Raw genomic sequence first — 144,179 nt, 5'->3', positions numbered from 1 at the left:
GCGAGGGTGGGATGATTTGAGAGAACAGCATTGAAACATGTATATTACCAAAAGTGAAACAGATCACCAGTCCAGGTTTGATGCATGAGACAGGGTGCTCAGGGCTGGTGCACTGGGATGACCCTGAGGGATGGGATGGGGGAGGGGGTGGCAGGGGGGTTCAGGATGGGGGACACATGTATACCTGTGGCTTATTCATGTCAATTTGTGACAAAAACCACTACAATAGTGTAAAATAATTAGCCTCCAGTTAAAATAAATAAATTTTTTAAAGAAAAGGAAAAAAAAAAAAAACTTTTGCTAGAAAGTATCTATCTGAAGGTCTGTTCTGCCAGTTTTCCCAGAGCACAGAGCACCTCATTCCTGACCTCCTCCCTGAACTCATTTCAGGGGGTGTTGAACATTAGCAAGTGCCGAGTACCATTCATTGATTATCAAAAACATTCGAGTATCCTAAGGAGGGAGAGACCAAGGGACTTGTACAAGGTCCCAAACACTGGCCATCCTTCTAAATCTTTAGCAGCTAGTATCTCCTCTCCTGATCCTGGATCCAGGCACAGAGGACCCCTTGTCCTGCCTTATTAATCCACGCTCTTGTTTCTGGCTGAGGCTCCCAGAGCTCAGAGGACCTCTGCAAGTCAGAAGGTTGGAGTGGGCCAAGTCACATCCCCTGCAGAGAAAACCAATCAATCTCATGTCGACCCACCTGTTCTCCACAAGAGCAGCTGATCAGCCACAGCTGATAAGAAGGAGGTAATTTAAAGGTCAAATGAAGGCTGGATGTCTGTCTGCCTTCTTTCATGACAAATGTGTCTGAGACATGAGTACGGAGAGATGGTGATATTTTAAGATGAGTAGCTTATCAGGAACACTGAATTCACCCAGGCCGTGGCAGTCCCATTTTATCAAATGCAGTGTCCAGGGGTTTCAAAAGGCAGAGCAATGAAATGAAAGCAGTGGAGCCCCAGAGGCCAGGGGAAACCCAGGACACAAAACCCTGGCATCAGCTGCTGGTCTTTGGACCTTGTTGCTTGGGCTCTTTGAATCTCAATTTGCTCGTCTTTTTTTTTTTTCTTGGTCATTTCTCTTTTTTTATTGAAGTCTAGTTGATTTACAATGTTGTGTTAGTTTCAGGTGTACAGCAAACTGTCATTTACATATATATGTATATATATTTATTCTCCTATATATATTCATATATATTGTTTTTCAGATTATTTTCCCTTATAGGTTATTATAAAGTTTTGAGTACAGTTCCCTGTGCTGTACAGTAGGTCCTTGTTGGCTCACTGTTTTATATATAGTAGTTTGTGCATGTTAATCCCAAACTCCCAATTTATCCTTCCCCCCTTCCCCTCACCTTACTCATCTTTAAAATGGGGTCACTGTTTGAGCTATCATCATAATAATACTATGACAAGAACACATAACTGCCCCCCTGGATTTCTAATCCCATGCTGTAAAGTGCTAGAGTTGCAAGAACCCTTAGAAAGCAACTAGGAGAGAGGGTTACTGGTGGACCCTACTCTCAAAAGGACTCTTGTGTGGAACTCCAAAACACAAAACTGATTAAATCCCTACTTCTGCTCTGGTTATCACAGCATTGAGGGGCACAGAACAATCACCAGCACCTCTTTGAAACCTGAGTGCACCAAGGAACAGTCCAAAGACCATCCATTTAGGAGCCCATTTTATGAATAAGGAAACTGAAGCCCAGAGGAGTGAAGAAACTCAAAGTGAGTTTAGGGCAGAATCCAGACTAGAGTTCAGGACTTACAGGTTCTAGTTGAGGGCATCTACTACTACACAATAGAATGCTCAGTCTGTGCCTCTGTGTAACTATTCATGCCTGACATAAAATAGACAGTGCCCTAGAAAGTAGCATCTCTTACCTTGGTTTCTACCAAAGCCAGTCTTCATACCTGTTAATAGCAGCAGCTAACATTTACTGAGCACTTACTCTCTATCAGGCACGATGCTAAGCATTTTCCTGTGCGTCATGATCTCATTTAATACTCCCAATGAGCCTGTAAGGCAGCTATTATTTTATTCCCATTTTAGACATGAGGAAACTGGCAGTTGGTTGAGTAACTTACTCAAAGCCATATAGCCAGCAAGGAGGCGAGCCAGAGTCAAACCCTCAGGGCCTATACCTAGGGGCATATACGCAGCCACTGGGGTCCTCAGCAAGCTTGAGTTGAGGAAGACCTTTAAGCTAGAGTGTACTGACTAGACTGCTTCTGAACTAGAACCCCAATGTCTTGGCATTTATAGATAGCCTTGGCCTTCCCACCTCAGTGCAATTCTTTTTGAAGAAAGAGACCCTCAGCCACCTGTTTTTTTTTTTTTTTTTCTGTTTCTTTCTTTTCAGTTTGAAATGCCCCTGCTCTAAAATGGAGAATCGGCCCCATGGCTTCTTTTCTCCCCAGGCTCCTCACCTTGTGTCTGAGATGGGTGAGCCAGCAAAAGGGCCGACCTTCACCCAGAAATGAAGTGGACAGCCTTTTGCGTGGCCACCAGGTGAGGCTCTCAGCAAATTCGTGTCCTCGGCTGACCTGACAGGTCTCCCACGATCCCTGAGGCCACCAGCAAGTTCAGTCAGGGCTCCTCAGAGCCAAAGGCCACAGTGGTTACCGCAGCTTCCCTCCCCTCCCCCGTTCCACCTGTGGCACTCTCGTCTGCAGTTCGGACAAGGTAGATGAGACAGCTGCACCCTTGGTGTGCACACAACATCTCTGGAGTCTCCCTAGGTCATCATCAAGCCCAAACCCCAACCTCAGCTTTGAAAGAAACTACTTTCCACCAACCAATTTCTGCAACTTTCATTTGTCCCTGATCTTTTCTGCCTTGACCCCCAAAATGCCAGCTCTGTACAAGGCTGCTGAGACAAAGGCTATATATAAATGCCAGGGTCTTGGCATTCCTATTTCAGAAGCAGTCGATACACTCCTGCTTAAAGGTCTCCCTCAACTCCTTAAGCTGGCTGGGGACCTGAGTGACTGGCTCTGACTAGAAAGGGCCAAAAAGGAAATGAGAGTTAGATACCCTCTTCCCTGAAACACAAGTTAGGAGGAATAACTGGGATGGCAGAGCCCACTGCCAGCTCAGTCAGTACTTCCCCAACCCCAAAGGAACCCAGGTGTCAGCTGAATCATTCTACAACCACATAAAATACAGTTCCGAGAAGGATAGTACAGGGTGATACTAAATGGCAGGGGAAAATGTTCATGACTGTCAAATGGAAAATCCTCTTCCGAGAAAATAGAACATTTTACTTTTATGCTTTCAAAACATATATATTTGTTCGTGTACAGATAGAATATACACTTTAAAATAAAATGTTATTGTATGAACTGTTTTCTATCATGGTCTTTTATTTTTTACTTAAAGTAGAATAAACGTCTTTCTGTACATATGTGTGCATAAACAGCATTAGAGTACTAGTGATTTTGTTTTTTCTTATGTCCATACTTTTGGCAAACAGTTATTGATTTTGCAGTCATATTTGACTTCTCCATTGGGGAACATCTATCCTCCCCACCCTATTGTGGCAGAACAATCATAGTATTCCCATTCCTGCCTCCATCACTGCCACTCACCCCAGAGACTGGCACATGACTCAGGCTACCAAACAAAGTTGTCTATCCCTCTGCACAGAGTGGATGGTTCCAGAAGTGCCCTGGCCCAGTCTGAGCCTCTAAGACTTAATATCTGAATGTTGTCAGAGAGAGAGCCTTGCTCTTTTGCTGGAATTTTGAGCTTAAAATATCATAATAAGCTGAGAATTGTTGGGAAATTTATTATGCTGCTTCCATTACATAGAGGAAATTGTGCCTTAGAATGAAGGCAAGACAGTGTGGAAAACAGAGCCAAAAAAAAAAAAATGGAGAAAAAGCTCAAATGATTGAGATTCTGGATCCAGTCACACCTAAAGCTGAAGTGATTCTGAAATTTTCATGTGATCCAACAGATCTCCCCTTTAAACTCATTGAATTGGATTTCTACAACAGACCTAACACATGTGTTTTCTAAACAACAACTTCATGCATGTGTGTATTACTTTTTGTGAACAATGGTAAACAACCTCACTCATTCTTGAAGCTATCAGTGTGTTCCTCAAAGCTCATTTCTCTCACTTTATAGCACCAATTTTCTACTCCATATTCCCACATATTTTTAATCAGTTCATTTTTCTTATGTCAATTCAATTTAAAAATAGAGAACTAAATAAACGTATCTCCAAAGAAGACATCCAAATGTCCAACAAGTACATGAAAAGTTTTTCAACATCACTAATCATCAGAGAAATACAAATTAAAACCACAATGAGATAGCACCTCAGATCTGTTACAGTGGCTATCATCAAGAAGATAAAAGATAAGTTTGGGCAAGGATGTGGAAAAAAGTGTATTCTCGTGAGTTGTTACAGGGAATATAAGTTGGTGCAGCACTATGGAAAGCAATATGGAGGTGCCTCAAAATATTAAAAATAAATCTACCATGTAATCTAGCAATTCCACTTCTGGATACATACCCAAAGGAAATGACAACAGAATATTAAGAGATCTTAAGCTTTCCCATATCTACTGCAGCTTTATTACAACAGCCAAGACATGGAAACAAGCTGTGTGTTTGTCAAAGGATGCATGAGTAACGAAGATGTGGGGTGTGCACATGTCAATATGCGGCTTATTATGATATTTTTAGCTTGAAGTTTCAGAGGAAGGGCAAGGTTCTCTCTCTCTGACAACATTCAGATATTAAGTCTTAGAGGCTCAGACTGGGCCAGGGCTCTGCTGGAACCACACACATGTTTATATGTATATACACACACCCACACACACTGGGATATTATTCAGTCAGAAGAAAGACAGACATCTGTCATTTGCAACAACATGGATGAGCCTTGCAGATGTTATGTTCATTGAGGTAAGTCAGACAGAAAGACAAATACTGTATGATATCATATACATGTGAAATTTTTAAAAGCCAAACTCATAAAAACAGAGAGTGAAATGGTGAATACCATTGGCTGGAGGGTGGGGGAGTTGGGGAGATGCTGTTTAAGGGTATAAACTTCCAAATAGTCATAAAAAAGTTCTAGAGATTTAATGCACAGTATAGTAAACATATCCAGCAATACTATATTATAATCAAACTTGCTAAAAGACTAGATCCTAATTATTCCAACCACTAAAAGCAAATGATCATTAAGTGATGAGATAAAGGTACAAACTATCACTGCAATGGCAATCATATTACAACATATAAATGTCCCAAGTCAAAGTCTTGTACACCTTACATTTTCACAATTTTATATGTCTAATGTGTTTCAATTTTTAAAAGCCTCCCAAATAAAAGGTGAACTTCCTTGGAAAAAGGAGCTATGTCTTCCTGACCCCATGAGGCCTAGTACCCCAAACATTTTTCAGAGTAGGAACTCAGAAAACTCTGCCTTGCTACTCTCCATCAGCAGCTGTAGACATGCATTAAGTTTCGATTTCAACTTGGGGGATAAACTGCCTTACAGCCTTCTCATTCTCATTATGTTCATAAGAGCCCTGCATGGGATTTAAGTCCATGGTCGTATATTAACATAGAAGAATCAAACCCAGAATCACTGAATGTTAGAATGCAAAGAAACTTTAGCCATCAGAGGTTTTCAAACCACCTCTACAAAGGCCTAGGACTGCGTATGGATGTAAACGGGCAGGAGTTTCAAAATCTGATGAGAGAAGCAGGTAGTTAGGTTGAATGTGCTAACCCCACATCCCTGTTTCTACTAGAAAAACCCCCATTTAATCTATTTAAAAACTGAGAGTGCAGAAACACTCTTGTCCTTTAAAAACAATTAGATTGCAGATCCAATCGATGCTCTTATTCTACACAAGGGCGAGGGAGGAGAAGAGCTTGCCCAGGATCCCTCGGGGGTCACTGACAGAACTGGGTTAGAACTTGGTCTCCCAATATCCAGGTCAGTATGTGCTCCACACTACTGTCTGCTTCTCCAGATCCCTTTGAGTCTCCCATCACCCAAGGCTTTTGAGAGCCCATGACAGGGACTCTCCAAGGTCCATGACCCTCATACACCAAAATCACCTATGTGTGTGTACACACATGTGCACACACACCCAGTCGCTCAGTCATGTCTAACTCTTTGAACCCCATGGACTTTTGCCCACCAGGCTCCTCCTTCTGTGGAATTTTCCAGGCAAGAATACTGGAGTGGGTTGTCATTTCCTACTTCAGGTGATTCTTCCAACCCAGGGATCAAACCCATGTCTCCTGCATTCTTTGCAGGTGGATTCTTTACTACTGTGCCACCTAGGAAGTCCCCAAAATCATCTCAGAGTTTATTAAAAACCCTAAAGCCTGACTACTTAAATGTACGGTCAGGTGTGGGGTTCCAGGATGGGGTTTTTAACAAGCATACACTAAGTTCAGGTAGCACAACTCTAGAGTCCATCCAGAAACGGAGGCTCCTGCCAATCTTCTCTGGAAATCCTATCCATCCCTACCAGTTCCCTGCCTGGCTAACCCCCGCCTCCTGGGGAGTGGTAATTGAATGTCACGTGTTGAGAATAATCCTAGAAAATCCTCTGTCCTCATGTTCAAGTCCCAACAGCTCAGAGTAATTAGATCTAGACAGGGGAGAGGCAGAAAGGAATAGTATATTAATGCAATTGGAAGTTTCTGAGGCTCATGCAATGAGGGAGACCAGGATCAGCAAAGGAAAGCACAGCCATAAATCCCAAGTGAAGGGCAGCATGAGGGAGCCACAGTAAACCTGGAATATTCCAAGCTCATTTCAGCCTCTGTCACCCTTGCTGTCTGTCCCCAGTCTGGTGTCCCATCAAACAAGGACATGCATACATGGTGGCAAACATGGTCCTTCGCAATGTTAAGCAGTGATGGATTTAAGAGCTCCCCTCTCCTCAACTGGCTACGTTTCAGCACTAAGAACACTTCTTCCTTCTCAAGATCTATTAACTCAGAAACCCCAGAGTGAAACCCTCAGTTCAGTTCAGTCACTCAGTCATGACTGACTCTTTGTGACCCCACAGACTGCAGCACGCCAGGCTTCCCTGTCCATCACCAACTCCCGGAGCTTACTCAAACTCATGTCCATTGCATCAGTGATGCCATCCAACTCTTTCATTCTCTGTCATCCCCTTCTCCTCCTCCCTTCAATCTTTCCCAGCATCGGGGTCTTTTCCAGTGAATCAGTTCTTTTTATCAGGTGGCCAAAGTATTGGAGTTTCAGCTTCAACATCAGTTCTTCCAATGAATATTCAGGACTGATTTCCTTTAGGATAGACTGGTTGGATCTCCTTGCAGTCCAAGGGACTCTCAAGAGTCTTCTCTAACACCACAGTTCAAAAGCATCAGTTCTTTGGTGCTCAGCTTTCTTTATAGTCCAACTCTCACATCCATACATGACTACTAGAAAAACCATAGCTTGGACTAGATGGACCCTAAGATCTGTGTTTTTGTAAAAATCCCCACTGATTTTTATGTAGCCAGCCCAACTCCAAACTACTGGGAACCCCCATACAGGTCCACATTTGAAAGCTGCTGGATACTATAAAAAAAAAAAAAATAGGGTAGAAAATGTATTAAAATACAGGGTCTGAAAGGATGAAAGAGTTAGAAAGTTGCCATCTTTTAACTACTAATGAGAAGATGATCTAGACAAGATCATCAGTATATGAAACCTACTAGGTGAAAAGTTGTCATGGTGGGAACCAAGCTGACATCATGGAGCTTAGGACAACTTGACATTACATGCCTGGGATGTGGTAGAAAAGAAAGAACCCATTTACCATACCTGTCTATAAGGTCATCTAGCCTAAAATATTGAGTCTGAATATAATCACAGTCTAGACCTAGTACCACTTTATAGGAAATACTAGGGCTAAAAGAACAACTTAAATAACACTTGGAAGAAGCAATCAACGAAGTTTTTTATACGTGATCATCAACAAAAGAACCCAGTTTCTCAAACAGGCCAAGGTGATATCAACAATCAACTATTCAAGGGCAGCTATGAAACAATCTGGGAAATTTAAATGTGACTGGCTATAGGTGATATTAAGAGGTTATTATAATTATTACTAACCATAACATTTTAAGTCATTATCAGTTAAGCTAGTTGGAAGAATTTATAGCTAAAATGACATGATTCTGGCATTTACTTTATTTATTTATTTATTTATTTTTGGCATTTACTTTAAAATGCTCCAGCTTTTCAAAAAAGTAGAGTGATACTCCGAACAAGATTAGCAAAATGTCAATAACTGCTAAAACTGGGTGTTAAGTTTGTCTATCATTCTTTACTACATGTACTTTTAAACATCTCCAATTAAATATATATATATTAATTCTAGGCACAGTTACTCATCTCTAGTAGGAAAGGAGTGCTAGTAGGAAAAGGTAAGTGGGTAGATAAGAATGAAAAAATAAACAGGCAAATAAAAATATAATTTACTAAAGCATGAGGGGCTGCTCACTATTGCCTCATATAAATAATGAAAACAACTCTTTAGGCACTCATTCATTTTTGCTTCGAACCTTATTTCAGGCCTGATATTTAGATTCTGTAAGGTGAAAAGTAACTTGGAGTTGGGCCGGGGGCAGAGAAGGGGTGAAGTTAGCATCTACTATAGCGACCAAATTCCGAAATTAAGGCAAAATATAAAGTACAGAATAATAATTAAGAAAAGTTAACTACGGGTTTCCTTCATGATCTAGTGGATAAGAACCTGTCTGCCAATGCAGGGGACACGGGTTTGATCCATGGTCCAGGAAGATCCCACAAGCCCCGGAGCAACTAAGCCTGTGCACCACAACTACTGAAGTCCACGAGCCCTAAAGTCCTTTATTGCTCTGCAACAAGAGGAGCTACTACAATGAGAAGCCCCATACACCACAACCAGAGAGCAGCCCCTGCACAACTAGAGAAAGCCCACACACAGCAACGAAGATCCAGCACGGTCAAAATAAATAACTCTTAAAAAAAATAGTTAGCTAGATTGAGCTGTTACTCTAGGAACTTAGTATTATCTTATTAAATCTCAAAACACCTTTAAAGGTAGCTACCATCACCCCAATTTATAAAGAAATGGAGTCTCAATAAAATCAGGTAATTCACCTGAAGTCATGCAGGATATGGGGTTGTGGTGGGGGGAAGCTGGGCCATCACAGGGCAAAAGGAGAAAACGTGCTTGGGAAGATGGAATCAATTCTTGACTGTTCCTCACAAAAACAAGTTTAATGATGGAGAAGTCAATGTTCTTGCTCTGAACAACGGGGAAGCCTGAAGGCCCAAGGGGCAAATAGAGGGTTTTATTAGTACTACCAGTTTTCTTTCTTCTCTGGAAGAGGAAGGAAGCCTGACACATTTAGGAAAGTGGCAACTTCTGCAGAGGCTCAACCCCTGAGACTATTTCCTCTGTGATTTGCCTGCCCCTCAAAATCATTTCCCACCAGAAGAGTCATGACTTTGGGGATTGAGACCTTGGAATCAAAGAGACATGGGGCTTGACCTTAGCCCCATCACTTAGCAGCTGGTGACCCAGGAGGGAGTATGGTTCTTTCTAGGTCCATGAGTGAAGTGGGATGACAATTGTCCCTCATTCACAGGGTGATAACAAGGTTTTCACATCGTATGTTTGACTCCATGCAGGTGATGAATGAGTATCAGTTGGGATGATGAAATTTCACATTCCACTGACATTTTTCCTTCTTCCAGACCCCTTGAGCTCACTGGCCAGTGAACTAAAACCATAAGACACCAACACCTGGCATACAGCAGGCAGTCAATAAACATTCATGTCTCTCCCACAGACTTATAACATTATTGACTTGTGAACATGCTCCTCAACCAGCACACAAGTACGGAAGGTCAGACTGGTCTTTCAATTCTGTATCCCCCATTGCATGCAGCAGAGCTTTAGGGATTCAACAAATGCTTCCTGAAAAACCTAAATGAACAGCAAAGGGTTGGCTGTGTCTATAGGACAGAGTCACCAGGGCCCCGGGCACTTCTATAGCACAACCTCCAGTCGAGTCCATTCCTACAAGAAATACTGCAAAACCTAACCAGTCCAGTGGGGGTGGTTCAAGCCCCAGGTGACCAGAAGCAATTTCTCCCGACTCTGCAACACCCACCTCCTCTCTCCGCTCTGCCAGGTCAGGGGGTGGACACGTCCCTTCCGGTGATTTGCGATGCCTCTGCTGGGATGGAGGGAACGCAGCAGCGGTGACAGTGCCTAGCGGGGACGCATGCAGCAGGCTGTCCTGCTGGAGAGATGCAGCCTGGCCACAGAGCCGAGCACAAGCTCCCCCAGGCAGGGTGTGCTGCCGCGCTGACCACAGCAATTCATCATGCTTAAAAACCTGCCCACAGGAGGGGCCCTGCACAGAGGCTGGGGAGTTGAAGCTGAAGGTTCTCAGGGAAATTCAGGGCTGGGATCATTTTTTGGTTTTTTGTTTTTCTCTTTTTCACCAAGCCTAAAAGGGTGGTGAGAAGCATCCAATCTGCAGGATCCTGGGAGGAGCGCTCATTGCGGACTAAACAATCAAAACAATGTATGAAAACTCGACCTCACCCACGAGACAAACTCCCTTTTTCCTGTAAAGAATTTCTTCCTGTCCTTCTGCTTTAGACACCATTTTCTGTGCCAAAAAGACAGCTCAGTTTCGAGACCCAGGAGGTCTAGCCCAGCAACTGTGTGACCTTGAGCAAATCACTTCCGCCCTCTTGACCTCAGCTTCCTCGTCTCTCAGAAGAAAGGGACAAGCCAGATCAGGGTTCACAAAGTTAAATGATTAAGTGGAAGCAGTTTACATCTATATCTGTGTCTCTATCTATACCTGCGTCTATATTGTTTAGTTGCTTAGTCCTGTCCAAATCTTTGTGACCTCATGGACTATGGCCCACCAAGGCCCTCTGTCCATGGAATTCTCCGGGCAAGAATACTGGAGTGGGCTGTCATTTCCTTCTCCAGGGGATCCTCCTGACCCAGGGATCGAACCTGCATCTACTACATTAACAGGCAGATTCTTTACTGCTGAGCCACCAGAGAAGCCTACACACACACACACACACACACGCACAAATATATTTATTTAATGAGTGGGCAGATGGCAATGGTACGAAGCTGTTTACATTGCCATTTGACTAAAACCCTGGAAAGGTATAATAAAATAACACAGCAAAACAAAACTATCACAAGCACATTAATTAAGGAGCTGCTGAGGACTACTTCACTTCTGTGGCATTCTCCGTCACTTTCTTTCAATGGTATCTACCCGCAAGAGCTTCCTTCTCCCAAAGAGTGAGTGGAGAGAGGTGAGAAGGAGGGGTGGGGACAGGAGGGAGAGGTGTGGGGGGGATGGAGAGGGAGAAAAAGGAATCTCCTCCTTTCAGTCATTTCTCAATATCCCCACAAGTGAGAAAACTGAAACTCCAGGGGTTACATAATTTAACCTTAAGGATCTCTGTGCAGAGCAGAGACAGGATTTAAATCCGGGCCTGACTAAATGAGAAGATCCTGCTCTCTTCTTTCTCCCCCTTACCCCCAAAATGGGGTCAGTGAGAGCCTGGTTCTGAATGAGCCAAGCAAAAAAGCACCCACCACACACACATGTGGGATTCAGGGGAGAGAAAAGAAAATACATTCAGCAACTAAGCATTTCAGAGGTAGATGTCTTTCTAATGTACCTTACTCTCTCCAGTACCGTTGGTTTCTAGCACTTGCCTGCATTCTTCCCTTTGCCTAGAAATTCCCCGCCTCTGACCAGGCTCTAAGGACCAGTTAAAGATTTCCTCCTCCAGGAAGTCTTGCTGATTCATCCCTCTCTGCCAGCCCTTGAAGTTTTCCCTCTACACAGTTGACAGCCCACATTACTGGTAATAAAAATATGAATATAAGGCCCAGCAGTAGTAGTTTTTATTGAATTCTAACTCTATGTCAAGCTCTGTTCTCAGTGAGTAATAGACGTATAGTTTAATCCTTACAACAACCCTGTGAGGTGAGTACTTTCACCCTCTTCCTCCAGCAGTAAAGTTAGGTAATTTGTCACAGGTCACAAGTTCAGAAGCCACATGGACCACATGGACAGGATTCAGACCCAGGCAAGTCCAGCCGTGGGTCATCCCTTACCATCCCCTTGCACTGCCTCATGGTCCCAAGCTTCTTTACAAACAGCCTTCTCATTTTTTCATCTCATGTCAGGCTCATAGCAAACTTCAATTATAAAAAGAGAGGAATCTTCAAAGGAAGCAAAAAACCTGTTCAGTTAGGAAACTTGCCAAAGGAACATACTGGGTCCATGATCATTCTGAGAATCCAGGTCCCATGGACCCCCACCCCCATGACTGGACTTGTAATTAAGTCTTGCAACCAACACTGAAATGCCTCCCAGAGGTGGCATGGCTGGGACCAAAGATCCAGAGTTATGAGACACTATCAGGGACCAGGGTTGTGTGACCATGAAATCATGGACAATTTTCAAGATCCTGGGAAGAGGAGGCCACAGGTCCTGGGCAGCAAATGCTGAAATTCTGTGCCCTCTGGTAGAAGGCGTGAGGCTGCTGTGCTTAACCCAAGCCTGCATACTCCATGTATCCAATGGAGGATGGAGATTCAGTATGTGTGAGTTTCTCTTTTTCAGGAACTATATGATCTGTGAAAGTCAGTAGTGTCATCCCCTTCTTAGAGAAAATGAAACTAAGGCTCAGAGAGAGGAAGGTCTGGACCAAGACAGCAGAATCAATCAGCACAAAGAATGAAACCCAGGGTTTTTCTCCCTTGATTCTCTCTCGACCAGATATGACCCCAGCAGCACCCAGCAGGCCCAGAAAGGGGACCATCACTCACTGGAGAGGTGGCAGGGAAAACCCAGCTATCTGGCTTCTGCCTGGGCATGTCTTCAGCCTCTGTAGACAACCACACCACATGCAAGAAGGGTAGGGTGCTACCATCTGCACAGAGCCTTAATGAGAGGTCTGGGGTGTCTTGATCGAGCTGTTAGCTGGTTCCAGCAAGTGAGCACCTTTAGCCTAATTTAATACAGGCCTTTAACCCCCGCACGGACTAAAGAAATCACCCTGAACCCCTCTCATCTGCTCTGTAACAAACAGCTTCCTTGGCCAGGGAAATATTTTTTTAAATCCTGGCAGCAGGAAAAGAATGGAATAAATCCTGTAGGGTTTATGGGTTTGAAAGGAAAACAATCCTGTTTTGGTCTGTCTCCATATAAAACAAGATTTCTTAATGCTCAATCTCCTGGGGTCTCCTTGCTGTGGAAGCCAGGGATGGTAACCCGACTGCAAGGGTCTGGGTTGAGATGTCCATGGGCAATAAGGAAGTCACTGAGGAAAGCAGAGGAGAAAGACAATTCTTAAGTCAGTTAAAGCCCACTAACAATTAATGTCCTTTGTCAATGGAATGGGTGAGCTCCACAGGACAAGGAGTCAAAGGGAGGCTGAATGAATCTGTTGGGGACCCTGTAGCAGATCCTTTGGGGTAGAATTAAGTAGAGGCCTTCAAGGCCCTTCCAAATCTTGGGTTCCATTCCCACGATTCTTGGAGGGCATCAGTTCAAATCGCATAGATTTCAGAATCAGGACAACGCAGTTCAGTACTCGCTCTGTTGTTTCGAGGCTGTATGAACTTGGGGCAAGTGTTCCTGACCTGTGAATCATGGCTGACCTTCCTCTACCTCTTTGGGTTATCAGTGGGGTTGACAATGGCAGGGAGCAGGGGGCTGTACCCTGCGAGTACACAGGTCCTCAGCAAATATTAATTCCCTCCTTCCCTCTAGCGAGTGCAAGGAATTCCAAGATCCCCTGATCCTAAGACTCATAACATTTCTTAAAGTCTGATTACAAACAAAATAGGGCAAGCAAAACACTGATATGGAAACCTTCTTTCCTCTCTCTCAAGAGCACAAAGGCAATCTCCTCAACCTTTGAGATGACGCCTATGTTGATTTTTATTTCCAAACTTGCAATTTGGCACCCTTCTCTAAGCTTTTTTTTTCCCCCTTTTCCTTCAAGTGACAGGCTGAGCTGTTACTTTAGCCAAAAAAAAAAAAAAAAAAACAGGCTGAAGTCTGCACCCTTCCTTCCAGAAGATAAATTATGTTGGTTTTTGCAGTGAGTGAATTGGGGCAGGAGAGAGATTTCACTAGAATAAAATGTTCTGGCTGAAGAGGTGACTTGAAGTGGATCTGCTTTGTTTGTAGAGGTTTCCAGGCCCCTTGATGCCCTAGGGTTGCCACTCACTTCCAGGCCATCCAGTGTGGGGCCGGGGCGGGGGGCGGGGGGTGGGGGTCGGTGCCAGAAGACGTGGAGCACAGATGGCCCTGGGTGGAAGGGTCCCAGCCATTGCTAAGCTTGCCTTTCTCCTCTCCCTTCTCTTGGGGACAAAGCTATAAATGGAGATAGGAAGGAATAAACCATCCTCTTTCTTCTCAGAAGAGAAACAGCTTTTAGCAGGATTGTCTGAGATATCACACCCGAGGAGAGAGAAGGTTTCCTTTCACTGACTCAGCATTTTCCAATCAGTGCAACACCCTCTTCGTGCGGTACAGGAGATGATTTTGGGTAAGACGCGGACACAACATTAAATCACATTGAGTTACTTCATGAAAAAGTTATTTCCTTTCCAACTCTCTTAAAACCTTCTCATTATAGGGAAGAAAGTCTCCGTTTGGTACCAGTGTGTCTTTCTAACACTCTATTGCCACTTCTTAATCATCCTTTTCAACAAAAAAAGCAGGCCCTGGCCGAGGTCCCTTAGGCAACAATATCTGCAAGAATGTAATTACTTTTTCTATTTTTGTTATATTTACTTTCACATCGCCTACTTCTTAAAGCAAGTGGTAATGGCTTCCCATTTATCGTAGTATATAAAGATCCTTTTAAAATAAATAAACGTATGCTTTTCAAAGGGAACTGATTTTTTTTAAACATTAAGTAAATAATATAGCTGGTTCCCCGATATGGCAGCAATCATAAAGCTAGGGTACAAAACACTAAAACTGAAGAAATACTGGATTGGTGGGAAAGAAATACATGATATGCAACTTTTTTCCTCGTTTCTTAAATTAAATAATATATCTTGTTGCCTTGTTTTTTCCAGCTGAAATGAAAACTGAGGCTCTTTAACTTCCTTTTTCCTTTGTTTTCCCAAGGCTTCCCTAGCAACAGAGGAATCTGCAGCTGAGAAGAAATATGACTGCATCATCTTCCTTTCCCTTAGATTCTAGGTGAATGCTTTGAGCAACATAAATGCTCACTATACTCATTTACTTATTCATCTATTTGATTAACATTTGCAGATGCCCACTCCTTTGAGTCCTTTGCCTGATACAGCAAAGAAGAAAGCCAGGTCCCTGCCTTCCTCAGGCTTCCAGACTTGTTGGGGAGTTTGACTCTAACAACACAGGCAATTGCAATGCAATGTTACAAGGACTGGAGTGGGTGAAGCGCATGATGCTTGGAGCACCAAGAGGGGCTTGGAGGGAGCTTGCTGGGCAAGGGTAGCTGCACAGTTGACCTTGAATTGCATGGGTCCATTAATATGCAGATTTTTTTTAATAGTAAATACTACCTGCCCGTTTGTGTGTTCAGTCATGTCTGACTCTTTCAAGACCCTACAGACTGACCTCCAGGCTCCTCTGTCCATGGATTTCTCTAGGCAAGAATACTAGGGTGGGTTGCCATTTCCTTCTCCTGGGGATCTTCTAGACCCAGAGATCAAACCCATGTCTCCTGCACTGCAGGCAGATTCTTTACCACTGAGAAGCCCAGGGAGCAAAGTAGAGGGGGAATATTTCCATATCCTATTAATTCATCCAATAAAGAAATACTGATAGAGATTTTATTATGTGACTTCCAGGCACACTGGAAGATAGTGGATTTAGACTTTGTTCTCCAAGGACTACAACACTACACAATCCAGGACTGGTTGAATTCAACAGTATGGAAAAGTATGGAACAGAGGAAACTGGTAGATGATGAGCTGTATATAATTTACACAGATTTTCAAACTGCGCAGAGAGTCAGCTCCCCTAACCTTCATGTTCAAGGATTAAATGTATATTGTTACTGTTAAGCCTATCAGCTCTAGAGTAATCAGACACAGCTCCCAGTACCATCTCTCTCTTGCTAAGAGACAGTGGGCAAGTGACTTCAACCTCAATCCCAGTCTATTAAGTAGGGATACTCATGTTATCTTTTCTTAATAATATGGAGAGGATTAAATGAGACAATGACTATAAAATCCTTTCGCATGCACCCAGCACATAGTAAATGCTCAATAAAGGCCAAATAATTTCTTACAGCATCTTTCATCCAAATACTATCTCTTACACACACACACACACACACACACATACACACAATTTCATGCAAATATCCCTGCCTGAGCAAATTCTATGTGAAAAGGCAAAGAGAAGTTAAGAATGTTCTCAACGAACAGTGTGGAGATTCCTTAAAAAATTGCAAATAGAACTGCCTTATGACCCAGCAATCCCACTGCTGGGCATACACACTGAGGAAACCAGAATTGAAAGAGACATGTGTACCCCAATGTTTATCGCAGCACTCTTTATAATAGCCAGGACATGGAAGCAACCTAGATGTCCATCAGCAGATGAATGGATAAGAAAGCTGTGGTACATATACACAATGGAGTATTACTCAGCCATTAAAAAGAATACATTTGAATCCGTTTTAACGAGGTGGATGAAACTGGAGCCAATTATACAGAGTGAAGTAAGCCGGAAAGAAAAACACCAATACAGTATGCTAACACATATATATGGAATTTAGAAAGATGGTAATGACAACCCTGTATGCGAGACAGCAAAAGAGACACAGGTGTATAGAACAGTCTTTTGGACTCTGGGAGAAGCAGAGGGTGGGATGATTTGGGAGAATGGCATTTAAACATGTATACTATCATATAAGAAACAAATCGCCAGTCTAGGAGAATGGCATTTAAATATGTATACTATCATGTAAGAAATGAATTGCCAGTCTAGGTTCGATACAGGATACAGGATGCTTGGGGCTGGTGCACTGGGATGACCCAGAGAGATGATATGGGGAGAGAGGTGGGAGGGGGGTTCAGGATTGGAAACTCATGTACACCCATGGCAGATTCATGTCAATGTATGGCAAAACCAATACAGTATTATAAAGTAAAATAAAAATAAATCAATAAATAATGAAGAAAAACAAAAAAGAATGTTCTCAATGACTTCCCTGGCAGTGGCGTGGATTTGACCCCTGGTTGGAGAACTAAGATCCTGCCTGCTACATGGCATAGTTGGGGAAAAAAAGAAAGTATTCTTAGAGCACACAGCAGATCTAGGACAATACTAAGGAAAAATATTTTCTTGCTTCAGATCTAATAATATTTCCTTAGGCACAATTTGGTCTGGAGGAAGAATCCTGAGTTTGTAGTAGAGTTGATTACCAAGGTCAAGATGAAGAAATTCAAAAGAAAGAGGAAAGAGAGTACTTCTCAGTTATCAGTGAGAAAAGGGCAGAAAAAAAAGCACCTGAAATCATGGTAAATAACCAGATAATAAATGTTAGCAGCAGAAAAATAAGATCGAATACTCCCTCCTTAGCTTAGGAAGACTTCCAGATTCCATTAGAAAGCATGAGGAACTGGGATGGGTATTTATGAATGCACAATGTCTGTGGTGAAAGCTAGAACTATTGAGGGAAATCAAAATATCTCCTTTTTATAATGCTTTCATGCTTATGAAGCAGATTCACATGCTTCCAGTCCTCACAATGGTCCTAAGAGGTAGGTAGTATCATTAGCTCCATTCGTAATAAATGGAGACCTGAAGGGAGGAGAATGGGCTTGGTGTGCCCAAGGTCACCTGGGGGCTAAGTAAAAGTGCCAGGGGCCCACGCCAGGCCTCCTGAGTCTAGGGGTTTGTGAGCTTTTTCTACAAAGGGCCAGACAGGAAACACTTCAGGCATGTGGGCTGTGCCATCTTTGTCACAAATGCTCAACTCTGCCCTTGTGGCATGAAAGCAGCCATCAGTTCAGTTCAGTTCAGTTGCTCAGTTGTGTCCCACTCTTTGCGACCCCATGCATCACAGCACGCCAGGCCTCCCTGTCCATCACCAACTCCCGGAGTTCACTCAGACTCAGGTCCATCGAGTCAGTGATGCCATCCAGCCTCTGTCGTCCCCTTCTCCTCCTGCCCTCAATCCCTCCCAGCATCAGGGTCTTTTCCAATGAGTCAACTATTCACATGAAACTCAAAGTATTAGAGTTTCAGCTTCAGCATCAGTCCTTCCAATGAATACCCAGGGCTGATCTCCTTTAGGATAGACTAGTTGGATCTAAGCAGCCACAGACCTACATAAATAAATGGAAGTAGCTGTATTTACAAAAGAACTTATATTTGAATTTCATATACTTTTCATGTGTCACAAAATATTATTCTTTCAATTGTTTTCGACCTTGTTAAAAAATGTAAGAGTTGTTCCCAGCCGGCAGGCCACACAAAACCAGGCAGTGGAGCAGATCTGACCTACAGAAGGCATCTTGCCAGCTCCTACATAGGAGACCTCAGAGATGAATGAGACATAACCTCTGCCCTCCAGACCTGAGAGAAGAGGATGCATAATCAATTATCCTCCTGCAGAATTCATTTCAGTTAAATTTTGGTCACCATGTATAACTTCCACGACACTTGTCTCAGCTGCAGAAAATTTCTATTATTTAATCCTTTTTGTTCATCAACTCATTTTCCTTACTTCCATAAGCTTATTTTTTAATATTATAACATTTTTATAAACAGAAAACCCATGTTACTAGCCAAAATCAGAAGATGAACCGAAATAAAAACCATGTAATTAAATGAGTGCTATTAAATTCTAGCTACCTACAACCACTCTGGGCCTGAGGCCTGCTCTGTCCCCTGCCGTTATTTCAAAATGAGAAACTGGTGAGTGGCAAAAAAGGATAAAGTCATAGCAGCACCAACAGGAGACCTTCTTGGTATAATCAGAAATACTGAGGTGGAAACAATTGCCTTACCACATACTTCATTTCCACATCTTTGTCCATGTAAAACCATATTCCCAGACACCAGGCCCACGAAGCCCAAAGTCTGGAAAGTGCTCTAACACAAGCCAAGTGCCCTAGGTTCATACAAGCAAGAGAGAACCACGCAGACGGAGTGCAGGAGAAACTCTAGCGAGGACGTGGTCTTTTTCAGCAGGACTTTGAATGATGTCTAACATTTCGTTAGCCATCAAATTCAGAAAGAATACTTTTGACCCACTGAAAAAAAAAAAAGTAAAGAAAGACGGAACAAAAGAGATATGACTTCTAAGCTATGAAGGGCCTGGAATAGCATGCCGCAGGCTGTGGATACCAGCCTTCTTGTTATCTCAGTGTTCCCCAAATCAATGGATGCTCGAGGCTGTATGTTTAGGTTCTTCTCTGAGAGGGAGATAAGGAGATTGGACCAGGGTTTCTAGAGAAGACCCATAGGATCAGAGAGAAAATGAGGACTGATGGCTCTTGACTTTTGTACCACTGAAGACCCATTTCTCATTTACCTTTGTGCATTCCTGGCTTCAAAATGTTTCAATGACTTAAGTCCTGAATGATTTAAGTCTCAGTGATTGTCCTTCTGTTTGCTTAACCAATGACATACATTCTTGCTAGTTACCATGACAGATCAGTATTGACCATACTGAGTTGCTCTAGTTCCAGCCAAAGTGAAGGGAAGTAACTGGGGTGGTCTCATTTGGGTGACTCTGTCTGGCTTCAAATTAAGTGCTCTCAATGCTCAATCCTGCTGCCCTGTACTGAGACCACACATACCGATGGAGGGCCAGTTCTCCAAGGCCACCAAATGTATTATACTGCACAGAACTGGCCCAGGACTGGAACAGCACTGATGGTAATTTTTAAAGAGGAAGAAAGAAGAGGGTATCATATGCTCAGTTGCTTGCTCTCACTTCCATTTGGAAACCCGCACATAAATATGGGAACTGTTCTCCTTTACAGACTGCAATGCAATCACAGAGAAGCAAATGCAGTTTGCGGGAGCTGTCTCCCACCTGCAGTGCTCCCAGAGTGTTCGATAACTCGATAACCTCACAATTGGTTGGTGGAATAACACTGTAAGGTGGTGTGGCTGCAATGCAGCCGCAGAAAACACCCAGCGGGGCCTCTGCTGGGAGCCCCATGGAAGCAGCAGGACTGGCCCTCAGCAGAATCATCAGAGAGACCTGGCCCATCCTTTGCCCCCTTAGTTATCATCACCATGCAGTGCATATGGGGCTTCGAGGCTTGCAGACAGTTCACTTTATCTCACTGCATGCGCACATTCCCCAGCGCGAGAAGGGGGACAAGACAGCTGAGACCCTGTGTCTTACGTGAGACGACTCCAAACTTCCACTCCCTAAAATGACCTCTCCTGACCCAGCCCACCTACCCGACATTCACAGCTTCCTTTCCAGCATGGAAGATGGTCTCCAAAAAATAAAAAATGGTTCAAATTTATTGTGGCCTTCCCACGCTCTAGCAGATACTTTCTGTGTGCAAGCCCCCACATTTTCAAGTCTGTGTTAATTTATAACTCAACTTGGCCCAGCTTGCCTTAGCCCTCATTAAGCTGCTCTTGAACATTTGTGCAGTTTGGCCTTCACTTTACTCTTACCCTTTATTCCTCACTGCTCTCCTCCATTCCCTCTGTGGAGACCCACAGGCCATCTCCCAAGGGAGTTCTGCCCCTACTCCTGGCCCCAGGTAAGCTTACTCTCTAGCACACCCTCTTCTCATTGGTCTACCATTCACCTATCTCCAAAGTCTGAATTCCACCTCCTCCAGGAGCTCAGACAAGAAAGAATCTACCTGCATTGAGGGAGACTCAGGTTTGATCCCTGGATTGGGACGATTTCCCTGGAGAAGGAAATAGCAACCCACTCCAGTATTCTTGCCTGGAGAATTCCATGGACAGAGAAGCCTGACAGGCTACAGTCCACAGGGTTGCAAAGAGTCGGACACAACTACCAGTGGCTATCACTTTCACTTTCCAGAAGCCAACAAGTCCCTCTGGAGTGTGCTCACAGCTGTGGTGCTGCCCTCTTCATGGACCTCATCCTCCCTTCCCATGTTCCTGGAGTCCACTTCCCAACTGATGAATCCTTTTGGGGAGGGACTGTGCCATCTTAGCCACTACATTCCCAGGACAATCTCCAGCACCTCTCCCAGGAGAAATGTTGTGTGACTGAAGAATTCGCTCCTCAGATTAGAGGGTGAACACAGGTTTGGGAGGAACAGACCACCTTGACTCTGGTAGTGTGTCATCTTTAGATGTCATCTTTAGATGTCATCTTTAGATGTCATCTTTAGATTACACTTGACCATGAATGATGAACTCTCCAAACTTTAGCTGTAAGAGGCCCAGAATACACTCCTCAGGGGTTGTTGGAGGATTAATTGACATAAGGCACACCAAACTCTTAGCATATTCCTGGAGCAAGAAAAGTGTTTAATAGGTGATACCCATTGATATCAAGGGCTTCCCTGGTGGCTCAGTGGTAAAGAACCCACCTACCAATGCAGGAGACAGGAGTTCGATTCAGGAGCTGGTTCAGGAAGATCCCCTGGAGAAGGAAATGGCAACCTACCCCAGTATTCTCACCTGGGAAATCCCATGGAAAAAGGAGCCTGGCAGGCAACAGTCCATGGAATTACAAAGAGTCAGACACAACTGAGCAATTGAACACACATGAATGAACCCACAGACGTAGACCTAGAACCTCAACTTTATGCCAGGTCCTGAAACAGGCACTGGAGATTCTGCAGTTGTTCAAATAGTGTCTGCTTCATATCTGAATTATTTTATGTAAGTCTTATCTACCCAATTATTGGTGCTACCATTTATTTACCATTTACTATAGCAATAAAAAAACACATGCCTTGTGCTGAACAGTTTATATTAGTTATCTCCTATAATCTTCACAAGGTTACTCTATAAACTGGACACATTTACTAGACTGGGAAACAAGGCTACAAAGATTTAACTAAGTTTCCTAAGGTCACACAGCTAGTAAGGGACCACACATGATCACACATTATCCGACTCCAAAGACTGATCTTATAACCTCAACATCAAGCTCTCTCCTCATCTCTAAGAACTTGCTGTTGACTTTTTCCCATTCTCACAGTGACCTCTGTTACACAGGGGCTAACACTTTAGATTACCATCAACTTAAATGTGTATCTATAAAACCCTTAGGGGTAGGACAGATCAGATCAGATCAGTTGCTCAGTCGTGTCCGACTCTTTGCAACCCCATGAATCGCAGGATGCCAGGCCTCCCTGTCCATCACCAACTCTGGAATTCACTCAGACTCACATCCATCGAGTCAGTGATGTCATCCAGCCATCTCATCCTCTGTCGTCCCCTTCTCCTCCTGCCCCCAATCCCTCCCAGCATCAGAGTCTTTTCCAATGAGTCAACTCTTCGCATGAGGTTGCCAAAGTACTGGAGCTTCAGCTTTAGCATCATTCCTTCCAAAGAAATCCCAGGGCTGATCTCCTTCAGAATGGACTGGTTGGATCTCCTTGCAGTCCAAGGGACTCTCAAGAGTCTTCTCCAACATTACAGTTCAAAAGCACCAGGTACCAGTAAATAGGTTTCAGAGAGAGAAAAGATGTGGGGGAGTGAGGGGTAGGCAGGAGAACTTGTTTTCAGGTCAACTCTTCTTCACTAACCATCTGGCATTCAATGTGTGGACCGAATGAGTGACTAGAAAGAGGAAGCCCAAGGAAGCACTGAACTGGAGACCCTGAGTGGTTAAAAGAAACCTAACAACTCAAGGGATGGGTAAAGTGGGCAAAACAAAAAATGGAGCAGAGGAGAACCAGAGCAGAGCCTCACATAAGTGAGAACAGCTGCTTTGAACCTTTCTTGCCCAATCACCCTCTTGTTTTACAAGAGGCAAAACTCCTGGCCTCAGGTCTGTCATTACTAAAACAGGGTATTAAGAGTCCACCCTGCCAGGCTTGGTGGATCATAGGGAGACCCCACGAAGATTCCTCAAAGTGCTTTGAAAAAAGTTAAAGAAGGTATATTTTGCGGGTGATTTTTAAAAATTTCTTTCTTGGAGGGCTATAACTGTGATGTGACGTGTTATGATGAAAAATGCACCACCTAGATGGTTTAGGTGGTGCATTTTGATAGCTCTGTTGCTAAAGAGTCTGACTGCATTGCAGGAGACCCCAGTTCAATTTCTGGGCTGGGAAGATCCGCCTAGAGAAGGAATAGGCTACCCACTCCAGTATTCTTGGGCTTCCCTTGTGGCTCAGTGGGTAAATAAGCCACCTGCAATGTGGGAGACCTGGGTTCAATCCCTGGGTTGGGAAGACCCCCTGGAGAAGGGAAAGGCTACCCACTCCAGTATTCTGGCCTGGAGAATTCCATGGACTGTTTAGTCCATGGGGTCACAAAGAGTCAGACACATCTGAGCGACTTTCACTTTCAAATGGTTTAGGAAGCGGTGTTTGCATCCTGTTTTGCTTCTTGGGGCTGTTTTACTAGTTTGAGTAAAAACTCCTTCACTTCCTGGAGTCCATTTATTCCTACTTATAAACCAAGGATAAGAACTGCGATGTCTTGGGTTGGCCTGAGTGATAAACACGAAGATGTACACATTAGCCCATTGTACGGATGGGTCATCATGAGTCTGGGGTTTCTACAACTCTGTTCTGTTCATTTGTTAAATTCAGTACATAAATAATAATATAAATAATAAATCCTCCCTTATAGCCCTCCTAATAGAAGACAGCATGATTCACCTTAAATGATCCAAGTTTTGGGGGTCAGACTTAGAGTTTCAACTCTATCCCTTACTAGCTGCAGGGGCTGAGCTACTGTGACCTTTTTCCTGTACATTTAAAACAGAAACTAAAGCTCTACTTCATTCCTCTCCTTTAAAATGGAGATATCATGTAGATAAAACATTTACTAAGCACCTATGTATGTAATCGTTTCTTATCAAAGAGCTTATATAAAAAAAAATTATATGAGAGTCTTTGAGTCAATTTTTTCCACATTTGTTAAATCTCAAGAGGGCTTCCCTGGTGGCTTAGACAGTAAAGAATCTGCCTATAATGCAGGAGATCCAGGTTCGATCCCTGAGTCGGGAAAATGCCCTAGAGAAGGAAATGGCAACCGATTTCAGTATTCTTGCCTGGAGAATCCCATGGACAGAGGAATCTGGCAGGCTATAGTCCATGGGATTGAAAAGAGTTGGACATGACTTAGCAACTAAATTATTAAATCTCAAATCTCTCAGGACAGAGAATGAGTCTGGGAGCAACCTTGCTCTCAACCAAAGGATTGGCTGGAAACTGAAGACCTCCTCTTGCCCTGTTCTAAATGGCCAAAGGACAAGAACGGATTTTCTGATCCCAGAGTACATGTTTTGTTGATGCACTAATAACCCAAGCACTGGAAATTCAGGTCAGGGATTTGGGGGGAAACTGAAGAAACTGCCAACAGCCTTTTGGGAATCCAGTGTTAGACATGAAGCTTTTAAAACAAAAAACGACCCCTTGCTTCTGAAAATCAGAAGAAAACTGCCTTTAATGAGCGGCAGCAACCAGGATCCCAGGAGAGTAGAGAAATGATATTGTGTTTTTATCTTGCACTGTTGGCTTTGGAAAGTGGCTGGAGGCCTCAAAGGCTCATATCTCCAATCTCAAAGTCAGCTGTCAGCTAACTGCTCAAAGGCAAACTCTCCAGGGTCTCTGAGAGCCCTGCCTGGGCCTCTGAGATGTTACCAAGAGGAAGGATGGACACAGCCCCCAGGAAGCGCAGATCACACTCACAGGCTAGGCATCATGGTGGAAGGGGAAGAGTGGTGGTAACAGCAATTATAATAATAACCCAGCACATTCTCTGTGCCAGGGTATGTTTCTTTTTTCTGTGCATGACTACACAATATCCCAATGAGGTGGGTATTGTTACCATCACCATTTTACAGATCAGGAAACCAAGGTTCAGAAATATTAAGTAGCTTTGCCAAGGTCACACATTAGCAAGTAGCAAAGCCAGGATTTAGATGCTGAAGCCCACATTCTTAGTCACGGTGACCACCATCTATGTGGGTATCAACTGAGTAAGATTTACCTTTTGAGTACAAGTTTTTCTCCCAAGAGCATTCCACGACCAACCACACTGACGATCTCTTGAACCTAGAAGCCTAACCCCTCCTAAGATGCTAGAATGTCCTCTGCACTCATCATCACCCCAAATCTGCTGTCATGCCTTCAATTACACATATTAACTACCTTCAAGGCAGATCCACCACCTTTTAAGAGCTTTGGTTACAGCAAATCCTACACTGAGCTGAAACATGTTCCCCTGAAATGTCTACCCACTGGGATTATTTCTGCCTTTTAGGGTTGCAAGAACAAGTTCAACACTTCTTCCACCTAACAGTCCTCTAGGTACTGAGGAAACAATTCTGGTTCCTTGGAATACACCTTACAGGAGTGGTCACCTCCTGCCACGCCTTTAAAAAATTAAGCATTTATTTACTTGTTCACACTCTTAGTAAACATTCCCTGAATACCCAGCATAGATCAAACACTCTGCTATCTATGTGCTGAGGGAACAAGGGAGCTTAAATTCTCAGAAAGAAGATAAAACTATACATAGATCATTATATACAAGGTAGAAAATGATGAAAGCATAGGAATACCTGGAGGGGTGCCACACAGGTTCCAACAAGAGATCTTTTCCAGCTAGGTCGTGTGTGAAGACAGCCTAGAAGAAAACCATCAGAGCCTGGTCTGGAAGAATAAGAAATATTACTGACCATCTGCTGTTCCAAAGACCTGGGTGGTCAGAGGGTCCTGGTGTGGTAAGGAAGTGAGAGTACTGGTCTTGGAATGGATCTGCTGTCCTGAAGCGTGCTCTCTCTCTCTCTCTCTCTCTCTCTCTGAACCTTATTTTCCTCTTCTTTAAATTGGAAGTAGTAACACTTAACCCTGACTATCCCCACATTGCCATAAGAATCAGGTGTCAGGGTTTTGAAATAAGATGATAACAAGGGTAAAATGCCCTGGGTGTGCAAGGAACTGATAAACTCTATTTTCCTGTTTGAGGATTCCTCTGACTCTTCTACAGTTTGGTGAGAGCTGGAGGAATCGGAAGTTACATGCTTTGGTGAGAATGCCACGGAAGGGTTTCTATGCCACTGAAGGGAGCAAAAGAAGAAGGAAGAAAACTGAAAGGATGGAGTTGCCCTAAGCATGACATTCCTCGGCACCATCTCATTACAGAATAATCCTATAAGGCGTGATCAAAGAAAGGATCAGCAGCTCAAACATATTATCAGCCACCTAAGCCTTTAGAGGAGAAGGCCTACTGAGAGATTAAGACACTTAGGACCTGTCTGAGAGGTTTCCCTGCAGTTAGTTTCACTAATTGACATCCAAGCATCAGCAGCCATTCCATCTGATGCATTATTACCATCACATGAGAAAGAAGTGCCCGCCCTCACACAGTCATGGTCCGAAAGCAGAGAGCAGAGGGAGGTACATGAGATTTTCTTCAAGGCACACAAGACATGCTTCTGCCTCTAGTCAGGCTACAAGGATGCACCCTTGGGTTAGGTGCAAGTTGCATGTCCACATGGCCAATCAACCATCAACAGGCATTTATGGAGAACTACATGAATCAGGGCTCTTTCCAGTGTAGAGGGAAGAGAAATGCAGCTGAAACTGGCTTAAGCACAAAATAAATGGATTGGTCCATTTAACTAAAGGGGACAGAGGAGATCACGGTTTGAGGCTAGCTCAATGCAGGTGCTCAAACAGTATTATCAGGAATCCGGCTTCTCTCCAACTCTCCGTTCTGATTTCCTCAGTATTGGCTTCATCTTTTTTGTTTCCTTTTAATAGGAGTGGCGGGGGTGGGAAGGGGAGTGGGCTCTCCAATTTACATCCTCAAGGCATTAGGTCTAATGCATTATGATTGGATAGATTTGAGTCATATGTTTATTCCTGAGCAAGTCACTGTTCAGGGACTGGAGTAGATTGATTACACAATCCTGTATCAGGCTCTCCCACTCTTGGATCTTGGGATAACTCCACCCAAACCACCTGGAGTGACAGTGGGTGAAGTGACGGGGTATTCCTCAAGCAGAATTCAGGTACTGATACCAGAAAAGTGAATAGATACCAGCGGGGCAAAAACAACGGACACCTATTACCAAAACTCCTCCTGGCACAAATCCACACAACACAGCCACGTTTTTGTTATCAAGGAAACTATTATCTAGTTGAGAGGAAGTTGTCACATGTAAAATTAATAGAAAACCTTATTGATTATAACAAATAACCTGAAGTGTACAATACAGAGCATCAGTCTAAAAAGTGATGGTGGGAGTTTAAAGTGCAGGCTTGGAACCAAACGCCAGTACGACCAATTACCTGCTGTAACTGAACACTTGATCTCTCTGTGCCTTTAACACCATCCCTCTGTAACATGGGGGCAATAATAGAGTATCCTCCACAATGTTATTGTGATAACTTAATGAGAGAGTTTATCAGGAGGACGAGCAGAGCGCATGTTATATAGTAAAGAAATCTTGTAGGATTTCATTCATTCATTTAATGCTTACGATGTGCCAACAGCTACCGATAGGCACTGGCAATATAGGAGCGAAGAAGAAAGTTTCTATTATTGTGGTGCTTACATTCTAACATGAAAAGGTAAATATGTAAATAAGCAAAAACAACTTAGATGAGGCTAAGTACTAGGAAGAAACAAAAGAATGATAATGATGGGGGAGAGGGACTTCAGAAAGTATGGTCAGGGAAGGCTTTATTGAGAAGGTAACATTTTAACTAAGATATGAATGAGGAAAAAACAAAGCATAGGAAGATCTGAGTTCAAAGACAAGTGGAAAAACATCCATAGCTTGGTGAGATAAGGGGAGAGTGACAGGAAATGTGGTCAGAGAGGGAGATCGGGCTGGCCATGGTGAGTTCGTGGTGAGGAATTGTATTTCATTCTAAGAGCAAATGGAATTCAGTGTGAAGATTTAATATTTTAAAGATTACTCCACTGCTGTGCTATGAGTTGGATGTAAAAGTAGAAATAGGAGCTAGAAAAGAAAAACTGCTTGAGGGAAGAGAAGAGGCAGAAAAGTAACAAAGGCTAATCCCTGAGGAAAGCATCAGGTGAGACAGACAGAAAGATGGGCCCAAAAGTGAGCGCGTTAAAGAAGCCAGACACGTAATGCAGAGTGGCTGTGGGACACTGTCAGGGGCTCCCTATTGCCTCCTGGCTATGAAGAAGTAATTTGTATCTGACAAACCCTCCTACTGAGAACAACTATGAAAACTGGATCAAAAATAAAATCAGGAGTTGGAAGGCATTGGGAAACCAGGCAACTGTGCGTTGAAGGGCCAGAGGAAAGGAAACATATTGAAGTGGGTCCTAAATTAGTGCTTTCTCCACTCATTGTATTTTCTGATACTTGCTGCAGGACAAAAGAGGCAAAACAAAACAGGGGCCTAGCAGTTCCACGGGGCTGAAGGGACAAACAAAAATATTAGTTACAGGCAGCCAGAAATTACAGTTACAGAAGAGCCAATATCCTAGAAAAAGGAACCCCAGAAAAGTGAGCTGCATGTTTTGCAAGCAGTTTCTGTTGTGGTTGTTCAGTTGCTGAGTCATGTCCAATCCTATGTAACCCCCCGGACTGCAGCACGCCAGGCTTCCCTGTCCTTTACCATCTCCCGGAGTTCACTCAAATTCATGTCCATGGGGTCGGTGATGCCATCCAACTATCTCATCCTCTGTCACCCTCTTCTCCTCCTGACATCAATCTTTCCCTGCATCAGGGTCTTTTCCAATGAGTTGCCTCTTTGCATCAGGTAGCCAAAGTACTGGCGCTTCAGTTTCAGCCTCAGTCCTTCCAATGAGTATATAGGGTTGATTTCCTTTAGGATTGGGTTTCTCCATACATTTGCCAAATTCTCAGATGCACATATATGTGTTGAGAGTCTGAGGAACCAAGCAAATCTAGCTGATAACCTCCTCTAGGAGGTGAAGCTCATTTTCCAGTCCTTGAGTAAGAGCTGGACTTAAGGACAGAGTTACTTCCAAAGAACAGAAGATAAGAACTGACAAATAGTGACTGCAGTGCAGGGACCTGCCAGACACCACCTTACCCAAGTGGTCAAGGTTAGCATCCACAGCGATGAATCACGGAGATATCAGGTACCTGGTGATACCACATGACAGGAAGGGCACTTCACCACTCTGATATTCTTCCAAGAACTCATTACTTCAGTCTAATCATGAGAATAAACTAAAACCATTCAAACTCAAATTGAGTGACATTCTCCAAAATACCTGACCAGGACTCTTCAAAACTGCTAATGTCATGAAACACAAAGGCTGAGAATCTGTCACAATTCTGAAGAGATTAAAGAGATGTGATGACTAAATATGATGTGGTATCCTGGACTGGACCCTGAGACAGTAAACAGACGATCGGGGAAAAAAATGAATTGGAAAAATCTGAATAAATGCTATAGTTTAGTTATTAGTAATGCACCAATATTTATTCCTTAGTCCTGACAAATGTACCGTGATATGTAAAGTATTAACATTAGGGAAAACTGAGTGAAGGGCATATGGGAATTTTCCATAAATCTAAACATAAAACAAAAAGAATGATAGTGATGGGAGATACCATAGGGAAGATGGTCAGGGAAAGCTTCATTACAAAATAAAATTACAAGACTGGTTTTGAAGAAGCACCTGCAAAGAGGTTTTAAAAAAGTGAAGCAATGATTTTAGCAGTCCCATAGATTTGGGGGAACAAAAGTTGGAATTTAGGGCCCATCAAAGGGAAGGTACTGGTTTTCAGCTGAGACCCTGTAGGCTATACCCAAGGATAAAGGGAATCAGAACAGATGCCCCTCACAAAGCCTGAAACACAGCTTCAGATCACCTCAACCCACAGCTGGATCAAGGTGAGCTGTCCAAACTCTGTCAGCCACAAGGAAATTCAGTCCTTTCTAGAAGATAACATGATTCAAAGCCACTATAATTTTTCATAGACAATTTAAGGTGTTCACTTCAAAAATACCAGGCATGGCAGTATACAGGCACAAATGACCTAAATTCAATTTTAAAAATACCAGGCAACAGAAATAAAGTAATAGATAACCCAGATTTCAGAATTATCAGACAGGAACTGTAAAATAATTATGATTAATATCTTCCAGAAAATAGGTGAAAAGATGGAGAATTTCTTCAGAGAAGTGGAATCTATTTTTTAAAAAGAAAGAAGTAAGTGGAAATGCCAACCTGAATATTAAAACAATTGAAATTAATTCAATAAATAAGTGCAAAACAAGATTAAACACAGCAATGAGAAGACTAATCAAGAGAGTAGAAAACATCCAGACTGATGTGGAGAGAGGAGAAAGAAGAATATAAAAATGCGGAAATAAGCATGAGCAACATAAGGCATATAGTGAAAAGATCTAACATGTGAAACTGGGATTCTAGATGCACAAGAAAAAGTAAAGAAGCAATAATTAAAGAAATACTGACTATTGATGAAATACATCAAGACACAAATATAAAAGGCTTTGAGCTTCAAACAGTATACTCAAAAAAAATCTAAAGAGATGGGGGAGGAAAGGGAAGCCTCCTACACTCTTGGTGGGAATGTAAATTGGTACAGCCACTGTGGAGAATAGTAAGGATATTCTTTAAAAAACTAAAAATAGAGTTTCCATATGATTCCACAATTCCAATCCAGGGCATATATCCAGAGAAAACTGTAATTCGAAAAGATCCATGCACCACAGTGTTCACTGCAGCACTGTTTACAATAGCCAGGACGTGGAAGCAGCCTAGACATCCACTGACCGATGAATGGATAAAGAAGATGTGGTACACACATACAGTGGAGTATAACTCAGCCATAAAAAAGGAATGCAACAATGCTATTCATAGCAACATGGATGGACCTGGAGATTATCACCCTAAGTGAAGAAAGTCAGAAAAGGAAAGACAAACCCATACGATATCACTAATATGTGGACTTTAAAATATGACATATATGAACTTATTTATGAGTCAGAAACAGACTTACAGGCACAGAAAACAAGCTTATGGTCATCAAGGGGGTAAGAGGAGAGAGGAATAAATTAGGAGTTTGGAATTAACAGACACAAACTGCTATATATAAAACAGATAACAAGGTCCTATGGTATAGCTCAGGGAACTATAGTCACTATCTCATAATAAACTGTAATGGAAAAGACTAGATATAATATGTCTAAATCACTTTGCTGTACACCAAAAACTAACCCAATATTCTAAATCAACTACACTTAAATTTAAAAAAGAAAGAAAGAAACCAATTGTAGGGAGCCACTGCGATGTAAGGCAGAAAGAATGGAATGATACCATTGAACAATACACTTCCAAATACCTTAAGGATTGAATATTTTAACTAGAAGATATTTTGAACTGAATAATATTGAACATATAACAATTTGTGGGATGCATCTAAAGTAGAAATCAGGAGAGAGTGCAAAGTTATGTATATGTATGTATATTAAATACATTGCATACATATATTATTAGAAAATAAGAAAAGTTAAAACTCAATTATATAAGCATCCATGTCAAGAAGCCAGAAAACAAGCAAATTAACCCCCTACCAAAAAAATGAATAAGTTGAGAGGGAGAAAAAAAGAATAGAAAACAAATTTATAATATAGAAAAAAATTAAAGCTGGCTATTTGAAGGGGCTAATAAAATTGCTAATACCCTAGAAAGAGGAATCAAGAAAAAAGAAAGTACAAACTACCAATATAACAAAGACATCACTACAAACTCTGTAGACTCAAAAGATAAGAAGATGACAGAATTTTATTCAATTAAATGTGAAATTTTACCTAAAATGGACAAATGCCCAGGGAAAAACACAACTTATTAAAACAGATACAAGGATAAATATACAGTCTTAACAGTCCTACACCTATCAAATAAATTGAATCCGTAAATTAAAACTTTCTACTAAGAAACCACAAGGCCTAAATGGCTTCACCAATGAACACTTCTAAACATTCAAAAAAGAAATAACACCAATCTTACACAGACATTCTAAAGAAAAGAGGAAACATTCACAACTTGTTGACGAAGCCACAACAATCTATACCAAAACATGAAGAAGACATTTTTAAAAAGGAAAGTTTCAGGTCAGTTCCACTTGTGAACAAAGATGATTTTAATTAGCCAAAAACAAGCAAATTAGAAGCAGTAGAAATTAGAATAATATTAACATATTCCCTTTGGTAGATAATGCCTGGGAGGGGATATTAGGCAGGCAGGTTATGTTCTCTGTCATGATATGGATAGCTTACTTTTATTCCTCAAAATCTTTTTTTTAATTTATTTTTAATTTGGAGGATAACTGCTTTATAATTTTGTGTTGGTTTCTGCATTACATCAGCATAAATTAGCCATAGGTATCCATATATCCCAGAGAAGGCAATGGCACCCCACTCTGGTACTTTTGCCTGGAAAATCCCATGGACAGAGGAGCCTGGTAGGCTGCAGTCCATGGGGTCGCTAAGAGTCGGACACGACTGAGCGACTTCACTTTCACTTTTCACTTTCATGCATTGGAGAAGGAAATGGCAACCCGCTCCAGTGTTCTTGCCTGGACAATCCCAGGCTGCTCTCTCAACTCGTCCCGCCCTCTCCCTCCCCCACTGGGTCCACAAGTCTGTTCTCTATGTCTGTGTCTCTGCTGCTGCCCTGCACATAAGCTCAACTGTACCATTTTTCTAGAGATTCCATATATATGCTTTAATATAGGATATTTGCTTTTCTCTTGATAGCTTCCATTTTGTTAATTGTTTGTGCACTACACACACACACACACACAATCTGTTTTCCCCATTTTAAACAGTTTTTAAAGATGCAGTACAATAATCTCTTTTCATCTCCTCCTCCCTTCAGGCAACACTGTGCAGGCTCTTCTTGTTTTACTGTTTGCCATAGTTTCTAGCACTGAGAAGGCACTTAAATACTTGTTAAAAACTGAAAGAACAAACCTTTGGTGAAGCACGTAAAACCACAGCACTGTGTCACATGCACAGCCAGTGTTCAAACTGTATGTCCTTTTAAAATGAATGAGTGAATCACTGAGCAAAAACTCAGGAAAAAAGGTATCTCCTCTGCTGAACCTTGTTGACGCCAAAAGTCCTTGTGGAGGCAGTAGAAAATGAGAGACCCAATAAGAGGAACAGCCTGAATAAACATGAAATCAGAGTCAAGGGCAGGCTGAGAAGAACGTAGAGGAAAAAGAGACAGAGATGGCTTGAGGGACAGAAGAAAATGAAGCACGAGGGGTAATAAAAAAGTCTCACATGGGTGTCAAGCTGCTAGAGCCCAGGGTGGAAGTACAGACCTGGCCGTGAAAGACAATCCAAGAGTCTCCAGGCAGAAAGTCAGGTCTGATCAACATGATATGAAGCTTTTGTCCTCTCTCACCCAACCGTCTCTGCTTGTATTTTAAGTCTCTGAGTGAAGGCATTGGGAGCCATGACTTGAGAGGCAGGAGTTTTGAGGTCTAGATTCAACTTTGTGGTGGAACGTTAAGCCAGTCACACCACTTTCCTGACCCCTGGGTGACCAGGCTATAAAGTGGAAGGAAAGCTCTCTCAGTATTTTATGCATCTGCCTCCTGTGAGACCTGTATGCAGGTCAAGAAGCAATAGTTAGAACCAGACATGGAACAATGGACTGGTTCCAAAGTTAGGAAAGGAGTATGTCAAGGTTGTATGTTGTCACCTTGCTCATTTAACTTGTATAAAGAATACATCTTGCAAAATGCTGGGCTGGATGAAGCACAAACTGGAATCAAGATTGCCGGGAGAAATATCAATAACCTCAGATATGCGGATGACACCACCCTTATGGCAAAAAGTAAAGAGGAGCTAAAGAGCCTCTTATGAAGGTGAAAGAGGAGAGTGAAAAAGCTGACTTAAAACTCAACATTCAAAAAACTAAAATCATGGCATCTGGTCCCATCAATTCATCGCCAATAGACAGGAAAACAATGGAAAGTAACAAGACTTTATTTTCTTAGGCTCCAAAATCACTGTCAATGGTGACTGAAGCCATGAAATTAAAAGACACTTGCTCCTTAGAAGAAAAGCTATGACTGACCTAGACAGCATATTAAAAAGCAGAGACATTACTTTGCTGACAAAGGTCTGTATAGTCAAAGATATAGTTTTTCCATTAGTCACGTATGGATGTGAGAGTTGAACCACAAAGAAGGCTGAGCATCAAAGAATTGATGTTTTTGAACTGTGGTGTTGAAGAAGACTCTTGAGAGTCCCTTGGACAGCAAGGAGATCAAACCAGTTAATCCTAAAGGAAATCAACCCTGAATATTCATTGGAAGAACTGATGGCTGAAGCTAAAGTTCCAACACTTTGGCCACCTGATGTGAAGAGCCAACTCATTAGAAAAGACCCTGATGCTGGGAAAGATTGAAGGCAGGAGGAGAAAGGAACAACAGAGCATGAGATAGTTGGATGGCATCACTGACTCAATGGACATGAGTTTGAGCAAGCTCTGGGAGGTGGTGAAGGACACGGAAGCCTGGCATGGGGTCACAAAGAGTTGGACACAACTGAGCAACAACAACCACTGAGACTTCCTAAGTAGCTCTGAGTTCCCTTCTTTAAAGCACAAAGAACATAGCACTTTCCTGGTGGTCCAGTTGCTAAGACTCCACACTCCCAATGCAGGGGGTCCAGGTTTGATCCCTGGTCAGGGAACTAGATCCTATCTGCTGCAGCTAAGACCAGGCACAGCCAAATAAATAAAAGATCTTTTAAACCACAAAGAACAGACTATTGCTTTGTTACTAAAAATGTTTAAAAGTAGCAAGTGTATTCTCTAAGTTGGGTTAGGAAAGGCTGGCAGCAAGCTGGAAGCTCCTTGGAGGAAAGACTCTCCCATAGTCCCATTTTCAGACCCAAATTCATCATAACACTTCACCGCAATTAGGCAAGCTGTTTAGTTGCTCCAAATATCCATCTCTCTTTACAAAGTATCACCAGAGCCTGTCAAAGCAGCACTGAAGTCTCCCGCACTCTCCTCTGTGAATGTCATTCTGGACAGAGGATTGCCATTGTGTTAATTACATTAGCTGGCTCAGGACAACATAATCTCACCTGATTAACACTGTTCCTTCCTCTTCTTTTCCTCCCTTCGGGTCCTCTGCCTGAACCTTATTGTTCTTCTTTCATTCACTCACTCATTTATCCTTGGAAGAAATAGTTACTGAGCATTTCCTATATGCCAGGCACTGTGCCAAGTGCTAGGTATATATCAGTAACAAGCCTGGTAAAGCTCTTCCCTTATAGATTTCCTTAATCTTCATCATAGTTGGAATTTAAAAAAAAAAAAAAAACAGTGGAAAGATCCTTTAGCCAAAATTAGGGTACCTGTATTCTTATCCCAACTCTGCTAATTTTCCTCTTCGATATATAAAAGAGTGGAATAGGAACAGTCTCTAAGAATCTCACATAGATTTTTTTTCAGTAGCTCCTAACCAGGGTGCAGCTTTCATTTTGCCTCTCTCCTCCCTGCACACTTATTCTAAACACAGCAGCCAAACTAACCTTGTTAAAATGTTGTCAGATATTGTTACTGCTTTGCTCAAAACCTTCCAGTGGGTCTCACTCAAAATACAACTCAAAGTTCTTACTATGCCTTGGAGGTAGAATACAATCTAGTCCCTAACTACTTTCTAAACTCTTTTCAGGCACCCTCTCCTTCACTCACTCCACCCAGGCACACTGGCCTCCTTGGTGTTTCTTGCACACTCTAAGCATACTCCCCACTCCGGGCCTTTGAATTTGCCTTTCTGATGCCTGGAAAGCTCTTTCTCCCCTCCCTGGAGTTCACAGGGCTCATTTCCTAACGTTCTGCAGTCAGTTTTTCAAAGCTCTCCTTTTCAGAAGGCATTCCCTGGTCTGCCATGCCACAGTTGCCGTCCTCCAATGCTGCTGCTTAGTCGCTCAAGTTGTGTTCAGCTTTCTGCAGCCACATGCACTGTAGCCCGCCAGGCTCCTCTGTCCATGGAATTTCCCAGGCAAGAATATTGGAGTGGGTTGCCATTTCCTTCTCCAGAGGATCTTGGTGATCCAGGGATCGAATCCACGTCTCCTACATTGCAGGCAGATTCTTTACCTCTAGTGCCACCTGGGAAACCTGATCTATCCACCCTATGTAACAGACCATCTCAGCATCGGTCTCTGACCCTTTATCCTGCTTTTTTCTTTTTAATCCTTATTATTGCCTAATACATCATATTTACTTATTTATCTGCTGTCTCCATCTGCTAGAAGATATTCTCCAATGGAAGAGGGATATCTACCTGTTTTATTCTCTGCCGCACACCCAGTGCCTAGAGCAGTGCCTGACATGAAGTAAACGTTCAATAAGTGTTTGTTGAGTTAATGAAAGAATGTGTCTCCTCTAGTAATAAAATAAGGTCTCAGCGCATGTCATAATTTAGTCATATTTAGAAGGGTTCAGATCTGGCTACTGGGGCCTATAAGGGGTCAATCAAGTACTGGACTTAGGCTACAAAGGATGTTCACCAATAGCAAAAGACCATCAACTGAAGCCAATCCATCATTCCATTAAGGGTTCTGTTTCAGAGTATGGAGTCTAATCACCCTAAGAGTAGACTTGAATGCCATTGCTTCTATGCAGCTTCTTGTGGGGAGAAGAGTGGGCAGGACTGTCTTTGTTTGACTTAGGCCAGAGAGGTTTGGTCACTTATCCAATGTCATCCAGGCTTTTTAAAGCTGAGAGAAAATAAGAACAAAAATCCCTGACCATGGAGGTCATGGTTTTTATTTTCAAAATGACATACACAAGACAGGAAGATCTGGCTATACTGTTTAAGGCATAAGAAATATGTGACGTATGAAGTAAAAATGAGAAACTTTTACCACTGTAAATCTGAAATGACCATATATCCCAGAGGTACAAAGTACTAGTTATCTTATGTATTATTACATCCCCAATGCTTGGCACATACTCAGGTTATGTGTGCTAGTTAAATCAAAGTAGAAGCCTCACATTAAACAGAAGCCTACTAGAAAACGGGCAATAATTACTCTCATCTCCCGCAGAGGCCACAGTCTTAGAGCCATTCACACCCATAAACAGCAACACCACATACACACACACACACACATACACAGAGCATCTCTTAAAGGAAAAGAAAAACTAGCTGTACACACGGCATCCCTACCTGCCTATAGCTTCCTAGCCAGGTCAGGAGCAAAAACAAAGTTGCCAGCTCACGGTTTACTTCAGTACCTCCACAGGCACAGCAATGACACAGATAGATGCAAACATATATGCCTATGTGGACAGAAACCTATTCACAAACCCAAATGTGCAAATACACATATACATTTTACATTCACTTCAGAATTAGGCAGGTGCGATAGACCAGTTTATATCCACAGAAATATGTGTGCTTGTCTTTTCCAAGCAAACTCAAGGTGGGCACATAAAGAAGTATAGAAACACATTCACAAAGATAATATTTATTTCAAGGTATGACTGTAAGAAGTAAATGAGATTATGTGAAGTGCACAACAGTGCCTGGTGCATTGAAGGCATACTAATCAAGGTTACTGATAGATAGATAGATAGATAGGAGTAGATAGATGACAGACTGACAATATAAATTTGTATCAGACTCATGTGAATATTCATCTTCAAAGCAAAATTTCCTACTCAGTCACTAGTCAGAATTTCATGGAAGTTCTAAACAACTCATCACTGTTCTGGTGTGGGGGAGCCAAAAGAAAAGGAAGTAATGAGGGGTGTGCTGTAACAGCATGAAAAGTAGGGGGCATATTCCTGCTGATAGGAGACTAGTGGACAAAGTTTTTCAGACTTCTTTGCTCAGAGAAAGCCTGAGCTTGGAGAGAAATAAGCTGTTAAGAACTATTCCCGGGAGAATTTTGGAGGCAGCCTCCAAAAACTCAAAAGAAGGAATTCCTAAAGCTACTAGGTAAGAGGGAGGGGTTACCTCCTTTCAGTAGGCTGGGAGAGAGAGAGACCCCAGTGTCCCAACCAGTTCAAATCAGCCAGAAAATCCTGCAGAGGCTATTAATCCACTAAAGTCCGATAGCTTGGAGAAAATCTGATTAACTCCACCTCCCCAGCTGGGCTCTAGAGTGAAATGTATAGCTGGTTTCTGAGATTCAAATAAGCTGGGAAAACAGAGAAGCAGGAGAAAGAAAAAAAAAGAGAATGGGAGCGGTAAGTACTGGATACCTGTATGTACAACTTGGCACTGCTGTTATTTTGTAGCAAGCCACAGCTCTCTGAGGCTCTCTTTCCCAAGCTTATGAATGTAAATAAAACAGTCTCCTGCCCAGTAGAAAGAGGACATATCTTGCAGTGAGGCCAGGACTGCTCCCTCTCGACTGTGTAAACTGCTCAAGGAATTTCTTCTGTCTTTTCCTGCTGCAGTGGTCCTGGGGAGAGAGGGGGTGGGGAATCTTCTTTTATGGATCAGACTTCTTTCTGAAACCTCTCCTCCCTTCTTCTTTTTTTTTTTTTTTTCTAGAGCCAAACCATACTACTTCAGAGCTCTAAAGAAACTCAGAGATCAAGTTCAATTCTTCCCTTTCAAGATGATAAACTGAGCCCAAAGGCACGTCTGAACTGGGACCCGTGGTGTTTGCTTCACTACCGTACAACTACATTCTTTAAAAATAAAGGCAATATTTTGAAAGACCTCGAGAGATTAACTCCATAACCTCCCCCTCTCCACCACCAACCTGCAATGGAGAGGGGAGACACGGATCTCATTCAGCACTCTAAGCGTTAAACTCAACCCAGAGTCTAACACACGATTGGCCAAGCACTGGGAAAGGATCTGGTTTTCGCAGCCACGGGCCAATGAGCGCTTCGAGTGGGAGGGTTTGAAGATACTAAGGAGTTTTTCCCCCCTTTTTTTCTCTCCACCCCCTCCTGTCAGCCATCGCCCGCCACCCCCCTACCACCAATCCCCCACGCCACCAGTTTGTTAAATTAATGCAGTAAGAAAGTCTGAAGACCTCAAGGAGTCCTGGCCTGAGGAAGATGGGCGAGCTCAGAAAGCCGAGATGCATCTGAAGCCTTGGGCTCCTGAGCCCCGCGGGGTCGCCATGGACCCCGGCAGCCCCTGAAACTTGCCCTGAGCTCTCTCACGTCTGCAGCCCCAAGCAATGGGACACCTCTTCTGCAGCGATCATAACTTATTCGGCGGGGACCAGAGAACAGGGATCGCAAGGCGACAGCGGACGGGTACGCAGGCAGGGTAACGAGATTCCGGGACTCGGTGGTGATGCACCAGCCTGGCACATTCTCCGGGATTTAACTGAAGGCAACACCGTCAATCGCTTCCCCTCGCCCCTAACCCCCTCAGGCCAGCCCAGGGGCATAAAGCCCTGACCTCCCTACCCAGGATGCTAACCCAATCTAACGGTCCGAGGCCAGCGCTCTGATCTCCACAGATTTTTTTTTTCCTTTCACGGGCTGGCCGTTTAAACAGAAAAACAGGGGTAAAAAAGAAAATATACCCACCCCAAACGTGCCTCCCCAGAGCCGCAGGGAGCCAACAGACACGCTGGAGTTTAACAAACAGCAATACTCTTCGCGCTCCTGAAAAGCAGGGCTGGACGCTCTCCGTGGTGCTGAAACGCTTAGAGGCTGCCTCTGTCCGTGGTACCTAGATCCCCGTTGCTCCGATTTCCCCTGGGGCTCTCTCTCCGCGCCCCTGTTCCCCACCTCCCCTTAGGATTTGGATTATTTTTTTCAGCAGCGCTCGCAGGTTTTGTAAGTGCCAATTTGAAGCATTTTTGCCCCCATAACTCGTGGACTACAAAGCACAAGGACCTGAAAAATGTACAGCTTCAATACTCTTCGACTCTACCTTTGGGAGACCATTGTATTCTTCAGGTATGCAATTTTTTACTGACCACATCGCTCTGATGGAAATGGGGGAAAGGAGCATGGAGGCTGACTCTGTCCGTGATCCCCTCATTCGGGGGGAGGAGGGTGCTGTATACCGCGGCAATCGGGTCCTTCCATCCCCCGCTCCCTCACCCCCCCCCCGCCCCCCCACCGCCCGCAGGGTGTCTGGCTTGTGCGTGGAGGTCTGAGACAGTGGCCGCCCTGGCAGCTGTTTGCCTGTTTCTTGCGATTTGTTTGTCCTTCTGCCTTCTACACTCCCTGCCCCATCACTCTCCCCCTAACCCCCTGCATATTGACTCTCACTCGGCTGAGGACTTTAAGGGGAAGCTTTAGGAGTTTCTCAATTTAATTAGGACTGCATTCTCTCTAACCGCAGTGCCGAAAACCTCAGCTCTCCCGTCTGGGAGCCAAGTGACAACTAGCGGTGACGGGGAAGGTTGCACTCGAACCCACTGGACACAGAACATATTATTTTCTCTCCTTTTTTGTTGTTGTTTTCTTTTTCTGCGGTGTGGGGGTGGGGGTTGTTGCTGAGGCTCAGTGATTGGAAACAATAGCGTTATGACCTCAGGTTGTAAAGCGCTGAACATGGGTGCAGAGGGGAATCTACTCAGGAACAGACTCCGGAACACATTTCTCTTTTGAAACTTTGACTCCCTCCTATCTCCCATTCATCTTTCCAAACTCTGCTTGCTAGCTGCAGATCCTGAACTGATGGACAAGTCTCATTTGTTTTGTTTTTTTAATTTCTGTCTATCTCCAACTCAGAAATGAGTTCTCCCAGCCACCATCTCCTAGGTTAAAATTTTCTGCCCATAGGCTTAGCATTCTTATATTAGCACAAGTGAAAAGTGAAAAATCACCTCTTCAGGAAGCATTGAAATGTACAGTCTTTTCGTAAGTGGGTGAATCATGCCATCTTCAGAGATGGTTATGATAAATTCCATTTACATGAATTGAAAAAAATTAGTCTTCTCCCATGACCTGCAGGGATCATTAATCTTCTTCATTTTAGACGTCTGCCTCTCATGTTTTACCATCACATTGGATTAACAGTCACTTGAAAAGTCCACTCTAGGTTATTTTTAAAAATAAGTAAACCAACACATATTAGTCTCTCCCGTCATAAATCTGCAGCAAATATTTCTTGTTGGATTTTTTTCATTTTTACATTATAGTGAACTCTGCATATGAATTGTTGGTTTGATTAATCCAGTGTTTGGTTTATTAAATGAATGACACCTCTCTCCAGATTGTAAGGGTCTACACGTGAGCCTCTCTCCATGTATTTCTCTTGGGATGAAGAAAAGACCTCTCTCTTTCTCTGAGATACCCAACGCTAAAGCTTCTAATCTCCAGTTCAAATAATTACTTGATAGGCCATGGTCCTGCCCATAGCTCAGAATACAAATACTCAAGGAATCAAATTTTAAAAGTGCAACAATCCAGGGCCTTGCGAAATGTAGCTACTTTATGGGCTAAAGGGCAGGAAGTATGCTCTGAACAATACCAAATTCTTTCTCTTCTACATACATAGTAGAAGTGGAAAATGCTGTGGAGGTGGAATACTTGGTAACATTTGTATGCAAATTGATTCTGTTTGGCTTTCTGAGACTGAACTGAACCAGAGAGATTAAAGAGCAAATTAATAGGACCAAGCACATCCTCCCTTCCAACTCCTTTTTTTCTTGCTGAACAGTATGTAATGCTTGATTTTTCTTCTCCCAGACATTGTCTTTCACAATAGGGAGACAGTCTGAAAGGTTGGCACTGTAATCATTTAGATAAGGTTAGGAATCCACTGTGTTAATTTTTTAAATTATGGGTGGTGGCTTATTAGGACGCATAACTCCACATCTCCATCCCCTACCTGCGACAGGGCAGACATGAGCTACAATGAATATGGGATATAATGCCATGTGTTTATAAGGAAAGAAGAGTCATGACTATGGAGAGCTGGGAAGGGAACAGTGCTGTTGCACTTTCAAAATACAGAAATGGCTACATTATTTGGGGAATAAAGGTTGTTTTAGAACATGAAACATAAAATAGGAAATATAAGAATTGAACTAGGGAAATACCCTCAGCAATTTTTCAGAGAGATGAGAAAAATAAAAAGGTCACAAGGAGAGAAAGTACTGGCTATGTCTAATTGGCATTTTCATTACTAACTCTCTCATTGTTTAAAGTTTAGGTGAAAATACAGAAGCACTAAAATCTAGGGGCTCAAGAGAATGTATGTAGAGGTAATTGGAGACTTGTTCCCTAGCAGATTCCATGTGAATAACCCCTTCTGCCCCAGGGGACAGGTACCATGTTGCAATGAGCCAATCCAATCATCTCAGGCACCCAGGTAGTCCTTAGATTAAATGAAGGCCAGCTGCTCACCTTGGTGGGGAAATCTGGGGGCTAGGAAAGGAAAGACTCTTGATGCCAGAAGTGCTGCTGCAACCACACATAACCAGCAAAATGACAACAGTGACAGCAAAACAAACAAAGCAACACTCAGAGTGAGTGAGGGAGAAGTCTCACAGTGCCGACAAAGGGAATGAATGGAGGCCTTAGGAAAAACTGAGCAGAAAGAGATAAGAGGGTACACGGGGACAAACAGCACTGCAGTCCTTACCAACTGTGTCCCTGCAAGTAAAAGGAAGGGAGTTGCCTGAAGTTCTTGTCCTGATATTTCAAAAAACCCTGCAGTTCTAAAATTCTATGAGTGATAGTCAAGTATTCAATAAACTAAATGCTGTCTCTTTGTTTTTAGTTGGGGATGGGGCTTTATATCCAAACTGGTCAAAAGCAATAAGCAAAGATATGTTTTTGTTTTTGTTTTTAATGGGAGCATATTCCTTTCAAACCTCTTTTTAAGTAGAAGGAAGCTTGATTTGATTCCCAGAGCCCTTACACTGGCTTATGGCTGGGAAAGGGCCCAGAGTGAGCCCCATATTTTCTCACCTTCTGAGTAACTCAAATAGATCCATGGTATATAATCATGTTTCTCGATCTTGGCACTACTGACATTTTGAACATTTTGGAAAATTCTGTGATGTGAGGGCTGAACTATGCATTATAAGATATTTAACAGTATCTTTGGCATCAATAACCTTCTCTCCCTTAGTCGTGACAATCAAAAATGTCTCCAGAAGTCTGGGATGGGAGGAGGGCACAAAATTGCCCACAGTTGGGAACCGCTGGTATAGAATGACCAAATATTTAACCTAAGACTCTGATCAGCCAATTGTAATGAGGAGGAAAGTCTTTTCTTTAAGAAAATGCCCCCCTGGAACACAAGAGGCACAAGAGTGAAGCAAACAAAGACCTAGCTTGTGCTTGAGACCGGAATAAAGGCAGAGGAGATAAACCAAGTCTAACCCAAGGGTGGTTTTCCCAAAAGATGATCAGCTTTCCTTTATTATCACTTCTGTCTGCCAATCCGTAGGTGTTTCCTTGCACAGGGTTTTGTACTGAATATGGTACTCACTGGCTAAGAAAGGTCATCGAAACCTTGAAGGAAAGCTGTCTCTACCTCACTGGGGTCAAAAGGAGCATGGTAAACAGATTGCTTCATATCTCAGTCCTGAAAAACCACTCAGTTGAAAGGTAAATGAGCTTTCTTCTGAGGTAGTTCTTCTGGCTTCCCATTCTCCAAGCTTGCCAAGAGGAGCAAATGACAACCTGGATCTTTTCCTCCTAAAAGCATAGCTGTATTCCTCCTCAAATCTTACCTGCTGCATTTGGGGCACTGCGGAAAGTGTCGAGGAGCTTCTGGAGTGGGCCAAGGACTTTTTCCCAAAGAAAGATGCCCCTTGGGCCACTTTGCATTAGGGCCAATCAAAATGTCAGTCTACTTTCTTTGGGGGCTCAGGAAGCTTGAGAAAGAGAAAATGTCATGTTTTTCCTTCCTGAGGGACGTTTTGGACAAGAACGCCAACCTGGTACATGGAGTCATGAATCAGCACATAACTTCTGCATACTTACAAAACTGGGAATGACCTATCAGGGGACATGGAGGGAATTTATTTTTGAGACCAACTTGTGAAAGAGGCTGCAACCATGCAGTGCCGTGGAAAGAGCAGTTAGGTTATGATTTGAGAGCCTTCCTTGGAGAGTTTGGCTCTCCTCTTATCCTGCAGCATGGCTCTGATGAATCTCTTTCCTTCATAGGGACTCAGTTCTCTTATCAATCCACTCAAACAATTAACTCCGAGACCTCTAATATCCCTCCCAACTCACATAAGGTCTTCATAAAAGACAGAGGTCCATTCCCACAAAGGCTCGAGCTGAATTTACCTCAGTGACAATACTGCCTTCTTTCCTACACCAGGCATTTATTTATCTTGTGTTGACGTGCCCAGTCCAAAACTAGGCACTCTGCAGGGGAGACAGAGCTAATAGATGCCACAGTCCCTGTCCTTGCAGAAAGGGGAGACACTGCTCCTTTTAAAGCTCCATGAAATACCTTCTTCCTTCGTCAGAGGGCCCGCAGAGCTCCCCTCCAGACAGTCTGTGCACGCGGCCTGCGACAGCATCACATTTATGTGGGCATCATTAACTTTATTTCCTTCATCAGCTGGCAGAAGCCAGAATGATTTTTAAGATGGATGGCACTGTCTCCTGCCTGGCCATCTTGACACTATTCTGCAGGTTCTCTGCTCCTTTAGGCAAAGTGGCCTTGGCCTCAAGGGTAGAAGACCCAGGATCCAGAATTTAGCTAGTGGCACGCCCTTGAGAGGGTTTCCTCACCTTTCCAGCCTCACTTTCCCCAGCTATAAAATAAAGAGAATTGACAAATCACTGTCTCTAAAATTAATTTTCCCTGTGCCAGTCAAGGATTATCACCTCCCAATCTCCTTCACAATAGAAGTTTTGGTAGCAGGGTATTTCAATTATTATAAGAATTATATTCACATTCAAAGGTCTAAAAGAATTAAGGACCATAATAAATAATCTCACTCCCTGGAAATTATCCCAATCTGGACATGATTATTGACAGATTCCATAAATATGTCAGTTTCCCCAGAAAATGCTTTGGATGATGAGAAAATACGATGTCTGATCACTATCCTCAGAGATCTGAAGAGGGGCCTGAGAAAGAGACCAAAGGTGTCTATACTTTCGTCAGTGATTCTGTTTAGGTTTTGCCCTCCCCTATAAAGCTAAGTTTTTAAAAATTTGTTTACCAAACCCCATCCATTGTTAATTTGTTTTCCCCATCTTTATTAACCAAAGATAAACTGCCAGAGATACTGAACATCATGTGATAAGCAATGCCACCACAATGAGTTAACCTAAGAAAATACAAAAGAAAAGGTGTGATGCTTCCTTGTTAGTCTATAGAGCCTTGTCAGAAGTAAATATGCAATTTGATAATCTCTGAAATGTTTAAAATGGATTCTGAGTCCTCATTACTATTTCATAAACCCTCTAGGTACTCAGGGACTCCATTTGGGAAATATTAGATTTGAATTATTCTATATGGCTCCAAGAAAAGAACTGGAATTAATAGATAAATATATTTTTAATGCACACACACAAATTCTGTTTTAATGTAATTCAGAACCTTCCGACAGATCATTCAACTGTGTACCGGCTGCCTCAGTTGTAGTGAGGGTCCCTGTCAGTGGAGGTATGCAAGCAGAGACTGGAAATCCACCTCCCAGGAGGGATGTGGAAAGAATTCGAGCTACTTTTGTGAATTGAGATTTGTAATTTGCTGCAGAAAAGTAAATGAAATACAGGCCAGAGACAAATCTTCCCCCCGCTCCTGATCTCCAAATTATGATCTGATCTCTGTAAATTTTCTGAGTCATGCCATGAATACACATCCACTCATGCCTTTTCCTTCTCTGAAATGGCTTGGATAATAAATTGGGCGATGAACACACACATATACACACAAACTCATATGCGACCAAGGAAATCACCTTGGTTATGTAAGACTCTGGCTTTAAGAAATGAGAAGGACCTCAGAAATAAGACAATGTCAGAGCCAGAAAGACCACCAGAAAATTCACTGGTTCACGGACCAGTCCTCGGGCACAGATGGTGTTCGCAGGACTGAATGGATGAAGGCCTCGCAGCCCTGAACTCCAGCTGTCTCTCCTGAACCAACTCCCTGTTCAGCCTCACACAACTGAAAACACCATCAGGCCAGCCAGGAAATTCATTCAGAAAGCACATTAGAGGGGAACAATGCCCTGAGATGCTGGGGAGAGGGGCTGATATGCACAGTGCCTATGCTTTGTAGTGCAAGCCCTTATGAGGGGTGCTAAGGCCCTGATGCTTTTGAAACTCCTTATAAAGGATCCCTTTGTGGTTTTCTGAAGTTGATATTGTCCGAGTCCCCCGAGGCTAATTCAGTGCAATTAGATTACCACTCTCTGCTTTTGAATTCGGCTGTTTTTCAGTGTCTGTTGCTAAATGAGTTTACCGTCTTAACGAGGAGCTGCTGACAGTCATTATCCCAGCCATGAAATGGGCAGCGTTCTCTCTTGCCTCGTATACTGGGCAACCCCAGGCCCCTAGAGAATAAGCCTCTGCTCCCTGGCTCTCGAGGTCCAGTCTCCATCTCCTACCCATTCACGCCCAGAGAATCATATTTTGCTAGAATCATGGGGACTTGGGGCAGTTCTGTAATTCAACAGCTCTCACATCTAGCTATGAGGGGCTTGTCAGGCTTACAGCTTCCCACCATCATACTAGACTCACTAAAACAGCATCTCTGAGGATGGGGACCCAGAAACCTCTAAAGGTAACAGGAGTCACTAAGTCAGAGCTTCTCAAACTTCAGTGTGTGTGGATCCCCTGAGGATCTCATTAAGATGCTGATTCAGACTCAGGAGGTCTGGGGTGAAGCCTGAGACTCTGCATTTCTAGCAGCCCCCAGATGATGCTTCTGCTTCTGTGGACCACAGGTTTGAATAACAAGGCTCTAAACCATTCTGACCAGGGACTCGACATAGACCAATCCGTATATCTTGCAGATCGGGAGAGAACAAATGACTTCCTCAAGAGTGAATGTCAGCCCACCCAAGGCCCTACACAGATGTGCTCATCCCCCAAACTTATTCCTCTACTACCCGTTGTGCCCTGGACTCTGCTCCTGTGCTTTCCTTCCTTTGACCCTTTCACATGCTGCAATCCCTCATAAACATGAACATGCCCCTTAAGAAGGGTTCCTCGAGGAACTATTTGCATCTCCAAACTAGGGGGATAATCCTAGTACACCAAAAATTCTCATTCACACAGCTGGGAAGTACAATTGTGTGATGGGTGGATGAAGAGAAGGGGCACCTGAGGAACTGGCTTTGAATGCTGGCACCAAGGGGCCCTGGACCACAGCAGTGAGTCTATAGGGACTGATGGGGGAGGCAGATCAAAGGTGATCAGAAGGAAGGAATCTGTGCTTTCTTTCTCCAAGGATGATCTCGCTGACAAGTCTCCCTGTGGACATTGTACTATTAACTCTGCATAACTGGAGGCTTCTTTAGGACTCCCCAGATGTTCAGAGACTGCCGTCCCTTCTGTCATCTGTCTGATCTCAGAGCGATGTCCTTCCTTCCTTCCCGTCTAGCCCTTTAACCTGTCATCCTTTCCAAAAAGCATATTAGTATCTTACACATCTAATAGAGTGACTGTCAAGATCTTCAGCCTTTGAGAGCTGCGTGTTTACTGCTCTGCGCTCAGTTCTGCAACATTCCCCAGCTCCAGAGGAATGCGGCAAGGCTGCTGCAACCCTGGCTGCCAGAAGACTTGCGGGGTTCTCTTACAAGAGCACTTCACAGCCTTTAGAGTGTTTCACACCTGCATTCCCATATGAGCTTTCCAACCACCTTAAAAAAATAGATATAAGGCAGTGGCTACTGTCCCCATTTTAGAGTCAAGAAAACCGAGACTTAGAAAAGTGACTTCCCTAAGACACACAGTTAATCTCAGGGCTACGTCAGATTCAAGTACAAACTTCCTTCCTCCTAGCTCACCACACTGCCTCTTTCTTCTTAAAGTTGGTGTGTATATATATATATCCCTAACCTACAGCTGGAATATCTGCATCCTTAACATGCAGGTACACTGCCCTCCCTAATAGGTACCCCTCTTTATATATTCCTCTCAAAGTTGCAGCCCCCATGAACCGATACGGCTATCAGGCTAATAGCCTCCACCCTCTACCAGGGGGCCACAGGGGTTATGAGCTGGGAATTTCCCATCAGGGTTTTGGTTTGACAGAGTCATTGTCTTCAGATTTTTAGCCAGATAGGTATTTCTTTCTCTCTTCTTAACCTTTTTAAATTGTATGATATATATATATATGTTCTCTTTTTTTTAAATGCTAATACTAGACTTAAACCTAAAATCCCCTTTGATGATGATCTCCAGGTCCCTCCCAGCTTTTATTTCTTCAAGAGGTAACCTACTTGATAACTTTTATTCATATATGTATATATATACACACATATATATAAATATACACACACAAAGGGATAGTATATATAGTTCAACAGTTATACATACATATGTTTAAATATATATTGAAATCTATTGAACTATATATACTATCTATTGAACTGTATATACTATTCATTGAAATATATATGCTATCATTTCATGGAATCAAATTGCCCATATGATTCTGCAACTTACTCTGTTCACATATCAGCATGTCTTGGAAAGCTTTATCTGTTGAGGCAAACATCTCCACCTCATTCTTTTAGCTACTGCAGGACATATGTTATGGATATCCCACTGTTTTCCAGCCACTTCCGTGTTGATGTACATTTCTACTTTTTTCCAGTTTTTCCACTGAAATCAGTGCTGCAATAATCACAGTGAACCTACATCTTTGTGAATGAACACAGGCCATTTTTCCAGGCAGATAACAAGAACAGAAACGGAATTGCTGAGGCACAGAGCTAGCACATCGTTTACGTTAACAGATACTGCAGGCGGGCATCCCTTCCTTCCTTCCCTTACGATGCTCCATCTCAGCCTTGACTGCAACCACTCAATACCAATCGTTACTATTTATCAAGTGTTTATTGAATACTAGATACTGTGCTAACAACATCATGAGCCTCATGTCACAAATCCTTAGACATAAGTATTATTATATTCCCGTATTACAGGTGACCAAACTGAGGCATAAATAGGTTATATAGTTTACCCAAGGTAAGGCAACTCATAAGATGCAGAGCTAGGATTCAAAGATAAGTCCGACTGCAGAAAACACTCTCTTAACCATTATACTGCTACTGTTATTCCAAGAATGAACCGGGGAGGAAAAGTGGGGAGGAGACTGAACTGGAAGAGGAAGATGGAGGCAAAAAAGAGATGAGTTTGCTTCTTCAAATAATCAAAAGCTTATCTCCTGCAGGTGGTTCTAGATATAAAGTTGACATACATCCATAAATGGATGTGAGTGTTTAATCTCCACCCTTCACAGGGGAGGAATATTACACTACCTTCCACCCTGGGCAGGGAGCATGTGGATAGAGCTCTGTCTTAGGGTAGAGACGGATCCCTGCAGTACAGCCTTTCTTTGTCCCCTAATCACTCCACTGAAAGAGCTATCAGGGATGATAGGAGAGAATGACTGAGCAGGGAGGCAAGGAAAAAAGGCAGCATAATCTCAGGCTCATCTTTTTCTTTTTTAATTGTCGGTCCCTGGAATTCAGACCAAAGACCTTTTCAAGCCTCATGCTCTAACCTCCAAACACACAGGATTGAGGATACCCAGTTTCCCCTCACCTTCTGTATAAAAGGTTGGAGAGGCAGCCCAGTCTCCAGCATCGACCTCACCACAAACTCGGGACCTGCAGCTCCCAAAGCAGACCCCAAGGGCTTCTCACAACACCTCTAGGCCAGGAAAACATACCCAGATGAGGGCAGGGAGCAGAACGGGGAGAGGCAGCAAGGGCCGGGCCAGCTCTCCTTTACAAGCAGGAGCATCACTCTAGACAAGGCCCGTGGGAAACCCAAACATCGTGTCTCAGACACCTATTCCCAGCAGCCATCTGAGTGACGCCAGAGACAATTCTGAATGTGTCACTAGCAGGCATGTTGCCAGTAGGAGAAAAAAACACAACAGAAATAAAGTCTTCTCGTGTCAACCTCCTAATGTTAACTTTTGAAATAAACTTGCTGTTTCATCTGTTTACATTCTAAACATTATACATGTTTGCCATAAAATATTTAAACCACAAAGGGAGATATGTTTAAAGCTAAGACACAGAAGTCCTACTCCCTAAGGTAAATCACTTAACAATTCAACATTCATCTTTCCAGATAATCTTAATAACATGATAATGACAAGAAGCCTTTCTAAAATTTGAATATGTATTAACTCATGTAATCTTCAGAACAATCCTGTAAGGATATACTATTATTCATCCCACTGTATAGATGAAGTTACAGATGAGGAAACAGAGAAGTTTAGTAATTTTCCTAGGGCTGCCCAGCTTAGAAATGGCAGTGCCAGACTGAAATCCAAGCAGTGCGACTTCAGAGTCTTTAACTGCTGTGCTACAATCCTGAGCTGTTTCTGTTTTACAAAAATAGGGTTATACTAAACGCATGCTCTGCAGCTTCCCTTTTCTCACCCAGCAATACCTTGTCAGTACACATACAGATGGATCTCATTCATCTGTGCGTTTATGCTGCCCTTCGCTGAGAACACCAGGCTCTAGAAGGACCCCACTCTCAGCTTGCCACAAAACAGCCACCACTTCCATTTCCAGCTCCTTCACTTCACACGAACCAAATTCTACTTCAACCAAATTTCTCGTTGGTCTGTTACATGGCCATTGTTCTCATCTCTGTAGTTTTCTCCCACTGGTCCCTAACGTACCTTAAATCTAGAAAGATCCCTCCCTCATTTTTGCCCTGAAAGGCACACCCACCAATTCTGGATTCAAGTTCATTTGATTTTTGAAACCTGTCTCTGTCTCTTCCTAGCTGTATTATCTTGGCAGTTTGCTCAACCCTTCTGAGCCTCAAGTTCCTCATCATAAAAAATGGAGAAAACTTTGCCAATAGACAAATGCAGTCACCTTTAAGCACTTTTTCTGAGCAGAGCACAAGCCCTTAGTGAATTCCCTCTCCACTTCTCTCAGATCCTATCCACACCTCACGAGCCACCTCTAACAACACCTCCTCCATGAAGCAACCCCAGACTGCCACCATCCCTACCCAGAACTGGGCATGGATTCTCCTTCCTAAATCTCCTCGGAAATGTAGGCATTATCTTCAGCATTCAGTTTGCACACTGTGGCCTTACAAACATTTGGGTGCCCTTCTACTTGTTCAGTTGGACTATAAGCCCTTCAAAGACTAGGGACTTAATGGATTTCTTGGTTCATGTGAAAGGCCAACATGAAGAAAAGGTGCTTACCAGGGTTTTCAGCTTGCTCCATTCCCCTCATCGATAGTATTAACTCAGTGGCTCATGTATGTCAGATATTCAGATCTTGTTGAATTGAATTGTTTTGTCCCCATATACCTGCTCCCATCCTTCTCTTATTGGCTCTGCTGAAGCCCAGGACCAGGAGGCTTCCAACCAGCCAATGCAATGCACTGCTATGTCTCACAGTGACACATTTTTGCTCCAAGAAATGAGTCACAGTGAGAGTGAGCAAGACATACAGCTCAACCCTGGCCCGAGAGCTGTTGCAGAGAGTTGTTTAGCCTTATCCTTGCTGTCTAGGATGTCCAAACTCTGGGCCTCTCAACACATCTGTGCTGTTGCACATATGGCTGCTTCCCACAGTGGCCTGGGTCCGCAGAGAGACCCCTTTCCATAAGACAAGGCAAACTTTTGAAAATGGCCTTCAGTTGTGCAGGAAACATAGACCTCACTGGAGCCAGTTTTTGTGATGTGACCTAAAACATCTAGTAGAAGAGGAAAACTCTTGACAGAAGCCAAGAAAAGATTGCATCATGCCCAAAGGGAAGGGTCTTGGAGGAGTTCACTGAAAATGCCCTGGAATATGAAAAGCTACACCTCCTGACAAAGATGGTGACAAGGTTCAGTAAAAGAGTCAACCTCCACACCACCTCGATTGGACAGCCTAGAGATTAGAGCAGAATTTCCTCCCTCTGAAAGCCCTGCTCTGACTTTGTAACTGAGTCTCAGTTTCTCTATCCCTAAAATAAGTTTGGACTTCATAAACATCCTAGGTCTTTCCAGCTGTCATTGCATAATTCTTAAGTTAAGTTGATTCCCGCAGTTAAAAACTCTGGCTTGGCATCAGTCAAACATGTTCTGGAATCCTTGTTAAACCACTCATGATGGTATGAAAAAAAAAGAAAGTGAAGTCGCTCAGTCATGACTGACTCTTTGAAACCCAATGGACTGTAGCCTACCAGGCTCCTCCATCCACGGGATTTTCCAGGCAAGAATACTGGGGTGGGTTGCCATTTCCTCCTCCAGGGGATCTTCCCAACACAGGGATTGAACCCAGGTTTCCCGCATTGTAGGCAGACACTTTACTATCTGAGCCACCAGGGAAGTCCAAATGCAATGGTATACCACTCTATGACTTGGAGCAAGATTGTTTTTAAGATGTCTAAGCCTCAGTTTTCCTCATCTGTAAAATGGCAATGATAATTATCCTTCCCTGCCAAATCACCCTAAGAATTCAACAGGAAAAGACATGTAGAGTGATAGCAATGCAGGTGCAAAGCATTGTGGGATCATAAAGAAGAATCTGACTAACTGCCTGGGGGCTTCCTTGGTGACTTACTTGGTAAAGAATCTGCCTGCAATGCAGGAGACCCAGGTTCAATCCCTGGGTCAGGGATTGAAGCTCCCCTGGAGAAGGAAATGGCAACCCACTCCAGTATTCTTGCCTGGAAAATCCTGTGGACAAGGAACCTGGCAGGCTATGGTCCATGGGATTGCAAAGAGCTGGACATGACTGAGCAACTAATACACACACAACTCTGGCTAGGGTTGGGAGGGGGGCAGGCGTGGTGCCAAACAAAGTTGAAGACAATTTAAATAGGAATCAAGGCACTTAAACTGGGCCATAAAGAATGACTAATTCACCAGGTGATAAAGAGGGCCAAGAGAGGATGATACAGGCAGAGGAGAAGGGCTTACAGAAAGGGGAAACTGGAAGATGGGGAGTTCAGGAACACTGGATGGGCCAGCTATCTCCCGTGACCTAAGACTCAGCCCAGTCCTGCTCTGCCCTGTTCTCTCCCTATGGGTCTTTCATCATTCAGAAGCAAGGCTGAGCAGGGATTTCTTCATCATCTAAAAAATATTTATTGACTTCCTACCATAAACCAGTAATCTTTCTACATTTGGGGGAAAGATACGGTGATGAGCAGAAGAGATGTGGTCTTTGCTCTCACACAGCTTAACTTCTAGAGGTGGTACAAACAAAGAAACAACCCAGGAAATCAAAGAATTTCAGGTCACGGTCAGTGCTCCAAACCCAGTCAAACAGGAGAATGGGACTGAGGAGGGTTCACTGGAGTCCACCGGAGGGCACCTACACTTTCACATGCTCTCTCCCTTAAAGCTTACATCACAGGGAAGTGGGAAAGGGCTGTTTCCTTTTACCGATGAGGAAACTGAAACCCTGAGAGGAGGAGAGATTCATCTACAGTCTCAGTCAGTAAGTGCCAAAGGCAGATGACCTCACTTCATGCAAAAAAGTCAAAAATACTGAGAAAAAATAGTTAAATAGGGGGGAAAGCAAGAAGCAAAACAGTATGTATAGTAGGATCCCATTTTTATTTTTTTTAATGTTTCATTGTTCTCACATGGGAAAAAAGGAGAAATGGACCCAAAACTGTTTATAGTTGTTATTATCTATTGAGAATGAGACTATTGGGTGCTTTTATTTCTTACATTAAATATTTTAGTAATGCTTGGATGTTTTACAAAAATATTTATTACTTTTGAAAGCTGGAAAGTATTAAAAAAAAAAAAGAAAAGAAAGAAAGAGGATATCAGAAAGCATGGACACAAAAATAAACTTGGAGCTCACCTTAATAAAAAGACAACCTATACCAGGTAGGGAAAAAAGACATTTGGAGAAAGGTGAACATGGGCCCAGTTGCTTGGTATCTTCCAAGTAAAATCGAGCCTAGGGGCTGAGACAGTTTGGGGTTTCTGAAGGAATTTTCCAAGCAAATGGAAGATTTTCCTACTGAAGTCATTGTGCTGGAAGCAAAATGTCATTGGAAAATGGAAGCCAGAGTTACATTAGAGATTTGGGTTTTTACAACAAGTGATGGTTGGAATATATTTTCATCAGAGTGACTAGAGCCCTGCACAGTTCTGTATGTAATATCATAGCATCCTCTAGGTCATTAAAAACAAAAAAACACCACTTAGGGAAAGAATTTTCTGACCCCATTCCTTCAATTCCCAGGGGGAAACTGAGGCCAGAGGGAAAAGTCAACCCTGAATCAATGTCCAGCCCAGACAAAGACCAAGACCTCTAACTCTCTTCACATCGGGATGATTTTCCCTAAAATTTCTTGATTGTCCAACTGATAGTATGTAACATAGATTTCAGTGGTTCAGGATAATTTTGTTATACTTATCATGAATTTTATTTTCCTAGGTACTAGAATTATCAATTTCATCCCTCCCAGCATAAGAATCTTTTCCAATGAGTCAATTCTTCGCATTATAATACTGAGAGTTTATTTTAAACAACAAAAAAATCAAATTAAAAAGCAATTAAATCACAGTATATGAATTGGACAAAACCTGTCAGATGATATGCAACTGATTTGGGCTTGGGGAGTACTGTACCCTATCATTCTATCTTGGACAGTGCCATTGTTTTAACTGGAAATTGCCAGGAAGACTTGTGAGATTGGGTAGGTTCTGAGCAAGGCTTAACTTGAAGTCCCAAACAGCTTCTCAGAGTGAATCATAGACATGAGCTGCTATCTGAATTCAAATGGTTGGGGAAAGATGGCACATTTGGGTAAAAAGCAGGCATATTGGCCTGGCAGAGCACAGCAGGGATGAGATCACCAATGAGCGTCTATTGAAGCTACTTTCATAGGTTTCCATCCCCTTCTTATGTAAGAATGACATCTGTGACTCCCAACCCTGTGCCTGACAGACAGGAATTCCTCTAAATAATATCTATAATTAATAATTTTATACAAAGCATGCATTAAGAACCTACGATATGCCAGGAACTGCTCTAAACGCTCCACATACATTAACTAATATTTACAGCAGTCCTCTGAAGTAAGTACTAGTTTCATACCCCTTTTGTGGATGAGGAAACTGAGACAGGGAATCTTCCCAATCTGGATGCCTGTAGGCCAGCCACCTTGCCAATCCAATACAAAGTCTTCATAAGACATCGTACAAACCTCTCCAAAAATGTGGTGGGGCAGGGGGGAAGAAACAGAGCCTCTGAGGCAGAAAACTGAGAGGCCTTCTCCAAACACAGCCTTTGCCAGTGAGGAAAGGAGGTGAGGAGGAGCTGACAACACCCTTCCCCTCAGATCTGCTGCTCTGATTTCCCTTCCATCTATCACCATGGGGTTTATGAAGAGATGGAAAAAAAAAAAAAAAGTAAGGAATAGTACTGGGCAAGGAATAAAAGGGGGGACAAGAAGGGAGAGAAAAAGAGAGAGCGAAGAAGAAAGAGCACTTATCTTGGGTCCACTCTGGGTGGGTTTGGCCAAGAACTCACATGGGAGTCTCTTTCCCTCCCTGGACCACAGTATTCTAAACTGTAAAATGGATGGAGGGACTGTACTAGGTGACTTTTAGTGTCTCTCTCAGCTCTATGATTCTAGGATTTAGAAACAAACGAAGGGAGAGGAAAACCTAGAAGACCAGGAGGGGAGAGGAATGTTGGTGCGAAGAAGCAAATGCCAAGGAGGAATAACGAAAGAAGGAGGAAACAAGAGGAGGAGAAAGGAAGGCATTTCCCAAAGCAGGTGACGTCTGCTTATTTCATTGAAAAAGCAGAAGGGAGAACTTTCACATCAAGAATTACAATAAAAGCTTTATTCTCAGGCAGCCAAGTCATGTCTCCCACCAGCGAGTCATGGCTGATGTTGTTGGGAGCCATGGCTGATGTTGGTGAGAGGCATGGCTGGTGTTAGTGAGGGGCATGGCTGGTGTTGATGAGGGGCATGGCTGATACTGGCGAGGGCCATAGCTGATGTTGTTGGGGGCCATAGCTGATGTGGGTGAGAGGCACGGCTGATGTTGGTGAAATGTATGGTTGATGTTGGTGAGAGGCATGGCTGGTGTTGGTGAGGGGCATGGTTGGTGTTGGGGACCATGGCTGATGTGGGTAGGGGGCATGGCTGATGTTGGTGAGAGGCATGGACAAGGCTGGTGAAGGGCATCACTGATGTCTGAAAAACAGGGGCCTAAAAGGAGCCCTGAAAGGAGGGAGGATTGGCTTGCTCTCTGTGTCTAAGAAGGACAGCCCTTCCTTGGCAATGAGCAACAATGATCAGTATACTCCCAGGTTCTAGAAGTCTTAGGGAAATGACTAGAGAATACGTCCAAGGGAGCCACAGCTGCAACATTACCACACAGTGCCTATAAGGATGCAATCCTGAGAACCACTGAACAGAAAAAATCCCAGGCCAGAAAGAAATCTTCTTAGATCATTTTTTCCAATTTCCTGCCTCTAAGCATCCCTTCCCTAACTGCCCTGTGCCAAAGGACTCAGCACCGAATGACATTCAGTCCTATTCTTTCATCTTTTCATAGCTGTCTGAGCCAACCCACGCACTGAGGTCCTTGAAGACAAAGAGAGTGACTCCAACTGATTGGATGTATGCTTAATCTACATGGCACATGCTGGGCACACAGTGGGCCCTTCACACCCATCTGATAATTGATCAATAGGGTAAATGGGTCTAGTCTCTCTCTCTCAATAACATCTATATTGTTGCTTAAGATTACAATCTAAACATACTTCATTTCATTCAGTCCACTACCTACCCCTGTTCCAAAGTCCAATCTGTCATTTGCTTGAGGGGACACCTAGGTACCTGCCTCTGCAGAAGTGAGCTAGAGTACCTACTCTGCAGGTGACATCTCCAAATCTGGAAGTGACCTCCAGGAAGAAATGAACAGATAGGCTCACTCTATAAAAAGAGAAGCACAGGTGCAGATAAACTTTTTAAAAACCATAGATAATTGTTCACTTCACATATAATGAACAGATTCCTGGCTAAGCAATTTATCTGAATGTTTTACTCTTCCAACAAACCTTAAATTAGAATTAAGTATTCCTAGTTTCCAGATGAAGAAAATGAGGGTCAGAGAAGATAAGCAACTTTCAAGGTCATACAATAAGTAGTAAACTCATGACTCTGGCCTACTCCCTGACTGATTTATCCTTACAGTATGATACTAAGAGTTCAGCCTGTGTGTGAACACTTCCAGAGGCAAGAAACTCACCATCTCCTTGGGTAGTCTCTTCCATTACCTGATAGCTCAAATGGTTAAAATATTCTTTCCTCACATTGGGCAGCCACTTCCCACTCTGAAAGTCCCATCTGCCTTCCCTAGTCACTTGGAACAAGTCAGTAGCCTACAGAAGGTACCGAAACTGTGGAACCAGAAGGATCAGGTTCTATTCCTACCCTACCACCTACTAGCCATGTAACTTTCAACCAAGTCACTTCTGCCATCTGTGCCTTGGTTGCTTTATCTGGGTGACAGGAACACAAATATAACCTCATGTAGTACTTTAAAGAAGAAGGCATAAACAGTGTCTGCAGAGGGCTTGGTTCAGTGCCTGGCAAACAGTAAATATCCAAGAATACTATTTTACTAAGTTGAGTCTCTCTTTCCCATGACAGCCCTTCAGAGATTTGTTAAAAAGTGATCTCTCTGTCTATGTTTTCTCTGAGCCAAACACCCACAGAGTCTTTAATTATTCCTTACAGGTCAATTCCAAGTTTGTTTACCAGCCCAGTTGTTCCTTTCTGGACCTGCTCCAATCTGTTAATGTCCCTCTTAAGATGCAGGACCTGTGATGGAAAATAATAAATTAGCCAAGATGTGAAGTATGGTCCACATCCAGTATTTCTTGCCATATCAGCTTCTTTTAGCCTTTAGGTTTTTCTGAAGTTCTTCAGAATTGTCAGGTGTAATCTAGACTAGCATAAAATTTTAATGAAGAATATTTGAGTCTTACCAACAAAGATTTGTATTTTTATTTGTAATAATGGCTAAGATACTAAGCAGTTTTTATCTAGCACGACATCAACACCTGATTTTCTCCTTTAATTACAGCCACCCTAGGAGCACTATTATTAATGCTATTTTACTGGCAAAAAATTTAAAAAACAGATTTGAAGAGGTTAAGTAACTTGCCCAAGATCACACAGCTACATGGTAGAACCAGATTTGAGTTCACCATGATATCCTACTTCCCATTGCAAGTGTTTATGGTATACTCAGAAAACGAAGATCATGGCATCTGGTCCCATCACTTCATGGCATATAGATGAGGAAACAGTGGAAACAGTGTCAGACTTCATTTTTGGGGGGCTCCAAAATCAATGCAGATGGTGATTGCAGCCATGAAATTAAAAAACGCTTACTCCTTGGAAGAAAAGTTATGACCAACCTAGATAGCATATTCAAAAGCAGGGACATTACTTTGCCAACAAAGGTCCGTCTAGTCAAGGCTATGGTTTTTCCTGTGGTCATGTATGGATGTGAGAGTTGGACTGTGAAGAAGACTGAGTGCCAAAGAATTGATGCTTTTGAACTGTGGAGATGGAGAAGACTCTTGAGAGTCCCTTGGACTGCAAGGAGATCCAACCAGTCCATTCTGAAGGAGATCAGCCCTGGGATTTCTTTGGAAGGAATGATGCTAAAGCTGAAACTCCAATACTTTGGCCACCTCATGAGCAGAGTTGACTCATTGGAAAAGACTCTGATGCTGGGAGGGATTGGGGGCAGGAGGAGAAGGGGACGACCGAGGATGAGATGGCTGGATGGCATCACGGACTCGATGGACGTGAGTCTGAGTGAACTCCGGGAGTTGGTGATGGACAGGGAGGCCTGGCATGCTGCGATTCATGGGGTCGCAAAGAGTCAGACACAACTGAGCAACTGAACTGATTATATATAAATATTTTCAGGGATAAAAATGGAATGTGACATAGGCAAGAGACATAAGCAGGGCAGTTTAATAGCAAATGAAATGTATTGCACCAAACTATGCTGAGCTGCCAAACTACACTGTCACAGAGATCTCTCCTCCCCTCCAGCACATCCCAGTGTCTGGGGCTTCTTGGGTAATATGCATTAAAACAGAAAAAGGAACAAGAAGTGGTCACCTCTCTTCTTCAGCTTCCACTTACTCACCATTGCCTTCAGCGCTGGCCACTAGCAGACTTCCCCTTATGAGGAATTCATCTTCAGTGAGGAGCCAAGCTGCTGGTCCTAAAGGAGGGAGGGCTCCCTTGACACTGCTAGAGCCTTTCTGCCTTAGAAACATTCATACCCTTTGACTCAGCAATTTTGCTTCCAGGCCATGAACACAGGTTTGTGAGCAGGGGGGCTTTTCACAGCATAAATTATAATAGTTCAAAATTGGAAATAATATAAATGGCCATCAGAGAGGGACAGCTAAATGAATGCTGATATAGTCACACAGTGGCTCATGCAGTCACTCACAATTATCTTTCTAAAGGTTTAATAACAAGAAGAAATTAAATTCTCATTTAGAACCTTCAGTAAAAAAGCAGGAAACAAAATTGATTATAATCTATAGAGAAAAAAAAAACCTAGAGGAAATTTACTAATATGTTAACAGTAGGTATCTAGATAATAGGATTTCCAGGTAGTTTTTTTTTTCCTTTAAACCTTGTTGTATTTTTCTAATATGCATGCATTGCTTTTATCATCAGAGGAGAATGTTATTTTTTAAAGGATGGAAAGAATCTGGTCTGAGGGCTGCCAGCCAGCTTGCGAAGAACAGTTTTTGCCACTGGACAGTTTCCATCTGTGCAGCAGCAATTACTACTCCGTTACCATCAGATCATCTTAATCCTATTGATTGAAATGCCAAAGTAATTCTATTAATTTACTACTTAAGAGATAAATTACTAAGAACAGAGCAGAAGAATTACCAGAGAGTGCTGCAGTATTCCTCTAGGTGTGAATGTGGGTGGTCCTTGTAGATTCAAGTATAAAATGCAAAGAAGCCTCTAGAAGTTCATATATTCATTCCTTATCATACAGCCTAGAGCAACCAATGAAAATTGAAATCAATAAAAACTGTCTTGAACATTTACAATGTTCCGGGTACCAAAGTAAGCACTGAAGAAGAACTATTTGATCTTTGTCCCAACTCTGTGAGTGGCAACGATACCCATTTTACAGATGCAGAAACAAAAACGATAAGTAACTTGTCCGAGGCCGCACAGCTTGTAAACAGAAGAGCATGAATTTGACAGCAGAATTTGTGTGCTTAACCCTGGACCAGCTTCTGTTTCAATCCAGAAATGAATGAGCTCTTGTTAGTGCAGTATCTTACTTCACCCAGAAAGATTTCTTTTTTTTTTTTTTTTTTTTGACCACACTGTGCAGCATGAGGGATCTCGGTTCTCTGCCCAGGGATCAAACCCAAGCCCCCTGCAGTGGAAGCCTGGATTCTTAGCTACTGGACCACTAGCAGTGATTTATAAGTTATGACAGGAAGGATCTATACTCTATGGATTAGGAAAGTGATGCTTCAGTACAACAAAGGATGCATTCATGATCACGGAAGAAAGAACAGAAGTGAGTAGTAGTCAAATTTAGGACTTCTGACCCTACACCCAGTTTGTTCCATTTGCCTCAGAGCCATGCAACAAGAAGCAGAGGACAGTGGAATTTGGATCCCTATTTGGTCCTCCTATGGAGCAGAGGGAGGTGACCCTGCCAGAGGACCCTGAAGGTATAGGGTGAAAAGGGAGGAAACCCTCAAAAAGAAAAGACAGTCTCAGCAATGACCCTTGCCACCCTTTCCCCACTAGCCCTCCTTCCTTCTAAAACCAGGAAGGGACACTAGCCATCTAGCATCATTGTCCATCGACCTTGCTTTCAGCTCATTGAGTCCCTTAGGCTTCACTGACACATCTTCTGAATACTCCTCAGTAAATATTACTTGCAGAAGCTGGTACTAATCTGCAGAGGAGCAGGAACTTAAAACAATGCATATTCAAGTTGAGTGAGCTATATTAGCACATTTGAACAGCTGCTGCAAAACATATGGCAAAATTCCACCTCAATTAGAGTCACATATCAACTCAGCCACCAAATTACCTTGATTACGTCATTTAACCTTTCCAAGTCTCCATTTCCTCAAGTGAAAACTAGAGAAGAAAATGGTACCCACTTCACCGAGTAGTTAAGTGAATTAGAAAGCATGTATGGGAAACTTCTTAACAAGGTGGGTAGCAATTAGAAAATGTTTGATCATTGGTAGCCATTGCGATTCTTGTTAATCTCTTAGTCAATTTCCTTGTCTATAAATGGAGATGACATTCCTTCTGACATTGCAGTCACAATATACAATCATTCATTTATATAAGGTGCTCAAAAAATGTCTTTTTTTTTTTAACACACAAGATGTCCCAGTTCCGTAATTCTATGACTCTTCTACCCACTTCTTCCCCAAGACGTTAGAACCTGTTAAGTAAGACAAAGAAGTTCCACTCCACTAAGCATAGCTGCAGCTCTCTGTCTTAGAGGATTCAGGGGAATCAAGGAGGGCTATTTAGAGCCTTATTAGAGATTGGGAGCATCAATAAAACTCCATATTTACATACAAATACCCACTTCAACTAAATCCTCTCAACTCACAGTTAAGCATGCTCTTTCTGAAGACCATTCACTCAGTTTATTACTGGCAGATGCAGATTTGAATCCAAGTTGCTTTTTCTACAGTTTAAGGTCATTTCTTCCCCAGTGCCCACTGAAGACTGTTTACTATTTTCTCAACACCCTCCTTTGAATCATAGTCTCTTGGATGCCTGAAGACCACACACATCTAAGATTCACTCTTAGGTAAACCTCTGTTTTCCTGGAACAAACAGACCCATTTTGCCAATACATTTCCTAGGGGTTCATTGCAACTTGGCTTATTTTCCACACTCAGTCTGAACCAGCACAGATCTTGGAGGGGAAAGTAATGTGGTTTTCTAATAGGGTCAGACATCCAAGCACTAATTTGTCTTCACACAGGTTTCCCTCGATTAATTTGGGAGTTCTTTGAATACAAGAGCTATGGCATATCTATTATTAAGATATTTAAAAGAGAAGTCTCTGGATTTTGTTGTTCAGTAGCTCAGTCATGTCCAACTATTTGGGACCCCATGGATTGCAGCATGCCAGGCCTCTCTGTCCTTCACCAACTCCCAGAGATTGCTCAAATTCATGTCCATTGAGTCAGTGATGCCATCCAATCATCTCAGCCTCTGTCATCCCCCTCTCCTCCTGCCTTCTATCTTTCCCAGCATCAGGGTCTTTGTCAATGAGTTAGCTCTTTGCATCAGGTGGCCAAAGTATTGGAGCTTCAGCATCAGTCCTTCCAATGAATATTCAGGACTGATTTCCTTTAGGATGGGCTGGTTGGATCTCCTTGCTGTCCAAGGGACTCACACTAGCTTTCTTCAACACTATAATTCAAAAGCACCAATTCTTCAGTGCTCAGCCTTCTTTATGGTCCAACTCTCACATCCATACATGACTACTGGAAAAACCATAGATTTGACTGGACAGATCTTTGTTGGCAAAGTAATGTCTCTGCTTTTTAATATACTGTCTAGATTTGTCATAGCTTTTCTTCCAAGGAGCAAGTGTCTTTTAATTTCATAACTGAAGTTACTATCCGCAGTGATTTTGGAGCCCAAGAAAATAAAGTTTGTCACGATTTCCACTGTTTCCCCATCCATATGCCATGAAGTAATGGGACTGGATGCCATGATCTTAGTTTTTTGAAAGTTGAGTTTTAAGCCAACTTTTTCACTCTCCTCTTTCACTTTCTTCAAGAGGCTCTTTAGTTCCTCTTCACTTTCTGCCAATAAGGGTGGTGTTATCTGCATATCTGAGGTTATTGGTATTTCTTCCAGTAATCTTGATTCCAGCTTGTGATTCATCTAGCTCAGCATTTCTCATGATATACTCTGCATATAAGTTAAATAAACAGGGTGACAACATACAGCCTTGACGTACTCCTTTCCCAATTTGGAACCAGTCTGTTTCATGTTTGGCTCTAACTGTTGCTTCTTGACCTGCATAGAGGTTTCTCAGGAGGAAGGTCAGGTGGTCTGGTATTCCCATCTCTTTAAGACACAACAAACTCTGGGGTTAGGTGTACCTAAATAGGACTTCCCAGGTGGTGCTAGTGGTAAAAAAAAAAAAAAAAAAAAAAAAAAAAAAACCTGTCTGCCAATGCAGGAGACAAGAGATAAGGATTATATCCCTAGGTTGGAAAGATCCTTTGGAGGAGGGCATGTCAACCCCCACCAGTATTCTTGCCTGGAGAATCCCATGGACAGAAGAGCCTGGCAGGCTGTGGTCCAAAGTATGGCAAAGAATCAAACCCGACTACAATGACTTAGCACAAATAACTTATTTAACCTCTATAAATCTCAGTTTCCTTATAAGTAAAATGGGGGTATTTAATTCAACCCAAAGGATTATTACTGAACTGACTGACTGAAAGGATTAGACTCAGGATTCACTACTATAAATAAAGCTCTTTGTGTAAGGCCTGGTCCTTTATAACCACTCAATAAGGGCTGTTATATTTTTATTATTTATATTCTGCTCAGTCACCCAGTACAACCTTTGACATATAGTAGGCACTTCATAATTATTTTAGATAAATAAGTAAATAAGTGAAGTAATAAACTAATGCCATCTCAAATGAGATGATAATGATCTCAAAGTACTTAGAGAATGCAAAAAGTTGACTAAGAAAGGAATTTATTCCTACAGCATCTTTAAGCATCATGACCTTTTACCACTCAAATGATACCTAAAGTTGATAAAGGAAGGTGGTATTTCAAAGATGGGTGAGCTGAGACAGAGAAAAATAAAATGAAAGACAAGTTTACTACAGAGAAATTCTGAGTAACAATTTAATAAATAGTCAAGAAGGATTTATTCACTCCCTTCCTGTCTGTTGGGTCTGGCCAAATAGTCAAGCAGAAGATGCCCCAGACCCTGGTCACGTTAGGGCTCTGCCATCTGAGATGCTGAGAGGAGATCTTAACCTTTCAGTTGATCCTCAGTGTCATCAGCTGTACGTGGAGATGCTGTCATGCAGGTGGCAGGAAGATCAAATGAACTGGAAGTGCCAAGTCTACCAAAAGTGTTATTTGTGTGAAAGTGATCATCATATTCTTCTCAACCCATAATTTCCAATTCTCAGAGCTCCATGAATTCTCACTCACAGTTCCAAAGAGTCATACAAACATTTCTGTTATAAACCAGAGCAGCACCTCAGAGGGACTCTGGAAATCTCTATCACTTGGGATAGTCAGGAAAATAGTGTGGGCTTCAGAGACCAACTGACTACTGACTGTAAGTGGGGTCTGCCACTTATAAGCTATATGACCTCTGCTAAATTTCAGAAAGTGCAAGCATCAGTTTCCCCATCTAAAAAATGGAGGTAATGCTGTCATCATCATAGGATTGAAAGTACCCAGCACATAGTAAGTACTCAGTGAATGGTAGCTATTACTATCATTAGCTAATAACACATCTTTCTGTTTTTATCATATTAGTATTTCTCAATATTCATACTCCCAGAACTTTGCCACATCAAATGACCATTCCCTGCTGATCAATGCAGTCTTTTTTTCCCGAAACTTTTTGTCTAGAATCCCTGAGCTGCATTCTCTACAAAGACATACTTTTCCAGTGGGATTTATCTGATTAAAAAGAAAACTGCATTGAAGGTAATGAGAGCCATTTGCTCTCCTGTCCAACTCGTGGGATGCATGCTAATTACACAGGGCCTGCTAAGAGCTTTGACTCAAGCAGAGTAACCCCCATAGGCCTGTTCAGCAATCAAGCCTCTGAAGAATAGCCCCTCACCCGAATTCCTAACATTGTGACTCATCTAGGGGGTTACTTGAAGCTAACAGGCTTAAGCCAAGAATTCTCTGTGGAACCAGACCACTGAATGACACTGAAGATCAGAGGCACAGGAAAACTTCCTTAAGTGAGATACACAAGGACAGTCAGGGTAAAGTGAGACAGTGGTTGTGGAATTATAGTCAGTGACCTAGGAGGGGGAAATGAAAGGCATAGGTTTGACCTAGGACATTGATTCAGTCATTCTGTAGGATGGCTATACATACTCCTGAAAGAAAAAGGGATGGCTTCTCCTTTTATTTTCCTGCCTTGGATTTTCCCAGAGGACATCAGATATTTTCCCCCAGAGACTGATTAAAGATATCAGGGCCAGAATTCAGGGCTTTTTGACTCCAAATCACATCATTGATGCTAAGTACCTGCACAGCTACATTCTGCTTCCTCTGAAGTACCAGGTGTATACAAGCCATTTAACAAATACCTCTTGAGCCCTGACCAGGTGCCAGGCTTTGTACTTCATGAAAACCATATGGAAGAAGTTTGTCAAAGTCATGTTTTTGGGGTCTTGTCTACATAACAACTGTCCCAATTTGGGGAAAAGGAAGGTTGGAGACATGGTGTTGAGCTTGAGCCAGAAAACACCAAGGACTGCCATGATTCTGGTCCTGAAACAAGCACATGAGGTAAGAAGAAGGGGGGTGAGAAGAAAGAAAACATTGGCACAGTTTAAGCAAATGCAGTGTGGTATGCCAGAGTTAGACAATCAAGCCACAAGCTCCTTAAGCCTTAATTTTCTTACTTTAAAATGGGGGCAGACATCCCTGCCTCTCAGGTTGTTTAAAGGATAAATTGTGACAAAATATTTAATGTTAGGGGATTTTTTGCCACCAAACAAGAAAGACTAAAATGAAGCTTTCTGAAAATGAAATGAGATGCTGTGAGAGGCAGACATCCGTCTTTAGGTGACCACGCTTGATTATCTACAGGAAACGCTACCTTTGATCAACTGGGTTTGAGGACCTAGGATGCTCTAGGAGGACAAGGACCGGGGTAAAGCAAGTGAGGGCACAAACTTTAAGGAGGCGCTCACTTTCAGGGCTCTGCACGTGCAGGGTTGGTACCTACACAGCCCTCAGAGTAAGCGCCTCTTTGAATTTTGCCAGGCGCCTCATTCTTCTCACCCTACGTCATGAGGATACTTAAATAAAAGCAACAGAAGAATCAGTGGAGGGAAAGCTATCTCGAAGAACAGACTGGAAACAATGGTAAGGAATGTGAGATATCTCGAGAGAATCAGACTTCCCTAAGGGCAGGGGAAGAACCAGATGGAATCTCAAGGTTCTGTTCAGCTCCAAGGATCCAAGGTTTTTCTTTCTTTTTTTTTAAATCTTTGGCTGCACCCCTGAAGCACATGAGACCTTAGTTTCCTGACCAGTGATAGAACCCCCATCCCTTGCATTGGAAGGCAGAGTCTCAACCACTGGACCACTGGGCACGCCCCAAGATTTCATCTCACTGCAGACAAGAACCCTGTTCAAATACTTGCGCTTCTTATCCAGATAATGGTTCCTTATAAGAGGCAGATCTAACTGTAGAAGGTAAGACAGGAAAGGGAAGGGATTCTTGCTCCATAAGACCTGGAGAAGCGGGCTCAGGGCATGCCAACTGCGCCATTCTGCTCCCTAAGGGGTGCTTAGCAGATCATGAAGTGAAACTAATAAAATGTCAGGCACTCCAGGCCAACCTAAGCCCCTTACTGCAATCAAATAAAATTGGAATTGCACAGCTGGCCAAAGCAAGCCAGCTGTTGACCTGAGGGTGCAACCCAGGCAAAGCTGACAGTGACCCGCAAGGCTCATACTGTGCAACAACCCGCAGCCCCTGATGTCAGAGTCACAGACAGGAAACCGGCTCAGCCCGCAAGGTCAGAGAGTGCCAGCCTTACTCAGCCTCATCCCTTCCTAGGACCTAGGATACCTACCCCTCACACCATCCCTCCATTCCTTTCTAAGGACAGCCCCACAGGCAGAAGAAAGCTTTCTCCCCAAAACTATACAACACGGACATCGACAAATGTCAGGTCTTTCCAAAGGTGTACAGAGGCAAAAAGTTCACAAAATTCAGAAAAATTCTGATTTCTGTCCCCATCTGCCTCCAAATACTGCCTTCCTCCTCTGAACCACCAGAGCACTCCAATTATGCTCCTTAGGCTGAGGGCAACCTCTTATAGTTGCTTATATGTACCTACTCTAGTCTATCTGCTGAACTATAAACAATAAGAGGGCAAAAGCTATTCATTGACGAATGATCATTGGAAATTCCCTGGCAGTCCAGTAGTTAGGGCTCTGTGCTTTCATGGCTGAGGGCTGGGTTCAATCCCTGGTCAGGGAACTAAAATCCCACAAGCTATGCGGTGTGGACAAGAGAAAAAAAGAAAAGATGATTGATTGCTACTACCTGTCAGACACTGTAGACAAACACAAACTCAGTCCACACAAAAGGCTTCTTCTGTAGACAGCAATATATTTATCCGCCTCTCCTCCACAGTGCCTTATTCATGTAGTAGGTGCTTAATAAATTAGAAGGATCAGAGGACTGTAGAGCAAGAGGACAAGCCCCCACTCAGCAATCTAGTCCCTTGACAGAGACTGATAATCCACCCTGTTCCCCTTTCCTGCTGGGTCAGGATCCAGACCCATCTTCCAAGAAGCTACTCCAAGTAAAGTGTTTACCATGCCTGATCTAATCTAAAACTTCCATTTCCCAGATGAAGAAACTGGGGACCATCTAAGAAAAAGAATTAGACCAAGAGAAATTTAGACACAGAGCCAAAACTATATCTCAGTTTCCCAGCCCCACCTTCATATTTCTCCCTTTATTCCACAATGATTTTTATAATTGTGTATGAAGTAAAGGGAAAAAGTAGAAACAGTGTCAGATTTCATTTTCTTGGGCTCCAAAATCAATGCAGGTGGTGACTGCAGCCACAAAATAAAAAGATGCTTACTCCTTGGAAGAACAGCTATGACAAACCTAGACAGTGTACTGAAAAGTGGAGACATCACTTTGTTGACAAAGGTCCATATAGTCAAAACTACAGTTTTTCCAGTAGTCATGTATGGATGTGAGAGTTGGACCATAAAGAAGGTTGAGTGCCGAAGAATTGATGCTTTTGAACTGTGGAGATGGAGAAGACACTTGAGAGTCCCTTGGACAGCAAGGAGATCAAACTAGTCAATCCTAAAGGAAATCAACCCTGAATATTCACTGGAAGGATGAAGCTGACGCTCCAATACTTTGGACACCTGATGTGAAGAGCTGACTCATTGGAAAAGACCCTGATGCTGGGAAAGATTGAGAGGGCAAGAGGAGAAGGGGGTGACAGAGAATGAGATGGTTGGATGGTATCACTGACTCAATGGACATGAGTTTGAGCAAACTCTGGGAGACAGTGAAAAACAGGAAGTCTGGCGTGCTGCAATTCATGGGGTTGCAAAAAGTCGGACATGACTTAGTGACTGAACAAAAGCAACAACATGAATTAAATGCTCGTGGAAACATGGACAGACCTTCTGTCAACACCTGACTAGTTGACTTGTTACTTTCTACAAGGAATAAACACCACGTCATTAGATTACCTCCCTGCCAAGGCAAAGGGGATGTCCTGGCCCAAGTCAGAGGACACATCTGCCTGGAAACCAAGTTGGACACCCACCATTTGGAGGGGTCTTTTGGAGAGTGCATTTCCCAAGCTTGGCCAGGCTACAATTCAACTTAACCAGCCAATAGCTGAGAAATCCAGATAGATTATTTGTACTAATAAGGCACTGAGGAGGGACAATCTTCCTTAACTTCCAGACCCACCACAAGGACACAGAGCAGGGGGCGCAATCCTGGCTACTTCCAACCTTGAAGACTCAGTGCTCCATTCTCAATTCTTCATCCTTTCTCTTTTGCTCCCACTCTCTCTCTCTCCCCGCTTCATTTCCCTCCTTCACTCCCACACGTGCTCACTAAACTTCTCTTTAATTCTCCAAGTCCTCTCTCACCTCTAGACTTTACACATACTGTTCCTTCTACCCAAAACACTCTCCTTCTCTGTTTCTTCCAGGTCGATTCCATACTCAACCTTCATGTTTTACTGTAAAAAACACTATCTCCACAAAGCCTCTTGGAAGCCACCTCCTGCCACCAGGTGCAGTTGGGTACACATCCTCTGTGCTCACTGACTTCCTTGTTTATAGCACTGGCCACGCCTTAGACACCTCCACTTTCCTCTTCCTCTCTGTCCCACCCCCACGTCTCTTCTCACTCTGCGTCTCCAGCTTCCTCCTCCAGCTCCCTGCATCGTCCCTTGGCTGTCCTCAGCCTCTGAATCACTCTTTTTCCCCTCATTTTGCCCTTCCTCCCTTTTCCCCCAATTCCTGACCTCCTGATTTTCCTGCCCATGGTGAACTCAGGACATGGAATCTGTTGGCGTCAAGATGGAGGGACCCTCCCACTGCTACCCCCACCCACTGTGGTCCTTGCGCATGTGGTACCATGAAGGGTCTAATTGAAACAGTTTCTCCCCAGGCTAACTGCCAAGCCCAACTCATTTGAAATTCAGATTGACAACTGCACATTGATTCCCTATTTCCAATTGATGCTGCAACTAGGGAATGAGAATCTGAGCATTGATCTGGCCAGGCTTCCAACAAATCCCTGAGAAATGAGCTGTTCCACTGAAGAAAAATGAGGGGACTGAATGGGAAGGCAGCAAGACAAACACACTCATACTCCCCTGAGGGGTCCAGATAAATTCAGGTCCCAAGACCAGATGTGTAAAGAAGAAAAGTTTAAAAAGAGGGAATATTATAGATTACTAAAATGATGGTTTAGAACCAGAAGGACTCTTAGAGATTATTCTAATCCCCTCATTTTATAGCTTGGGAAACTGAAAGCTCACAAGGGAAGAGATTCGTCAAAGGTCACAAAGCCCCCTCTTTACTCCGTCACCCTCCCTCCAATGCCACTGTAGAACAGACTCCTGGACTTTTGCTTAATCTCTGTCATTAGGAGTCAAAACTGAGGCTCTTTAAGTACCAAAGCCTCCTAATGCAACAAATGCCCTGAGAGGTGCTCGACAGTTCAAGGCTCAGTCCAGTCAGTGCAGCCATTGCCATAAGCCTTCGCAACGAGGGACAGAACCCTTGGTCCCAGGAGACCTTACGGACATTCTGAAAATGACTATTAATCAAATCTGTCTAAATCAAGCCTGATTCACCACATTACATCTCAATAATCCCTGAAACAATTTGCATCATTTCCAAATACTTTCATAGGGTCAGCAAATCCTAACAATCAAGTATTTCATTTCTCGGACTCACTCTCAGCCTCTGCGTCCAGTCCCTCACTGTCTATAAGCAAAGGCTTAAGCTCACCAGAGGCAGCGGCTGCAAACATGCATGAAGGGCCCCTGGACACCTATTTTCTCTGCACAGAGGCGCAAAGCACAGATTTACTTAAGGGGGCCCTAGAAATAATTCTGTGCAAAATATGCTGTCTAAATGTAGCCAGAAATGTACAATGATCATCAAGTGGAAAGGCATGGCTATTTGACATTCAAATGGAAGGTTTATCAGAAAAAGAATTAGAGAAATTTTGGACGAGGGCAGTAAGGAATGGGAGACAATTTTAGGCGGTTCAAAACATAATAATAACGTACAGTCATCATTTCAGTCATTTGCATTATCCCAGGAAGAAAGTCTCCATTGGGTGTTACCATGTCTCTAACACCTTTCCAGCACTTGCTGCTCTTCTTTTGGAACTGAAGGCAGGCCTCGGGTTCGGGATGTCAGCCAGCAACAGAATTTAACTAGGAGTTTAAACTCTTCTCTTTCTGTTTTCATTGTATTCACTGCTATGGTTGTCCTCTGTTACGGCAAGTAATACTGGTTTTTCATTTGTGAAGAGTGAAATATAAAGTTACTTTTCTTTTTAAAGAAGTGAGATAATTCAAGGAGAACTTTTTTCCCTGAATAACAAATATTTCAAACATTTTTAAATAAGTAGAAATATTTCAACATCTGACATTACTGTGACGAAACTACGAATTTTCAAGATGATTAAAAATATATACAGAAAACAAGATAAGACCTTTAAAACGTACATGTCAATGCAATGAAAACTTTAAAGTGACTAATAGTAGAAATGATTAAAAAAAAAAAAAACTCGGAAAAAATTGGCAATGTTCCAAGAAACCATGATACATGGGAGGGACTAAAGAATCTCAAAATTTTCAAGAATTCTACTGTGAGTCACCTGACAAAACAGAGAATCATTTGCTAAGTCACACTACTTCTTCCCCAGTTTCAAGTGTGGTAAATTCAGAGTATGTACAGGGATTGCCAGGGGTCAGACACAGGTTTGGATTTTCTTGGCTGTAAGAATACAGCAGAGCTTCAAAACAAGTAGTATAACTACCTACTATCATGATTTATATTCTTCGTAGTTTACAAAAGTTTTTCCTATACATCGTAGCATTTGGAAGAAGCAGGGCTTGAAAATGTGAGTTCTAATCTTTTCCCTTATTCAAGTACTGTGTGATGTGAGGCCAGTTAATTTCTCCGAGTCTCGCTTCCCACCAGTTCTGTTCACCATACAAGGATTGTTGGTGAGTCAATGGCCAGGTGACCAGACTAAGCGCCTTGCTGCAGACATGTGAGCTAGGATAATCAGAAGATGCTTCAGCTTGGGGAGGATTCAGATATTCAATGGCATATTTTGCTAACAGCAAATGGTAGGGAATATTTGGGGGCAAATTCATTTTCTCACTGTACTGCCTAATGGGAAGAGAAGTCTTATGCTATAGTAACTGCTAGGAGAGAGGACCACATCCCCAAACCTTATTATCTGAGGGGGGTCGGGGGCTGAGAGAGAATAGGAGCTTATGAAAGCTTCATAACTGCCACTCCTGGAGCAGTTCCAGAAGTGAATCATAGCAGCGATGAAGTCATAAATCACCGGTTACATGCCCGTGGTCCCCTTTGCCACACCAGAGTCGCACAGAAGCCATGGGTCTGGTGCTGAATGGAGAAAAGGCTGGGACTGTGGTAAAGTATGGCCTTCCAAGTCATGCAGGGGCTACAGTACAGCTGAAAGCAGCAAAGAGACCAGGAGAAACTCCAGACTGACTCTCAGCTTCCACACGCACAGACACAGACACACAGACACACAGACACACATACACACAGACACACACACACACAGACACACACACACACACACACACCCCTGGTAATGGAAAAGCAAGACCGTAGATGGAGTGCTGGCTATGAACCAAGAACCATCTTTGACATTTCTTACCTGGGCTACCTCAGTGACTCCTTGTGCAACACTTCTTTTGATGTATCAGGCAACTGCAGTTCAGAGAAGTTATGTCATGTTCCCATGGTCACACAGCCAGTAAATGACTGAGACAAGGATTGATTCCAAATCATCTGTTCTTTTCACTCTTTATGAACCATTCTCTATTACATGTGACAGTACATTTCAGTAACACACACATATAATATATATACCACACACGTATAGCCACAAAAGCATTTGACATTTTCACACCCTGTACCCCATGTCTACATACATGCCATGAAAGTGAAAGTTAAGTCGCTCAGTCGTGTCCGACTCTTTGCGACCCCATGGACTATAGCCCACCAGGCTCCTCCATCCATGGGATTCTCCAGGCAAGAATACTGGAGTGGGTTGCTATATGTACACACAAAAACGCCCATACTAAATATCACTCTTAACAACACACTTTGACAGGAACACAGGTCTTCATATTTTTGCATATCCAAATCTATGTAACACAGTTCAGTTCAGTTGCTCAGTCGTGTCTGACTCTTTGCAACTCCATAGACTGCAGCATGCCAGGCCTCCCTGTCCATCACCAACTCCCAGAATTTACTCAAACTTGTGTCCATTGAGTCAGTGATGCCATCCAACCATCTCACCCTCTGTCGTTCCCTTTTCCTCCCTCCTTCAATCTTTCCCAGCATCAGGGTCTTTTCCAGTGAGTCGGTTCTTCACACCAGGTGGCCAAAGTATTGGAGTTTCAGCTTCAACATCAGTCCTTCCAATGAATATACAGGACTGATCTCCTTTAGGGTGGACTGCTTTGATCTCCTTGCAGTCCAAGGGACTCTCAAGAGTCTTCTCCAACACCACAGTTCAAAAGCATCAATTCTTCGGCGCTCAGCCTTCTTCACAGTCCAACTCTCACATCCATACATGACCACTGGAAAAACCATAGCCTTGACTAGATGGACTTTGTTGGCAAAGTAATGTCTCTGCTTTTCAATATGCTATCTAGGTTGATCATAACTTTCCTTCCAAGGAGTAAGCATCTTTTAATTTCATGGCTACAGTCACTATCTGCAGTGATTTTGGAGCCCGAAAAGATAAAGTCTGACACTGTTTCTACTGTTTCCCCATCTATTTCCCATGAAGTGATGGGGCTGGATGCCATGATCTTCATTTTCTAAATGTTGAGCTTTAATCCAACTTTTTCACTCTCCTCTTTCACTTTCATCAAGAGGCTTTTTAGTTCCTCTTCACTTTCTGCCATAAGGGTGGTGTCATCTGCATATCTGAGGTTATTCATATTTCTCCTGGCAATCTTGATCCCAGCTTGTGCTTCTTCCAGCCCAGTGTTTCTCATGATGTACTCTGCATATAAGTTAAATAAGCAGGGTGACAATATACAGCTTTGACATACTCCTTTTCCTATTTGGAACCAGTCTGTTGTTCCATGTCCAGTTCTAACTGCTGCTTCCTGACCTGCATATAGGTTTCTCAAGAGGCAGGTCAGGTGGTCTGGTATTCCCATCTCTTGAAGAATTTTCCACAGTTTATTGTGATCCACACAGTCAAAGGCTTTGGCATAGTCAATAAAGCAGAAATAGATGTTTTTCTGGAACTCTCTTGCTTTTTCCATGATCCAGCAGATGTTGGCAATTTGATCTCTGGTTCCTCTGCCTTTTCTAAAACCAGCTTGAACATCAGGGAGTTCATGGTTCATGTATTACTGAAGCCTGGCTTGGAGAATTTTGAGCATCACTTTGCTAGCATGTGAGATGAGTGCAATTGTGCGGTAGTTTGAACATTCTTTGGCATTGCCTTTCTTTGGGATTGGAATGAAAACTGACCTTTTCCAGTCCTGTGGCCACTGCTGGGTTTTCCAAATTTGCTGGCATATTGAGTACAGCACTTTCACAGCATCATCTTTCAGGATTTGAAATAGCTCAACTGGAATTCCATCACCTCTGTTAGCTTTGTTCATAGCAATGCTGTCTAAGGCCCACTTAATTTCACATTACAGGCTGTCTGTCTCTAGGTGAGTGATCACACCATTGTGGTTATCTGGGTCATGAAGATCTTTTTTGTATAGTTCTTCTGTGTATTCTTGCCACCTCTTCTTAATATTTTTTCTTCTGTTAGGTCCATACCATTTCTGTCCTTTATTGAGCCCATCTATGCATGAAAAGTTCCCTTGGTATCTCTAATTTTCTTGAAGAGATCTCCAGTCTTTCCCGTTCTATTGTTTTCCTCTATTTGTTTGCATTGATCACTGAGGAAGGCTTTCTTATCTCTCCTTGCTATTCTTTGGAACTCTGCATTCAAATGGGTATATCTTTCCTTTTCTCCTTTGCTTTTCGCCTCTCTTCTTTTCACAGCTATTTGTAAGGCCTCCCCAGACAGCCATTTTGCTTTTTTGCATTTCTTTTCCATGGGGATGGTTGATCCCTGTCTCCTGTACAGTGTCATGAACCTCTGTCCATAGTTCATCAGGCACTCTATCTATCAGATCTAGTCCCTTAAATCTATTTCTCACTTCCACTGTATAATCATAAGGGATTTGACTTAGGTCATACTTGAATGGTCTAGTGGTTTTCCCTACTTTCTTCAATTTAAACCTGAATTTGGTAATAAGGAGTTCATGATCTGAGCCACAGTCAGCTCCTGGTCTTGTTTTTCCCAATTGTATAGAGCTTCTCCATTTTTGGCTGCAAAGTATATAATCAATCTGATTTCAGTGTTGACCATCTGGTGATGTCCATGTGTAGAGTCTTCTCTTGTGTTGTTGGAAGAGGGTGTTTGTTATGACCAGTGCATTCTCTTGGCAAAACTCTATTAGTCCTTGCCCTGCTTCATTCTGTATTCCAAGGCCAAATTTGCCTGTTACTCCAGGTGTTTCTTGACTTCCTACTTTTGCATTCCAGTCCCCTATAATGAAAAGGACATCTTTTGGGGGTGTTAGTTCTAAAAGGTCTTGTACATCTTCATAGAAATGTTCAAGTTCAGCTTCTTCAGTGTTACTGGTTGGGGCATAGACTTGGATTACTGTGACATTGAATGGTTTGCCTTGGAAACGAACAGAGATCATTCTGTCATTTTTGAGATTGCATCCAAGTACTGCATTTCGGACTCTTTTGTTGACCATGATGGCTACTCCATTTCTTCTAAGGGATTCCTGCCCGCAGTAGTAGATATAATGGTCATCTGAGTTAAATTGACCCATTCCAGTCCATTTTAGTTCGCTGATTCCTAGAATGTCAACATTCACTCATGCCATCTCCTGCCATCTTGCATCTCCTACTCAGCCATAAAAAGGAAAGCATCTGAATCTGTTCTAATGAGGTAGAAGAAGCTAGAGCCTATTAAATGGAGAGAAGTAAGTCAGAAAGAGAAATGTAAATATCGTATACTGACCCATATATATGGAATCTAAAGAGATGGCACTGATGAATTTATTTTCAGGGCAGCAATGGAGAATCAGACATAGAGAACAGACTTATGTACATGGCAGGGGGAGAGGAAGGAGAAGGGGAGATGTATGGAGAGAGTAACATGGAAATTTACAATACTATATATAAAATAGATTGACAATGGGAATTTGCTGTGTGACTCAGGGAACTCAAACAGGGGCTCTGTGACAGGCTGAATAGTGGGATGGGGAGGGAGATGGGAGGGAGGTCCGGGAGGGAGGGCACATGGGTGTACCTATGGCTGATTCTTACTGATGTATGTCAGAAAACCACAAAATTCTGTAAAACAATTATTTCTTCAATTAAGAAAATTTTTAAAAAGAGCCCTTTAGGATATGAATAAGGAATCTTCAGATTACTAAGCATGAGTGCAACCATCCTAGAAAATTTTCTGAAACTTCAAAGGAATAACTGATTATTTTCACTATTTTTCATTAGTGAGTATAATAGTCTACTTATTTTAAAATTGCTAATCCATACATGAATATTTCTGAATACTTCCTACTAACCAAGATATTTGACTAATTAATTAAAATATCATTTCATGCATTCAGCAATTATTGAGCACCAAGTATGTATGAGACACACCATGGTAGACACAGTAGAAGATTAAATAAGCAAACAATCAAGGCAACCCACCACAATTGCTGGTTTCGGAACACAAACACGAGTAACTTCCAACAAGACAGCACCGTCATGACACCTGCATGACTGGAAAGGCCCCAGTGGATGAGGGGACGTGGCAGGAGAAGGGACACAGAGACAAGACAGTCCTGAAGCATCTGGTCCTAGAGAACGGGAAGACGTTGGTGCCACCAGGGCAACTTTGGGAAGGAAGCTGCAGCATCTGGTTTGGAATGAACTTGAGGCATGGCTTGGCAGGCCATCCAGATGGACATGCACCCAGGTGTCTGCAAATGAAGAAAGGGGGCCTGTGGGAAAAGACAGGGTGGAGACAGGGCTATGGGAGCCGTCCATTAGAGGGGGTCACTTAGACAGCGACAACTCTGACACCAGAAAAGGACACAAGAGGCAGCGCAAATCCTTGGGGAACACCACATCCTACTTGGCCAGGTGACAGAAGCTCTCGTTTTTTTGCGACACACATGTGCATCTCCACACATGCACCTCCTCCAGCATGCAAGCCCCAGAGCACACACAGTGGGGCAGCACCAGCTTCCAGCTATCTCCTGGATATAATCGTTTCAGGTCAGGGAAGCTCAGTCACCCAAAGCAACAGAAATAATTGATAGTCAACCCTTCAGCTTCCAATCTTGACTGTTCTAGAAATGTGCATGCCTCAGAGTGTATGGCAGTGGAAGAGCCCCTGTTCTCAGACCTCGGTCATTTGTACTACGTACTATGGTACAAAGCAACACCTAAAACTACTTTGTTGTGGGGGCAGGGTGACAGAAACCATGTGAAGCATCCCCAATTTGATTTCAAATCCCCCAATTCTGGCTACATCCAGGCAAATGACCACTGATTTACATGGAACCTACATCTCCTTCACTAGCTGTGTCTGTTTTTTGAAAGTATTTTGAAACTTTTTTGAGAGTGTTTTTGAGAAAGCATTTTTGAAAGTGTTTGAGAGAGTCCCATAAGTATAAGCATCTAAGTTTGTCAAAGGTTCTGAGAAGACCCAAGGTAAAGACGCCTGGTTCCATTTGTGTTCCCAAATGCATTTGACTTGGGCATGTTCTTTAAACAAAAATTAGTAGCTCATTCTGAAGAAAAACTCTGGGGAAAGACTGGACTGTTGTCGTTGTTTAATCACTCAGTCGTGCCCGACTCTTTTACAGCCCCATGGACTGTAACCTGCCAGGCTCCTCTGTCCATGGGATTTCCCAGGCAAGAATACTGAAGTGGGTGGCCATTTCCTCCTCCAGGGGATATTCCTGACCCAGGGATCGAACCCACATCTCCTGCACTGGCAGGAGGATTCTTTACCACCGAGCAGCTAGGGAAGCCCAAAAAGGCTGGACTACTTGATCTCTAAGATTTTTTTCTGGCTGCACTGTTCCATGGACCTCTGAAAGTACAGGCACCCAAAACACAGGGCCAGGCCTCGTGGGAAGTTAACCCTTCAGTCTCCTCTCCCAGGGAAACCAGCAGTCAAGGGTGATTGCCCAAAACCTTAGAGATGCAGCCTCAAAAGAATCAGCAGTTTCTTAGCATCAATCAGACACTCTCTGCTGCCTGCCAGGATCCTACACAGGTTGATACCTGGGCTGGGTAAACAAGGTAGCCTGGGCCTTACCTCATTAAGGACCCATATTATCTACTTCTCCAGTGGTTCTTAGAGCTGGGCTGAGCAAGGCTGGGATCTGATCTCAGTGTGAGAAAAGCCCTCATTAACCATCTGCCTCCTCTCTCCTTTCTTAGTCTTGCTGCTTCCAAGGAGGCTGAAGCTGCTCGGTCTGCTTCCAAGCCCATGTCGCCGTCTGATTTCCTGGATAAACTCATGGGGAGGACCTCTGGATATGACGCCAGGATCAGGCCCAATTTCAAAGGTAGATAAACTTGCCTTTCAGAGCCCCAGGGATCTGCTTTCCCAGATTGTGGCAGCAAGCCCACTGAACTGTATGCAGATGGTAAATAACCGGTATGAATTCCATGACTCTTTCCTCTACCCTCAAGACAGATACTATTAGTCAGTTCCCCAAGGCCAAACAAAGCCTCAGAAAGTACAACTCAACAGGATCTCTGGTTGCCTGTGTCAGTATGGGAACTAAACCCACTTGCTAGCTTTACTAATGGACAAGCAATGAACGAAGAATGTAGAGAAATGGGTTCAGGTTTTGCTTCGGGTACAAACTTACTCTCTGAGCTTAGATAAGTCTCTTCCTTTCTCTGGGTTTCTGGCCTGGGCAGGGATGGAGCGGGCTATCTCTGTGGTTTTTACACTGTGCCTCATGGAGTCCTGGGGCTTCTTCCCTGTGTCCCAAAAGAGAGAAACAGAGGACAAGATGAGCGAGTCCCCCATCTTGCTTCTCCCCCAAGCAGCTGTACTTTTATTTGTCTTAGATGAGAAGCTTCTAACTACAGTTCACCCACTGAAAGCTTCCCCTGGAATAACAAATAATTTTGGAACTCTCTTGCCTAATAAGGGCCACAATTTCAAATGCCTAGTAAGATAATAGGGAGTGGTAGAGATACGGAAAAATAGCGGTGCAGGCCCCTGGAAAGCAGGCAGCCTTTCCGTCCCCCCAGTTCCTGGTCACCCAACAGGACTGCGAGTCTTGTGCTGCCAGACCATCCAAAAGTCCAAGGAAAGCCACAAATCAAGATTTATGAGAAACTTCCTGAAATCTAACACATGTAAATACAAACAAAACATGTTTGGGAGCCAGATATGCCCTATGGGTAGCCCATTTATTAACCACAAATGAAGTGATCTGAGAAGCTTCTTCTGGCTCACAGTCCTCTGAGCTCTTATGTCGCACAAGAGGGGCCAGTTCCTGTCATCCACTGATGCCTCAGGAAACTGTAACCATCTCGAACTTCTGGGCAGGTTTCTGCATGCGCAGACTTGAGGACCTCCTTGGGAGCCTGTGCACCCTGACCTTCCTCCCAGCACCCCTGCAAAAATCTTATTTCAAAGACTCACAGCCAATCCCCTGATCAATCCTTGATGCCGGATGCCCTTCCTTGCTGTTCCATTGGCTTGACTCCAAGACCAAACAAGAGATGTGACAGCTGCTAACAGCTTCCTAGTATCGGCTCCCTCAACCCCCCACCATCCAAGTCCACTTCTCAGAGTGCTTTGCAAATGGAAAACAGGCTGGGAGGTGCACTGAGGTTTGTTTGGGGGCCCAGTTCCCACACCTGTTGATTTCGAGGTGCTCTTGCTCCCCAGCACCTCTCTCCTGAGGCCATTTTCTTCCAGGATTGTTAGCACCACCTTTCTTCCCTCAAAGACAGTGAGTCAGCACACAAGCCCTTCACCAGATTCACAGTGTCAGACACCCAGAGGAGCCCAGCAGGTACGACGCACAACTGAAATAGGATGAGGGTAAGCAGAACCAGAAAGCACAGGCTCCGCGAAGGGCAGCCAGGTCTCCCTTCCCGCCAGGTAGGAATGCAGGCCCTGGGTGGCGTGCCTTCCCAGGTGAGACTTAAATCGGCGGGGTTATGTGAAATCCTCCAAGTTGGCAGCTAAACCATATCATTGGGAAACACCATTGGCCAAATCAAACACAGTCGGAGAAAACTGACCACCAGTTTGCATCTGCAGCTTCGCAGTTTTCAGGAATTCCGTCCCCGGCGCCCCCTCGTGGGCTCCTTTAGAACTCCAGGCTGAGTAGACGTGCCTTGGTCTTGTCCATCTGCTGAACATGGGGGCATCCAAGTTTCATGCGCTAGTTATCCTTTCTGCATATCACTGTACTTGGCGCATAGAAGGCCCACAGTAAACCCATCATAAATGAACACATGAGCAAATGACGCTAAAAATATGCTAGAACAACGAAGTGACTTACCCAAGTCATGCTGCCAAGACTAGGGACTTTAACCCAGCTAGCTGCTCTGACTCAATTCTGTCTAATGCTAGTGATTTATTTATTTACTTACTTACTTACATAGCAGTGAACATAACCCCTGAATCAGGGCCCTTCCCCTCCCCACCCTGAAAATATTATTCCAAACACTCGGACCCAAAACATACAGGACAAGACAATCCCTTGGGCCTTTCCCAACCCTGCACTATCTCTACCCCCTATAATCTCCTCTGACTTGGGCTCTGAGCAAAGTGCATCTTCTTGGAACCCCACCCCAGGTGAAGAGGAGCAAGATCTCTACTCTCCCTTGTGGTGAGGGCTGAAACATTGATTGCAGGGTACCTCCTGCTTCTGAGCCCCATGACCCCTTTCACATGTCCCCAAAGCCCCCCACAAACTACAGAGCTCCTGTAAAGTCCAGGCAGAGCAGGTCCCTATGACCCCCAAGACGACAGGAAGGGGCCTGCCTTGTTTCAGGACCCCACAGAGTGATGAATCACTCAACAGTTTCGCCTGAAGAATGGGTGGCGGGGAGAGTGGGCTCTGCAGAACTCAGTGACAGTGAAAATCCTAACACTGAAGTAGAGAGCTCGAAAACTGGATTCTAACCCTCCCGCTACTTACCTGATGTCTGTGACCCAGAGTAAATCACTTGACACTTCTGGGCCTCTGTTCCTGCATCTGTGACATGATCCAGGAGAACCAGGCCCTGCCAGCTTTGACATTCTGTATCTTCACTAAGACTCTGTATCACAATGGCTCCCAGGATCGAGGGCATGGCCCAATGCAAACATACACACAAGACCAAAATTAAACTTTAATATTTAATGAAATATATACATTACACTGCTGCCAAAGGCAGCCAGATTGTAATTTTCTTGAGGATAATTTAATTTCAGATTTATTTCAATGAACCACACCTCCCCATGAGGTCCTTTCGGCTGGCGCCCTCTCGCACACATAAATCAGGATCTAATTTATATGGGAGTCACAGCACCAGACACTGGCAGGGCCTGGGTGGGAACTCTGCGCACGTCATTTCAAGGCACAGGCAGTAACTCTTTGGGGCATCTTAATGGTATGAGGCTAAATGAAAAGAGAAACCTGGATCTGAGTCTAAATGAAGGGGGGAAAAAAAACCCGAATGGGCCTTTGTTCTGGTGAAAGTGACCAAGAAGGCAGATTTCTGCTCAGCATAAGGAAAAAATTTTCAGCAGGCAGAGCTATTCAACTATGGAAAGTGCTGCTCGAGATGAAATGAGGTCCCCACCACTAGAGGTGATCAAGCGCTCAACCCTGAATGAGTAGCTGCTGCTGCTGCTAAGTCATTTCAGTCGTGTCCGACTGTGTGCAGCCCCATAGATGGCAGCCCACCAGGCTCCCCCATCCCTGGGATTCTCCAGGCAAGAATACTGGAGTGGGTTGCCATTTTCTTCTCCAATGCATGAAAGTGAAAAGTGAAAGTGAAGTCGCTCAGTTGTGTCCGACTCTTCGCGACCCCACCGACTGCAGCCCACCAGGCTCCTTCGTCCATGGGATTTTCCAGGCAAGAGTACCGGAGTGATGTGCCATCGCCTTCTCCGTCAATGAGTAGCAGTGGTTCCTAAACCCAGCTCTGCATGAAGATCATTCAGGCCACTCATTAAACAATAAACTCTGGGCCAATCCCTACAGATTTCAGTTCACTGGGTCTGGGGTTGGGCTGAGGAATCTGTAGTTTGACAAGTTCCCCAGGTGATTCTACGTCTGTACCTCAGTTTGAGAAACAGCTGGTTAAGTGATCTTTCAGAAACACTCCAGCCCTGCAATCCTATACAGTAACCTTGTAATTCAACTGAGGAGCTTCCTTAAGGGAATTCCAAACCCATGGAGTGGAGAATGACTGCCCAGATCAAGATCTACTCTCCCAAGTTGATGGGGAAATCGCATCCCAGAAAAGGGAAGGGGCTTGCCTCGGAGAAAAGAGCCAGTGAGCGTTTGGGGCTGTGTCTCAAACACAGGGATCCTGGCAAGCCCTTGGAAGGAAAGCCTGGATCCTCACAGCAGGATTGAGTCCCTTTCTATACCCCCAGGATTTCTGAAAAGAAAAGAATCTTGGCTGAGTTTGGGTGAAATGCTTGGGCTAATTTTTCAAGATGAACAGAGAGGAGTGGGTATAAGAAAACTTGGATTCAAGTCCTGGCTCCACCACTTGCTGGGTACAGAAGCCCAGGTAAGCTACTAAAGTTCTCTGTGCTCTACTATGAAGCTGGGAATCTCATCGCTAGAGGGACCTAGCAACAATAATTTTGCCCTGCCTACCTCAGGGCCTCATGGGGATCAACTAGAAAGTGGACCTGGAAAAAATTCACAAATGGCATGTTGCCATTTTCAAGTGAAAGATTATAACCTATTATCCAAGTCTGAACCCCCTTCAAAATCAGCTCAAGGTCATCATCACCTTCACAAGGGCTTCCCTAATGCCCCGCTCTTCATAACCTCTCTCACTCCTGGATTCTTACCGCGTATATAACTTTTACCCACGGCCTCACATTCTTTCCTGGTTATTTTATGCTGGCCCTCTTGCCAGCATGAGTGGAAACCTGGTGCTTAAAATCCTGGATCTTGCCACATTATGATCTTGAGCATGCCCCTTCCTTTCTCTGAACCTCTCTCCAAAAGTATAATCATTAAAACCACTAGCTTCAGAATTAGACCAATCTGAACTCAGGCTTGACAATTTACTAGCTGTGTGGCTGTGGACAAATAGTCTCTCTGAGACTGCTTCCACGTCTGTAAAATAATGGGAATAACCGTGTCTTCTCATGGAGCTACTGAGAGGATAAAATGAGATAGCATTAGTAACACTCTCAGTGCAACAGAAAACCCTGCTCAGTTAATGGTAACTAATTGTACAAAATGAAGAGACTGGGCTTCAGTTGGACAGAGGTCCTGCTAGCAAAGAGATTCCAAAGGGCAAATAATCCTCCTTTTCTTTCCTACCCTTGCAGTAGGATTCAAAAAGCTTGCTTGGAAAGTATTTACCAAAGACTTATGGACTTCCCTTGAGGTTCCCTCTGGATTCCTCAGCTGGCATTCCCATCAATGCCCTTTCAGACAATCATTCTTGGTTCAGAAGTTCAAGGCAAGGAACTTGCTGCTGCTTGCAATTCCCAAGATGGCCTCCAAATGTTGTAGCTCTAAATACATTTCGGCCACAAATTAGAAGGCAGCCAGTGGGGTTTGGGGAAGGCATTTCAACCATATGGCAGGATGATGAATCATCCCGTGTTAATGAAAGTACATCTCAGCCGCTGGTGTTCTGTACCTGGGGCTCACTTGGGGGCCTGGGAATCTGGTATAACGATGTGGCTACGAGTCCCTGCTGCCTAAAAGTAGGGTGGAGGACAAGTAAGGGTCTCCTCCACCAAAGGGGATCTATCCCTAAATTCAGCATTTCATGAATGGGTCTCGTCCGGGGGATTTTTTTCATGGGCATGGAGCTAAGCAGAAATCTCTTAATTGGCAGGTCCCCCAGTGAATGTCAGCTGCAACATTTTCATCAACAGCTTCGGTTCCATTGCTGAGACAACTATGGTGAGTGAGTCAAAACACAGGCTGCTACTTGCTGCCTGGGAGATATCTCCCTCTGAAATATTTACCCTCTGTACTGGTCTTGCTCAAGGAGGTGGGAAATCTGGTGTTGGGCTTCATGGGATTTGGACATTTTTTACTGTCCTGTTCAATGTTTTGAGTGAAGACATATATCTGAAAATAGCCAAGGAGCTAGGGGGCTAGCACAATGCTAAACACTCAGGATTACAAAAGCAAAATTCTATCAAGAGGTGAAAGTTTTAGATTAAAAGAAAATATAAAGACCTGCTTGTAAGTTTAAAATTCAGCTTCAGAATAGCAAAGGATGGGTTATACAAGCTGATATGGGTATACTTGGTTGGTTCTTCTATGTTTGTATATATTTAAAAATTCCCACAGTGAAAATTTTAAAATAAATCCGTTATAGTAGAAAAAATTCTAGAAGGAAAAAAAAACAAAATGTTAATAGCAATTATACCTGAATCATAGTCTTAAGGAGGATTTCATATTCTTCAGTATTTTTATATTTATCTAATTTCTGTAAGGAGTAAATCTTATGTTAATTATAAATAAATGTAATGCTACTTTAAAATATTTTTCTCAATTCTTGAAAACAAAAAATCAATTGTACTTGTTTTGAAGGGCTCAATAAAGCTTGTGAGAAAATAATTAAAGTGGCCTCAAATCAACTCTTTATGAGCAGAGTGAGAAGCAGTCAGTCAATCACCAAGTCCTATAGATGTTACTGCCTTCAAATCCTCTAAACCATCCATCCTTGGATGCCCACCTGCCCCTAGTCTAGCTCAGGCTGCCACAGTGCCTTGCTCACATTACTGCAAAGTGTCCCCAGCTTGCATCTTGCCCCCTCCAATCTATTCTTCCTCACACTGTGGTCTTTCCAAGATACATACCTAACCACACTGGTCCCCTGCTTTAACACCTCCCCCAGAGCCCCCTCACCTTCAGCATCAAGCTTGCAAGGCCCCTCTGATTCTGGTTGGCTGCATCTCTTCCCTCTCACTTCCCATTCTGGATGAATGGAATTGCTCAGCCTTCTCCACCCGGGAGGTGCATGCTTTCTGGTTTCCAGCCTTCTCTTGATGCTGCAGAGGCCTCCGCCCAGGGCCCCCACTCCAGCTTCCTTTCCATTGCCAACCCTCAGATTCCCTTAACTTTCTGCTTAGGATGACCTCCACAGGAAGCCTTCACACTCTACCACACATGTACACGTGTGTAAGTTCATATCTGCGCTTGACCTAATGCTAGGATGGGTTCCTTCTACCCATTCTCACGACGTGTGCTACAATCCCCATTGAATGCCCTGGCTGTGCATTCTCACACTCTCACAGTCTGCCCGTGTGTCCCTCCTCTCACTGTAATGTAGTTCAGTTCTCTAGGGGCCAGAATCTTGTCTCACTTCCTGTGGTAACCTCAGCACCTGGCACAGTGATTTAATAACAGGTACTCAGTAATTTTTTTTAAATAAGTAAGCCAAATCTGATATATTGTCTGTTAATTCAAACCATTATTTGGTCTAAAATATTTATGCCAATTAGATCTAACTTTTTAGTCCCAGATTGGCAAAAATTGCTAAGTTCTATATGTCATGGGTCAAATGGTCCAAAATCTATCCTTTTGCAGAGAGGTCTGTATTAATATGGTCAAATCAAGCAATCAAAGTCCCTAAAACTAACAGGCCTTTAATCTCCATGTGGAGATTGTCCTGTCTATCGACTAAAACAAGCATGGCTGCTTTTCACTGGACCTCCAGGTCCAAAAGTCAAGTCGTTCCACCCTGTGAATGGATGCCTTCTCAGAGCTCCTAGTGAACCCCTCTGCTGTTCTTCTCCCTTCAGACCAGACATGCACAGACATCTGTGTCATTCATAGTGTGTGTGGCAAATGTTGAAACTTCCACTCTTCTTCTAAAATGGTAGAGTTATCAAACCAAGTAACGGTTTACATATGACCCCGTTACATAAGCAACTTGGTTGAGACAGGTGTACGTATCTGCACTCCAAACCCACCCCTGCTTTGCTATAACAGTAGCACAGAAATCTATTTCCTTATTACAGATTACTAATGGAGTAGTGGTTTGCCCTTGTTTTGCATGGTGGTTAAAAGCTGAGGCTCTGACGCAGGATACAGCATGCTTGGGGTTGGTGCATGGGGATGACCCACTGAGATGTTATGGGGAGGGAGGTGGGAGAGGGGTTCACGTTTGGGAACACATGTAAGAATTAAAGATTTTAAATTTTAAAAAAAAAAAAAAAGCTGAGGCTCTGAAGGAAACCTGGATTCACTCACTTTATGTAAGAGGCTGATTTGCTTTGTTACCTTTAAGCCTCAACTTCATTGTCTGTAAAATCCCAGGGGTGATTAATATCATACTACTTCACCATGTTAATTTCTTTTGCCTCCTGAAGTTATTATGGATGGAAATTATAAGCAGGAAAGTGTTTCTCAGAGTAAATGCTTTGTAAGTGCTCTTACTGTTTCCAATGATGATGATGAGAACGATGGGGGCAATGATGGGGGCTCTGAACACTGAAGCCCCAAAGTCACCCCAGATTAGTTGTGTGATCCTGAGCAATTCCTTGAGTTCTCTGAGCCTTAGTTTTCCCTTCTCCAGTATATGCTGTCTACCTCCTCAGACTTTATTCCTGCTACATATGCTTTCTACAGAAACAGTATAGCAATCAGGACATAGTCTTTGGTGCCCAGACGAAATCTGAGACTCAGCTCTGTGGATGTGCACAAGGTAGCCTAACCCAGCCTCCTCCTTCGCAGAGCAGGGGACCAAGAGCATCCACCTGGGACTGTTCTGAGGACTGGGAGATAAGGCATGGAAGTGCTGAGCACAGGGTTGGAAACAAAGTACACACACAATGGATGGTAGTTATTCTTTTCAGATGCCACTCGTAATTTTGAACAGCTTTTACATTCGTTCTCTCACTTCATTCCTTCACCAAATACTTGCTCTGGAAACCACTCTATAAAGCAGACTCGGCAGACACAATGCTCCCCAGGGTACGGCTGAGGAAACGGAGATTTGGAGACACCCCCATCCCAGAACTAGTTAGTGACCGAGCAGGAATTAGGGTCCAATTCTCATAACTGCCAGGAAACCATCCCCAAGAAAAAGACATGTAAAAAGCACAGACATGGGAAACTGAGGGACCCCAGGCCCACAAACACACTTAAGCAACAACCTAAGTGTTATCCAAAGTGGAAACCCAACCTCAAATCATGCCAGGCTCAGCATGGCTCAGGAGACAATAGCACTGAAAATGGAGGTAACCAACGAGGGGAGGAGCCCAGAGAGATGGCTGCCTGGGGCAGAGATAAATAATGTTTAGCAGCACATGAAGGACTGGCAATGAGGTACTTCTCTGGGAATGGGCCACAGCTGACACAATTTTCTCTTTATTAACTAAAGTTAATCCAAAGTAGAGTTGTCATTTTCTGGCTTCCACATTTAGTAATACTGTGACTTTTTTTTTTCCTATGGGGTTCTTAATTATCAATGTGTGTTTAATTTACATTGCAGATAATTCAGGAGAAAACCTAAAATCTCAGAGGTAGAAAAACTGCTAAGAAACTAAGCCAGTCTTTATTTTACCGAAAGGGAGTCCAATGTCTAGAGTGGTGACATCGACTGAGCAAGGTCACACAGCATACACTGGGTGCGACAGAAACCCAGGTCCAGGCCTCCTTGCAATGGCCAAGAGCTCCTCTCCCCTGCAGCTTCTTTCTCCCCTAGATCCCACCAACCAAACCCTCTGGATCACTTTCCCATTCAAGCCTATTTCCTTGTCACTCAGAATACGCTTAGCAAACAAGATTGCATTCAAAAGCAAGACTATGCAGACTTGTATTAATACAGAACACTAAAAAGGGCAACAACCACACATTAAATGCTACTGTGTGTCAGGCATTATGCAGAGCACTTCCATGTGTATCATCTTATTTGCACCTCCCAACAACCCCCACGAGGCAGGACGTGTTATCTCCATTCTTGTTGTTTAGTCGCTATGTCCAACTCTGTGATCTCATAGTCTGTAGCACACCAGGCTACTCTGTCCTCCACTATCTACTGGAGTTTGCACAAATTCATGTCCACTGAGTTGGCGATGTTATCTAACCATCTGATATCCTGCTGCTCCCTTTTCCTCGTGCCCTCAATCTTTCCCAGCATTACGGTCTTTTCCAATGGGTCAGCTCTTCACATCAGGTGGCCAAAGTACTGGCGCTTCAGCATCAATCCTTTCAATAAATATTCAGGGTTGATTTCCTTAGGATTGACTGGTTTGATCTTCTTGCAGTCGAAGGGACTCTCCAGAGTCTTCTCCAGCACCACAACTCAAAAGCATCAATTCTTTGGCACTCAGCCTTCTTTATGATTCAATTGTCACATCCATATATCAGTACTGGAAAAATTATAGCTTTGACTATATGGACCTTTGTTGACAAAGTGATGTCTCTGCTTTGTATCACGCTGTCTAGGTTTGCCATAGTTTTCTTTCCAAGGAGCAGGTATCTTTTAATTTAATGACTGCAGTCAACCATCTGCAGTGACTCTGGAGCCCAACAAAATAAAATCTGTCACTGCTTCTACTTTTTCCCCTTCTATTTGCCATGAAGTGATGGCACCAGATGCTATGATCCTAGTTTTTTTTAATTTTGAGTTTTAAGCCAGCTTTTTAACTCTCCTCTTTCACCTTCATCAAGATGCTCTTTAGTTCCTCTTCACTTCATGCCATTAGAGTAGTATCATCTGCATATCTGAAAATGTTAGTCGCTCAGTTGTGCCTGACTCTTTGCAACCCCACGGACTGTAGCCTGCCAGGAAAGAATACTGGAGTGGGTAGCCATTTCCTTCTCCAGGGGATCTTCCCAACCCAGGGATCAAACACAGGTCTCCTGCATTGCAGGTAGATTCTTCACCATTTGAGCCACTGGGGAAGCCCATATCTGCATATCTGAGCTTGTTGATATTTCTCCCACCATTCTTGATTCCAGCTTGGGATTCATCCAGCCTGGCATTTCACACGATGTACTCAGCACAGAAGTTAAATAAGCAAGGTGACAATATAGAGCCTTGACATACCCCTTTCCCAATTTTGAACCAGTCTGTTGTTCCATGTCTGGTTCTACAGATTTCTCAGGGGGCAGATAAGGTTGTCTTGTATTCTCATCTTTTTAAGAATTTTTCACAGTTTGTTGTGATCCACACAATCAAAGGCTTTAGTGTAATCAATAAAGCAGAAGTAGATGTTTTTCTGGAATTCCCTTGTTTTCTCTACTATCCAACAAATGTTGGAAATTTGATCTCTGGTTCCTCTGCCTTTTCTAAATCCACTTGTACATCTGGAAGTTCTCAGTTCATGTATTACTGAAGACTAGCTGGAAGGATTTTGAGCATAACCTTGCTAGCAGGTGAAATGAGTGCAATTGTGCAGTAGTTTGAACATTCTTTGACATTGCCTTTCTTTGGGATTAGAATGAAAATTGACCTTTTCCAGTCCTGTAGCCACTGCTGAGTTTTACAGATAAGAAAACTTAGGCTCACAAAGGTTAGGTCCCTTGCATAAGGATACACAGCTAATCAGGGATAGAAGTAGGAATTGAAGTCAGGTATCACCCCAAACCCCATGTTCTCCTGAGCCAAATATAAACTCTTATTGGGATTATCCAGCCCTTGCTTGTTTTTTTTTTTCATCATAAGGAAGTCAGAGCTGAAAGGGAACTTCACTGAACAGACATGCCTAGGGCCCCATACTTCTAGCCCAGGGCTCAGCCTCACCAACCACGCAATGAACTGGTTGTGTACCCTGGGTCCATGGTAATATGGTCACAGTTCCAATGTCAGAAACTTTCCAGGCTGTGTCTGTTCTCTAAGAGCAGCAGGAGTGCAGAGCAGCTCTACAACCAGCTGGAGTCCCCAGGCCTGACTGTCTGCTTCCCAGGGCCCAGCTTTGTTCACCAGAGCTGAGAGTAGGCAGCCAGCCAGCAAAGCAACAGGGGTCTCCATCCATTCCTGACAGGGGGAGCGCAGAGGCTGGCTGACCTTCATTCGACATTTGGAGTGATTCTGAGTCTGTACAAAAAGTCGAAAGTAGAAGCTGGGACAGGAAAGTAGGAAAGGGAAGGGGAGGGGAGGTGCTGGTCTACAGCAGTACCTCCAGCACTCTATAAGACAAAAATGTGGACCTAGGACCTCAACGGGACCAGCCAGCTTGTCTGACCACACATGCTTCTGGGGGCGCATCAGTGTGTGCTCTGTAGCATCTATATATTATTGGAGGATGTGCATGCATGTGTATATTGCGGGACCATATGTTTGTGCAAATGCACACATAGGCCTGTGTACCTGTGCAAGCTAGTTTGAATATATTTAGATAGGTAGTGTTAGTCCGTCAGTCGTGTCTGACTCTTTTCAACACCGTGAACTGTAGACCGCCAGGTTCCTCTGTCAATAGAATTCTCCAGGCAAGAATACTGGAGTGGGTTGCCATTTCTTTCTCCAGGGGATCTTCCTGACCCAGGGATCGAACCCAGGGCTCCTGCATTACAGGCAGATTCTTTACTGTCTGAGCCACCAAGAAAGCCCATATACACAGGTAACCTCAGAGAGAAACGTATCTGATCACATATGGATATGAACATAAGTAGGTATACTTTTATGGTTATAATCACACATGTGAATGCGTGTAATGGGGATGTGCATGTACACGTAAGAATCTGTGAAAGTGGTTAAGAGTGAAAACACATGAAGGGTATTATTTTCAGTTATGTAACTGTGTGTGGATATTTGTGAATATTGATGCATGCATTTAAGGATGTATCAGCATTTGGGCCATCACTCAAATATGAATTCTATGTGCATGCATGTGCGAATGTATGTACATACAAAAAGATGTGAATAAATGAAAGAGTATGTAAATGTGTATCAGCATGTGGGTATGAGTATGACTATACAGTGTGCAGGTGTACATGTGAGTGTGCACACATTGGGACACACAGACAGCTGGAACTCATGTGGAATTCAGTGTCAACAGATGTGAGAGAGAGACGAAATGTGTGTGTGTGGCTACTGACGTTCTTTGGGCACGAATCCTGGCATTTCCATGATAAGCATGTGTGCTCTAGCCTCTCTTGCCAAGGGTTGGGCTAGCCTGGCATAGAGACAGGCACACTGTGGCCAGGACCCCTGGCGATAGGTGACAACCTAGCCAACTAGAGCCCACATGCCTGGCCTTATTTGTAGATATTAGGGGAGAATTGGACAGAGCCCTGAACCAGGAAACAAGAGACCAGGGTTTGAGCTCTAGCTGTGCCACTGTCTAATACCACTAAGACTCACTTCTCCCTTGGCACCTGGCTCTAGGAATGCAGTGTAGGAATACACAAGAAATGGGTATGAGAGTCCATTATGAATGCTGCAGAAATGTAACAGATTATTAACTACTAAAATAATCAGCCACAGTCACCAATACATAAGCCCAAGGGGTTTTTTCCTCCCTTCTGTTCCCTATTTATTCATTAATTGTTTCCACCCTCATTTTTAAGGTCCTATACTGAATGTACTGAAGGCAGCATTACATAGGCTCAAGGAATATAGGCTAGGCTTTCCTGTACCAACAAACACCACCCAAAACCCTAGAGTCTTAAAACCACAAAGACTGATATATCCCTCTTCTAAAGTCTGCCACAGATCTGGGGGACCCTCCAGGACTACTGTCCCCCACATCATGGCTGAGCCTTGCATTTCCACGTTGACACATGGTTTCACACTTGCTGTGCAAAGAAGGCATTAAATGGTAGCACACTGGCAAGCTAATGCTTTCTACCCAGCAGTGACATCTACCACCTTTGCTCACATTTCACTAACCAAGGAAAGCCTCATGGCCCTAGACTGTAATCCTCCCATAAGGAAACAGACACCAGACATTTGTGATTAGTAGGGCCCTGCTTTTAAGGAGTCTCCTAGAGAAAGGAAACCAGAGACAAGACCACAGTGTGATGCGTGAGATTACAGAGGTGTGCACAGGACACTGCCGGAACACAGAGAATGGCCGCAACCCGCAGCAAAGTTAGGGCGTGCTCACTGAACATGCACTATGTGCCAGACACTGTGCAAATGCTGTGGTGTGGTTTTGAGCAGCTTTATTTTTGGAATAGAAGTCTGATCATGGTTCTCTCCATGTTAAAACCTTCCAGGAGAGAATGGCTTAGTGGAATAACCCAAAGAGAAGGGGCTTAAAAACCGGTGTGTATTCAACAGAGTTAAAAGAGGAGACATGTCAACTAAGAAAAGAGAACTGTATTCAGTGGATTTGGCAATGGGATGTGGGAGGAGGGAAGCATGTATGAAGGTAGGGAATGCAATTCAGGGACATGAAGAAAGCAAAAGACAAAAAATATGAGAAGACACTGGGAAGATAATTCTTTCACAAAGCTTTCTGTGGAAAAAGGTGAGGTGGTGGTGGTGGTTGGGGGGGGGTCATTTATTGAGCATTTTTCTAAAACTCAGGCATCAGTGGTTAGCAAATTATGGAGATTATTTCATATAACCTAACAATTCCATTTTATAGATGACGAAACTGAAGCTCAGAGAGGCTTAATTCACCCAAGCTTTTCCAGCCAATAAACATCCTCACTAGTTATGGGGTAAGAGGAGAGGCTACAGTGCCAAAGGGAGGCAGGGTCACGGGAAGACGACCTTGCCCTGGTCTTCTTCACTCAGATTTGGATAACAAGTAGGATTTGTGCAATTCTAACAGAATGGGTATCTCAAAAGGTCTTGGCCATCCATCCTTGTGGATATTTGGAAATGAGAGCTCAAGATGTATGGAAACAGCTTCCATGTAAGGAGATTAAATGTCTTTATGTCTAACCATAAAAGTTAACACATTGTTTAGGAAGCAGTCACTTCTCAATGCCAGCCTACTTCTGGGATCGATTGACTAAATTGAATCAACTGATTGGATTGAATTGGGATCAGCTGACTAAATGAATTGATTTTGAATCATACAAGATGAAACTTAAGTCCATCTACTTCTTTCCAACTCTGCTGCTGTCAACTCTAGTTCAACTTGGCACCATCTCTCTCCTGCTTGACTAAAATGGCCTCTTAACTGGCCTCCCTGCCTCCTTTCCTGCCATCCTCACCACTTCCCATAGCGCCAAGAGGGAGCCTTTTAAACCCTAAATCAGATCACAGCACTCTGCTTCAAATTCTACGACAGCTTCTTAATCCTTTTACTACATTCTGCTCCTTCTGTCCAGAAAAATATTTGCATGAATGACTCTCATTCTTTCAGGTCTCAGCTTTCTTTTCAGAGGTCCTTCCCAACTCCCTATCTAAAAATGTCCCCCATTCCAGTCACTGTCACTTCATGTTCTATTATCTTCAGTTATATCTAAAAAGTAACAGTTTGCTTGTTAGTCTGTGATTTTGTTTGCTTTCTTAGTGAGAGTGGGGACCCTGTCCCTCTCAATCATCCCTATATTTCCAGTACCCAACACGTTGCCTGAACCAGAGGAGCTCAGTCAATATTTGGGGAGAGAATTAACCTTGAAGGTTCTCCAGTTGAACCCCCATCTGTTGTCAGAATCTCTGCCACAAACATTGTGGTTTCGGCTTGCACACGTCCAGTGATGGGAACCCCTGCACCTCCCAAGGCAGCCCATTTCATCTTGGGACACCTCTTACGTCTTCATTTGCCCAGGGCTTTCATTCTGATGCTGGGGCCACAGAGAGTGATCTATGCACCTGCAGCACTTCCAAAACCTGAGGTCAGTCCGCTCACTCCCTCCCCACACCCGGCTCCCTCGGCATTCTCCCCAGTTCTCAGTCTCTCTGCCTCCGGGGTGCTCTACCAGTACAGCCAGCATGTCAATTTCCATCTTGAGCCAAAAGGCCAAGAAATGAACCCAGGCCCCGAGGAGTGCTCAGAGTGGAGTGCACCAGGACCATGCCCCTCCATACTCTGGCTTAGTGGGCCTCAAAGCATTGTTTTTAACAGCAGCTACATACCACAGTTCATTTTTAAGCTGAATAGTTTTTTTCCCCACATCTTTTTTTTTGAAGTATATAATAGTTTACAATGTTGTGTTAGTTTCTTCTGTATACCAGGCACACATGTATTCCCTCCCTCTTGAGTCTCCCTCTCACCCGCCACCCATTCCACCCCTGCAGGTCATCACGAAACACGGCTGAGTACACAGCAGCCTCCCATTCGCCGTCCGTTTCACACATGGTAGTGTATATATGTCAATGCTACTCTCTCGATTTGTCCCACCCTCTCCTTTCCCTGCCATGTTTGCAAGTCCGTTCTGTACATCTGAGTCTCTGTTCCTGCCCTGCAAATAGGTTCATTAGTACTATCTTTCTAAATTCCATATATATGTGTTAATAAGCAATATGAGTTTTTCTCTTTCTGACTGACTTCACTCTGTGTGACAGACTCTAGGTTCATCCAGATCACTACAAATGACCAAATTCCATTCCTTTTTATGGCTGAGTAGTAGTCCACTGTGTATGTGTAACACATCTTTAACCATTCGTCGGTCAGTGAACATTTAGCTTCCTTCCATGTTCTGCCTATTGTAAATAGTGCTGCAATGAACATTGAAGAGAACCATATCGTGCCGTGGTAAAGAATCCACCTACAATGCAGGAGACCTGGGTTCTATCTCTGGGTCAGAAAGATCCCCTGGAGGAGGAAATGGCAACTTACTCCAGTATTCTTGCCTGGAGAATCCCATGGACAGAGGAGCCTTGTGGACCACAGTTCATGGGGTCGCAAAGAGTCAGCCATGATTGAGTGAGCTAGCCTCTCTTTGTCTCCTGCATTGGCAGGAGAGTTCTTTACCACTAGCGCCACCTGGGAAGCCCACCTATAGCCTACCTCATTCTTAATGCTCTACCCACCCTCAAATTTAGAAACATTACAATGGTTTATTATTATTACATTCAACACATTACAAAATGATTCTAATCAATATTTCCAGACTTGCAGCCTACCTATAAAATTCCACGTTCTGGACATAACATCTTTCCATGCTATTTAACCACTCTTCTCTAAGCTTATGACCCTTTCACTACTACAAACAAGTGTCACTGTGAATAATCTTGGACATGACTCGCTGCATGTTTCCTTAGGATATATCACTGAAGTGGAATTACTTTATCAAAGGACCTGCACTATTGTGACAAATATTATTGCCCACATCACTTCCAAAGAAGCTTCAATAATTGACTGTCCCCACAACAGTGTTTTTATCCTTGCCAACTCAAGATATTACCAAGCTTTTAAATTTTACCAAATGAGATTTAATGGTATTTCATTGTCATTTTTAATTTTCACTCTAGATTCTCAGTGAATTTGAGTATCTTTGCTTTTTTGTTTGCCTGTTTTTACATAGTGGGCAATTTGAATAAGGAAGGGCTTCCCAGTTGGCTCAGTGGTAAAGAATCCACCTGCCAATGCAGGAGACAGAGGAGACACAGGTTCGACCCCTGGGTTGGGAAGATCAGTCCCTGGAGAAGTGAATGGCAACCACTCCAGCATTCTTGCCTGAAGGAGCCCATGGACAGAGGAGCCTAGTGGGCTACAGTCCACTGGGTCACAAAGAGTTGGACATGACTGAGCAACTGAGCACGTATGCACAATTTGAATAATATCATAAGTTCCCTCTTTTATACGTACCTCCATAACCCATTTGGAGTTTAGTCTGCTGTAAAGTAGCTGATGATGGTTTGACTCTATTTTTCTCTGATTAGATAATTTTCCGGCATTATTCTTAGTAGCCATTATTTCTCCACTGGTTAAAAATGCTGTCATTAAATGCCATTTCCTCCTCCAGGGGATCTTCCTGACCCTGGGATCAAACCCTCACCTCCTGCATCTCCTGAGCTGCAGGTGGATTCTTTACCCACTGAGCCAACTGGGAAGCCTAGATACATGGTGGGCTACAGAAACAGCTGTGTGTATAAACAGCCTCAGTTTATTGTCCTGTCGCTCTGCGTTCTATGTCCAGGAGAAAAAAATCCTCTGTTGTTCCTCCTTTATAAGGTTTTATTGTCATTTCTAGTCTATTTTCTTTTTCTATGAACTGTAGAATCAGTTTGTTGATCCTATGAAAATAACCTCAGAGTTTAACTGGGATTGCAACGAATGTATAGATTCATTTGCAGAGAGCTGACGTCTTAACAATACTGTATGAATGTGGTATGTCTCTCCATTTATAGAGATATTCCGTTATGCCTCTCAGTAAGGTTTTAGAATCATTTTGTCACATATATGTATGTATAACTTCTATATATATACACACAAGTCACACGTTTTTTTGTCAGGTTAGTTCTGAATATTGTGTGAGGTTGGTTAGCATTGTGGATAAGATCCTCGTTTGTTGCTTTTTCCATCATACTTTCAGTCTGTCTACACAGCTAAGGCTAGGTCACTTACACTCTGGAGTTGAGGAAATCCAAGAAAAAGTCTAGTAAATGTCATCCAGTTAGACATAGCTCAACACTCCACAAAACCTTGGTAAACTGATGACTGAGAGGAAGCCAAGAAGAGAGGCCTCACATTTGTTTTAGAGTCTGTTCAAGGCAGAAAACAGATTATAGCTAGCCTTGGTATGGTCTGCTGGATGGCTCTCTCCAAGACTCCACCAAGGGAGGCATCACAGTCTTGAATTTACAGCAGCACAGGTTTGGTGCTCCATCAGGTCAGATTCAGGAAGGCTGGCTAATGACAACCAAACCCATCAAAGACTGAAGTGGGTAAATAAGACCACCAAGTGATTTTAATTTATGATGGGACTTCCCATTCCAAAAAAGCATGCACGTGTCCTCCATGAAAGCACTCTCTTACCCCTCTCCCAGTACCAAGAGAGCACATGAAAAGTTGCTTTTGACATACCGAACTGGAGGAAAAGAAGGTTTTGAGGAAATTTCATCTGGGCCAGAGATAGGTCTAACATGCCATCCTTGTCTCACCACATAGAAACCCTCTTTTTAGGGACTTCCCTGGTGGTCCAGTGGTTAAGAACCTGCCTTTCAATGCAGGGGACATGGGTTTGATCCCTGGTCAGGGAACTGAGATCCCACATGCCTTGGGGCAACTAAGCCTGCACACCGCTACTGAGTCCACACACCACAGCTACTGAGTCCGCACGCCACAGCTACTGAGTCCACACGCCACAGCTACTGAGTCCACACACCACAGCTACTGAGTCTGCATGCCACAACTAGAGAGAAGCCATGCACTATGACAAAAGACTCTGCATTCTGCAACTAACACCTGACACAGCCAAATAAATAAATAAGTATTTCTTAAAAAAAAAAAATTTTTAGTGATGAAAAAATTGGTGCTCCCCCAAGCAGGGTGACCCCACCCTCCAGATGATGCTAATTTACTAATCACCAAATCCCTGATCCTCAAACTGCCCTTTCTTGTACCACTGAATGAATGTCTTCAATATGTTTATATAATAGTTCTCTAAACCAGACATAATACAATAAATTAGGGTTCCATTGATTAAATTACAAGCAGGGGCCTGTTATAACTCACTGAGATTACACACGGGTCCTTGTGATGGTGCTGAGCCTTGCCGAAGTTCTCTGCTGCATGTTCATCCCTGCTGTTAGTTTAACTCTCAGAGGTCAACCTTATTTCCTCTATTTCCAAGTTTTCTAGTGGTTCAGCTCACTTTCATGCCCTGTACTGCCAATATTGGGCTTCCCTGGTGGCGCAGTGGTAAAGACTCTGCCTGTCAATGCAGGAGACACAGGTTCGATCTCTGGATCAGGAAAATTCCCTGCAGAAGGAAATGGCAACCCACTACAGTATTCTTGCCTGGGCAATGCCATGGACAAAGGAGCCTGGCGTGCTGGAGTCCATGGGGTCACAAAGAGTCGGACACGACTTAGCGACGAAACAACAACTGCAATATTGTCCTCCTTCCTCTTTTCAAGTGAATAGTCACCCTTCAGCCTGCATCCTTTGGCAACCAGGTACGAATCCACCTCAGCCTGTATTACAATCCAAAGTTCTCCACCTGATACTGACTGTGAGGATACGTATGAGTGAACCTGTCACAGGGGCTCGGGGGGGTCCCAGTACACTATGTCTACTACGCTTCTTTCACCTCCCTATCTAGGAACTCGGTTTTCAAAAGAAAGAAAATAGAGAGGCACCATGTAATTGTCAAGAGAATATGAAATTGGGAACCAGACATTCCTGGATTCATATTCCTGCTCTAGCACCTACAAGCCATGGGACTCTAGGCTTAACCTCTGTTTAACCTCTCTGAATTTCAGTTTCCTCCCCTGTGAAATGAGTATAATAATATCCAGTGTTCTAGGCTGATAAAAAGTTTAGAAACACAATGCATATAAAGTTCTAGCAAATGTTAGACACCCAATAAAAGTAGCTGCTATTAGCATTTTTATGTAATTATTAAACTCATGCTGGGCTTTAGTGATCCCCTAAAGACAGACAAAGAGGCTCTGCTCCACTGGTCCAAACCACCTACAGCTCCTCACAACAAATGCAGTCCTGATTGTGTGTTATCCAAATGAGAATTTTCCAGGCAGGGTAGTGACTTAGGAGAGGGAGGAGTAGGCACGTGGAGTCCAAGAGGCAATGTCAGGTATAGGGACTCTGCCAGCTGTGAACCTGAGTGTAGAGCAAGACCAAGGGTCAAATCCAAGGGGCAAACCAGGAACAAGGCAGGAGTGCTCGCCTGCTGGACCTGGGGCAGAAGTGTTTAGACCTTTGCCCTTTTTCAATACTTTCTGCTACCTGGGGGTCTCTAAAAACCCACAGGTATATAACAGCAGCCAGAGGCAGTTGCTGATGGCACTGAGGTATCACAAAACTGTGGCTCAGTACAAAACTGGGAGATCCTGGGTGGTATAATCTAGTGGCTAAATGCTTGGGCTCTGGCATTAACATCGTGGGTTCGAATTTCAGCTTTGCCACTTACTAGCTGTGTGATGTCAGGAAAAGCACTTTAACCTCTATGTGCCTTCATTTGTTGTTTAGTCCCTCAGTCTTGTCCGACTCTTTTGTGACCTCAAGGGCTGTAGCCTGCCAGGCTCCTTTGTCCATGAGATTTCCCAGGCAAGAATACTGGAGTGGGTTGCCATTTTCTTCTCCAGGGAATCTTCCCAACCAGAGATCGAACTCACATTTTCTGCATTGGCAGGGAGATTCTTTACCACTGAGCCTCCAGAGAAGCCTGTCACTAACTTTAGACAAAGCATTAAGAATTCTCAGGCTCAATTTATCCATAAAACAGTGTCCCTGTGAGAATCTGGGGAGAGGGTTCATTCAAGCACTTGGCACTGTGCCTGGCACTCAGTCGGGACTCAGTAAACTCTGCACGTGCTGGTGAGTCAGCTCCACACTCTCACAGGACTGTGAAGAGACTGGGGCTGACCCTCCTCACATTTGGGGACAACGTCTATAACTCCAGTTCCACAGTGCATCTTGGAGGTCTGGAAAGCTTGAAAAGCAGCAGCAGCTCATGAATGAGGCCTGGACCCTTTTCTCTCAATGCCCCTGTTCCCCAGCTCTTAGCAGACAGGTCCAGCTCTCAGGCACCTTATCCCAAACCAGGTCAGAGGTGTCTCAGAGTTTCTCTAAGAAAGCAGAGCCTGCCTGATGGCCGATCCACCTTGGTTCTCCTCCTCCTGCCCTCAAAGTTCTACAAGTGGTTAGGAAAAGCAACGGAGTAGGGCAAAATTTCTGTATTAAAGTCCCACACTGGATTGCTGTGTGGCCCAGGAAAAGTCTCTTTGCCTCTCTGGGCAGTCTGTAAAATGAGGGAGTTGAGACAGAAGTCTACATGTAATATTTGAGGAAGGAGATGGAAATGACGACAGACAGCGATGATTCTCTCCTGTGTCCCACTCTCGATCCCCGCTATCTTAGTTTGGCTCCTCCCCCTCTTTCACGGCACTGTCACAGCGGCCTCAGAGCAGGTCTCCCTGGACCTGCTCCTCTCACTTCAACACTGCACTGTCATCCCTGCCGCACTGATCTTTCTGAAGTCACACTGTGCTATTGCTCCACTGCTTAAAACTTCAGTAGCACCCAACCGGCTACAAAATAAGATCCAAATATTTTTGTCTGGTAGTTAAGGATACCTACAGTCTCAAATCAATCCGTTCTACAGCCTCAACACCGCAGAGTGATTGAGAGAATGTGCTTTATATAATCAGACAAACCAGATTTCAACCTCACTATTTGCTACATGAATTTGGACTAAATACTTAATCTTCCTGAGCCTTCATCTATAAAATTAAGGTGAAAATACATATAATCATAGGATTATTTTAAAAATAAAAATGAGGTGCAATTTGTGGCATGCTTAGCAAAATACCTGGTACATAGTAGGTCCTCAATAAGGGAGATGTTTCATTACTTCTGCAGCTGATGGTTGAGCTAAACTGAACTGTGTGAATGCCCCTGCCTACACACCTTTGCTCATGCTGTTCCTTCCACGTGAAACTCCTCTGACGCTCCAACTCTACAAACCATAATCCTATATACACCAAGGCTGCAGCCCTCAGTCCCTCACATCCAGTCATGCTTCGTGTCTGCACTCCTCACCCCTGTCCTTCTTCCTCACACATTACTGGCCTCCTTTCCAGCAGAAATCAAGTATTGCTCTTATTTCAGAACAATATCAGATCTAGAGATGCTAACTTCAGGAGGATGGAACAACCTGATAGGGGCCATTTCAAATGCTACCTTCTCCCCAAAAATCACTTCCAGATTCACCTGGAAGTAATCTTAACAGCCTAGAAGCAATAACTAACAGCTGCTTATCTAATAGCAGCAATATCTAATAGAACCTTTTCTGACCGTTATCACATTCAGTTTTGTACATTAGATTTGTGTCCATTCCTTTCCTGGCTGGCTAGGTAATCTGAGCTCCATGAGGGTAGAAGCCTGAGCCTCCAGGCTCATTGTTTTCCTACTGGGCCTCATAAGTGTTTACTGGGTTGCATCTCATTTAAAGAAGAGACATTCCTTTGAGAGCAGGAAGACATAAGAATCTGGTTCTCCATTCTCCTCATGGGTAATGTCTCTGGGTTCTGATTGCAGTGGGCACATACCTTGCCCTCCATGTCCGCTTCCCACCAACGCTCTCACCAGGCTTTTAGCACTTTCCCACTAAAGCACCTCACGCTTCCTATTTCACCACAATTTACAGTTTTAGAGGAGGTTAGAGTAAGACACCACTGAGCAACTTCACTTTCACTTTTCCCTTTCATGCATCAGAGAAGGAAATGGCAACCCAGTCCAGTGTTCTTGCCTAGAGAATCCCAGGGACGGGGGAGCCTGGTGGGCTGCCATCTCTGGGGTCGCACAGAGTCGGACACGACTGAAGCGACTTAGCAGCAGCAGCAGCAACTGGGAGAGGTTAGAGTGCGAAACTAGACATAACAGCGGTGGGGAGAGGGGCGGCACACAGGAAGCCTTCAATAGATGTTTGTTGAATGAAAGAACAGATGAATGAATGCTCTACCTCGGTCTCAGAAATAAGGCCATCAGGGACTCTCAGAGGCAAGACTGGAGGGTGGATGCTAGAGCCTGCTGAGCCCGAGCTCTGGCAGGCCCACCCCCTGGGACTTAGAAGATGGGCCACTTTGAGGGTCTGAGGACTAAAAGCCAACTACAGGAGATAGGACCTGAGATTCTCGGGTAGAGAACCCCAGTGCTGCCCCTCCTGCCCATGAACCTGAACGTGGATGCCCAGCGGGTTGAATACCAACCAACGTGAGTGTACGGCCAAGTAAGTGAGACAGTATTTAGCTCTCAGTCGATTACAACAATTACATTGCTTCCTTCTGAATGGCATTTCCCACTGCTGTTTACCAACCAGGGACGAGAAAATCAACTGATGCAGAGGGGAGGAGCCAGGCCACTGGGAGGAGGAGACAAGTTGCCTGTGGGTGTCAGGCACAGTCTCCGCATCTCTTACCCTCACTATTTATGAAGCATTTCATAATAAAACCCTACAGTTTTTATTTTGTTTTTCTTCTTTTAGGTAATGTATGTTTCTATTTTTTATAGTCAACATGCATTACTTCTGTAATAAGAAAACTAAAGTATTTTTAAATATCAGTAATAAAATGCAACTATAATAATGTCCTTCCCTACTTAGAATTCTCTGAAGACTTCACTCACTGCGTGCCTCCTCCCACTCCTGCCCTGATTCATTCACTCGCTATTCTTTCCAAGGCACGTGCTCTTGCTTTGCTTCCAGCCCATCACAGGGGCAGTTCCAACTGCCCTAAATGCTTTTCCTTTTCAACTCTGCCATATTTGGTCCCACTTTAAATATCACATCTTCCTGGCACCTTCCCCGACCCCCACATCCAAATCTAGATGGAGAGCCTGAACTCTGTATCTCCCAGTGACCTGTTTTAAGCCTCAGCAGAGCCCTGTCTCCATGTGGTGTAAGCACCACACAGTAGGCTCTGGGACACCATAAACGTCTTTCTTGTTCTCAATGGATTTTCCAGTTCCTAGAACAGTGCCTGGCACTTAGACTCTCAGTTAAATATCACCGGAAAAAATAAAATTAATAATCATTACCTATGAGATTTGGAAGGGTTCTTAGAGACCATCTAGGAGCTCCCCCGGTGGCTCAGAGGGTAAAGAATCTGCCTACAATGCAGGAGACCTGGGTTCGTTCCTTGGATCAGGAAGATCCCCTGGAGGAGGAAATAGCAACCCAGTCCTGTATTCTTGCCTGAAGAATTCCATAGACAGAGGAGCCTGGTGGGCTACAGTCCATGGGGTCACAAAGACTCAGACACGACTGAGTGACCTTCACTCACTCACTCAGTCAGAGACCATCTAGCCCAACTTCTTTTGTGAGTGGCTGTATCACCCAGCTTGAGAGATCTTAGTTTCTCAACCAGGGGTTGAACCCAGGCCACGGTAGTGAGAGTGTGGAATCAAAACCACTGGACTTCCAGGAAATCCCCTCCTAACTCCTTCTTTTAACAGTGGGGCCCAGAGAAGTAAATCCAGATTCTAATCCCAGGTCTTCTGTGAACTGTTGTGTGACCTTAGAAAAGAGTCTCAGTCTCTCCAGCCATAAAATGGGGAAAGCTCTTCATACTCCAACTTTTTCTGGCTGTGTTCCTCCTCGTCCCCCGCCAGGCACACAGACTGGGTGGGTAGGCAGGAGGGTACAACAGAACTCCAAGGTCAGGTCCATTGCCTCTAACTGTTTCCCATCAAGTTAAGGAGATAAGACACAGGGAGGAAGTGCTAAATTAAACATTTCTGGTGATTTGGTTTTATCAGAAGATCAAAAAGGAAGCAGTCAGGGAAGACTGTGGGCATTAAGGCCCATACCGGAGATAAGGCTTAGGCTGAGCAGGCTGTAGGGATGAGAGAAAATGGTCCCCAGCAAAGAATGGGCCATCCACTGCCAGGGGACGTAATCAACAAGTTCTCACTAGGAGGTTGGGCTGATGTGGATTCAGACTCCAGCTCTGCCACTTACTGGGCTTCCCTGGTGACTGAGGCAGTAAAAAGAAATCTGCCTGCAATGCACGAGATGTGGGTTTGATCCCTGGGTTGGGAAGATCCCCTGGAGAAGGGCATAGCTATCCACTCCAGTATTCTTGCCTGGAGAATCCCGTGGACCTTGGAGCCTGGAGTGCTACAGTCCATAGGGTTGCAAAGTCGGACATGACTGAGCAACTAACGCTTTCACTTTCACACTTTCTGCTGCTTGCTAGCTCTGGGCCTTGAACAAGCCTCTCAACCTTTCCAAACCTCTGTTTCCTTAAGCTCACTGTGAGAATATGAACGTCTAGCTTGCAGGGGTTTTGTAAGGATTAAATGTATGTGACGGTATCTAGAACAGTGCCTGGTGCCTAACAGGCCATTTTAAATGCCACTTTATTTTCCTTCTTCCCGACACATAAACCATTTGACATGTCACTGGCAAGAACATCAGAAGTGCAGCTGGGGTTTGGGGACCTGAAGGCTTTTTCTGTCCAACCATTCATAGTCTGTTTACTCTGACATGAATTGGCCAGTGCTTCATCTCTCTCTCTCTCTCTCTCTCTCTCTCTCTCTCTCTCTCTCTCTCTCTCACACACACACACACACACACACACCCTTCATGTAAAATCCACAGGACAAAAAGAGGCCATTTCTAATCCCTGATCAGATGGAACCAGATTGGGAGCTATCTATTACCGTCAGTAGGAAAAACAAAGCATCAGCTTCCAGTCTGGTCTGAAGTTTTCCCTGCACCCTGGGACTTATAAGATAAGAAGTTATGAGACCAAATGCCATTTTCTATGGGCCTGGAGGGAGAGGCTGCAATTAAATTATAGAACAATCCTATAAAATACCTTGGAACATTGTATGAAGCTGTTGATATTTCTATAGGAGAACAGAATGAGGCATGAGCTGAGGGGGAAGTGGTGGGGTGAAGGTGAGGGCGGGAAAGGGCTGTTTGTTTCAGTTCGTTCATGCTAATAACAGACCAAGAGTGATGAGGATTTAGAGGCAGCCCCCCAAAAGAAAGCAGAGCACAATCTCCCTTATCCTGCACCTTCAGAGAAAAAGCAATAGCAGGTGCTTACGAGTAGAGATTATTACTTGAAGGAGAACATTTAACGCTGGACTTGAACTGAGGTTATAATATTCTAGGAAACTATAAACCCTCTTGGGAATCCAACAGAGAGAGCTAGACCCTTCTTCATAGGACAACACAAATACACCCCAATTTCTACTTGTGGTGAAATATTCATGGGCTGCAAGTCAACAATGATTCTCTAACAAAATTTAAAACTCTTCTTAATGGAAATATTTCTTAACTTCATTACCCAATTTCCCACCATGGAGACCTACCCATGCCATGAATTGCTTCTCAGGCTGTGAATACAAACTAAACGGATTCTTTAAGTTCCTCTAGGATCCAACGAACAAATCCTGAGCTAGTAGTCAAGGCACCCAGGCTCCAAAATGGGCTCTGCTTTGCCTTTTCAGAGAGACACTGGCCAGTCTCAATTATTTTTTGATTTCAGTTTCCCCATCTGGAGAAAAATAAAGATGGAGAAGTGGGTAGTTTTTAACTACGACAGCAGTTTCTAAGCTACATTCTGTAGAAGACAAGTAGCGTGTACAAAATAAGAGTTCTGTGGCCAAAACGAACCAGGGAAATAGTGAATAGTCTGGTCCCTTCTTGGAGATACACACAACTCCTTAGTATATTAAGGTCTCTGAGAAGTCCTCCAATAAAGAAATCTGATATATTTGGTTTAATCAAACATTTCCCTACTTGGTTTGATCGTAATCTTTTTTCAGTGGAGTAACTACACTACAATCCCATCAGAGAGCATTTTACTTAGCACTGGGTTTAAAACTCAGTAAGGTGTGTCATCTATTAATCCTCCCCAAACAAACAAATCAACACATGCTACAAAAGGTAATAGAAGGTGGCTACTAAAACAGAGTGGTATGAATTCTAAGACCAGCAGAACACTATAAAATTCCTCCACCCAACCTTCCTTCACTTCTTGGGAACTGGGCAAAACAGTGTGACTGCTCAGGCATTAGCTTTTAGTCTTTCTGTTCTTTCAATCTGTCTAGAATAGTGACTCTCAAAGCTTAGTGGTCAAGAGAATTACTGCACTGATGGGGTTAATAATCAAAGGAGGACTGTATCTGTGATGTATTATTTCTCTTATCAAAACACCTAAATTATATCAGTTCAGAGTTGAATGTAGTTAATAGGGCATCCAGAGAATTTTCAGGGATAATTATGACTCCCCTGATTTTTGCCTGATGCACAGACTTGACACCTCACCCCGCACTCTGATAACATCCTCCAGAATGGGCTTTGGGGAACACTGACCGGAAGCACCCAGGCCCTCCACCATGTGACAATCCAGGGCCTAACTCTGAGTCCACCTCTTTGTCTCCTGGCTGTAGGACTACAGAGTCAACATCTTCCTGCGGCAGCAGTGGAACGACCCCCGGCTGGCCTACAATGAATACCCTGATGACTCGCTGGACTTGGACCCATCCATGTTGGACTCCATCTGGAAACCTGACCTGTTCTTTGCCAATGAGAAGGGGGCCCACTTCCACGAGATCACCACAGACAACAAACTGCTGAGGATCTCCCGGAACGGGAATGTCCTCTACAGCATCAGGTGAGTCCTGTCAGGCTCATCACCCCCTGAATGCTCAGAACCTCCTGAATCCACCTTCTGGGAGGAGACCCTAAGAGGAGAGCCAAGCAGAGGTGAACAGGCCCTGACAACCCAGTGCCTTTGCAGAACAGGCAGAGCCTGCTCTGCCACTTACAATCAGCAAGAAAGAATCAAACACCATGGGAGCTTCTAGAAGTCCATGGCTCATTATAATCAGGGAGAATAAGGAAGCAGCCTAGAGACAGAGGGTTAAAACTAGGCCCCCAAGCTTCCCCAGCATTTCAATAAAACAAGATGGGAAAAGAGTATTCGAAGTCAATGCCCACCCCAAGAATGTTTGGTTACTCAGATAAATAAGTTCCAGAGAGCTGCTGTATATCAGTGTGCCTGTAGACAGAAATACTGGACTGTACACTAAAACATGTATTAAGAGCGTAGATCTCATGTTACACTTTTTTACCATAATTTTTAAAAAAATAGTAGGACCAAAGGCACGAAGTCTGAAAAATCACAGCAACTTCAACACAAATGGCCTGCCGGGTGGACAGTGCTGCTCACAGATATAAACCAGGGATGCTCCGTCCTGATTATAAAACCTTTCTACCCTCTATTCCTTGTACTGACTTTAAGAACCTGGGACCCTCTTTCCTAGGAGGGATCCTGCAGACACTACTTGGGGTCAAACCTTCAGAATTTTCTGCCACACTCTGCAACCCCCATCCCACCTAATTCCCAGTCTCCTCCTGCAAGGCATGGAGGGAAGAACCAATGTCCATGTAATATTCTTACTATGCATTATTCCCTGAGAATTTACCCACTAGGCTGGGACTTACCACGTATGATTTCTAATCCTCCCAACAACTCTATGAAGCAGGTTTTGTTATGCCTATTTTGCAGATTAGACAAGTGAGGATCTGAAAGTTTAAGCAACTTGCCCGAGTTCCCACAGCTATTTAGTAGTAGAACCTAGATTCTACTATGTTAGTATGGATCTAATGCCCACTCTGAGCCTAGAAGAACATTCAACAGGCACTCAAATATTGGATGAACATATTTCTAGTTCAAAGAGCTTAAGGGGCACTGGTCCTAAATGCCTCCCTGTCTCCACCAGTTCCTCAGGGAAATGTATCTTTTTAATTCTATTAGGAGATGAGCTTTAAGTGTCCAGGCCCATAGGAGAGGCCGTACAGGCCCTAATCCCCAAGTGTGACTTGACTCAGACAGGGTAGGAGGGGGACTCAAGGACCTCAGGAGGGAGAGGAGGCACCGCGGGAGGGCAGACTGGGAGGAATCAGGGGCCCACATGGCCTTGCTCACTTGCTGCCCACCCCACCCCATGCACATCCAGACTGGAAGAGTGACAGGCTCAGGATGGCCACCAAGGCCCTGCTGGCTAGGGATTTGCTGCAGCCAGGCTAGTTTCACATCTCCAGGAAGCTGAGCCCCAGTGCAGCATGACAGAAGGACAAATCAGCAGAAAGTGATGTTCCAAGGTCATTCAACTTCAGGAAATTAACCCAGTGTGACAGTTGCCCCACTTTAGAGCTTTTATCTGCAAAAATTCAACGGCGTGCCCTTTCCCTTCCCCCTCCTCCTCCCTCTCCCTCTTTTTCCTCTTCTTTCCCTCCCTTGCTTCTGCCTTGTACTTAAAGGGCCCACATCCACAGCCATGGGTAAAAGCTGGAGGAGGGCATTCACCCAGGGCTGTGTGCCTCACCATGTGGGGCCAAGGTGCTGGCAGCTAAGCCCCACATGACCACCAGTTAGGGGTCTTTGGGCATTGAGGTTGGCTTTTCAGGACAGCAGTGCTAGAAAGCCCGTCAGCAAATACATGAGTTCAAAATCCAGAGGCCAGGAGCGACAGTTTTGAGTCCTGGCTGAGCCATCAGCTTGCTATGAACTGACATGCGCCCCTCCCTAGCCTCCTCTGCACCCCGGTTTTCTCACCTGTCAAATGAGGGAGTTGGCCTGTCAACTGAAGTCTCTTTGGCCTCCACTGGTCTTTCTTCTCCATTCCCTGAAGCAGGGGCTTGGGAGTTGGCAGAGCCCTTCAAGCTGAAGCCTTGCATCTCAGCTGAGCTGCAGACCTAGGATTCTACTAAGGGGACTCCCTCTGCTTGAGACTGCAGCTTCTGCCAGGGTTGAACAACCCAAAATCAACAGCTAGCCCAAAAGCCTGGGGCAACCACTGCTTCCCAGCTGAGCCCAACAGGAGCCCGCAGATGGGAATCAGCTGTGTTAGGACACTGAGAAGGCAGGGGGCCTCTTGGAAACCACCTTTGGTGAGTGTGTGAAGGGAGGAGCCAAGAACCACCTACACACCTGCTCCAGATGCACCTGGGGATGCCTAAGGCCTGGTAGTGCTCAGTTTAAAAGTCAGGCTCTGTCCGTACCCAAGAGCTCTGCAAAAGAGTAAGGATGCGGGCCTCCAGGCCTCAGGCAACTTGCTAAAGGCAGGTTTCTAGAAGCCAGACAGACACCAAAGAAGCCCAGAAGTTCCACAGACTCTGTGTAACGAGGCAACCTCCTTTCTCTCTCTGATATGGAAACGTGCATATATTAGTAAACGTGCATATATTCAATAAACGCCTAATTCCCTGACCTCCTTGCCCTCTCCTAGATAACTAATTTGCTGGTAGTAACTAGCATGGAGGCACAACTTCCCTGGTCTGTGGATCCAGCATCATTCAATTCCTTTCTCTTCCCAGAATCACCCTGACATTGGCCTGCCCCATGGACTTGAAGAACTTCCCCATGGATGTCCAGACGTGCATTATGCAACTGGAAAGCTGTGAGTCCCTTGCATGAGGCCTCTATTAAAAAAAAAAAATCAGATCCTCCTTTACCCATGGAACCAGCAGAAATTCCCACACATCTGCTCCTAACCCCTGGACCCCAGGAGATTACTGTGCTGTGTGCTGTGTTTAGTTGCTCAGTCGTGTCCAGCTCTTTGCAACCCCATGGACTACAGCCCACCAGGCCCCTCTGTCCATGGAGACTCCAGGCAAGAATACTGGAGTGGGTCGCCATACTATAACAGTCCAAAATACCAGATGAGGGCCTTTGCTCTTAGAAAGTGCATTAGAAATGTAACTTCCCTTACATTGTCTGACTCAGGTCCCGCTCTAGAGCATTCTCCAAAGAGGCACTATTCCATGTTCTCTGTGAACATGCTCACCAGGAATAGAGAAGTCATAGCTTAAATAAGTCAGAGTCCTTAAACCCCCAGAGTTGCTCACTCCAGCAGGGGAGAGAGATGTCTGTCCACACAAATATTCTAACACAGAGCAGCAAGTGGTAAGTGTGTGGTTAGATGTACAAAACGCTGTGGCCTCAAGGCAGAAAGGGCACTTCCTTCTGATTGGGAAGGAGACAGGATACAGAGAAGGCTTTATGGAGGAGTTCACAGGTGAACCAAGATTTTAACCAACTGGGTAGCTCACTTACTTGATTGGAAACAGAGAAACGAATCTGACGAATTTAAAGACTGGAATTAAGTGGAAGGACATAGGGGTTCAAACTCCTCACAGATTTGGAGGAGAAGCTAAAGTACAAGAACCAGGGCAGAGCATTTAGGCAACAGGAACTAACCGACCATTCCCTGGAGCACCACCTCCGAGGAGAGTCGGCACCAGCCAGCTCCCAACCCACTGTCACTTTACTCAAGAGTCAAGGTTCTGGGGCAGAAAGTCTGATGGGTCTAAATGAGTCACCATCTCAGACCTTGTCCCCCAACTGACAGCCCCACCATGACAGCAATCCATACAGTTATTCCTCAGGGGTTGGGGGGGGGGGATGTGCTTGCAAGGATGGTGCACAGGCAAAAAATAGCAGAGGTCAGCTGAACTTGACAACAGAACTAAGAGCTGGGATGCTAAGGTGGGATGCTGGGACAAGCAAGAAAGGTAACAGGGTTGTGAAGTAAACACAAGCAATTAAACCCGCTTTAACCACCCATGGGAGGAGGAGAAGTAAAGCAATGTAGTCTCATGAGTTCCACTGAGGGTCTGATGCCTCTAACCCTAATCACCCCTGACATGCTTCAGATAAGGGCTTCCAGGTGGTGACTTCTCCTTCTTCTGATCCCATCCCAGTTGGATACACCATGAATGACCTCATCTTTGAGTGGCAGGAGCAGGGGGCTGTGCAGGTGGCAGATGGACTAACTCTACCCCAGTTTATCCTGAAAGAGGAGAAGGACTTGAGATATTGCACCAAGCATTACAACACAGGTAGGCGCAAGGGGCCCCCCTCCTCGGGCCCCATCCTGCTGCAGCCAGGGCCAGAGGTCACTGCAAACCTTCATGCCATCTCTGTTTCAGTGGGTCTTATGAGGCACCCATGGTGGGTCTAGTTCTGCATTTATTACCCAGGGGTTAAGGGAATGTCCCTTGAAACCAAAAGTGGCTCCCACAGTTTCCTCCCGAAGTCCTGGGGCAAGTAACTTGAGCTTGGACCACAGCTCACAAGGGGAACTGGGAGGTCCAGTCTTTCTTCCAGGTAGCAGCGTGCTCAGCTCAGGGTAGAACCTAAGGCAGCAGGGAGAGCTGGCAGGGGGAGGACACCTAGCAGTGTCACAGAGTGGCTGGCATCGCTCAGAGGGCTAGAGCAGACGATGTGCCCACTAGGCCTCGGGAGGGAGCTGCAAGCCAGCACTGAGGATTAGTAAGCAGTAAAGTTGGAAAGGGTCCCCTCGAGTGTGAGCTACGACCTCCCATGCTTAGCCCAGGCTTTGCTGGAAGAATGAACACAGGAATGAACTGGGGCAGGACCAAGACTGGCTTCGCCTGCCCTGTTTCAGGCAGGGAAGGAGCTTATGGAACACTGCAGACAAAAGGCAGCCAGTCAGTACGCCAGCTGTGTGGGGGGCGGGGGGCCTGCTGTGCGAACGCGGCCCAGTGAAGTGGAGGCACACGACAGGCTGCGACAGGGGCCAAGGAGAGGGGGAGGTGAGGGTGGGGAGCGGAGGGAAACCACTGTGCGTCCTGATGCAAGCGGAAGGCCCAGAAAAGAGCAGGCAGCCTGGGTTCTGCTCTGTTTAGGACAGGTGTCCCTTTCCAGTGACCTCAGAGATGATAGACATCCCAGAAACTTCAAAAATACTCTCTTCATCCCTGGGAAGCTGAGACAGAGAGAGAGAACAGGCCAGTCATCCCTCAGTCCCCAAAGGAATTGGGCTCCAGGCCCCTCAAATTACCAATATCAGGGGATGCTCAAGGCCACGGTCAGCCCTCCTCCCTGGAGGATGCAAGCCCCATGGGTCCGGAGAGCCAATGGGTCCCAAGGTATCAAATAATCACAGCGGACTCTCATACACCACAGCATTTTTCTCATTCATCATCTCAGTGGCCCTTCATTACCCACATTTAAGTAAGAGCTGAGTTCCAGGCTAGTTCTGTGGATTCAATGAGAAAAGACTGGCAAGGCCCTGACCACACGGAAGGTGCAGTCCAGGGAACTGTACCAAATTCCCCTGGCAACTGTGTGTCAGTGGACTGGAGCCAAGACCCCACCAGGGGACAGCCCAGCACAATTCAAGGGACACAGACTGGGAGATGAGCTGTGCACGGCCTGGTGCAGAGGACAGAGAAAGAGAGAGAAAGGCTGACTTGCCTAGTCAGTGTACTACACCTTAAAGGATCCGATGCTCACGTGAACAGAGCTGAAGGGACATGGGGAAAAAAGAAGCGCTCTGCCTGGGGGAGACGTCACCATTAAACTGCCATACAGGAGAGGCAGGATTCCTTGGCAGGTTGTGGGGTGGAAGAAGGGCATTCGGGGCAGAGGGATTATCAGGCTGAAAAACTCAGAAGTGAGAAAGTACAGAGGATATTCAAGGCAAGGGCTGGAGTGTAGGGGTCATGGGTGAGGTGAAGAAAGAAGGGAAATGGGGTGGAAACAGGCTGCACTCTGAAGGGCAGTCTACAGAGGCTGAACTTCTCCCTGTAGGTATCACATAGTCACATGATGAGGCTGATGATGAATGATATTCTGAGCCCTAATGGTTTGTGAGGGCTATGCTAAGTTCTTTACCTATTTTACCATCTCATTTACCATTGCAATAAACATGAGAAGCCATGTGAGGTTGGTGTTTTTATTATTTACTATCATCATCATCATCCCCGATTTGCCATAGATGAGGAAACTGAGACACAGAAAGATTCAAACGCTCATCCAAGGTCACGGCTAGTGTGGGGCTGGACCAGGATTCCAGCCGAGGCTGTTCTGGCCTCAGAGCCTTGCTCCTATCCTCTAGGCCACTTTGCCTTCCCACGCTAATTTCCCGCAGGCAAGTTCACCTGCATCGAGGCCCGGTTCCACCTGGAGCGCCAGATGGGCTACTACCTGATCCAGATGTACATCCCCAGCCTGCTCATCGTCATCCTCTCGTGGATCTCCTTCTGGATCAACATGGATGCTGCCCCTGCCCGCGTGGGCCTGGGCATCACCACTGTGCTCACCATGACCACCCAGAGCTCCGGCTCTCGGGCATCCCTGCCCAAGGTAGGTCCCACCGCCCAAGAGCACAGAACACCCGGACGGACACGGAGGACACGCGTCTCCCTTCCCTGCCCGAGATCAGGCATGCACAAGGAATTAGGCACTATTTCTTGATCCTCTAAACTCAGCAGGATCCAGCATTCAGATCTACATAAACCTTTCCTCCAGAACATTTCCTGTATAGAACATGTTCTATACAGTTGCCAGAAAACTACATTTTGTTCCATTCTCTACCAACACTAGACACACATTCTGCTTTATCTGCTATTAACACTCAACTCCACTCAGTCCAGCCACTCCACAGCAGTGCTAAGGGCAATATTCCACCCCTTTCACCATCAATGGCACTGTGTGTCTGGGGTCTTCAAGACCACACCACATACAAAGAGTCATAGGACTCAGAGACTCAACAAAGTGTTGAACTCAAAGCTAAGATTCCTTACAGTGATTAGGATACACGTTATCCTTGATCCATAGATTAAGGATGCATAGCTAGATGATAAGAGAAAAAGACACAGGCAGAGTCTAGAGGGATCTGTGTGCAAGCATCCTCACTCTCTCCATCCCGTGAGGGACCACACAGAGCTCACTCTCACCGCAGCAACAAAAATACAGCTATATGTGTGACAAGTTTCTGCCCAGAAAAAGAGAGAAATTGTTCTGAGATTCATTTAAGATTCAATATCAAAGGTTTTTATTAGGTGCTGGTTACACAAGTACCCTCTGCCCATCACATCCCCAAATCCCAAACTCCAAAGAGGAAAGCAGGTGTTCAGCTTAAACCACACTGTTTATACCAGTGGTCAAATATGGTGGGGCACGTTTATCAGTTAGGGAAAGTGGGAATATGCCCAAAATCCAAGTTCTAGATGTCAACCAAGGGCCAACCTTGCCAGCAGGTTCTTCATAAGACAGCCGTCCGGTGCCTGCTCTGTGATACTCTTTTCTGCAGTACCTCAGTCTGATGCTGACATTTCTATTGTTAAACACCACCTTCTGCCACATTCACTATTAACTCTTGAACCATGTTCTGCTCTGTTCACTATTAACACTCAGCACATTTCACTCCACACACTGCTAATGCCAGATACACATTCTGCTCCATGCACTCCGTGCTAGGCCCAGCTTTCTGTTCTATTCTTCTCACACCAGACACAGCATCCCACTGCATTCATACCAACGCCAGACGCTAATCCTCCTCCAGTCAACTTGACGATGAATGCAGCACTGTTCCTTTCACTGTTAACACTAGACCTCACATTCTGTTTAATTCACATTTAACACTAGACGGAATGTTCTGCTTCATTTACTATTAATGCCAGACGCCACACACTCCTCCACTCACCCACACTTAAGGTAACAACACTCGGCTCCATTCACTATGAGCGCTCGATGCCTCAATCTGCTTTACTCTCCTGTATCAAGCACTAGGTGCTGTTTTCCACTACGTTCGCCACAGTCGTTGGAGCCACTTTCCACATTCCTCAACACCAGACCCAACATGTGTGTGTTAAGTTGCTCAGTTGTGTCCAACTCTTTGTGATCCCATGGACTGTAGTCTCCCAGGCTTCTCTGTCCATGGGATTCTCCAGGGAAGAATATGGGAGTGGATTGCCGTTCCCTTTTCCAGAAGATCTTCCTGAACCAGGGACTGAACTCTGGTCTCCTGCATTGAAGGCAGATTCTTTACCATTTGAGCTATAGGAAGACCCAACATGGTGCTCTGCTATTAATGCCAGACACCAACCATACTCTGCCCCCATCAGCCTTATGCTAAATGCAACATTCTGCACCATGTTCAAGGAATACGGCACTTCATGTTCTGTTCTGATGCAGAAAAGCTGGAAGAATAAGCAACAAATACCTAGTAGCCTTCACCTCAACTCCAGTTATCATTTTCCACATTGTCTATCTCTCTCTAGGTAAGCAGGTAGATAGACGCAATTTTTACTGAATCATTTGAAGGTTACAGACAGCATGACAATTCACCTCTAAATAAGGACTAATGATTACATATTAGCACAACTAAAAAATTAACATTAATACAATAATATCACTGAATTAGAAATAATTCCATAATTTCATCAAAATTTAAAGAACCTTTACATTTTCCCAATGGTCCAAAAACTGTCATCAGTAGACATGGTGAGGGATCCCACATTGCATACAGTTTACTCTTTTAATCTAGAAGAGTCTCCCTACGGTATTTTTGTTTTTCGTGACACTGACTATTCCGTTAATTTTTAATGTGAGACATGACATTCTACTTCAATCGTCATCTATGCTAGACACTACTCTCTCCTCTATCCATCCTCATAAGAAAACTCAACAATGTACCCTTTGTACCATTAAAACTAGACTTTGCATTCTGCTACGTTTACTATAAAAGCTTGAAACCAAACTCTCTGTTTACTGTTACCAGCTGACAGCACATTCTGCTCTGTTCATTTGCAACAGCAGGAGGAATATCTTGCTTCCTGCTCCTTATGTTAGGCTCAACATGCTGCTCCTCTCTCTATGAATAATCTACGCCACAGTCCCCTTCACTTATAACTGACTCTAGACTCAACAGTCTGTTCTACCCATTGTTAACACTGGCCTTAGAGAGTGGGCTCCGTTTGCTAATAACACTCAACCTGACATTCTTGCCTCTTTCAAAGCATAAAATTCAGTGGCATTTAGTATATTTACGAAGTTGTATACCCTCGGCAGTGTCTAATTCCAGAACATTTTCATCACCCCTCAGAGAATCCCCATATTCACCAACAGTCACTCCGTGTTCTCCCCTCCTCCCAGCCTCTGGCAATCACTCATATACTTTCCACCTCTATGAATTTGCCTATCCTGGATGTTTCACCTAAGAGGAATTACACAATATGTGCACTCCTATGACTGGCTTCTTTCATTTAGCATAATATTTTCAAGGCTTACATATGTTGTAGAGTGTATCACTACTTCATTTCCTTTTATGGCTGTGTAATATTCTGTTGCATGTATAGATCACAATTCATTTATCTGCTTATCAGTTGATGGACATTTGGGTTATTTCCATGTCTGCCTGTTTTAAATAATGCTGCTGTGAACAAGCATTTCCTGTGTATAAGTTTTTGTGTGGACATATATTTTTAACTCTTAAAGATATATTATTACATGGTACATTATAGTCCTTATATCAATATATACTATATATTATATATAAGTTATAGGTATATTATATACTCAACTTTTTGAGGAATGCCAAAATATTTTCCAAAGTGGCTATACCACTTTATAATACTGCCAAGGTTCCAATTTCTCCACATCCTCCTTAATGTTTGTTATTTTGCCTCTTTGATTATAAATATCTCAATAGATGTGAAGTGCTATCTCATCGTAGTTTTGATTTGAATTTTCCTAATAACTAATAATATTTAGCATCTTTTCATGTGCTTATTGACCATTTTTATATCTTCTATGGAGAATCTATTCAAATCTTTTACCCAGTTTTTAATTGGGGCATTTCTCTTTTTATTGTTGTAATAGTTCTTTGTGTATTATTGATTTTAAACTCTTAAGAACATGAACAAGAATAAAATAGATTGAAATATTTCCATATATTTTCTCCCACTCTACAGGTTTTCCCTTGATTGAAAATGTTCCTTATGTACAAACGTTTCTAACTTTGAGGAAATTAATTTAAATTTTCTATTGTAGTTTGTACTTTTGGTATCATACTTAAGAAACCAGTGCCTAATCCAAAATCATAAAGATTTACATGGACATTTTTTCTAAGAATTTCATGCACTGTGCTTAGTTGCTCAGTCATGTCCAGCTCTTTGCAACCCCATGGACTGTAGCCTGCCAGGAAGTTCCTCTGTCCATGGACTTCTCCAGGCAAGAATACTGGAGTGGGATGCCATGCCCTCCGTCAGGGGAATCTTCCCAACCCAGGGATCGAACCCAGGTCTCCCAAATTGCAGGCAGGTTCTTTACCATCTGAGAGTTACATAGTTTAGCTCTAAATATAGGATTTCAACCTATTTTGTTTAGCTTTGCATATGAAATGAGGGAGGGATATCATTCTTTTGTATGTGGATATCCAGTTATCCCAGCACTGTTTGTTAAAAAGATTATTCTCTCCATCCATTGAATTCCTATCCTTCTCAAAAGTCAATTGGCCATAGGCTTTGACTAAGTAAACCCCAAAATATGGGTTTACTTCTGGACTCTCAACTCTATCCCATTGATATATACATACACACACACACACACACACACACACACACACACACACAAATTTATCTTTATGTCAGCATCACACTCTTGAGTATCATAGCTTTATAGTAAGTTTAGAAGTTGAGGAGTGTGAGTCCTCCACCTTTGTTCTTTTTAAAGATAGTTTTGCCCATTCTGGCTCCTAAGCATTTCCATATGAACATGAATATATATTTTAAGATCAGCTTGTCAATTTCTACAGCGACAATAAAAACAAATATTAGTTTTAAATGCATTGAGTCTGTATAGGAACTTGGGGAGTATTGACATCTTAACAATATTAGGTCTTCCAATCCATGAACACAGAATATCTTCCCATTCATTTAGATCATCTTTAATTTCATCCCACTACTTTCTAGACCCCATGGTTTCTAATGAGAAATCAGCTGTTAATCTTACTGAGTATACCTTGTACATGATGAATTATTTCTCTTTCTGCTCTTAAGATTCTTGGTGGTTTTTTTGTTTTGTTTTGTTTTGTTTTGGCTTCAGACAGTTTGATTATGGTGTGTCTAGGTGTAGCTCTCTTTGCGTTTATCTTGCTTGGGGTACATTTAGCTTCTTTGATGTGTACATAAGTGTTTTTCGTCACATTTGGAGAAATATTGGCCATTATTTGTTCAGATATTCTTTCTGCCTTTTTCTGTCTCTCTCTACTTCAGAAATGCCCATCAGACACAGGTTAGTGCGCTTGATGACTCCCCACTCGTTCTTGAGGCTCTGTTCATTGTTCTTCATTCTGTTCCAGAGACAGGATAACCTCAAGTTCACTGATTCTTTCTTCTGTCCTTAATACTCTCCAGTGAAAGCTTCAGTTCAATTATTTTACTTCTTAACTCTAGAATTTCTATTTGGTTCTTTTTCATAGCTTCTCATGCTCTACTTAGTGAGACTTTGTTCCCATACTTTTCTTTAGCTGGGTAGCCAAGGTTTTTTTGGTTTGTTGAACATATTAAAAATATAACTGATTTAGTCTTTGTGTATTAAGTCCAATATCTGGACACAACTTTTTTTGACTGCGTTTTCTCCTTTGTATGGGCCTGACTTAATCAATCCAGGCTTCTATAACAAAGTACCATAAACTGGGTGGCTTACAAACAGCGTAAGTTTGCCTCACAGTTCAGGAGGCTGGAAATCTGAGACCAGGGTGCCAGGGTAGTCTGGTTCTGGTGAGGATCCCCTTCCAGTTACAAACTGCTGACTTACTGTTGTATCCTCACATGGCAGAAAGAGCTCTCTGGACTCTTTCTATAAAGGCACTACTTCCATTCATGAAGGCTCTACTCTCATGACCTAATTACTTCCCAGTGATCTCATCTCCAAATACCATCATATTGGGATGAGATTTTAACATATGACTTTCGGGAGGACATAAACATTCAGTACATTGCATTCACCATACTTTATTATTTCTCTGTATATCTTAAATCTTTTTGATAAAAATTATACATTTACACTGAGTGACTGAACTGAACTGATACATTTACATGGAGAAGGCAATGGCAACCCACTCCAGTACTCTTGCCTGGATAATCCCATGGACAGAGAAGCCTGGTAGGCTGTAGTCCATGGGGTCACAAAGAGTCGGACACAACTGAGCAACTTCACTTTCACTTTTCACTTTCACTCATTAGAGAGGGAAATGGCAACCCACTCCAGTGTTCTTGCCTGGAGAATCCCAGGTGGAACCTGGTGGGCTGCCGTCTATGGGGTCGTACAGAGTTGGACATGACTGAAGCGACTTAGCAGCAGCAGCAGCAGCATACATTTACATAATATAATGTGGCATATCACTGAGCCAAGCAGTTTAAAACTTTGCTGTAGCCTTTACTTTCTGCTTATTCAGAGTTGACAGCTAAGAGCCTTCTCAAGTCACTCTGGACATGCACATAGGCCTAAAAATGCACATTGGTTCCCAGGAATATACCATAGCTTTATGGACAGCTCATTCCCCAAATTTTCCTTTTATTCTTTCTGACCAACCAATTGTTTGCCTCAACTGTTACCAACTGCCTGAGGCTGATGCAATGTTCAGCACTTGCCAATGATTGTTTTCAACAAATGCCCTCAAGGATAGAGCTTCTCACATTGTGACAGCTCCAAGTCAGGTCAAATAAAGACAGCCTTGTGAGTGGTCTCTTTCAGAGAACCATAAAACAGGTCAAATAACAATTCCCTGAGAACATAGCTTTAAAGAAGCTCCTACTCTCTTCTGCCCCATCCAGTGGCTATCAGGATACTGGTGTTCACTGCGCCTGCAGGCTGTTGCTTTACAAGACTAGCACAGAGCCACACATGAGATGATGGGAATAGGGCAACTTAAAACATCACAAAGGAAATAAAAACAGACATCCACAGAAAAACTGAAGTTCATAGCAGCATTATTCCTAATAAGAGCCAAAAGGTAGAAGCAGTCCAGATGTCCTTAACTGATGAATGGATCAATGATATGTGTTATATCCACACGGAGTACTATTATTTGGCCATAAAAAGTAAACTACTGACATATACTATGATATAGATGAATATTGAAAACATTATGCTAAGTAAAAGGCCACATATTATATGATTCCATTCACATAAAATGTCCACGACTGGAGGAAGAGAATCGGGGGAATAAGGAACTAACAGATAAAAGGCAGTAGGTTCCTTTGTGAGGCGATGAAAATGTTCTAAAATTGACTATGATGATGATTGTATATAATTGTGAAGATATAAAATCATTGATTTCTATACTTTAAATGTGTATGATACATGAATTGTATCTCAATAAAGCTGGGTTATTTTTAATGCCATGAAGCCTGCTGTTCTTACTGGGATTCAACTGATTTTCCCAAATAAATGTTTACAGGATTGCTGTTAGACTTTGATTCATTAACAGAGTTTGGAGAAAAGTTGGTTCTGACCATTTTTTGTAGTCCTCGCTGCTTTTTTGCAGGGGGAGAGTTTTTGAAGATCTTGCTCTGCCAGTCTCACTGACATCCTCCACTTACTTTTACCATTAGGTAAAAATTCTCCAATCACCTTCAGTCTGAACACCACATTCCATTGCATCAATGACAGAATGATGGACACACCGTCCCCCTTCTCTTTAGGGCTCTTCTAGGCACCATGCTCTTTTTTTCTCAATATTCTGTCCAGTCTTCTTGATGAATTTCTCATCTGTTTCCTTCTGTACCCTCCATCCTAATATTCCAGCTGAGAGGAAACAACAAAAGATGATGGGGAAGGGGGTTTCTAAGGAGCAGAAAACATTCCGCCATACTCAACATGTCACCCTGTTCTCTCCTCATCTGTGTTCTTCCCCCCACCTCCACCCCAGGTATCATATGTGAAAGCCATCGACATCTGGATGGCCGTGTGCCTGCTCTTCGTGTTCTCAGCCCTGCTTGAGTACGCCGCCGTCAACTTTGTGTCTCGGCAGCACAAAGAGCTGCTCCGATTCAGGAGGAAGCGAAGACATCACAAGGTAGGGCTTTGGCTCAATGCTGGTGGCAAACAGAAGAGTTCTGGGCAACCTTGTCTTATGATACTTGTTTTCCTGTATCATTCTTCTCAGTGGATAAAGCATGCACAAAATACGGATCAAAGTCCTACAAGTCCTAGTTTCTCCTCCCATAAATAAAGCCCTGATTGGGTTTCTGGGCACTCATTCTTCTAACACTAATTATCAGGTTACACTTGAAGACAGAATTGATGGAGCAAACACTGATGGAGCCAAGATAGAAACTAGCTATAAACCCAAAGCATGGAAGGCTGCAGGATGTTTGCTGGTGTTTTCTAACAGAGTGGGCTGCACTGTTTCAATGGGCCTGATTCCAGAAGCGATTGGTATCACAGAACATGAGATCTTAGAGTAGAATGTCCCATTTCTGGGCCTTTGTTTCCTACCTTCAAGAAGAGGCAGGCTGCAAGGTCTTCCCCTGGAGTGAATTCTCTTCCCTTATGAGAGACAGAATAAAAAAATACTTTGAAATTAAATATTAAAGTAGGCATTTTAAATATGCAACTAATACCAAGTTTATCTTGTCATTGCTGCTGCTGCTTCTAAGTCGCTTCAGTCATGTCCAACTCTGTGCAACCCCATAGACGGCAGCCCACCAGGCTTCTCTGTCCCTGGGATTCTCCAGGCAAGAATACTGGACTGGGTTGCCATTTCCTTCTCCGTATCTTGTCATTAGGGTTATGAAAAGAAAATAGTACATTACTATACTTGAAAAGTTTGAGTCCTAATGAAGAAAGGCAGTTAAAAAAAAAAAAAGAAAGAAACAAAATACTTGGCAGGGACTTCCTTGGCAGTCCAGTGGCTAAGACTCCATACTTCTATTGCAGGGGGCTGGGGTTCAATACCCAGTCAGGGAACTAAGATCCCATATGCTTAAGATTCTGCAAGCCATGTGGTGAAGCAAAAAACAAAACAAAACAAACATACCTGGCAGACCGCATCTGAAAAGTCACCAACCTCTGTTAACTCTGTGGGAGCCAAGTGGCTCCATACCCAAGTCTGTGACCGCTCCCCCAGGAGACCTTTCTCCTAGGGATCGGAGGACGTGCTTTTCTCTCCAGTCTCATCTCCATGTCACTTTTCCCCTTGCTCTCTGAGCACCATCCACACTGGCTTTTTTCATAGTTCCTCAAACACACACACACAGGACTTCAGGTGTCTTGATCTCTCCACCCAGGTTGCTCTTCCAGTGGACTGGTTGCTCTTCCAGCGCACATTGCTTGATATGAACCTGCTCATTTTCTAGTTCTCAGCTATGGCATTTTTCCCTGATACCCTAGTCAAGGTGCAGGCCCTGTACTGAGGTGCTGATGCCAGGCTGTTAAGTGTGATCATGCAGGTTGTATCCAAGGGCCCCCAGCCAAGGAAGGTCTCTTCTCTTAGATCCTGCCCTGGCGTGGACTGTATCAGAGAGAGGAAGTGATCCCAATTCAGACACCCAGAGCAGGGGGGTACCACTCGTCTGATATGCACAAAGACACTTTATGTCAGCCAAGACAGTACTCAGTTTCTTTCCTTCTAGACACGAGTTATAATTGCACATTCAATCAGGAGTTTGTTTCATGCGCACCATCCATTGAATGGTAAGTTCCATCAGGTCAGAGATCACATCTACTCTTGCTCAGTACTACTGATACAGCCCTGGTGTTTACCACAAGGCCTGATAGATAGTGAACATGGAATAGGAATTTGCTGAACAAATGGACAAAGGGATAAAAAAAAAAAAAAAACTAATGGAATAAAAAAAGGAGACACTGCAGACTGAGAGGCTGCCTGGGAGCTTTTCCAGCTATAGATGAGGGTAGCCAAAAACTCAAACACTGGCCACACCACACACCTAGGCCCCACATGCTTTACACTGACCTACTGAGAGCAGCTGTCTACCCAGCCGCAAGTGCTGGGACAAAGGACTCTGCCTCTTGAGTTCTCCTTGCTATGTGATTTTCAGCTAGCCTCTTCTAGGGACCAGCATCCGCATCTGTAAAATGGGCACAGTGGGGGACTGGTGAAAGATGAAATCAGATCCCAACATAGCTTTAAGTTATGTTCCTGCCACACAAGTACCAGGAATTAAAACGATTCCAAAGGCACACATTTCCCTCAGTATGTTTCTTAAACATCAGCAATCTGATTCAATTAACTTCTAGCAGTTTACCGCAGGCGGCAGGCAGACGTTCCGAGACAGAGGCTGTCCACAAGCCTTAGGATAAAAGCTGCACTGGAAAAGGGAAGCAAACATCTTGGGTGCAGCTGGCCCGACAGGACTTCTTGAAAGATCCTGGTTTTAGTCTTTCCATTACTGTCCATCAGATACCTAGCCTCTGATTCTTCACACAATCTAAGCAAGGAACTGACCAAACACAACTTTCTCTGGGATTTACTTCTATTTTCCCTTTTCCCCGACCAGGGGCTAGCAGCTTTCTGCATTTCCCTCTGCAAAAAGAATGTCAATAATTTATCACAGAGATGCTTACATGGGAAGACTATGTCCAAAATACTTGACTGGTACCAGGTCACTAGACTGTGCCCTGCATAGCTCCAGCAGGCATTCTGTGCATGGACTAAAATGTGAATGGAGCCCCTTGCAGATATGTCACACTGGGGGACCTAGTGTTTACAAAGGCTGCCTCCATCCTTGCCAAATGCCCACCAGTTTTACGTATTAGAGGAAACAAAAGCTTTGTCTCTGGGCAGGTAAAATGTGAATAAGGCCACTGTGCAGATTTGATCAGATTCCTCTGCTGGGTCCCTTCCTCATTCTCTCACAGCATGTTGGTTCTGGAAGAGCTCTCAGAGAGGGTCCCATCCACTCCTCCTGTGCACATGATGACAAAGAGGAGGGGAAAGTGACCAGGATCTTGAAGGCACTGATGGGAAAGACCCAGAGGCCTTCCGAGACCCACGGCTGATCTCAAAAAACACTGACCACACACCACCAGGTGCTTATCTGTTTATCAGCGTCTCCATCCTGAAGCAGATAAAAATAGTCCTGCACTTATTAGATCTTAAATAGGAACTAAGATTTACCCCAAGGCAGAGGCCCAAAACTAGTAGCTAGAAGGTCAGATTTGCCATGCAAATATCTTTAAGTTCACCAGCAGTATCTTAAAAATCTGGAATGAAGTGCCAACATTCAATGAAGTGTCCGTGATTACACTTCCAGCTTCACTCAAAACATCACAGCCTCTGGTCCCTCTGGATTCACATCCCACATGGTACAGGCTCACTGCAAATGCCTTTAGGTAAGGAACGCAGTCCACGGCCCCAGTTCACTTCATCACTGTCTCTCCTGCCTGGCCCCTGGTGTGCATCTGAATTAGTGTGACCTTGTGCCCACAGGCTCTGAACTTGGCACAGATGTCAGAAACTGAAGGCGCAGAATTAGGCTTACCATAAAAAACAGCTTCCTTTGGAGTAAGGCCCTGTGGATGTGGCTTGCAGGCTGGCCATATATTAGCTTGGGCTGCAGAAACCTTCTTTTAGCAGACAGTTTGCAGAGAGGGTTTTAAGCCCCAGAGGGTGAGTGAAGAGGAACTAGCCACATGCCTGAGTTTCTCTGAGCCCATGATCTTGGCCGGGCTCCTGGACTCCCACCACCCTCCCATGTTACCTCATTTGCTGGGCAGAAACCATCTGGTCCTCAAATTCCCCAGCCAGCCTCATTAGTCAGATTATTAGGAAACCTCTGTGAGCCCGACTGGGCAGGCACACTACCAACCTCCCTGGCTTCGATCGGATTTCCCCTGTTCCAGTCCCGCGCAGCTCCAGATGCAGTTGGGCATTCATTGGCTGCCATCTGCTGGCTCAAATAGGAATAGCAGGCTTTGTCCAGTTATCTCTAGGGAATTTCCTTTCTCCTGGATACAATGTAAAATTGATCACCTTTTAACCAGATGAGGTCTCCACACATCCATCCCCTCCCCTCATGTTTAACTGATGAAGAAGGCAGAAAATAATTTGCCCAAAGCAACACAGAAAGTTAATTTTGCCTGCATAACTAGAGCCCAGCGAAAAAACATTTTCGAGCACACCCACCTCCCACCCGCCCCACCGTATTGCTACAGTGAGCGATAAACGAGATTGTCAGACCCAGCCCCACTCCCAGGCACAGGGTCCAGTCACTTGGCCAGCTTCCCCCAGTCCTCTCCTCAGTGCTGGCACAAACCCTCTACTGTTGTCCTTCCCACAGAAAAATACTGGTTGAGCACCCATCGGCCAGGTACTGGAGCCCACCTTCTTACCCTCACTTCCTGCAATGAGGGTGTTGGAGCATATTCACTCGTTTGTGAAAGATGTCTTGAGCATTCATATGTCAAATCCTCCAGGTGCTAGGAATACAACCATTTTCATTTAATTTAATTAAAAAAAAAAAAAAGGGAAGCTGGGACAGACTGGATATGCAAGTAAACCATTTGGTCAACAAACATTTGCAGAGTTTCGAGCTCCTTCTCAGGAAATATATTCATATGTCTAGTGTTGAGGGTGCAGTGAGCATGATGTGTTTTGCCTTTGCCTTCATAGAGCTTACACTCTAATGAGAGAGACAGACAGACGTTAATCAAGGAAAACAAGACGATAAGAGATTTAAAATAAAAAAGGAAAAGCCGAGAATCCTGATGTATGGATCACACATCAGGGACACTGAGCCTAAACTCAGGTTCAGGGAAGGCATCTGAGTAGGAATTAGTTCGGGAAAAGAAGGAGCTGGAAGCAGGGGTGGGGTTGGGAGAGACAGACTTAGCAGAGAGAACGACCTGAGCAGAGTGCAAGAGGAATGTGGCACTTCCCAATAGATGGAAACACCACAGGGCACAGAAAGTCAAACGGAGCATCCACAGACGGGCAATCCAGGTCATCATGTAAAGCTTTTAATTATCCTCAAGTCAGTGGCAGCCTATTAAGAAAGTTCTAAGCAAAGGATGATGGATAAGATCCATGTCATAACAACCCAGAGGGGTGGCAGGGCTGGGGGAGATGGGAGGCCGAAGGGAAACAAGGCTGGAGGTCATCACAAGCCCAGATGAAGGCCCAGGCTGAGGTGCCACAGGCAGAGCTGGACAGACACCAGGGCCCCCAGACTGCCCTGCACAGGAACAAGCAGAAGACAGAGCAGCTGCCCACAAAGCGCTCGCTCTCGAGTCGGCAGTGTGAGCCAATAAAGCCCCCCAGAGCCACACACGGAATCAGCAGCTCAGCAAGACTCTGAGGACCATGTCAGAGCTCACAGGGAAGGACCACAAAGCCGGATGTGATGAGAGCAGGCAAGAACGTCTCCTCGATCCAGATGAGGAAAGGGGAAAGTGGAGCGGGTCAGGCAGCAGGCGCTTGGGTAGTGAGCACGCAGCCAGGAGGTGGGGACGCACGAGGGATGGCTGAGAATGTGCAATACAAGAGGCAGGCGTGCAGAGCACAGGCAGGGGAGGCGGGGAGTCTGGAAAGGTAGGCTGGAGCCAAATGATGACGGGCTTGAGAAAATCCAGATGAGAATCTTGATAAAAATCCAGAGCCTGTCTGAGGTCACCCCTGCTAGGGATACCGGAACACGGAGGTAAGAGGCAGCTGTGGTCCCCGGGCTTGCAGCCCTTGCTCGCTCCTGATCCATTCACTCCCTCCCCAAACCCACACACACAGAAGCCTGGGGGATGGGGTGGGGGAGAGGGCAAGGAGGCAACAGAGGCAAAGCAGGGGATCTTTCCAAATTGTCCTCTGGGTTTCTAACAAAACGGCATTCAGAGCATCTGCTCAGCTACAACTTCTGATGATCGAAAAGCATCTTAAAGGAGTGGAGTGAATCTTATCCCCACTTAAGGGGAAAAAATGAAATTAAAAACCCTGAGAGTCACAGAAGGATGTCTTCTGAGGAAGTGACCTGCCCAGGGTCATACAGCCACAGGTGACTGCGCCAAGGTCATCGCGCAGGTCTCAGACTCCACACCACACACCTATCCCCTGGTTTGCATCTGTTTCGGCACTTGATGGCGCCCCTCTATAAGGCATAACTCCCCAGCCAGCCACAGAGCCTTCAGGGGCCTAGAGTGGTGCCAGATGGGCACGGCCTGGCCCCCAGGGGAGTGCCTGCAGGGAGGGTGCCCAGCCCCTGTCTTATTTTAAGTAGAGCCCCATGTTGAATCTGTTCCAGGAGGATGAGGCTGGAGAGGGCCGCTTCAACTTCTCGGCCTACGGCATGGGCCCAGCCTGCCTTCAGGCCAAGGACGGCATCTCGGTCAAGGGCGCCAACAACAGCAACACGACCAACCCCGCTCCGGCGCCATCCAAGTCCCCGGAGGAGATGCGAAAACTCTTCATCCAGCGGGCCAAGAAGATCGACAAGATCTCCCGCATCGGCTTCCCCATGGCCTTCCTCATCTTCAACATGTTCTACTGGATCATCTACAAGATCGTCCGCAGGGAGGACGTCCACAACCAGTGACGGGTCTGGGCTGGGGGTCGCTGCGAGTGGGCAGAGTGGGAGGGCCGGAGGAGGAGGGGAAGCGAGGTGCGCGTGCGCCATCTCTCAAATGCGGCGATGCATGGCTCAGAACGTGGCACTATCTATTCAACCTCGGGTGGGGGCGGCAGGGGGAGGGAGGGCTTTTTCTAATATGGGAACTGAGGGGCGGGGAGGAAGGGGAGGGTTTGGGGTGGGGGCAGTGGCGGGGGTGTGGTAAAAACCACTTTCAAAAATTTGAGTCTGTGGGCTGTGCAGTTTTCCTCTTTGGAAGGAGAATACAGTCTGCCCCAGAGCAGCAGCGAAGCCATGTAATATATATGATATATATTCATGCTTAATATTAATGCAAAACCACAAGAAAAAAGACTTGTTTCTTAACCTATCAGCCTAGTAACTGCTTAAATTTTTAAAAGTCACAGAAGTGATGGACAATTTTTCCCAGAGTGGAAAACAGTCACAAATAAGCTTGCTCTGGTCTGTCCCATATCACACCCCCTCCCAACGCCATGCCTGTCTTCAAACTGGCCCAGGTGGACTCATGCTGAAAAGCCATTTTGCCTCTGCTTCAAGGGGGTCGTGCGGCCCAGGCATGGGTGGTGGAAATGGGGGAAGGTGGAGAGAAGAAGGGGAGAGACTAAAGAGATGGGACGATTCAGAGGTCCAAGGATGGAGAGTCATCTTCACGCCTCCAGGCTGGGGACCTCTCTCTCAGCCCTCTTATTTCTGTGCTTCTCCACCCACCCCACTTACCCTCCACCACCCAGAAATGGCCCCCATGTTTTTTCTCATCATATTGCTAATATGCAATCTTTTTACAGTTAAAAAAAAAAGTAATAATCTCAAGAAACAATATGCAGATAGACTGAGTATAAACAGACGCACTTTTTCAGATGTCTATTTTTTTGGAGAGTGTCTTTGGAATTGCAAGCGGGGGTATGTTTGGGAAGGTGGGGTTGTAGGATGAAACAGATGTATTATACTGTGGCTCTACAGAGTGGAGTTGTACGAGGTAAAAGGGCAGTAGTAAGGCTGCTGCCGCTTAGATACATGGATACGGGTGGAAAGAAACAGTGATGTTTATAAAGTCTGTTCGTTATATTCTGACATTTCATATACCACAAAAAACGTGGGGAGCTTGGCGGGGGGGGGGGGAAGATCCCATTATATTTTTGTAAATCTTTGTTTTTCTTTTTGGTGCTTTGTTTAGCTTAAACATTTAGGAAAGTTAGACAAATTCTCTTTCCTCCTAACTCTGAAGTGCCAGAACTATCCCAAGATAGCTAAGGTACTCCGGGGGAAAAGAAGAGGGAGAGGGCAGTGGACCGCAGGAGCGGGAGAGCCTGCTCCAGGACACGGATGTCGACAGGTAGGAAGTCTGCAAGGTGGGCCGTGGGATTAGAAAGGAGCTGTGTCTGGCAGCTGTCACACCACTGCACCGGGGACGACGGCACTACTATTTGTGGCATCCCCCCTGCTGTGGCCTATAACCAGAATACTGGGATTACATTTCTTTCTTTGCACTTTTGTGGATCAGAGTGGTAGGCAGTTGACAATCAGTCTGTCCTGTGACTTTGGGATCACTTGTGTCTTTGGAGCATCCCTAACTTAGGGCAGGACAGAAGTGAGACACTGGAACCTAACCCCACCCTAGAGCACCTTCCCCAGGGGAACTGTCTCCCATTACCCATGGTCCAATAGCTAATTCCCACAGAGGCCCAAAGAAGTGGGTCGAGACAAGGACCCAGAAGTGATTCAGGTCAAGAAAATGCACTATGCAGCCAAAAAAGGATTTGGCTTTGTGGCTTTAATGAAAAAGTTGTTTGCAACCAAGTTCCAAGGTCAATAAATCATTGCCTTCCTTTCTCTTGGCCTGTGTAGAGCAGAAAACAAAGCTGTATTCTAGCTTTGGAGGGTGTGGGATGGACCCCGAAATCATTTTTTCTAAGAAGCACTGAGGGATGGCAGCCGAGTGAGTAGGAGTCTCTCATGTGAGACTGCTCATTTCCCCACCATTAACAGGTGTCTGGGAGAAGGCAGTGGCACCCCACTCCAGTACTCTTGCCTAGAAAATCCCATGGATGGAGGAGCCTGGTGGGCTGCAGTCCATGGAGTCGCTAGGAGTCAGACACGACTGAAGCGACTTAGCAGCAGCAGCAGCAGCAACAGGTGTCTGAAGGGGGAAAAGTTAAATAGAGGGATGTGAACAATCACTACCAATTCAAGACTAGAATATCAGACTTTGGACTGCTATTAGCACCTTTCATGAGCACTACACTCACTTTATTTAAGGGAGGTGGTGGGGAAAAACTTAATTTCCAAGTGGCACATGGGTCTCTGGAGAGGCTATCAGTCCCTTTCACTAGCACTTTATTCACTTTATTTAAGGAGAAATCATTTTTAAATTAAAAAAAAACTAAAGAACCCCTTCTCTCTATTTTACTCATTGTTAGACTAAATTCAACATGTCTGAAGTCTAGGTGAATCAGGCAACTAAGACAGTACCAATTATTCTAAGACATTCTGTTTCTGCTCAAACAGCAAAATCACACTGGTCTTACATGATGAGGTGTCCAGAATCTCTTTGAGACGTGGAAATCACTGGGCCATCTGCCCAACCTCTGCTGGATCCTTGAACTTCACACAATATTGAATCTGTGTGCCCACTGGGTGCTGCCAGGCCTAGCTGACAGTATCCACCAGACAACAGAATCATTTCAAACACAGAGGAGACGAAATCTTTTCTCAGGCTATTCCAAACATGGTATCCCTTCACAGAAAATAAATGTGAGGTGATGCATGATAGCAATGAAAAGAAGAATGCGAATTTTAGTCTTGCCACTAATATGCTTGGGTGACCTTGGGTAAATCACTAAGCTTTGGTTTCTTAAACTATACAATGGGGAGAGTGTCACAGGTGATTTCTAACTCCCTCCTAGCACTGACTGTTCTATGTGTTTGAACTGGTCTGTAGGAATTTCACGCATCAGAAAGTTTAATATCATTTTGATTTCTGAACTCGCCAGGTGGCCATGAGCATACATATGCCCATGTATATAGACACACAGTTCTTGTTGCCTTTCATCTTTGGACGATTGGCAGATTTGTTTTTTCCTTTTGCTCTACTTTATCAAAGGTAAACAGTGGTGACGGAAAAGACAGCAATCATTATAATGTCAAAAATCCCATCATGAATTAGGCATGGAGCATGCTCAAGGAGAAGATATTATCATTAATGTATAATGTAGTAAAGATTTGGCAATTAATTATATGGATCTCATCATTATAGAAAATCAAAGTAGGTAATTTAGGCCATTTTTTTAAGATGGCTCCAATAAACAGGGCAATATTTTCTTAATTTCCTTTCAATTTGCTCACAAAGGACATCATGCCCTGGGACTATGTATGCCAAGTGCTAACATCGGGGTTAAACTGATTTAGTAAACAAGTGGTTTACTGGTTTTCAAACCCTTTACATGTATAGGCCAGTACTGATGCATGGAGGAGAATGGATACTGGCATAGACCAGTGATTTCACCCACCTCCAAAACTGCAGCTATTCCTAGGAGTCAAATTTAGGAGATGTCAATTAAGCAGATAATACCGACAACTTCTCACCTATTTGTTTACAATAGACCTCATTTGTTTCAAGAGCAGCCAAAATAAATGGCTCAGCTCTGCCCTCCTCTGGTCCTTTCAAGTATTCAAGAGCCCATTCTTGACAAATGCTATAGGGAGTGACCAAGGATAGACACAAATTGAAAGGAAAAAGTGTGTATGAGAGAGATAGCTTGAACTTAACTCTATTTTTATTTTGTCTTCAAAAACAAAAGGTAATTTGATCCAAATTACTTCTTCTTCTAAGCTGTCATTAAATTTTTAAAAAAGGGACTCCTCTAGGAAGTTCACCAGTATCTTTCATAGGCTATTTTTTCAAACTGGGGAGAAAATAAATATGACAGGAGACAGTTCTTTTCATTAGAAATATGCACTTTTATGAGCATCATTAAAAAGAGATGAGATGGTGTTTTGTGAGGCTTCATATTAGACTGCAGAATAGATCGGTGGCCCAGCTAAGCCAGTACCATCACTGGTAAGAGCCATGAAAATTAAATTTCTTAGTTAATTGCAACAGTGAAATTGAAGGGCGCTGAGTTTTCATCATGTCTGCAGTAACTGCCTCCTTAGGAGAAGTTGGCGAGCCACGGGTACAATCTTTGTATCAGCTTTGGGACTGGGCTGGAGATCTGAGCTGTGCAGATATCCCCCCATCTGGCTGGAAGCCCAGCCCAGGGACAATCAACACCACTCTGAAAGCTACCAGACTTATTCAATGAGCACCTTCTACACATTTAAAAGGCTGCCCTCCACGCCAGCTCTGAAGAACCAGGCAAGAATCAGGTTTCCTCTGTGAGCTATGATTCTCAGATTGACTGCAAGGCTTGCACTTTGAGGGGCTGGTAAGGTCTGTTGAGAAAGGATGAGTGGATCACTACCCCCTGATTAATAAAACCAACCAGACCAAAAATTCTAGAAGCAGGATATTCTTAAAGTAGAATTGTTCTTCTTCCACTAAGACCTTTCTCTCAGAAACCAATTCCTGAAATTTGAATGAAGAACCCTCCTATTTCCCTACAGCTCTAGGAACCAGAAGCTTATCCTGACCAGAGGAAGGAGTAAAAGACATACTTTGTTTTGATTGAGCTGGGCTGTTCTTAACTACTTGTAACACTATAAGGAAAAGCATATGTTGCAAAGGCTTCAGTCTCAGAGTATCATGAAATCCCAATGGATAGGAGGAACTTCTGTAGACAGGTTGAAATCCCTATAATAATTAGGAATTTAAAAAAAAAAAAAAAAGGCCAAATGCTGCCCTTCCCATCCTAGTCCATGGGGTAAGAGAATGAAAGCAACAACTACTTTCTGGCTGCCCCAGTTAAAGATCTCAGGATGTCCAGGAGGACAAGGGCAAGCTGCCAACATCTCCCCCATCCTTGAGGCATCTAGAATCTTGAGGGCCCAGACTAGACGATGCCTCTACCAAGTTATTACCCTGTTGCTTCCTTAAGGATTTCTTAGGCTGTAAACAGCAATGGCAGGAGATAAGTTTGCTCATATGTGGGTACTATTTCATGCTGTTTTGATGGAGCCGTGTGGTTCTTTAAAGCAATAATTAAGGTGCTTTATCATTCTTTGAAACAATGAAATGAGTTCCGAAGTAGACATTATTGCCCAATAATTTCTAGGATCATTAAGGCTTCTTTAGCTAGGTTCCAGACCATTACTTCTCCCTCTTCTCTCTCCATCCCACGTCTGCCTCCTTCCACTGGCTCCCTCCACCTCCTCTTTTCATCAGTTTGCTTACCTTGTTTTTGAAACCCAACTCTGCCAGAAGATGTGGATGTATGCCTGAGCGGTGGGGAATGGGGTACTGGCATGGGGACTAGAAGGGATTAGTAGCTCCTGTCTCATTTGCTTTAAGGCTGTGATTTCTATTCTTCCTCTAGCTCTTGCGTTTTGGAGAATTCAGTGCTCTGGAAAATGTTCATTGGAACACTGAGTCAGTAAGTCAGACTATAGAGAATGGCAAGCCAAAAATATACCCTTCAGAGAGCCCAGTGACAAAAATTATATTCTACGTAAGGCTATTAACCAGCAATAGGGCAGAAGCAGGTCACTGACCTGGGGGGTGAAAGACTCTGACTGGTGACAGGATTCCAAGCATGATGGGTCGATCGCCCTGCTTCCCAATGCCTCGCATTGCCTTGTTTTAGGCCTGCCTTTCATCAGATTCAACTGTTTTCTCGTGCAACTCCAGAAACTCAGTGTTCTGTGTAAACACAACTGTCTCCTGAAGTGGACAGAGGTCAATGGGAAGTGGGTCCTCATTCTGGCACTACCTCAGGCTCACCAAGGAAATATAGGTAAGCTAGCTACTCCACCTTTCTAGGCCCAAACACCCGCTATAAACAGAGGGCGTTGAAGGAGATTTATCAAAGCCAAATTCTGGATACTTTGATGGGCTGACCAAGAATATACTGTGTGTTCTAAAAAGGTTCCGTTGCTTCCCCATTTCAGTGTCAGGCTTGGGACCCCACCCCAGCCCTTCAGTGGGCAGGTAGGGAGAAATTAAGAAAGTGGAGCGTCTTGGTCCTCAAGGAGATTACCATCTTAATTTTCTGGCCATGAAAGTCTTAGATATTTCACAGTACGGATAAAATTAACTTCTCACCTGAGAATGCCATCCAACGTAAGGACAACATTCTGCTCTTGTAGTTCAGCGTGTATGTCCTGTGAAGGCTGTACCCCACTTCCCAGGGCAGTTGTTTGAATTTTCTATGCCAGAGACTCTGGAAGAATCACAGAGAAATGCGTCAGAGCTGAACTTTTGAAATACCCCTGCGGAAATAACTGCAGCTCTCCAAGTTCCCCGTAGCTTGTCACCACACATCGTTTAATGGGCAAGACTTAGAAATATTTTCCTCTGTCCCTCTCTCTCTAGCTGCAGTTGCAGGCAGAAAATAAAAGGGGAGGGGAGATGCTTCATACCATTGGGAAGGTTCATCTAAATTCATACCACTGGCTAGGTTATACTAATAAAGAGAAGAACTATTATAGCAAGTATGGTGCAGTGGAGCCAGCTGTCTGCAATCCCTCCCCTCCCCCAAACAAATCTCATCCTTGCAACAATGTTCCTGAAATCATTTCTGTAGCTCCAACACTTCTTATAATCAGAAAACACTGCTCCTGCCTTTTCCACCAGGGATGTATTTATGCTTTATAGCAATAGAATCTCTTCAAAATGCTTACAGGATGACATGACAAATAATCTTCCCTCCCTTCATCTGGCCCTAAAATTAATGGGAATATTGCAGACTGAACTTTTTTCTGGTTCCAAATTTTTTTAAATTAATAGACTTTTAAATGATAATGCTTCCATTAGGAAACCAACTGCTTCCTATCCCAGCTCCCCATCACCATATAACCACTTCCTCCTTTGTCCCTAAAAGATTCAAGCCAGGCATATTTTAAAAGGCCTCTAGAATGGATAGATGTGTGACGAAACATATATAGTGAAACAGTAGTCATATAGTCACTGTAAAGTTCTATTTTCCCCTCAGTTTCCCTGTCTCTAAAACAGGAGTATTGAATTAGTTGAGCATGAAGTTTTCCTAGCTGTAAAGCTTGTTGACTTTTTTTAAGGCCACTTCTCCAGCTGTCTTTTAGTTGCAGAGGAAAAATAAGGACTTCCCCAGACTCTGTGATGGTCTTACTCTTCCTCTTCTCTCAACTTTCCTCTCTAAACCCACTCATGATTTTCCTAGTACAGAGGAAAAGGCACAAGCTCCGAGTTAGAAGGCTGACAAGCAAGTAGGTGAGTGATCTTGAGCAAGACCATCACCCCTCTGACTCTCAACTTCTTTCTGTATCTGGGGATAATACCCACATCACAGACCCACTGTCTCAATAAAATGACACAATGTTAACTTCACCCCCTTGTTGTAAACTGTAGAGCATTTTCATCATTTCAGCCTCTCTGAAACTCCTTATTTCTTCCTGTTTGCCAGAAGAGGTCACCAAAAAGCTTTCTTTCACAACTGAGGCTGGTACCCAAAGGACCAAACCCACCCACTCTCCAGAGCAGCTGATTCATGCTGGGAAATGTCATGCCTAGCCCCAAGCATTCTCTCACTGGTGAATTACTCGGAGCTCACTTCAGAGGCTGCACACATTCCAAGAAACCTAAATTCTGATTCCACTTAACAAGCACTGCATCACTTTTTCCATAGGCACCATTTGAGTACTACCTAAATATAATAGAAGCACCATATTTAGTAAACTCTGTGAACAGCGCTCAGTCACATGCAAACTATTAAAAGAGGACTGTATGTCAGTCGATAACTTAATTCCCACAATGGCCCTCATCTTATTTCTCCTTTTATAGATGAGGAAACTGAGACTCAGAAAACTTATGTTACTATTATGAGCCCAAGTCCCAGCCTTCCCAAGCTTGACATCTTTGCAGACAATGGGAGGCCAAGTTTTGAAACAGGCATGACATGTTTACCTCTTCCACTCACCTGTTTTTGACTTCAACAAATTATTTCACTGTGATCTTAGTCACCTGCTTGTAAAAACCTCTTTTCTTCCCAAATTGTTGAGTAAAAAGTCAAGCAATTGATGTGGTAGTTTACTTTGTCATTAAAAAACATTATATCTAAGAGACAATAGTTTAACTCAAAATGTTATCTTCTGATAACACACACAGTTCCTTTAGCCTAGGTACATCCCAATATACATAAATTTAACCTCCTGTAACATTAAATGCCAAGGCATACCATTTTGTACTAGACTGGAAATCAAGCATCATGTAAATAAGAACCAACCAAAATAATCCTTGGCCTCCCTCTTGGTAATAAACAATATAAACCAGCCCACCTTTAAAGACTGAGAGCCTACTGATCCAGTGTTTGGTACATGAAGGATTTGGAAGTGATATGGGTCCATTTTCTGGCTATAGAACTGTGGAAGCGAGCAAAATCAGCTGACAGCAGGGCAGAGTGGGAATAAACAGCATTTGGAGGGCAATGAGAACACCTTGTTTGTAGTCCTGTAGGAGAGGTCACTGTGACCTGGAATGGCTTGGATTTGGCTGGACTCATGGGTAAGAACTAGACCTTTTCTGGAAGTCTTTCCTAGGTCCCTCTAAAACACTCAAACAAGAACCTACTACAAACAAGGCACAGGAACCAAAAGTAATTACAGAACTTAATTTATGAAGTGAAATGTGATATGGATATGAATAACTAACCCAAAAGATATGGTAACAGATGAGGCAGAGAAATCAGGAGAGGTCTCTTGGAGGATGGCTATCTAGGCTCAGACTCTTAAGAAACTGCTATTTGCATAACAGTTTACTATTTAAGTCACCTTTCAAATTGTTAAACCCAAGATCACCACTTCCTTCAAGTAGCTGCGGAGGTAAAGAGGGAGCAACTCTATAATATATGAACGTAACCCACCACCACTCCCAAAAATTTTTAATAAGCTAATACTTGTCTCCAAGCTTCTACTTGTCTCCTTATGTTTCTGACTAAACAATCACCTAGGTAACTTGATGTGTACAAACTAGCCAGACCAGTTCATGGGAGTAGGCTTCTTACATTTCTGAGGGCCCCTCTGGCCTCATCCATGACTCTACAGTTGCACCCACAAGTCTGGCCTTTGGCATAACAGGACCATGAGCTATAAGCAGCAATGCCAGGCAAATCTTGGCTACTGCTCTGAAGGCCAGAGCCGTACTTCTGTGTAGCTCTGTCTGGATGCTGGTGAGCAAAAATGGCACTCTGAATGGACCCTATCTAGTGACCACAAGTCAGGTTCAGCAGGTCTCCAGGCAACTGTTGAGTGCTTGCCTTTGGGTGATTTTTCAAAATGTCTCAGCCTAGAGAAAGCAGCTTAGCCCTTCAAGGTTTGAGCTGGAAGCTCAAGGGGGAGGTTTCAAAAGAAAGTGTTATAGTCAGGACTAGAGTTTACATATTCTTTCCAGTTTTCCTATCAGCTCTGTTTTTAACCTCCCTACACCTGTCTTCATCTACCGGCTATTTATTAAGTCTACTGTATCAAGGCAGTTTACCATGAAAGCAGGGTATCAGAATATAACAGAGCTTCTTTTCTTATAACATAGGAAGGGATAATAGAAGTACGGAAGTAATTACTAGTGTGGCACGCTGGAAATATGTGACAGAGAAAGGAGGGTGCCAGGGACTGTGCAGAAAATAAATCATGGAATGTTTCATGGCTGACAGGCCATTTGAGAAGTAGTAACCTTAAAGAACATGCGAGATTTTGACAGATTGGAGAAGAGTATTCTGGCAGAAGGAATATGAGTAAAAATAAAGGAGGTAAATAACAAGGGGCACAATATAAGGCACTGTGATTATCCATTTGGCTGAAGTCTAACGAATGGTAGGCATGTTTGGAAAGAACATCAGGACTACCTTAAAAGTAGAAAAAAACAAAAGGGTATCCCCTCATGGTTTGTAAAGCAGTTCATTCTATCCCCTCACCATTAGCTGATATTAATACTTCCAACCTAATTCAAACTTACCTGTACTTTCTTGCAGCAAACTCAACTTTATCTTAGCAGCAGATATAGTTAAGCACCCACTAGAAATTCACATCGTCAAGGACATCAATTCAAGCCAAGTATTAAGCATTTAGTTTGTGATAGGTAGGCACTAGAAAGGACAATAAAGGTACATTCAGCTCGCTATTTTACAGTGATTCTGAGAAAGTTACTTTTAGAGTTTTGTCAAATATCAAGCCAAGCCAATCTTAGTACAAGGCAGGTATTTGTAAAGGAGAGACTGTGCTCCTAATATTATTACATTTTGTTGATCTGAAATATTAAACAGAGATAACCTAGAAGACAAGTACAGTTTAGCACACCCTTTTTTTTCTTCAGCTTTAACTAAAATAATTCTCCCAACCCAGAACATCTCTCCATTCAAAGCACAAAATCATAACTATAAAGGAAGAAGTGTATGGACGGGGAAAAAGTCAGATATGAATAGGAAAAAAAAAAGACAAAAGTACTGGTTTTTAGTAAGTCATTGCCTATGGAAGTATATAAAAAGAATAGTTTCTTTACGAATGATTTACCTTTCTTCAGAAAGAATATTTTGGGGAAAGAGAAGGTTAGTATTACCTATCCTAGTAAATGAAAGACTGGCCCAAGTCTTTTTTAGAAGTGGTGCTTACATATAAAATAATCACTTTGCTAAACTCAGTTTTTCCCACATTAGATATATTTCTATGTCATTTAAAGGTGTACCATGCTCAACATGTCATTTAGCCAGACTAGTAAGAGACAGGAAAAAAAAAAAAAAATTGGACATTACCACAATGCATTTCAGAGCATTTTTAAAATCCAGACTTTCATATTTTGATGGTTCAATCTTCCCATACTTGGTCCATTATATTTTCAGCACTAACAACAGTTAAAATGAGATGAGTAAATTAAATCCCAAATTGTTCATCTTTGCTACTTAGTATATTGGACACAGATAAAATACCTACCCAATGTGATTTCTGCACACATTAAACAAAAGTACAATGTTCTTAAAAAAAAAAATTTTTTTTTCAAAGCAAGTTAAATAGCCAAGTTCTACTTTCAAGACAAACATACCAACTGACTTCAGCAGCCTGCAAATAAGTTTGAAAAACAATGCAATACACATCTTCACTGTTGTAATTAGACTTGACATGTACAACATGAACCACAAAGTGTCTAAGACAAAACCCTTAATGATTTTATGCCTGGAGGTAAGGTTGCCAAAGTGTATCCCTGTCTCATTGTTTGGATCAGTCCAAACTCCGTTTATCTAGAATGATTCAAATCACTGCAAGCAATGTAAATAACTAGTGTCATTCTGAGTGAAGTGCACTTGGAAAGTACAGTCACTGCTCACTTTCTGAGTGTTCAGACATACTAAAGTGCTTCCAAACCACACATTATCTGTCCTCTCCCAGGACAAGCCATTTCCAGAGACCTCATTCTCAAACTTGACTGACCCAGGGAACATGGGACATGACGAATTACCTTGCAACCAAAGTTGTGAATGCCCTAAGGCCCTGCTTGGAAACTGGCCCACAGACAACTGGGGATGAACAGGACTATTTGATAGCCAATTCATAGCTAAGTCAACATTAATGAAAAAGCAGTTAGATTAATATATAACATTCCAAAATGAGTGGTAACATTATCAAATAAATGCTCAGTAGCTGTACCTTATTTACATAATTCATCTTAGACTTTCTTTTTAGGGGAGTGGGGGGGGACAAGATTAATTCACTGAGATGGGCCAATCTCAAGATTTCCCCTCAACCTTGCCAAAGTAAATGACTTCTGCATCACTGGAAGTCAGCTCCAAAGGACTTGCCCTTCAAGCTTTCCCCATTTAACTCATGTAGATATTTGCACAAAAGATCTGCCCTTTGTCTTAACAGTTGCCTGACTTGATGTTTAGGCAGAAGAGCAAATCCCATGTATGATACTTCAAGTAATTTTACATTTCCTTTTTTCCAAAAAGGTAACTGCCAACTTACATGTGTGATACAGTGGAGATAAAAGTTGATTACTAAGGGAACATCCCTGGAGGGTGTCCAGTGATCAAGACTCTGTGCGTCCATTGCAGGTGGCATGGGCTTGATCCCTGGTTGGGAACTGAGTTTCTGTCTGCCTCGTGGTGCCAAAAAAAAACCAAGTTATTAACTTTCAGTGACTCTAGGGGTTGTTACCTGAAACCTCACACTCTGGTCATTACACTTTATTCAAAAAGTTCTCTTTTAACTCCAAAGAATAGAAAGGCACTGTGTAGTTCTTTAGGTCATAATGCCAACACTGACTGTAGAGTCTGTTACAGGTAAGATAAATGCAAATTACAATTCTGACTGTAATTACCATACTTTTGGGGAGATGTAAAAATTATGCTGGATTGGGCAGTGTTAGCTAAGCTGGTAAGTGCTTCATCATCCATGATGGAAGAGGTTCAAAATAATTCATAGTTCCCTGTAAGAGACTGCAAAAGTCACAAGCCCATACAGCAGTAACTGACAACTAGCCAAAGTAGAAGACATTTCTCAGTAGCCTGGGGACATCTTAAACAATGAATGGGCCTGGAAAACTGGGTCAGGATTACTCACAAAGCTCCTCATCCTTTCCTGGAAGAAAATGTGATAGTATGTCTTTTATATGGAAATTTCTTTGTATATATGTATAAACTTGGTATGGCCTTAATGCTGCAGTTAAGGATTTGTTTGGCTACCACCTTAAGCAGCGTGTTAAGTAATTGCCTCCTTATTGTATATTTTTACTTCTCCCTAGGCTTTTAACCTTGAACAACCAATTCCCCTTTGTCCCTTATTCAACCCTGTCTTTTGCATGAAGTCATAAATGTTATGGCAGTTATTTTTTGGCTTGTAAAAAAAAAACTCTATTTCTGCAGTTTGAAGATGGAATGTAAACTTTCTGTGATACATGTATATATAAAAATATATTTATTGAACCATCCATATACACACATCCATGCTGATTCCAATGGAAAAAAATTAAAAGTTTTCTGAAATTTTCCCTGTGGTTAATTCATAGTTGTTACTACTTAACCAACTTGATATTAAAACTTTTGAAATCTCGCAATTACCCGAGAGAAACCTATGTATCATCTGGAAAACATCATTTCACTTAAGACAAGGCTTTATGCTGTTCGTTCAAGATGTATTTATTGATAGGTGCTATGGGATACAAAGATGACTGAAACACAGATCCTGCCCGTAAGGAGCTTACAGTCTAGCAGGGAAGACAGAACACATACATGGGATACATGGTCAGAGCTAGGTTTCAGTAAGATGAATCTAATATCGTGTAGAGAGTAGACTGGAAGTAAGAAGAGGTAAAGAAAGCTGAGAGGCCACTGAAAGGAAGTGGGGAGGAAGGATGTGAAAGACTGCTGAGGTAGAAATGACAGGAATTAGCTGGAGACAGGATGTAAGGAGACAGGAAGCAGGTGACTAGGGTGACTGATTTGTAGCACGGGTGATGGCAAACTGAGAACGGAGTAGGCGTACGGTAAGAAACGAAACTTGGCACATACAGCTCCTGCGCATCAACACAAAATGCCCGGGATATACTGGGCGCAATCAGAAAGAAACAGCTAATTGCCCAGACCAGGGATGGAAGTACTCCAAAATGACCAGTGACTTCTCCCTCTTCTGCCCACCCCTCAAAATTTCACACCAATCCCGATATGAAATGCGTGATGCCTATAATTTACTGAATTATGCCCAATCCCTAGGCATGCCTACCTCATAAGCATGAAAACAGGAATACATTATTCAACTGAGTGAGTCGTCATTTAAGGGTGTTTTCACGTACCTCCAGGAGGAATGGATTAATCCTCCAGTCCTTGTCCTCCAGGAGGTTATGGTATGTTCTAGTTCTAGGTTGAAGGGGTAAGTTATAAGCTAAGAGAAAGGTATTAAATATTCTAGGAACATTTTAAAATGAAGATTGGGATAGAATTTCCAACAGGAGGGACAATGTGGAAGATAAGTAGATGAAAATAAATTTGCTCCTTACTTCAAATTCTGGACAGACCAACCCCCACAGGGTAATGAATTAACCTCTCTTAAGACATCTTTTCTCTTAGGGAGAAAAGAAAAAGCTCTTGATAGAGGTCTTGGGAAAAAAAAGGTTTTGATGGTAAGAGATTGGAGGTGGCGGGAGGAGGGGTGGCAGGGAGAATGCAGATGCAAGTCTATCCTCAGGGAAGTGAAGGCACTTGAAGCCACGGAATCAGCAACACCTAGCTTGTCAGCAAACCATAACCATCCTTCCGTGAAGAATAGGAAAAACCACTGGAAAGGCAGATTAGGACCCTGATTCAAACATGCCAGGCACTGAACAGGGGATATGCCTAAGACCAAATTGCTGCCCCTTAGGAGCTTACAGTTTTAACAATACAAGGTGGGGAAAGCACCACAATGTACAGAATGCAAAATGCTGACAGATTTAGGAGAGAATTACAGCTGAGTTTCAGCTATTAACACATTAGGATACCCAATAGCTTTCTGACAGCTAGTAGTAAACCCACCCCTGAGGGGAACACAAGTTAATGTCCTTATTGACAAAAGGCCCTGGAACGGGCATTAAAATAGTTGGAAGAAAACAGAAAACGTGAGTATGAAAACTGAGCTAATGAAGCAACTGGATAAGCATATACAATGTGGCTCCTTCCCTTTTCTCCCCACATCCTACCTTTTGACAGCTTTGGCTTACTAAAGCAAACATAGGGCAGGATTGGCAATTCCTCAATGTGCTGGACTAGTCATCTGAGTCATCGACCTTTTGAAAATTGCAGGGGTTATACAAATCACCTTAGTCCTTTCCAGCACTGACACTTTAAGAAATCTAGGAGTCTCCTCCTGTTTCTTGTGATAACCATCAGTACGGCGGCGGGGGGGGGGATTTATAGAAATAGTTTCTCAGTTAAAATTATGATTTTCTTTTATAAAACCATAAATTATTCATATTCCATCAGCTAAATTCCACCCCTATCCCACTCTTCTTGAAAACCAATGTAGATACCTATGCAAATTTATTTTTAACACAATGTATGTTCTACATAATCTACTTAAATTGTATACTGAATCTTTAAAGAAAGGAAGTCCCTTCTTTGCTAATTCCTTATGTCTTCATTTAAAAGGGCCAAATCATTGTACGTACACTCCTCATATTGAGAGTATCAGTAACCAAAGTGGTTAATTACAGCAATTGTTAAAACTATATCCATATTAAATGATATAATCATCCCTCTAATTACTACCAAAATTACAGGCAAACTTCCCACAAGTGGGTTTCTGCAGAATAAATACTTGCTAAAGTACTTCAATAGTGAATTTTTGGGTAAGCATCACTTACTTAAAAAAAAAAAAACAAGTCCCTTAGGAATCTGTGACATTGGACACATTTCAAAGTAATAACCACGCAGTAGATTTCTCTAACTGACCAGGTCACATGGTTTATAGAAGTAACAAGAGAACTGATTTCCAATACTATATTCTTCTCACCCAGGGCTACCTGGTTTGAGTGGAAACTGAAGAGGAGAGACTTCGAAAGTCATGCAATCAAAAGACAGCAACTTTGATTCTAAGCCAATACATAAGCATGATCAAAAGTAAAACTGTTAAGGGTTGTAGGCCACCTTTAATCAACCTTTCACTCATTCAGGCCATTATTAAAGACTGCTTCATGAAAGCATGAGCAAAGCAATCTAATTTCAGCATCATCCAGAGTCAGATACATATCCACTAAAAATAATAAAAATAAAAGTTTTATCTCACATGTGCCACCATATCTTTAATTCAGTCTAGTAAGTTCACAAGCCCATCTATGGTCCCCAGAGCCTTGATGTTACAGTAAACACAAATTCCAAAAGGTATGACTACCCTAAAACCAGAAGTCTTCGTTTAATGACCTAGTACAACATGACAAGCGACTTTAACCTACAACCCCATCCCACATAAAATATTGCTAAGTTTCTAACACATTCTTTAAGGTTTCTAAAACATCTGCAAAAGACGACCTCTAATTGTCCACTGCCAATCTATGGTACATTAGGCACTTAGCTACAACTCCATATTCAAATAAATGTTGAAGTTGCTACTTTTACAAGATTCAAAATTGCTAAACTAAAAGTTCAACAACTGTCTAATTTGTATACAGCTCCTACAGAGATTCTTTTAAGTAGCACAAAAATAAAGCTTTAATATAAAAATTATTTTTAGAGATCAGTAGGTTTGACAAATGCAAACAACTTCCCTAAAATAAACCACGAGACAAACAATGGACTACAAATTTAAATTCCATAGAAAGAAATTCCATTTATTCTGACAAACAGTATCTATAAAGTGCAACGTTCTCTACTAAATCACTAACTCTACCAGGGTTCTCAAATAAAGGGATGAAGAAAAGTATCAGAGGATGGCAGTTATAAGCATAAAACACAACTAAACTAACCTGGATGATGCTAAAAATATTGTCTTTCACATCCAGATTAAATTGTACTAAATGTATTCTCAAACCAGATGAGAAAATAATCTAGTAATTCAATAGCACTGTGCCACAATAAAGTCTACAAATCAAAAGAAGTCCTACAAAATTAATGTTTAACTACTTTACCTTCAAGGAAATGGAAAATGGTAATGCTAGACTTGACCTGAATGTTTTGCAGACTCAAGTCTCTACACTGTAGTTATTTCATGCCCTATTCCCTTAATGGTATTCAAATGTAAATATAGGTAGGCACTATGGTTCTAGAAAAAAAGCATCAGTTTTGGAGGCCAATCTGCTCCTACTACAAGGAGGCTCGTGATGTACTTTCTTCACCTACTACTTTGAGGGGGGAATAACACCTAAGTCACAGCGTATAGCTGTGAAATATTTAGTTGTCTAACCTAAAGTGCAATTCAACTAACATGGTGGTAGTAACCTACTGATATAAAACCAAACAATTATTCTTGCATTATCCATTTCACCACTTCGCAGCAATAACTCAGAATGTTGAGAACACAGGAAAACACAAAATGAACCTCAATATAAAAGCAAACAAA

The 144,179-nt window shown here is 43.6% G+C and overlaps 1 protein-coding gene across 2 annotated transcripts; it reads left to right on the top strand.

Moving 5' to 3' along the window:
- Positions 1-40,066: 40,066 nt before the first annotated feature.
- GLRA1 (glycine receptor alpha 1) lies at positions 40,067-126,989 on the top strand. Of its 2 annotated transcripts, none has more exons than XM_068980404.1 (9): positions 40,067-40,122; positions 78,391-78,518; positions 84,013-84,080; positions 106,076-106,299; positions 109,008-109,090; positions 110,394-110,531; positions 112,589-112,803; positions 120,377-120,523; positions 126,699-126,989. In XM_068980404.1, the coding sequence occupies exons 1-9, from the start codon at positions 40,067-40,069 to the stop codon at positions 126,987-126,989; spliced, it is 1,350 nt and encodes a 449-aa protein (XP_068836505.1). The 2 variants fall into 2 exon arrangements, with proteins under 2 accessions (XP_068836505.1, XP_068836504.1); XM_068980403.1 differs by having other exon boundaries at positions 126,675-126,989.
- The last annotated feature ends 17,190 nt before the right edge of the window (positions 126,990-144,179 follow it).

The sequence above is a fragment of the Capricornis sumatraensis genome, chromosome 9 (genome assembly GCF_032405125.1).
Source record: "Capricornis sumatraensis isolate serow.1 chromosome 9, serow.2, whole genome shotgun sequence".
Classification (NCBI taxonomy): domain Eukaryota; kingdom Metazoa; phylum Chordata; class Mammalia; order Artiodactyla; family Bovidae; genus Capricornis; species Capricornis sumatraensis.
This window is presented reverse-complemented; position numbering and strand designations above follow the sequence as displayed.

Bases quoted from the DNA above. Each gene is read 5' to 3' on its own strand.
- GLRA1 (XM_068980403.1), top strand. From the start codon at position 40,067: ATGTACAGCTTCAATACTCTTCGACTCTACCTTTGGGAGACCATTGTA. The intron at 109,091-110,393 runs GTGAGTCCCTTG...ATCCCATCCCAG, and splicing joins CATTATGCAACTGGAAAGCT to TTGGATACACCATGAATGAC. The intron at 110,532-112,588 runs GTAGGCGCAAGG...AATTTCCCGCAG, and splicing joins CACCAAGCATTACAACACAG to GCAAGTTCACCTGCATCGAG.